General features: G+C 38.5%; 1 protein-coding gene across 2 annotated transcripts; it reads right to left on the bottom strand.

Moving 5' to 3' along the window:
* Positions 1-30,529: 30,529 nt before the first annotated feature.
* Positions 30,530-136,995, bottom strand: BCKDHB (branched chain keto acid dehydrogenase E1 subunit beta). 2 transcript variants are annotated; one of them, XM_072333516.1, is made up of 11 exons: positions 136,729-136,994; positions 134,308-134,385; positions 131,715-131,783; positions 113,711-113,844; positions 112,968-113,123; positions 108,689-108,797; positions 103,854-103,951; positions 100,991-101,101; positions 80,832-80,918; positions 36,080-36,232; positions 30,530-32,844 (listed from the first exon to the last, which is right to left on the bottom strand). In XM_072333516.1, exons 1-10 carry the CDS (start codon positions 136,892-136,894, stop codon positions 36,092-36,094), a joined length of 1,149 nt encoding a protein of 382 aa, XP_072189617.1. In that variant the 5' UTR covers positions 136,895-136,994; the 3' UTR covers positions 30,530-32,844; positions 36,080-36,091. The 2 variants fall into 2 exon arrangements, with proteins under 2 accessions (XP_072189617.1, XP_072189618.1); XM_072333517.1 differs by lacking the exon at positions 30,530-32,844 and adding an exon at positions 33,590-35,983 and having other exon boundaries at positions 136,729-136,995.
* Positions 136,996-144,179: the final 7,184 nt, after the last annotated feature.

Raw genomic sequence — 144,179 nt, 5'->3', positions numbered from 1 at the left:
GTCACAGGAGGAGCTGTCACAGTGGGTGGAATGCCATGTTCCCAAGATCCAGTCAAGCATAACCCAGTGAAAAACAACCCAGCATCTGGGAAGAGGCTCTCTCTCTCTTCCAGTGCTGGCTTTTCATTTCATTTGATTCTTTTTTGGAAACCACGGTCTCTCATGTATTTTTGAGTCCAAATCCAGTTTGTTTCTGAAATAGTTCCAGCTCTATTATGACAAGGGAAGAAGTCAGGGATTTGTTTTTCTTTCTGTCTTGGTTTGGTGTTCAGGGCTTTTTTATGCCACATGCAGGTGGCAAACATCAAATTAAAATACAATCAGTCTCAACACAATATTTACAGTGAGACAATGCTTTCCTTCATACTCATTTGGAAAGTGTTTATGTTCGTAACAGAATATATGTCTGTCACCTCACTGCATGCAAAAACAAGTGCAGTGCTTTCTTAAATGTACAATAAAGGAAACAAAACTCTTGTAATCACATATTCTTTCCTCCAAAACTGAAAAACAACATGGACATGGATATACCAGCAATACCTGAAAGGAGGTTGTGGCAAGGTGGGGGTTGGACTCTTCTCCCATATAACTAGCGATAGAACTAGAGGGAACGACCTCGAGTTGCACCAGGGGAGGTTCAGGTTGGATATAAGGAAATAATTCTTCAGGAGAGAGTGGTCAGGCACTGGAACAGGCCACCCAGGGAGGTAGTGGAGTCACCGTCTCTGGAGGTGCTCAGGAAATATTTAGATGTTATACTGCGGGACAAGGCTTAGTGAGGAAATATTGGTGGTAGGTGAACAGTTGGACTGGATGATCTTGGAGGTATCTTCCAACCTTGGCAATTCTATGATTCTATGATACTGTATCCAGATGCAGACATAGACAAGCACACAATAATTTTTATTTTTTTATGAAAAGGGTGTAATAAATGAATCCCACAAAAAAAGAGTTGGAAAACTCTTGAGGTCACTCAAATGTATTGGAAATTGTATCTATTATGGAATTACTCTGTGAAAATTTACTCCTTTGCTGAAAATCTAGTCTGGCCTCCCATGTTAGTACCAAAGGCATGAAATATGGCAGAAAGTCTGCACTGTATCACTGAGAAAGAATGATATGCCCAAGAAAATCTGCCCCAAACTGACTGCGGTTCTGAAAAAAAAATAAAAATAAAAATAAAAATGCAAATACTTGCCAGTATTTGGCAGCAAAATTATCCCCAAATGTGTTTCACTTTGCATGTTCCACATTGTGTTGATGATGTTTGGTCAGACTTTGCATGCAATTGCTCTGACTCTTACTGGAGTCCACTGTGGGAGCAGACACAAAATATGACAGAAGTTGGTTGCTCCCTCTTGTTCTCTCTCCTAAATTTGCCACAATCATTAGAGAATACACAAAAGCAGTAGTTTCAGGGGCTGGGGAGGGTGACCCAGCTGGATGAGATTGTCACAGCAGCTCTGGGGAGAGGACAGGAGACAGCACCAAGGGTTGTGGAGGAAGGTGGCCAAGGAGAAGTCACAGGGAGAAGAACCAGTCTGAGCTGTGGGAATGGAGACTCGTGCATGAGCTTCATGGTTATTTTAAAAAGTAAACACTGTTTGCTTCCAGAACCTCGCAGGCATTGCACAATTGCCACCTTCCCTTTTCCAAAAACAAAGATGTAGCCAGTCACAACTGTGGTATTTAAACAGAAATAGGTTGAAGCTCTGAATCAAGGTTTTAGAAGAATTTGGCCAGCACAGTTTTGTGTGGGAAAAAAAGACTTTCCAGCACACCAAATCTCTTTTTACCCCCTGGCAGCATCAAGGGCAGGAAAGAGCAACAGCATGTTCTGCAGCTCGGATGGGACAAAGTATTTGTGTGTGTTCTGGTAAGAATGTGGTTGCAGGTTACCAAACCTCAAATACAACAGATATTACCTCTACAACCAGTTCTTCAGACAGAAAATTGAGTCACAGTAATTCTTGATTTAAAAATGCATTGCTGAGGTACATATACCATTTTGCATTCCTTCAAACATAAAACGTGGATTCTAGGGAGGATTTGCTAAGGCAGCAAAGGCTAAAACCTGTACTTTGAATCCTTCAAAATTTGACTTTGGTATAGAATGACTAGGAAGATGACTTGCGTAAATAATTTTGTTTTTATTTAAATAGTCTTTTTAATGGAAAAGTGGTGGTGTCTTTCTTTTTTTTTTTTTTTTTTTTTTTTTTTTTTTTTCCCTTTAGAAAAAGAGACATCTGATGCTGGCTAAATGAAAGCTTTCACTGTGCAAACAATAAAGATACATATTTGCTTTCCATCTCAAAATAGCAAGGGGAATTTTTATTTCAGGAAGACAGCAGCCCAGCTGAGAAATGACATTTCCTCAGACCTGACCTGAGCTGAACATCAGAACTTTGCTCCAGTCAGATTCAAGGAAGGCTGAAACTGGAGAAAGGATAAATGTACCACCAAGAGTTTGTAGTACATGACAAAATTATTCCTTTTTTTTTCCCTATCATTATTTTTAAAGTTCCTTAACTTTTCAAAATTCTAAGCAGTGTCAGCTCACTCATGGAAGATGGAATGTTAATGATTAGGGAGTGAAGGAAAAAGTATGCCAAAGAGAACAGCAGAACATCTCACGGGTAACTGGCTGGGTAACTCGGCTTTACAATGATTTGATCAGTAAAATCACACATCTTCTTACAGTGATCCTGGTTCTACAAGTAAGTTACTCATAAACTGCTTGTCTAAGGTGTATAGCCTGCAGAAACCTAATGGGAAATTCATTTTCTGCAATTAAGAGCTCAGCAACTTCTAAACCCAAGCCTCTTGGAACTAACTTTGCCTAGTCACTGGACCCCAAGTCTGCAGTCTTTTTTTAATGTTTTGAAAGTTCTGTGTCAAGAAAAATCTACCCAGGTTTGAATTATGAAAATGCTGGGTGCATTCCTGTACATCACTGTGGGCAACTGGCTATATTCTAGACATGGAAAGAACTTGGCACTTGCAGGTCTATAACTGGTGTCTGCAACTAGAGATTCAGTCAGGGTTCCAATTATACAAATGGCTAGAATAAACAGGAGTATTTCAATATCCAAAGTCGTCAGTCACTAAAATAAAAAAAAACCTGGGTCCCCTGTTGTCCTATTCTGACATAACATGCCCATGTTCCCAAAACACCTAGAGATGTGTCTCCTCTTGAATTGTGTAGGTTACTGCAGGTCAAAGAAGGCCTTGAAAAGAACAATAATTAACAAGGAACATATCTCTTTCCCTTTGCTGTTACAGCACTCAGGAACCTGCATGCTTTCTAGCCTCAGGCACCTACATTCTCTTACACTGGCTCCCTTTGATGACAGGCAGCGCTCCAAATGGCAATGCTAACGAATAAGCTTTCCTCCTAGTGATTGATGAAAACATTTGCGTAGGAAGTTAATAATTAAACCAGAATAATAAAAGCACATTGTATTAAATCTGAAGTGCCCCAACCTTGAATTTCTTAAGACACTGCCAGACACAGCTGGCCAGTATTTATTAGCAGATGAGAGATCAGACAGAGAGCTTCAGATGGTTTCCCAAGTGAAATTGATTGTTCTAATTATTTATTTAGCCAAATAGTATGCATCGATATTTATGAGTGACAGGAAAGTAATGCAGACTTACTCTCAAATAAATTAGAGAAGCCCTAATCTAGAGTAGTTATATAACAGGAATAACCTTCATAACCTTTACTTACTTTCTCAAAACACTTACCCAGAGTGAGGAAAGTAATCAGACTTGTAGAACAGCTTTGTATTACAGAAGATAGGATATACTTTTCCATTATATGTAAGAAATGTAATATGAAATAGCTGTTAAAGCTTTTCAAAATCATGCAGTCCATAGGAGTTCATTTCATATCATAAATTAACTTCAGTCCAAAATGTAATCTACCTTCCTGTACCTTATATTCCCTTTCAAGAACTGCATTTCAGCAGGAGATGTGTTGAAGCAGAGGGGAAGGAACAAAGCCATACACAAGGTGCCCACCTGCAGGCTGCCAGCACATGGGTGCATTAAGGCCCTGCAGGCAATGACTATCAGTCAGACAAACCAAATGTCTGCACATAGTAGAAGTGAGTTTTGGAAGATTTTTGTGTTTCTTGGGAATGTTGATGAAAATGATATTGTTATCAAAAATTCAACAGAACAAAAGGTTAACAATTCTTTTATGTTTAAACCTCTTGAATAGTTTATGCTTTTTCTTTCCAAACTTGATAATCTTTTTTACCATGTCTTTCAATAAGTCTGTAAGCCTGAGGAGCATTGACTAAGACAAGGAACTTATAAGAAGTTAAAAGCAAGATATGTGGAGAAAAGAGGAAATACCTTAAGACAACTAATACACAAGCCCTCTACTATGGCCAAGAAAAAAAAAAAAAAAAAAAAAATCAAGAAAATCTCAGATGGTACCATACACTAAATTAAGTCTAAAGCTACTGGAAAGATGAAAAATTGTGTTGAGATCCCTGCCATTCTGCTGAAGATAAAACCAAGCAGAGAAGATGGGCTCTCAGCTTCAGGTGATTGGAAGATGGAGATACATCAAGCAGCAAAGCCAACAGGATTTGCCATGGCCTTGCGAGTTCTGTCGAGCATCCGGACCTTGGTGCTCTGGAGACACATAAAATAGGATAAATAAATACATCAATAAATAAAATCAACCAAGAGAGAGCATGTCAACACACAGCTGCGGCTCCTTGGAGAACAGCTCTCTCTTAACCTGCTTAAGAAGACCTGAAACTGCTTCTTTGTTCCTTAGCACTACGAAAGTTTTCCCTGTAAAACAGTTATTGCTTGCCCACCAGAGATAAGTGGTTGCAAACAGGCATGTCAGATTTCTGAAACTGCTCTCACCTCAGATTACACACCCAGTGCTCGTTATTACTCTTCAGCTAAAGCCAGTACAATCAATTTTTTTATTAACATTTGCCTGATTTAAAGTTTGCACAAATTTTAAATTGCTCAACCCTTCAGACAAGAGAGGGGCAGGAAAGGAATGTTCCAAATAGTTCAGTCCCTGCTGCACCGAAAGAAAGTCATCTCTTATTTCTTTCTGGGGACCTGGCTTGAAACCTTGGCTATGTTTAATCAATGAAAACACTGCCCTTGGCTTGAGAGAAGTAAGCGTCTATGAATACGCTATTCAAACCTGAGGTTGGAAAAAAAAAAAAAAAAAAGGCTGTAAAATTCAGCAGCTCTGCAGCATAACTGCACTTAAGCCTTCTAGAGAAAACAAAAAATTGTATGTTTCTCAGCCCCATGGATTCACAATGCTGGGGTTTGCCATTGTGCCCTGATCTTGCTCCACACCACAGCCCAGAACCCAACTGCCTCTGCTGCATGTAGAATTGTGGGTAACAGAACATGTACAGGGAAAGAGGCGGGGATTAAAGCAAAAGCAGAGGTCTATATTACCTGGTGCTACATATAGGAACCAGATTGCACTCATACCTCTGGCACAAACATGTATCTGTGCTGGACCACCTGCCTCTGCCACACAAAGCCATTCTACCTCCACCTTCCTAAAAACACAGACAAAAAGAAAAATAAAAGGCTTTAGGTTTGGAAAATTTCAGAACCAGTTGTTAAAATTAAATTATATTACTGTTACCTAAGCACAAGACCTCATAAAATAGTGTACTAAAGAGCCTTACAGACCACTGAAGGCTGGAAGGAAAAGCCATTTTGAATGGTCAGTACTAAAAACCATTAAAAACAGTGTCTTTTAAAGCAAAGAAGAAAGACAGTCATCTCTGCATTTGGAATAGCACTTCTGGGATAACTTTCACCTGGTGCAGTGCAATAATCCATTTTCAATGCAACCACACATTCACATTCAGCAACTTGCCATAAGTTTGGGATGTGATTGAAGCTGAATGCCAGCCACCATGGGGACCGTGGCCTGCATCAAACTGTTACTGACCGCACAGTGAAATCACCTGCTGAGATTTAGAGAGGCTGCTGCAGGCATCCACTGCTGGCTGCTAGGAGCAGAGTGCCCTCCAGTCCACAACCTCTTTCTGTGCTCCTGGCTCGTGTCCTGGGTGATACTTTGGCATGATACGGGAAACATCAGAAGACTGGGCTGAGATCTGGGCAGTTTTCACACCTGCTTAATGTTATGAATGGTGGTTTTGTTCCATTTCACGTTTTCTTTCACATACAGAGTCCTTTCTATGTAGCATCTGAACATCTTTTACACAGCAATATACAGAATAAAAGACATTCAAGTGATACAAAGAATGCAAGGCCTACACAAGAGGCTGTAGAATACATCTCCTGTGTGAAGGATGTATCCAGACAGTATAAAATGTCTTCTGTCACCAAAACTTTTCAGCATTCTGAGAAATTTAATGAAAGCATCTGTGCACCAGAAGGATAAAAAAAATGCAACCGATTTTACTACATAGAGAGAACAACAATGTTAAAATTCTAGACATATGTAACCCAGTAGCAAAGACTATTTTATTTTAAGGAACGTTTTTCACTTCAAGAATTCAGGATAAAAAGTCCTTCAGAGAATCAACATGATATTGTGATCTCAGATTAAACAAAACCGTTTCTTCTGGCCAGTTATCAATAAGCATCCACTTGGGTTCCAACTTCTGCATTTCTCCAGCTTGTCCACACATCTACCTGCATTGACAATGGAGCTGGCTTCCCTCCATTTGGACATGTCTCCAGCTGACTCCAAACCTGTGCTGTAAGACCAATTTGGGAGCCCACATTCCTGGCAGATCCGAGATTGCTGAGAATGTGATGAACTCTGGGATACATCATGAGACCCTCCTGGTCATGATTTGTTCAGGTCAATCAGGTATGCAACCAAGCTTAGAGAACAAATGCTCTAACATGATCACTCACCACCTGATGTCTCAGATGCCACCAAGCTCTGCTTGCAGCTGTACTTGTCCTCCTCCCATGGCTCTGGGTATTGTACTTTGTCTTCTGGGAAATACATATGGGAAGGGAGAAGTGCAGTGTGGTCCCACAGCCATAGCAGACCTGGGAAGGCAGCAGGGCAAGCCACCCACTGGAAGGGACAAGGTGACCTGGGAGGTACAGGGAGGAACAGCTGGCTTTCACCCATTGTCCCCCCCAAATTTGGAGTAAGCATGGTGTGGGAGGCAGAAAACACTGCCCAGAAGCATTTCAATTTGCTGTCGGAAAGCAGCAGGCAGGCTTGCAGGCTGTGGCTGTGAGTGGAAGAACAGAGTTTGGAAATAATGAGTATGCAGCAAGGGGAGAGGTCTGTGTGAAACCTGTGGTACAGGACTTGGGGCTCAGTGGGGCACAGACATGCCAGAACCAATGAGACTGCAATGGGTGAAATAGTGCTTGGCACTGGTGCATCAACCCTCATGGCCTTGTGTTTTCCTAGCTAATATTTAGCTAAGAAGCCTCCAAAGAAAACCCATGGGGTGCTGGTGATCTAATAAGTGTCATCCTTCCCTCTGAGTCAGCCATTCATTTCCCATAAATGGGGTTAAGAAGTACTTGACAGCCTGAGAGAAACGTCTTCTAGGCCAGAGGAAAAAACAGAAGTCTACAACAGTAGTATGAAAAGCATTTCTAACTGCAGCAAACTAAAGGGATTTTCCTAGTTCAGTATAAACAAATGGGTTTACTTCTGCACAGTTTGTGAGAGCAGTATCAGGCCCATTTTCCACTGAGGGCATGCCAGTTTTAGAGCAAAGTAAGCCCTGGTTTAGGGCGAAAATGACTCTTTTATTATGTACGAACAAGGTGATATTTTCATCTGGGTTTTGTCCTGCTTTGAGGGATCTGAGGTCAGGTAGTGAAGACAGGCATGTCTATTGTAGCACAGAGAAGGCCGTGACCATGAGAAGCACAGCCACACACAGTGCTGCAGTAGGGAGCATTATTCTGTTTCAGATTTATCTGCTCAGGTAAATGCCACTGAGGCAGCACACCACAGTCCCCAGCATCTGGGGATGAGCATGGCTGCCTTCGGGCTGGAGAGGACTGGTCGTGCTGGAGCTGCCAGCTCATGTGCAAATCTAACGTCCTTAGGGACACTGATTCCTCATCCTAGTAAAATTTATAATGGCTTTTGTGGGAAAAAAATAAATAAAAAATAAAACAACATGTGCATGGGCCAATTTCATGCCTGGCTGTGGTAAGCTCCTGGAAGGCTTTGGGCTGTTTGCACTTAGTGGCATTGGAAAAACAAGTCAAAGAGCATCCCCCAACACACCCAGGAGCCCTCAGCAGGTTTTACAGGATAGAGCTTCCTGGGCTTTGTTCATTTGTCTTAAAATAGCCCAAGCAAGAAGTCTCAATCCCTTTGCTGCGGGATCACTCCACTCCTGCTTGAGCAAGTCTTCTCCTCTCTTCCCTCGTTCAACCAGCTGCAGGTTTTTGTTTGTACCATGTCGTCCCAGTTTTCTTCCCCATGTGTCCCCCTACAACATCCTGGCTCACAGTGGTGCTTCAAGTATTTCAGAGTCTCCCAGAGTCTTTCAGTGTCCCCAGGAAGGGGACAAACCACAACAATAGTCACTGCTGTCGGGAGGGGAAAGACTGGCCCAAGCCAAGAACTGCAGGAACTCCTCATGGTCACCCTTCTCTCCCTCCAAGCCTATTTCTCTGCTCTTGTCAATTCCCCTTCAGGACTCCAGCTTAAATTCCTCAGAAACACAGCTCACCTTCTCAATTTTGTTGTGCTCTGTGTGTGGCTGTGCTAGTTACTCCATGTCTGAGGATTCTTAAGCATGCAGTGTTAAGAAGACACGGTGACCGTGCTAATCAGAAGACATAACTTCTCCCCATCCTCTGTGGCAGCTTACAGGATGCAGTATCCTGGCAGATGGCATAGTGGCATTGCTCACATCACACTGAGACAGCCCATGCTGGCACATGGGGTTGTTTTGCTCACTTCTAGCATTAGCTTTGCAAAAACATTAATGCCACTCGTTACCTGCTGGACTTCGTCTGGCCTATCAGGTACCACTTTCTTGTTGCAGCCCAAACACAGTTCCCTTCTTTTGATCTCCCATCAAACAGAAGCTTGGAAACCCAGGCCATTCTATGATTCTATGATTTTTCAAAAAGTTTAAAAGTTCCTACATTTTTGTTCTCATTTCCTGCAAAGGGAGACTTGGGCAGCCATGCTGGAGAGCTTGAAAGGAGCTCCTGGCTCAGAGAGCCTGAGTCGTTTGATTGCAGGCAGTCATTAGGAGTCATTGTTCACGATTAGTTCTTCCTGTTGGGTTTATTTAATTGCTGTTTGGTTTCACCCCTGGGTGTGCTTAAAGGCATTTTTAAAAGAGCAGGAAAAAAAGGCTCACTTGCAAGAAGCTGTTGTTTCTCCCTGTCATGGTTTTATGGGAACACTTCAGCCAGGATGCAATGCAGTACTAAAACGCCTAAGCTTAAGTGCCTGCCAGTGGCGCAGAGGCCTGAATTCCCATCAGAACTGCAGCTCAGAGTCTGACTCAGCTCACTGGAAACATACTCAGGATCAGCCAGAGCACTGCACAGGCTCCACTTGCACTGGGGTTGGAGTCTGGAGCAGTGCTTTGGGGTATCCTCATGCTGCAACCATGAATAGAGCTAAGCACCTGCCCCAGGCTGCGTGTGCCTGGTGGGAGACCCTGTGAGGTGAGCTGGAGCTGCCCCTCACACCCACATGACCTTGCCTTCCCTGCACAGCAGCAGCACACTTGGCACTGGGTTTTGGAGAGCTCAGGGTTCATCCTCTGACAGTGTACAAACATCAGACCCTTTGCAGATAGTGCTGTTTATTTTTATTATTTATACATGGATAGCCATGGTTTATTACTTTCAGAGATGATGCCTTTACTACTAAGTCACATTTCCCCTTTCCCTTTCTGTACTGCAACACAGCCATCCTTGTGCTCTGTGACCCATTAGCACTTCACCACAGCTCCAAAAGGACAGGATATAGGGAACAACCATTTCTTAATTTTCTTGCCACGTGCAAAGGGGAATTCATTCCTTATTTCAGTTGGTGCTGTATGCAGTCCAGCACTGATCATCATGCCATAGGGGGGTTACATTTAATTGAAGAGCTATGGCTTTTTCACTCATTCCTCAGGTAGAAATGCCTCTTCTGCTCTCTCACAGTGAAGACACTGAGGAGGAGCTCCCTCTTCTACATTTCCAACAAAACTCTGTGAGCTGTCAAAGGTGAATATATAAATTGTGAAGCTGAATATCTAATTTCCCTGTGAAAGATTAAACAGCTGCCCCCATCCAGACCTTTACAATAATGAGAATATTCCAGATTTCTTGATTAAAACATTTTTTTTTTTCCCCAATTCTGTGCTCAAAGTACTCCAAGCTACAACTGTATGTATAACATGGACTCAGATGAGAGGGGCAGGGTACCAAGGAGACACTACAAAAACAGCTTTAGATGGAGAGATGCTGAGAGCTAACCCCTGCCTGCCCTCCTGCTTTGTTGAGCTCACACTTTCCCATTACAACATGGGGCAGAAGTTACATTCCTGAGCAGGAACTGCATCCCACAGCAGCCTTGCAGATGGGGATGCAGGCAGCATATCTAAGACATATGATCTGATTTTCAGGTGGTGCTGCATGGAGCCAGGAGTTGGATTCCATGATCCTCGTATGTCCCTTCCAACTTGGGATGCTCTACGATTCTACGACATTGGGTGATCTTCCAGGTTTTACTCATATAACCTAAACCATTTCATTTCATTTCAAGTTCATCAAACTTGGAATTATAAGCTGGCTTTATACGACTTATCAACTTTCTCTTTTTTTTTTTCTTTTTTTTTTTTCTATTTTTTGGTATACATTAAGCAGCAATGATATCTGTGGGAAAAGATACAAGGAAATGCATAAAATACTTGTATAGTTAAAGGCAGCTTTAAATCAAAGTTGAAATCAGAGGTGCTGACAATCATAAGCACAATGAAGTCATCAGGGCAAATAAAGGACAACTCTTCAGTATCACTTTGACAACAGTAAAATGTCCATAAGTAAGTGCAATCAAGTTTGTGGGCTGCTGTTTCCAAGGTCAGTGTCACCAAAGCTCAGTAACTCTGTGCTGAATGTATCCAACTTGGCCATGGCAAGGCAGAGCCCTGGGAACTGCTGCCCATTAAACTTCTGCACGTGCATTGCTCACTGGGGCCATTTTCGACCTTGGGAACAGCAGCCAGAGAAACGTGTTTACGAGCAAAAGGAGCATACAGAAAGTAATACAGCAACTGAGTGTGTGTATATGAAACAGTGACAGCCAGGTAAATAGCCATTACCTTTGACATTTGGCTCCATAAAGACATTTCTAAATAGCCCATAGCTCTACTTTGAATAAAAGCAGCAAACAAGGCTGCTTGTTGATGATATCTGCCCTTTATAAAGGATATTTATTTAGTTCATGCCTCAGGTAAATTGCACAACATCCCTCATTGTATAATAGTAAATAAGCCAGGAGGGTTATGACATTTCCATTTTGCAACACCATAGAAGTGATTGTTTAATAGGAAGTAATGGGATCTTTTATTTCTATTTGCAAGGCAATGTGCAGGACTGATTTTACAATAAGCTGACTTCAGGTATAGTTTTCTAGTTTAGAGGAGGAAAATGGACTGAAATCTGCTCCAAATCTGCTTTAGCTCCTTGATTTGGAAAAATGCTTATGGGATTCTGAATGCATCAGTACAGCTTAGGGGGTTAGCTGCTGGAAAGGAGTTCTGCAAAGAAGGACCTGTGTGTTCTGGTGGACAACAGGTTGGCCATGAGCCAGCAGTGTGTCCCTGAGACTGAGAAGGTCAGTGGTATCCTGGGGTGCATTAAAATAGCATGACAAGCAGGTCGAGGAAGGTGATCCTCCACTCTGTTCTGCTCTGGTGAGGCCTCATCTGGAGTAATGTAGCCAGTTCTGGGCTCCTCAATTCAAGAAAGACAGGGAACTGTTGGAGAGAGTTCAGCAGTCCAGCACAAGGGTCCAAAAATAATTAAGAGCATGGAGAGTCTCCCTTGTGAGGAAGGGCTGAGAGAGCCAGGACTTTTCAGTCTGGGGAAGTCCAAGGGGGGATCTTACCAATGCTTATAAATATCTACAGGGAAGAAGTCAAGTGGATGGGGCCAGGCTCTTCTCGTCAGTGCCCAGCAATAGGTCAAGGAACAGTGGGCACAATAGGGAACACAGGACGTTCCATCTGAACATGAGAAAGAATTCTCTTAATGTGAGGTGATGGAATGCTGGAACAGACTGCTCTGAAAGGTGGTAGAATCTTCTCTGAAGATACTCAAAACCCACCTGGCTGCTTTCCTGTGCAATCTACTGCAGGGAACCTGCTTTAGCAGAAAGGTGGACTAGATTAATCTTTTTGAGGAAATTCTCGAAACTGCTTTAATCATTAAGTTAAGAAATCCTAGTGCTGTAAGGAAGCTTTAAACAGACTGTCCTAAGCCCTCAGGTCCCTTCACCCAGGTGGTAGAGCTGGGCAAGCAGGGAAATGCTGTATGGGCCCTGCAGATAACACAGGTTTAGTGCAGTGTCCAGTGCTAAAATTGACCATTTGAAATGTCTCATGCATCCAGATGTACAAATGGAAATCAGTCCACAATAGATAAACCCAAGATGTGGTACTGCTGAGTTTCCCATCATGAATTTGCCCTTCTGCTGTAACTCTAATTTTCTCTTTCAAATGTGCAGAGAGGAGTCACATATTTCTTGTGAAATCACCAGTGTTACAATGCTTACATTGCCTCTACAGCCTTTGGCACAGTTCCTGTAACATCATCACCAGGTCTGATAAAGATGGATAGACAGTGGATGACTTTGGAAAAGCAAGGGCAATCAGGATACTGATCGTGACATGTTTAAAACATATACTCTACATTTCTTTAACAACTTGAACCTGGGGCTGAAAATCATAAATATGTCATACGAGTCTTCATCTCAATATCGTTTCCTGATGATATCTGTTAGTGAAAGATAAAGTGTGTTTTATTGCCACATGAGTACAATCTTCTAACGTGCACCAGCTCAATACTAAGGTAGGAACTATTTTTGTAGGTAAAATATTGCATGAGCACGTAGAAGTCTCAGGAAAAAAATAAATAAAAAATAAAATGTTTCCAGAATAAACAATGTTGTGTAACTGTAACTCTTTATTTGGTCATAAAATATTTGCCAAATATATATTATTTTTTAATTAAGAATATGTCTAAACTACTTTTTTAGACAATAGTTTTTCACTGATGTTCCTACAGATTCTATTATAAAATGTAGATTTTAAGGATCTGAAAAGGAAGAAAAGGCTTTCTTTAAGTCAAATCTGCAAGAAATGTAAAAAATAGAGCAAAATTCTGATTGCATAGCCTTCCTGAGGGGTTTCAGAAGGTGAAACTGCATCTGTATTTTCTTTATCACAAGGTGACAAAGAGATTGGAAAACAATTAGGGCAAAGCCAACTAGTTCATCATTAATATCTCATGGAGGGAACTTTGTGCTGCATTACAAGCTACTTTGCAAAAGAAAAAACTGAGTAAGACGTGCAGTGTGAGCTGCCTGAGACTCCAGTTCTAAAGTCCTTTCACATATGAATTAATTAAACACGTGTAACACCCCTTAAATCTGGTCATTACAACTGAGGGAGTTTCAACAGAAAGGACTTTTTGGTAGAAGGGATGGATGGGCGCTGGTGTGCATGAGAAGTGTAGGTGGCTGCCCAGGGGTTGTTTTGCTTTTTGCAGAGCTATTTGGGCCTCGTGACTCACCGGAGGACTATTTTATGACTTGATGTTCTTCCACATTTCTTAAATATATTCTTCGCTCAGCATGAACTAAAATAGGCACAGAAGTCAACCTACCATAGAAATGGTAGGTGCTGCTAGCTGTAAGTAGAAGAAAAGTATTATTTGAATCATGCCAAATCCTGCCTACAGCTCCAGAGTTTACCTGAGTTCAATCTAAAATGGGGCTCTCCATGCTGAGTAGTAAAAAAAACACGCAGGAACAAGCCTTCCACAGACACTTTCTGAACATATCCTCAGCGTCCACTTTTAATGCAGGTCCTGGGAAGGAGCAGCAGAAACAACCCCTTGTAGATGACATCGATAGGGTTTAGATAGCTTTAGATACGGACCAGAAATTTACAGGAGGGAGATGAGAAGGTAGGGACAGCTTCAGTGTGAAGCGGAATCCTTGGTGAGAAGGCCTGGACACCTACCTATGTGACCTGGTGTAGGGAACCTGCTTTGGCAGGGGGGTTGGACCCAATGATCTCTGGAGGTCCCTTCCAACCCCTACGATTGCGTGATTCTGTGAACATGCTGGGCAGCCAGCAGCTAGGGGAGGTGGGCTGGTTTCACAAGTAAGGGCCCTGTTGACTGCATGTCAGTTGAAGATTAAGTGACACTAATTACTGGCTGCTGAACAGAGAGCAATTACCCTAGAAACCCGCAGGTTTTTTTTAAGTATGCATCAAGAGGTGAAATGGATGTTTCTTATAGCTAACAGCACAGATGTTTGCCTTGTTTTTTATATAGCTTAGGAAAAGCAAGATAGCACCATATCCAGAAATGGGGACGACGGTTGAAGAAATAGCCCATCAAATGTGTTTTTAATGTATGTATATATTGCTCTATTTTTACACATTCTCACAGCATTTCTTCACCACAATGTGTTGGTTACAAAAATCACCTCCACCAACATTACAGTGATACAAAAAACAGAATACAGAGAATTATCACAGTTTAGCCTTGGATTTTATATCTACTTAAAAATAATCAGGCCCTGCAGACTTGACATATAAACAAACAATAAAATGCTATTTCTACCACGCAGTTCAAAAGGCTGGAGCTACCTGAAAACAGTTTGTACATGCTGCAGAAAACATGTTTCTGTTCCATGTGACTTTTTTGCTGGGTATTCATAAACTGTTTTGGCTTTTTTTGTTTTGTTTTGCTTTGTTTTTAATGGAGTCTTAGTGAAATATGAGCCTGGAGCCCACTGAGAGAACCCATTGTTTTGCTGTTTGCTCTGTCAGGAAGGAAAGCTGACTGCTCATCTTCATCACTCCAGACCAGGCGTCCATGTTACATTCCATGCAGCTGCAACAAAAGCAACACAGTAGAGCTGTGGGGTCCGAGTAAGTCTTTGAGAGAGGTCAGTGACACCAGGGGACACATAACCAGAGTATATGGGACAATGTGGCAATTTGTTCTTGCATTGGAAAACACTCAGTGGGGAGCAATTGCAATATGGTTGATGTGTGTGTGAACAAATACACAGTTCCCTATGGGGAATGACAGGAGTTCTGCAGCTAATGTATTCCGTGCTTGTGTCCAAGTCACAGTGAATGGAATTTAATCTGCAGGTGCAGAAGTGATCACAGAAATAATTGAATTTACCAGACACGCTGCAACGACAGCCCACTAAGCCCGAACGTGCCTTGTTTAAAGAACAACTGCCAGCAATGCATGAGCTGTGATAAAACTGATTAGGCTGCTGCCTGGGAGAAAATTAGTCTTTTTATTGTTGTTGTTATATTGACCAGATCTTCTGAGTCTATTAATTCCTTAGAGTTGTGCTCAGGTAACCCTTGGAGCACTGCAGGATGTATTCATTGAGAAACAACTTCTGTAAAGCTACAGAGGCAACACATGCAGAGATAAATGAAACAGAAATCGGAGCCACACAAATAGGCTCTGTTCCTTCTATCTGAAGCCGGGTGAAAATCATTAACTAGTTCTCAGAGCAAAACGAGTAGACAGCCCAAGGATGTGGGTAGGGGAAGAGGTGATCTTTGCAAACTCTACTGTCATGCAGCCCAGGAGCTGTGGGTAGTAGAGCTGGCAGCTAGGTTGTTCCATTTCTCACTTGGGAACGATTTAGTTTGGGTCCTTTATTTCACTTCCCTGTGACTTCTAACAACAGCTGACAATGAGTGATGAAGAGCGCAACCTCCAAATAGGTGTCCTGTAGACTGTTACCAGATTGAAACAATCACAGTCCTCCTCCTTTCTGGCAGCAATGCTTTAATGGTTCTCAGGAGCCCTGCAAACAGTATCCAAACCACACAAATGCTGTGTCACTTTTTCTTCCTGTTTACATGAAAGTATACATTTGCAGAGATAAACTTAGAGCAGATGATTATTGTGGACTGACCTCCAGCTATAGGGAGGGAACATCTGGACAGTAACAATGTTGGCCTGTGCTGGGAAAGTAGAGAGGCTTTAATGCAACCTTCTGAAAAGCAGAGAACAGAAACTGGCTTTGTTTTGCAGGCTGCAGCTGTCTGACCAGTGTGTGCTGCAAGTGACTGTGAATGGATACCTGAAGAAAACCTCCTACAAGCTCTTATAAGGGCAGTTAGTGACAGGACAAGGGAAAATGACTTTAAACTGGAAGAGGGTATATTCAGACTAGTTATGAGGAAGAAATTCTTTACTGTGAGGGTGGTGAGACAAGGGAACTTGTTGCCCAGTCAGGCTATGGATGCCCTCTCCCTAGAGGCATCCAAGACCAGGCTGGGTCGGGCTTTGAACAACCTGGTCTGGAGGGAAGTGTCCCTGCCTACAGCAGGGGGTTGGAACTACATGACCTTAAAGGTCCTTTCCAATCCAAGCCATTCTGTGATTCTATGATTCTATGGTGCTTTGAAGCATGCAGAAAACTGTAGGCACAGAGGTGTAGGAGAAGCACTCAGAGCACGTGGGCCTCAGGCCAGTCCATGCACCCTCTGCCCTGATCTTCCCACTAACCCTTCTGAGAAGCAGTTGCAAGAAAACAGGTTTTCTTTGCCATCAGAGGCAAGTCCAGTCAGGATTTTCAAAGTGATTTGGTGATACAAAATAAAGGTGCCTCAGGCTTTCAGCAGGGCTTGTTCAAAGTTATCTGGGGCTTCTGAAGTCCCAGCTCTCTTGCCTCAGCTGCTCACAGATCTTGATGGCTGCAGATCGCTGCTGTTTCCACACTCCTGTTTACCAGCTCCTCAGCTGAGCAGCACAGCTGTAACAGCTCTGCTTCATGGCATACAGCAAACAGCAGCAGAGACAAAAGGCTGGAGCCACAAAAGGACTGAGGCATTTGGTTGTTCAGCAGCATGGAAATGCAACGCAGACTTGGCACAATGTACAGCATGAGGGTAGTGCTCACCTCCTATTTTGCAGTATGCAGGGAGGCTTCTGAGTAGCATGAAGGCATGCCCAGTGTTACACACACCTTTCAGTACAGGAAGCGAGCACCTCCTGAAGCCATCTCAGCTCCCACTGCTGTTTGATTAGGATGCTCCTTCCTGACACCATACCTTGGGCAAACAGAGGATTACTTATTTCCAACCATAATTTATTCATCACAAATTTACAGCTATTTTTTTTTCTCTTCTCCCTCTATCGGTATTATCATCTCACCCAAATAACTATTTTCTCTCCCTATTATTTCACACCATATTTTTTTAAGTTCATTTCCTGCTTTTTTTTTTTCTTTTTTCTTTTTTCTTTTTTTCATTTTATTAAGCTTAAGCAAGTCACTTTAATTCCTCATGTGGATGATAGAGTTCCCATTGCCTTGATCACCCTTAGAGCCTTTCACCACATCTGTTCCAGTTTATCCTTTTTTAAAACACAGCTGATCAGAGCTGGAAGCAATTTTCTAAACAAAATCATACATAAAGCCTTGCACAGTGGTGCTAATGCTTCCCATCTCTACTGGAAGAAGTTGCCTGTCTCATCCTAAAGCCTGACTAGATCCTTTCAACCACATTAGTCTGCAGCTGGAAGCTCTCCTGCAGCTGGGATCAGTTGCTTTGACTGTTTGAGAAGCAGAGGCAAGCCTGCCTCAGGCCTTGCTTCTTGTTTTACGTGTAGCAGTCCCACAGCCAGCACCGTCTTCATGTTAAACTTTTGGGGCTTTGCTCACTAAGGGCCTTGTGAAATGTGTCTCTGGGTACTAAGAGAAGGAGCAGAGAGCCACCTCCTCTCCTTTGGCTGTGCTTCTGATCGAAGCTGCAATAGCCTTTGGCAGGAACTTCCCCCTGCCCCTCAGAGTAATTATGACCTACATCATTTTTGCTGTTGAATTGAAGCCAAGGAAATATACAGAATGAAATCATAGAATCATTCAGGTTGGAATAGACCTCTAAGATCACCTCGTCCAACAGTCCACCTACCACCGATATAGCCCACTAAAACATGTCCCTCAGTGCCATATCCAAATAGTTCTTGAACACCTCCACAGATGACAACTCCACCTTCCTGGGCAGCCTGTTCCAGTGCTTGACCACTCTTTCAGAGAAGTTTTTCCTAATATTCAACCTGAATCTTCTTTTGTAAATCATCAGAAGCCCAAAATAGTGAAACTGTTTTCTTCAGGTCTGAAACTTTTGCTTGTGGACATTCTTCCATTCTGGATGCACACAGGAAATTTTGCTGCTTTGTGAGACACCGTCCCCACTTCTCTGTCCTCTGTGTGCTCCAAGGAGTGTGCTTAAGTGTGATAAGAAACAGCTCCCTGAAGCTCCATGCTGTCTGCCTGGGCAATTTGTCTCTCTCTTTCATTAATAGAATTCTCTATGGAAGTCCATAATCCAGCCCTAAATAGGCCTACTTAACTTCCTGGAATACGTACCCAAGTGCTTTATGAAATTTAAAAAGCTAAGACAAAGATTGTATTATAACAGGAATACCAAAGCTGATGTGGTGCCATATGCCAATCTTCCTGTTCTCCTGAGGTTAAAAGAAATCAAACAAAAAAGTAAGCACAGTGGAGAGTGCACAAAATAAAACTAATGGACATAGTGAAGTATTGTTTGATAAGGATATTGGATGAGCATGCTGCAATTGTTTTGCTTAGTTCTTAAGGTAAGAAACTTCTAACACTGTAAAGTGTCTTTGATCTTAACAAGGGAATAAGTGTCTTTGATATGGAGAAAAAAATCTGTGTTTGGAGAGAAACAAATCCTGTGCCTCTTAGATAGTTACAAAAATTTAATCAAAATGAGCTCTTTGGTGAGCTACATACAGGCAGTGTTGATGAGATCTGTGCAAGGTTGTGACTAGACAGGATCTGGGAAGTCTGTGGCCTAGATTGTACTGCATTTGAGACTAAATGTATTGTGGTCTCTAATCTACCATCAGCGGTTTGGGAAAGAAAAAGTCTAAGTAGAGATGATTATGCAGAAAACAAAGTTAAAACTTATTCTGAAGTCAGTCCAAGTTTTATTTCATTGCATTTCTTGACCACATTCTTAGCATTGCTTTGGAACAAGGTGGGAGCAATGTTTTCTAGTGGAAAGTCAAACCTGTGTTCAGCTGAACTGTCTGAACTGATCCAGAGAGGAACCTGTATTATACTTCTGGGACTGAGGCAACCAGGAACCCTCAAAGTTTTTCTCAGGGTAGAAACCGAGACAGTGCCCTGAGACCTAACACCTTCCTTTAAGTAACACAAGTTTTGCTGGGACTTTCTGCTCTTTGTGATGAGTGCAGTTCTGAATTTGTCAACTAAAGCATCAGAAACGAAGCTCAGATAGATGACTACTGCTGTCTCTTCTCCCACTGGTCTTCCTCTGTGTAGCATGGTCTTACTGTTGTTAGAAGAAATGGCAATCATATATGCTGTTATGTACACAAACAGGGGGAAATCATTAGTACATCAGAGACCTCCTCCTCAAGTGAATGAGCATCAGAAGTGATGGAAAATACCAGATCCATCAGTTCTGTTGGCGTCCCCATCTGCCAGGCACCAGAAGGCTGCTAGTGACTGAGAAACCGTCAGTGTCACACGCTTTAATTATTATGGCCTTCAGTAACACCCTATAAAAGGTCCTTAGAATCTTTCCTCAAACTCTCAGGAATGTGATATAACAGCCTCATCCTCATCCAGACTCCAAGCAAGCACCAGCACATCATAAAAAATACAGTTCATAACTCGACGCATCCCATTCTATCACAGATACACATGCAGCTATGCACACGCATCTGGCTATGAATGTGTGACAGCTATCACCTCCCCAGCTGTTGCATGGGGACAGAAAGCTCTGCTCCACAACATGAAGAACTCAGGATGCACAGTGGTTTTAGATGGAAGGAAAATAACTGTAGATGAAGTGCAGTGGGATCCAGCAAAAGCAACCTGGTTTGCAATGTTCCAGTTCATCAGAAGTGCAGTAAATGGATTAAATGAAATCCAGGGAACAGCTAAGGTTCCCATGTATGCTTACAATCACTGGCAACGAGATTAGCAAAAGAAGCAATGCAAGTGGTATGAGTTAAGCTTCTAAGCATTACTCATTTTTCTGGGTGTAAAAAGGCCTATTATTTAATTCAGAAATGGAGAGAATCAGCAACACAGCACATGCACATTAAATTAGCGGTTCATCCTGACCCAGCAGGACATAACTGAGACTGAACAGTTCTGGTTCCTTTCTGGTTTTAGTCTCTATGACACATAAACCTCACAGATGATTTATCCAAAACCACAGCCTCTGGTCCTTTCATCTACCTCTCCACTGCTGATCTTCAGTTCTTTTAGGTCATTGTTAATGCTGTATTGATACAATGCTCTTTGCTGTCCATGACAAAATATATTCCCATTCCCAAGCATTTTCTGGACTTGTGTTGGCTGTAGAACTTTGCCTTCTTTCCACCTCAGTGTGTGTGTGACCTGACCAGCTTTTCTACCTTAGCTTACTGGCTCTTGTCCAGTTCTCTCTTACATTTCCAGAGCCATAACATAGCGTGTTCCCTCAGCTCTTATCCTCTATCAACATTAGGAGACAAACTGTAGTTTTAACTCTTTACCAGCAGCAAGCACTATATTGGTATCTCACTGCTTCACCTTGATAGCTGTTGGAAGGCATTTCACTGCCTTCCCTCCTTGGCTTTTGCTCTGGCCTGTATGTTGTTGCCATACCAGTACAGGATCACCAAGGAAATGAAATTCCTCAGTGTTACTGACCTTTACTGCCTCTTGTTACAGCTGCTGTTCTCCTCCACAAAAAGCAAAGAAAACATACTTAGGTCTCCTTCCCATCTCAGACACTGCTTGGCACGTTTGCCTACATACCAGGCAACACCCTCACCACCCCCAGTGCAAATGCCCACCCAAAATGCAGAGTCCATCATCCTAACCCAATCTGTGTCACTGCCTTTAAAACACCTGTAGGTTTGTGGATGGGGCTTTATCTTCACTGTCTGTGTAGAGTTGTTGTTTTGCTCCTCTGTTTGTTTCACCATTTACCAAGGTGCTGCCATCTTCCTCAGGCTCTCTCCATGTTGCCACTAATGTGAGAAGACCCCTTCCGAGGCAGCATGGCTTGTGGCTGGGCCTTGGCTCTCTGGTACATTTTCTGGAGCCCTTTCAACATGTGTTTGCTCCCTACATGATCTCCCATCTCTGCAATCTTCCTCCCTGACAGCAGCTGCTGTGCCTTCCTATAGACAAGCTCTTCTTGCAGACTGGAGGTCTCGCTGGAACTGTGTGTGTGCATTCCCATTTATTACTTAATGGCCAAGATGCACTGTTCTCCACTGCAGCAGTCATCCCTCTAGGACTAACCATTGTTTTCTTGATAACTTGCACCATGTTTTCATGCAATTTTGCCCAGAGGAGATCTCAAGTGCAAAAGCTGCTATGCTTCATACAGGACAGCTTGCCTCAGCAAACATTCGTGGTGAGGATCACACCTGGAGCTTCAGTTCCACCTTTCATTTAGGTAATGCCTAAATGCCTTTCTCGCTTTGTATCAAACTGTACAGCGGGATTGTGGGAGAACATAATGAAAAATAATGCTTCAAAAAATTTCAGCATGGAAAGTTTGCTACAAGTTCCTGGCACAGGGACCTGAATTAGAGAACTTCAACTATGTAAACAATCCCAAAATGCTACAAAAGATCAGTTTGATCATATCCACCACATGACTGACTTTATTATAACTGGAAGCTGTACAGGTACAGAACGTGGGGTTTTTAATACTTTCAGGTATTTTGTGAGCTTCAGAAGGAAATGCTTGGCATAAATACTGCTTGCAAAAGGAATTTTCAGCAAATCTATTAATCTTAAGGGATATGTCAAAGTGAAAAATCTATCTGTCTTTCCATAGATTTCCTGTATCTTTTGGCATGTTACATACAATAGGAAACCTTCTTACTTTTTCAATTATTTTCATTATTTGGGAACTTCAGTAGAGCTCTCTGGACTTTAATCCCAGTGACTGTGAAACCACTGACCTGTTCACCACTTCACTTGCTGCAAACCAGGAAACCTGAAAAGGTCTTGATAACAGTTATTTCTCTTCAAAACCCTGAAGGCACAACGTAGCTCTGAGCCCTGGCACTGGCCACAGCTTCCCACTGAGGACATGGAAAACAAGGAATCAGCTCTGATTTTCATACTGGGCATGCCATAAATTTTCACAGGGACTACAGCCCTCTCAACTGGCCTTTCTGAATTCGGTTGTAATAACATGTTTGCTGCAGGTTGTAAAAATAGAAACGTATGGATACAACAGTCTCTCCCTGAAAGCCCAGACAGTGTTGCTGAGAAAATGACTGAGCATGCCAGCTAACCCCCACTGCACTTCCTTGCATGTTTTTCATTGCCTTTAGCTGTACCTATGCTGCAAGCTGAGGGCAGCCAAGTCTGAGAGACAGCGGTGAGAAAAAAGTAAATCAAGGGCTTTGTTTAGTCAGATTTTTCTGTTAAAGAAATTGTGTCCATTTGGAAATCTTACATCCACGTGAAAGTATTTTTAGATACCATTGCTATGAGTCCCGCCTTAAGTCTCTGGAACTAAAAATGGATCCCAGCAAACAAACTAAAATGTACCAAAATGAACATTTTTCATGTTCATCTTATGAGTACAGAGCCCTAATCCAAGTCCGTGACTTGGATGATGCTTAATTTAGCCTTTGAAAAAAGACACTTAAGCTATCAATGATTATTTGACAGATGTTGGCTTCCGTTGTGTTGTAAATTTGACTTCAACTACACTTGCATCCCTTATTAACATTGAATATCGCACTGTCTTCCTTTGTGATGTACACATTCATAGTAACAGAACTGGCACAATTATCTTCTGGGAAAAAATCTCTTGCTCTATTACATGTGGCAGCACTCTTCCACGCAGTGGCTTTAAGAATAGCAAAACTAAAACCTCTCTCTTCTACTTCATTTATCTGGTTGAATTTCCAGCATTTGGCAAACCAACAGAAACTTGGCACTTTTCAACTGAGTGTATTTTTTCACTTTTTTTTTTTTTTTTCTCCCCCCCCACATTTTTTCAAAGAGAGCAAAAAGCAAAACACAGAAATGAAAAGACTTGGAAGTGCAGAAGGATTTATCAGGACTTAAAACAACTTTGGTGTTGAGTTGACATCAAAGAATTAGTTTAGAACATTGCTGGCTATATTTTTAGATGTTCTCAACATAAATCACCGGAGAAGCCTCTTGTTCACATTCTTCCTTCTAACAACGACGAGATAAGGAATGAAAGGAGGAGCAAGCAATTAAGCTGAACATTGGTAATATGTGTAGACTACATCCCAACTATAGAATAGTTGATCTGGTAGTATATCCCAGTCTGAGAATATGTAACACAGATCTGTACCAGTATACAATGTACAGATTATACTATTTCAAGCCCAAAGTAGAAACATGAGTGACAAGGTAGTTCTTAAGGTGACTGAGCTGACCCTACTGAGAAAGAAGATCCTCAGCCACTCTCAGGTTTACCTGTACTCCCCTGGTGTTTGGACATCATAGACAAAGATCTCACCAACATCATTGCACATCCTGTAACATTTCCAGCATACCAAGAGCACTGCAAAGGTGACAGCAATTAACCTTGAGCCATGGTCTTCACCAATGACTACCTTTTGTTTGTAGCTCCAAAGCAGAGCAGTGCTGCTGGTTGCTTTTGGCAGCTCAGTGGGGAGCTTAGCAATAGCTGCTGAGGGTCCCCACATGCAAACAATGCTCTTGATGAGTTGATACTGCCACAGATACAGCCCTCAGTGGCCCCGAGCAGCCCACCATCTCACAACCCACAGGTGAGACAGTCTGGGGGCAGCTTGCTCTATTTTGTGTCCAGCAGCTCTTCCCAGGTTAATGTAAGGGCTGTGGCAAGGGATAGGAGGAACAAAACATGAAGGGAAACTGAGCATTCCAGCCAACTCGAGTCCAGAAGGAAGACAAAGACAGTGGGTGGATTTCAGCTTGCTCAGCACATAGATACCTGCATGCCCTTGCATCTGGTGTGCTGTGGGTGCCTCTCTGCCTGTGGCTGGCTCTGACTGTGAGCAAATAGGCAACTGCAGTGATCGTGACTGACGTTTGGGAACGGCATAATTATAATCTGAGCTCTGCAAGGGTGGGTTAGTGTTCACTGAAATAAACAGCTCACATCTACGATGAATATCAGCATTGTAGGCACAAGGGACAAGGCAGTAAATTGTAGTTGGACCTACATTTAATTATGTCAAATTATATAGAATTTGAGAGAGTTTTTATGATGCCTGCTATTTAAAGTTACTCCTAAGTGCACTTCCTTGTCTGAATAAAGCAGTTTTTGTTGCAAGATGTGGGCTTGCTTTGTAGTTTATGATTTATAGCCTTCACCACATTTTGTCACTTTCTTGAATCTTGACTGAGATGTTTCTAACACCTCGTTTCAGATAATGAGACACAGCTAGAGAGCCTGATTATATACAGTCTTCTAAACATGTATGAGCAATATTTTGTTGCGTTTATTTTTGTCCACGATACTCAGTTACCTGGAGCACACTGTACACCAAAGCATATATATATAGTACACACACGTGCCATCAGCAGTGAATGTGCCAAAGGCCTAAAATACACCTCAGGCAGATGGGACTTATACCACAGATCTTCATCTCTGATCCAGCTTATCAGGAGAGCACAGAGTCCCAGCCAGCCCTGCCAAATGCCACTATGGTAGGCTGCTTTGGGAGCAGCCTCATAGCTGCCAGCCGAGCTCAGCTTGCTCCTTCTTGGTGGGGCTGGCAAACAAACAGGTCAGGAGCCTACACCTCAGGGCAGGGGATGGCTCAGTATTCCACCATTATGAAAGAGGACACTTTTCACTGCAGGCAGAGGAGACAACAGGTGGTGAGGCCAAAGAGTGCCCACCCACGTGACTTAACTGCTGTAGAAAAGAAAGATGTGCAAAGAAAAGCCTGAAATTCTCCTTGCCCAACAGGGTGAGCTCACAGGGACTGAGTGCAAACTGAGCCTGCCACAGCTTGTTGCTGAAGATGGTGTCCTTAAGCACTTATTCCCAGGCAGAAGCATGGGAGCATTTGCAAACTGGGCTCCCTCAGCCACCTGACCCAGCTGAAGAGACGCACGGCAGAATAGCGAGGCCCGCACTAGCCCAGCCACCATCTTGGTGAGCACAGTGATAGGGCTGGAAGCACTGATGGTCTCCAAGTGTACCGTGCACAAAACAACACTCGTCACTTTATCTTTTAGATTTGTAGGGTTTTTATGGTGTTTTTTTATGGTTTTCATTCTCCCTGGCAATGTTTCTAGGCCATCCCCACCCCACTGCTCACCTCACCACAAGGGACTGCACAGAGGCTTGGCTAGCAGGTTGCTCAGCACAGCACCAGTTAGTGAAGGGACTGAAGAGTCCCATAAGGAAGCAATAAGATAATAATTTATCAGTTCCCATTGGTTAAAAAATAAGCAGATAAATCCAAAGAACCCACTTAGGAAATGGCTTCATTTTTCATACCTTGATGATTGATCATAAAGATTCATCTATGGATACAGACAGATGCTGGAAACGCAAAGGAAGGAAACAACTAAAACCCAAGGTCTGTTTGGCTTTAAAAATATAAATAATTAAATTCATTTGGGAAAGGACTTTGAACTTCAGTCTCAGGGAGCCAGATTGGTGCAAGAGCAGCCTCACTCTGTTCGATGAGTATGTACAGATACACAGACACATACACACACAAATTCCAGTTTGCTTTTACATCTATGCTTCACTGAGATTGTTTTAACCATACCAACAACTTGAGCATCACCCTCCCCAAAACAGCAGGCTGAGCACAGGCAGTTCTTGCAATGATGAAATGAACTGTTTGGTTCTATGGGGTTGGGGCTGAGACCAGCAGTCCCTCCATGGAGCAGCAGTTTCCCACATGCTACAGGGAGCATTGGTTGGTTGCGTCAAAGAACAAAGCCAGCAAGGAAAGGATTGAGGGACAGTCAAAGGAAGTAAACACTGCAGATCATCTCTGCTCTTCAAGTCTCTGATAGTTGAACATTCACCAGCCATTGCTGCAGCTACCTTAAGAGAAGCAAACACCAAATGAGGAATGGCTCAATAACCAATTCAAAGTGCACTGGAACAAGGTTGTGCTTAGTTCTTCCACTGCCTCACTGCTCACTTGAGAGGCATCTTTGGACATCCCTGATGTCATGCCTGTAGACTTTAGAGCTTTAGCATCACAGTAGGCACAAGCTTGGTGTTTTTCATGGGACAAAAAAACTGAGCCAAACCACACTATGTGACACATACCTCTCAAGTGTCCTGTCTGGACTTGAGGCACTGCTCTGCACCAGGTAAGGAAAGCCTACAGTGCTGGCTTGCATCCATGGATCCTGTTGGAGGTACCCTCCCCACATCTTCTGCATAAACCAGCCAAAAACCAACCAACCAAACAAGCAAAAATCATATTTAAGCTGACCCTCTGTTACAATGCCCTGGGTTAGCAAATAGAGAGTTGGAGTAAGCTGAGCAATCTGAGCACATAGAAAGCTGCAGTACTGCACTGCAAATGTGTGCAGGTGTTGAGTCATTCAGAGCCTGCCAGGTCCCAGGTTGCCACTGAGCAGCAATCTTTCCCTAATGCCTCCTCTGTGCAATCACATCCCACCTGCCATTGAGACTTACCACCTGGATTTGCTGTTCAAGGCCAGCCAGGTCCGTCTCCAGGCTTGCAGAGATGAGCTGGCTCCTCCATCTGTCTCCGTCACGGCTTATTTCCTGCCTGCCATGTATCAGGCTGCTCTGACTCAGCTGCTGGATGAAGGCACTGTTGGGCTGCTGCCTGCATTGTCATTGTACAGAGTCCTTCTGTCACCCAATGAAGGTTGCCATCGCTATATCACCCATGCAGTTTCACTGCCCCAGCTCGGACAGAGGAACTGTTTGCGTGATTGCTCCTTACCTGACCCAAGGTGAACCGAAAGGGACTCTCAGGGTTCTGGTGTCACTTCACAGGCTGACATCATCTTCCATCAGTCACACCTCAGTAAGGTCCTATGCATGAAGGGAAGAGGGCAATGGCTTTACCATTCATTTGGCTTATGCCAGAGCCCTGACAAACCAAACTGCTAATGTTTGGTTAGAAGCATCAGTGTTGTCTCTGCTAGCTCCTCCCAACACTTAAAGGAAGATTCCAGCCCCTCCGGATGTGCTCCTCCACCAGCACCAGGCTCTCCACTGGGACAAGCGCAGCATAGTTAACCAAAAAGTTCTGCCTGGAGAGTAACAGCCACGCTCAGCTGCACCGCCTCATCACCAGGGTGCTGGTAAGGGCTGTGGTGAAAGGACTGGAAAGAAATTGTCCATCTGCAGCCCAGGTCACTTAGCTAAAATCTGCTTGGGATGCACAAAACTGGAGCTAGAAGCAGCTCACACACTGCAGAGCTTGCTAACACTGTAAAAGCAGTGCAACAGCAGGCGTAACAAATTCAGACAATTTCTGTTTTCAGCAAGCACTCAGCTGCAAGCAAATGGAAAGCGAGTAAATGGGAATGATTTAATTATCATATAAAAGTAATTAACTAGACACAGGAATCAACAGGGAATCCTTTTCAAACACTGATGGCACATTACTGTCTGTTGTGGAATACTTATCCACTGACCTACATGAGCAAGAACAGATTCAAGTTTCTGCCCATAATGTCCGATGATTGTTTTGGCTTTTTTTTTTCCCCAGAAGAGACAAAAACTAGGTTAAAAAAAAGGCAACAAAAGAACTTACAAATATTTCAAAGTGAATAACATAAACCCAAAGGTGGAAATGACTCACTGTTGCACTTGTAATATGAATATATGAAATATATTCAAACGTGATGACCAAATTAATCATTGTGGCTAATGAGAACATTTAGTCCCCTGGTACAGGAGTGGGGACAACTAGCATATTACATACCAGTGGAAACAGCACCAGGAGGATGAGGGACAGACCTTCTCCCAGCTTCTTGCACCCAGCACCCACCTGCTCTCTCGCCCTCCTGCCAAGAGCATAGAATGGACAATTTCAGCTGAAGTTAAACTCCACCATTCACTTTTGGGCTGTGATTCTATTGCAGCTGCTGGAGAATTAGATCTCATCAAGCAGAGATGCTGGGAATGACTGAGATGCAAGACCTGCGCTAGAAGGTGTGACTGAGGACCTATGGGAGATCTGAACCCATCCAGACTTCCAAGTGAAGGCCGGGCAGGATACACTACAGCCTCTTATTTGGCACTATGCATGAACAACATGAGGGAGTCAATACAATCAGTTCAGCTTACCACATGAGTCAGATTACCCTAAAAACTCAACTGCTCTGCTCGGGCAAACACATATATAGTTTAGCACTTAAATATAGGTGGCTTAACCCTGAGCTGAATCCCACGCACAAGCTCCTTCAGGAAGCAGTGGGATTGCACCTTCCACATATCCCATTAACTCACTCACCGCTGTTCCTCATGACTTTGCTGAACTTGAACCGGATCCTGCCCACATGCTGGGCAGGTCTTCTGAGATTCAGCAGAAACTTTGAGTGCTGCAGCCAGGGGACATTTATAGGATTGGAATTTTGCACTGAATTATTCTCCTAAAAGAACCAACTTCCACGCACAGTGTCAGCCCATCACCCAGATGACCACCTTTTCTTTCACATGCACAATTTGTCCCGTATCCCATCTTATGTACTTACTGGAGACTTCAGCAATTAATTTTGAAAACTGAGGCATGCACTAATCTCAGCACTAGCACTTTATGTAAGCTCAGAGAAAAATAGTCAGGTATCAGCTATCCAAGCCCCAGAAAACAAAGGGCTCCATTTATATGCCTAAACAGAAGCACCTAGTGCCATTTGAGATGCCCTAAAGAACCCAAGATACACATGGAGTTGGCAGATATCACATCAGACCTATGCAAGCGGTGGTTAGAGACCCTGCAGGATACACTAGGGTGTTTCAAATGGTACTTGAAGCCAAAGCATAAGCAAATGAATTAAGCTCTAAAATTCTTGTTTATGCTGCAGTCAGATGTATGTCTCCTGTATCTAACAAACACGTACCTCGTGGAGCTGCTAGGCAGCAGAAGAGCTACAAAAGAACTGCATCCTTATTTCAGGTCTACTGAAATCTGGCAGGACTCACAGATTGTGTCAGCTTATTTTGTTATGAACATAAAATGCTCACTGAACCCCATGAGTTGCTATGATAACAATCTCTGCCAGCTTGTTGAATGGATGCCTTTCAGTTGCTGCCTCTGAAGTTATGTTGCTAGAACAGAAGTTCAGCAATACATCCGAGCACTGTGAACAATGTTTTTTAGCCATGGAAGCAAGATAGCTGCCTGAAAAGATTCATAAGCACAGAATTGATTATCAGACCATAAGAGTGGAACGTCATTGTGCCAAGATGCCTGGCTACCATGGTGAGAATATGCTACCAAGTAATTCTCTTGTAAAAGCACACAATTACACAAAGGAGAACACTTCGAGTGATTTAAATCTTTTATTTATTTATTTATTTTTAATTAATTAGTGCAATGCTTATTACTGCAAAGATTTTATGGCACTACGGTCTTAGCTGCATGAACGGAGACAAGTGTACACGTCTTTGCAGTTAATAAATCTGTGGTCTCACAAAGGCTCTGTACGTCTTTCTTGAATTTCAGCACTGAACTACGTACAGTAATTATTTATTTCTAGCAATTAATATTAAATGAGCAGGACTTGATAGATTTCTAAGTTTCTGTACTAATAGAAAGGAGCAGTGACAAGATTTTTCTTTAGAAGGAGACAGTAGTAGTGAAACTACCAATAGGTTATTCCGGGGTAAACTGGACATTATTTCATCTCATATCTTTTGCATGATATTATTAATCTAATTAAAAAAACCCTAGCAGCAAAGAAAAAGGAAAGAAAAATAACCCACAACAACCACAAATCATCTTTGGTTTATATTAGTGAGGAATTTAATGAGACAGTTATTTGTATGTATCAGCATACACCTTCCTTTCCAATTAGAGCCTTAAATTATTTTTCCACAACACTCTTTCAGCAGCAGCACCTGTGAGGTTACATGAGTGCACAGTGCCATCTAGGCAGGTTTGTGGGAACAGCACCGTACCTTTGAATATGAACCAGCTTTGCCTGGGAAAAACGATTCTGTTACAAAATTGGAGGAGAGAGGAATGATTTGTATACGATTAAAAAATAACACATCGCAATTCGCTGAAAATACAAAGAAATGCTCTTCAGACAGTGTATCAATCTGCATTAAGATAAAATATTTTCTACATGTTTATTGAGAAATACATTAGCTCTGTATTTCCATGCATGTAAGTTGATTTTAAACTCTGCAATACATTAGAAAATGCTTGTATTTACAAAAAGTACAAGTACATACAGTAGCATACAGTATTAAGGCTATTCAAGACAGCGCATTTTAATTTGGCAGTACTGTAATTCTTTTACCTGCTTTAAAATACAGTGGCAGCACATTTTAGAAGTACAGCTAATAAAATATCTCCCCATTTTCTACAAAGAGAAATTTTAAAACTCCTTTTTCTTCATAAAAATGAAACAGTTCCCCACATGTCGGACTAAATATAAAACACATAATGCTCCCACTATATTTAAAACAACTCACAGATTCCATGCACAGCATTTACAGAAGACTTACAGGCAGAAGACATTGACAGAAAACTTGACCGATAATGTAATTTTGATCAGAAATATTAATTAACTGATAACTTTTTGGTTGTGTTACGATAAAACGTCTTCCTCTTCCTTTCCTTCCTGTAAGAAAATGTGGGCAACAAACTATGAATGCAGAATCTTAGACAACATGGCAGCAGGACCGGGAGCATTATAATCAAGCACCTTCCGTTGGTAAATATCTTTTGAACCTGGATCTTTGAACTGAGTTCTACTGGAAAGCAAGCATCAGCCTATCTTAGAAACAACAAAGCAGACAACAAGGATTGCTCCTGAGGTTTGGGAGAGTGTGACGAAAGTTGCCTGGTAGCCCCATGATGCTGCTTTGAGATGTGGGCACAAGTACTTTGTCGCCTATGATAACACTCCTGAGAGTGCTGGTCCAAAACCCAAGTTTCTCCTGGATTTCAATGGATCTGCTTTAATCCCCCAGGTCATCAGAATGGATGATGGACAGGCACGGGAGAGAATATCCACTGACATTCACAGTGAAGTTACTCTCCTGAGCTTCATCTCTGGGCTGTTTCAACCATCACCCTGGGGATTGCCTTGAACAGATACAAAAGATACTCCTCTTTCTCCCTGGAGGATCTCCCTTAATTAGGGATGTTATTTGGCTACTGGCAGACTTCTTCCCACCTTCTCACCCCTCTACTCCTTCTCTCCAAAATTATGAAGCAACGTGTTATTACACATAGATTCATTTGTACAGAGAGGATAGGAACTGCCAAATTCATAGTTTAGGTGGTGGAAAAGTGAGAAAAGCTGTTACCAAAGGAATTCACTAACAGGCTTTGAAACTACTGTGCTAGATCTGCTGCTTTTTCAGCAGTCCTGGAATGTAGGACAAGAGAGGACAACTTTCATAGCAAGCATCTTTGCTCTGTCCTTAGCTTGTCATACAAAAAAAAAAAGGATACTATCAAAATCCTGGCAAACCTCCACTGATCTCAGAAGCTCTCAGCCTGGAAGGCTGGAATTCCTTTTGTACTTTGTGACATTCAGTGTTGTTTAAATGAGTAGGAAAAAAACCATTTAATTTTATTGTAGAGTCTTTTTGGTAATTCTGCATTTCTCTGCTCTCCCACCAGCAGAAAATGTTACGTGCAGTGTCTCCTCTCCCACCAGCAACATGAATCTTGCAGTGTATCAGCACGTTTTTAAACAAATAGCTCACGTGCAAACACATTCCACTTCTAGAAGAAAAATATCAAAGAGTGATATTGCATTGGGGTGAACCAATGGAGCTTCTCAACTACAACGATGACACAACAAAATCTCACCTCCCTCAAGAAAAAAAAATGAAGTTTTCATTTCCATTGCAAGAAGGAAAATCGGTATTTGGGGCCATTTTGCATGTGAACTCCAGTCAGCTGAATGACAGCTCAACAAACAGGTTAAAGGGGTCTTAGTCACACCAGAGGTCTGGCTGTCCAAGGCTTATTTTGTTGAAAATACAATCAAAATTCCAATAGCTTCTTTGGGATTTCCCCAAACAATAACAGAACCAAGAGACCACATCTGTATAATATCTTTTATTGAATAAAACTTTGCTTCTAATATTTACACGATTAAGTTTAGAGATGTAACCTTGTGAACCACTGCAATGTGTAACATTCATAGAACATCTGGAATACCTTTAAATACATCTGACACTACTTATTATAGCAATCAACTGTCCATCACCAATGGACAATCAGCAGAATTAATGAGGATTTGAGCTTTCTGAATATCAGCCAAGATAAATACTAAGGATAGTTGAGTTCAGATAAAACAGTCTGCTATGTGAATTCCAAAATCACTTTTAGAAAGTGCCAAAAGTTTTGAAGACTTCTGCATTTTCCTGTTTTTTCCTCTTAGCTCTGCAGAAGAAGATAACAAAATAAATTATATATCTTAAGGCAGAAAGTAATATCCACAGTTTTAACACCTACCATCCTTCATGGTCATCTTCCTTTTTAAATGTATAAAGCTCTCTGCGGCATATTAAGAAGAGATCCTATATCAGATATACATTTGGATAAATACATTTCTAACCATTGGTAAAAAAGGAAGTTAAAGATAAGTGAAACGAGATGCTTTCCTTCAAGTTGCCTTATTATGCAGTGTGATATAAACACCATCCAAACCTCAAGGTGTCTAAACTCTAACAGTGTATTTACTTGATGCCTTAAAAGTTTCATCACATTCTTAATGCTGCCCAAACAGAGAGCAGAAATTAGAAATGCTGTAACTAAATGCTGTTATCTAGTGAGAAGGCAATACTAATTCCTGCCATTTATGAAAAGAAGTATCTTCCATCCCACTCCAGTATGTGAATGCTAAGCAGAGTGTTGCTTTTTTGGCAGAGCTCTACTAGATATCCTATTAATCTGTTATTACACTGATGAAAAGTCCTGCAGCCAATACCTTTACTACAGAATATACAGATTCTCAGGAAGGTTTGAAAGCAAGATTAAGACCCTTAGCTACAATCTAGCAAAAAGCCATCTTAACTCATAGCACTAGCAGTCTGTGTTAACTTTAATTTGGACTGAGAAACAAGACATTATTTTCTGGCCATTTTCATGCTTTTCTTTTTTTCTCTTTCTTTTTTTTTTTTTTTTTAATTGTCATCCAGCATTCTTTTGTCATCCAAACATTATAAGTTAGGAATGCTGTGATTTATTTAAGCCTCTGGAGGTTGTTTATCCTATGGGTTACAGACAGCGCAATATGAAAGGCAGGCTGCCTAGCCTACAACATTTGGGATTCTGTGATTAAAAAAAAACTGGCTATTAGTCTCAAGTAGAATATATGCATGTATTGCCCAGTCTCTTAATTTTATTCAATAAATGGTGAGAGAAGTGATAATATTCCTGAGCCTCAAGTTAACATTTATGAGGCACTGCCTAATAACAGAGGCAATAATAGTTATCTGCAGAGAACAGTTACTAAATTATCTATCTCACAGGTCTCTTGCTGTTTCCCAGCACAAGTTAGTGGATGAGAAAGGGCAAGTATTGCTGCCAATTGCAAGCTTCTCCCAGCTGTAGCACTGATTCTGAGCAAAACACATTTGGTGTTGACAACACCTCAAATACATGCTCAAAAAGAAAAATAAACACAAATCAACCTCCTTCATTCATAACATCTTTAAACCTTTAAGAACCATGCTTAAACTTTTTAATACAACAAAAAAACAATGAAAAGAAAAAAGTCCCATAATGAAGTTAACAGTGTGATAACTTGATAATTTTAGAGGCTAAATTTGTAATAGAAACATTGTCATCTTACATAAACACTCAAACTCTTAGGCAGGTAATCTGTTAGCAGCTTTAGTATTCATAATTTAACAATACACCAGAACATGAAAACATGGTAGATAAAGCCGCAAAGGTAAAAGAAAACCACTTGGCAATTTTCTACAGCTCCCTTCAATATATTTGTGTTCAAGAGTGTGTTTTATACACTTTGTTGTCTGCTCTCCTCTGTTTCTTCTTCTATTTCTTCTCTTCCTTTTTACCTCCCCAAGTGAGCAGTCAGACACCACTACCCAGGAACTGCACATCCATCTTAATCTCACTGCCTCTTCTCTCTTTTTTTCCCAGCTACAAAGGGCTGTTTGGAACCTAGATGCCTACCTTGAAGCTATTTGTCTTACACCTAACCTAGCTATAAATTTTAATAACTAAGAAGCTGCTGAAAGACACAGATTTTGCTCTTGCCTCTGTCACTGGCAGCTACACAGTATGCATTGTCAAACTCTAAAACAATCTGTAATGTCAGCCTCAAGATAGGCAACCATGTGCACGTGAGGCACTGTCAACACAGGCTGAAAACATTAAAGACAGACACAAGGCAAGAATAGCTGCTGTGAAAAATACAGCATGCTCTACAAAAGAGGAGTTTGCAATATTCTCCTCAGAAATGCTACAGTAAGTCAATAACAGGTGATTTTGGAGACACACTGTATGGGGAACTACATAGATTTCCCATTGGGCATACAGGAGTTCCATTTTCAGCTACCACAGAAAACAAAGATGGTGAAATGTAAAAAGTCATCCTGGAGGAAAGTATGTGCACGAATGAGATTAACATTAAGGTGCTGACAACTATCTCCCCTGGACCTAAATCCAGTTCACAGCTTAACGTCTGAGAAAAACGGACACAAGAGGGCGCTCCTAATATAGGGCCTACCTGTGACCCACAGTCTTCAGCATCCACAGCTACAAATTCCTTTACCTATTAGAGGATCTCTTTGCTCTAGAAGAAAACTGGCCAGTTACGGTTTCATCTGTATGTTCTTTTCTTATTGAGACTCAATCTCAAAAGCTATCGATTTACTTAATTAAAGGAAGATCAGAACACAATGGACGATTAAACTCTGATTATAAATATCAAGAGTTCTACACTGAGAACACCTGATAATTTCTGAAGTCGTGGTGGGCCAACGGACAGCCAAATACTGCTTGGAATTGTATTAAAATGAAATCAAAGACAAAGACAATAGAGATGTGATAACAATAGACTACTTCATAGGCTAGGGTACCTGAAGGCTCTACAAATAGAAATCTCTCTGCAATCACATTACACGCAAGTTAGACAGAAGAATAGATTTTTTAACAGAAGAATAGATTTTTTAGAACAAGTATTAAATATAAGCCTTATAGCCATATTTGAATAGAACTGTAGAACTCTACAAATGCTTTCTACACTTCCAGTGTTCTGTGCGTATTTGTCATGCATTGCATATATTCAGTGTAAATCAGGACTTACTACTTCACAGGATTACAAGCCCACCCAAAGAATGAAAAATACAATTTAACAGTATGATTTTCCTGTGAAATAATAGTCTTTAAATATAGGTGAAAATATATCCGATCTTACTTGACAGGATACAAGAAATTTAATTTTCTTATTAAGGATGGTAATTAATTTCAAACACTGACTTCAATGGCACTACTAAAAAATATTCAGATTCTTTTCAGACTGAAGGCCCAGAGCCATTACAAGCAATTCCTATGAAAGAAAAATAAATGAATATCACCAAACCTTGCAATCACTTTGTTAAAACAGTTTACAAGCCAACTACCACTGTACAAAAGTATTTCTCACCTGTGTTATTGCTCAGTAGTTAATCATTTTTCGAAGTGCATCATAGCATTTCCATTTGTCTGGGATGTAGAAAGGCTCAAAGATGTGAGGGAAAGGAGTGTCATAGCCACAGACTCTTGAAATAGGAGCCTCTAAATTCAAAAAGCATTCCTCCTATTAACAGAAACAGAATAAATGTTAGTGAGGCCATTATTTGCAGGAGTCTTGCATCACAAATTGAGGTCAAATGAACTTTGCCAGACTGACAGTCCTGGAAACTGAAACCTTCTATTTATATCACAGCATAAGTAGTCCAGACCAGAACATTGCTTCCTTTTGCCCAAAGGTCCATATTAAAATAACAACTTCTATTAATGTTATTTTCATTTGCTACATGTGTGCTGCATTAAGTTGTACTCAGGTTATACTTAGTACATCTGCTATACATCCAGACAAATACTGCCAAAAAACAAATATTTTAGGAACAAAGGAATACGAGTTTCTTTCCTGCACAGCTTTTAAACATATAGAAAATCTATGTAATCAGTCTAACAGTGCATATTATTTCTTGGACACATGAACATCATATTTAAATTTATTTGTACCTTTCTACAATTGAAGTGCTAAGCACTTGTGGAAATTGTGAATTTGAACCTGAATGCATTTCCACATCTCCAACCCCATGAGTAAAACCTGTATTTTACACAAATAAACACAAATTTTGTTCTAATCAGAGATAAGCTTTGGCAATGACTGAGTTTCTTTACTCAACCGACCAGGGCACAAACTATTGCACCAGGTTAATCTGAAAATAAACTGTGGGAATACATATAAACTGTTCCCATTTGTAATAGCTGAATATACAATAGGGTTTGAATATTGCTAGTCTCAACTACAAGAGCAAAGGCATAAATCACTGACAACAAGTGAATGTAGTTTGTCACATCAAACTAATGTTGATGTTAATTATTATTTCATTTTCCACCATATCTTAGCATATCTACTTGCTTTCCAGAGTGCACAAATTAAGAAACTAAAGACATCTCTATTTTCAGTGAATGTTGCTTTGCAATTCATGGCAGCCAAACTCTACCATACTGTGCTTTATATACATCATGATATATGGCAGCATAGAAAGTTCTTGTAGCACACCATAGATATAACAATTTTTCTCTAGCTGTTCATTTGAAGTGTCAGATTTCTTTGAAGGAAATAAAACATTCAGGTGGCTGCGAGAATTACAGATACACTTGTCACAAGCTAATCATTTGGTCCCAAAAAAAGAAGTCACAACTCTTCAAAGCAAGCAAACAAGATGAAGTTCTTAAGCATTACACATATATGATAATTCAAAAAGAAATGTCTAGTCTATAGGCAAATTTCTAACCCATCTCCCCTCTTGAGCTTGAAAAACAAATGACTGGCCCATCAAATAGCCTATCTTAAATGGATTTTTGTTCACAGCTGGTGCTAAAAGCTAGACAGTATGGAAAACAACTGTTCACCTGATCAAGAACAGGATGCTGCGACATCTGCTGCACAGATTTTTGTGCCACATTTTTTGCACCTGTGCAACCATATCATAGAGAAATATAACTAGAATATTAAATATATCTCATCCAGCTCCGTTTAAGGAAAATTAGAAGACATCCACTGTACAAGCCTAAAAGCAGAAGCATAGTGCAATATCTAAAAGAGTAATAGTAGAGCACAGTCATAAATTTAGCATATTTACCCCACACCATTTGCACAAATAAGGGCTAGTGCTGCTCAGAGTGTTCTTGTTCTACAGAGGAATAAATGTGAACTGAAAGCCTTCAGTAAGTCTGTACTTATTTGGGAGAGACTACTTCAAAATCTCATGTCTTCCAGAGAAAGACATTAGGAAAAATCTTTAAAAATTAAATGGTTTTGAAGCAAAATAGTTACAGGTTTCTGATTCAGTGTTACATGCTTTAAAGTCCCATTTTGAAAATAGCTATGAAAAAAACCCCACACTTGTTTAGTATATACTAGATACCAAAATTCAAATAAAGCAAAAAATAACTTTTTGTTAGAGAAAAATGCTCAGAAGAAAACTTAGCTGTTATTAGTGCAATACAACCAAATTGCCTTAATTTTAAAGAGATCAGACAGAAGAAAATCACTGCTCTTCTTCCCGCTTCTGAACTGCAGAAGTAAAATTCTGGCCTCAATTAATCAACATGACCTTTGCCAATTACCTTCATTTCCCTGAATTTCACTCAACACCTCTGGTAACATGCATGGTTATATTCCATAAAGTTGTTTTAGTCAGAAACATTCCTTTCTTTTGACCTTGGACATGAATTTAGGAAGGGTTCAAAACAACTCAGAAGTACAGTTCTGAATTCTGAAATTCAGAACAATATCAGTCAAACGTATCACACATGACACCACAAAAGAATCTCATGCCTTGATTTGAAGAATAAATGTTGAAAACAAGGATTTGCCAGATGTTGCAGGATTCTCATTTAAACACAGCCTCTGCTGCTGGTACAGACCCACTATATTTCCTTAAAGTATAGTATTCTAGCTCATGTGAAAAACTTCACCCAAGTTAATTTTAGCTTCACAGTATCATTCAATAAGGTCCTAAAGTGTGTGCTTTACTCTCACCAGAGAACCTCTCAGGTTTGACTTTAGAGTATTGCTAAATCAGTGCAAAATCACTGTAAACATGTAGAACTGAGAACAGCGGATATTTATAGAGATATGGAATGGTACAAAAGAGATGAAAAAACAAACTCATTTTGGACATTATTGAAAGAAAGTATTACTCATCCTTCTGCATCTTATAGAAAAATGCAGCAATGTGGGACAGTTTAGAGAAAGAGCTTTTAGGCATCAGGCCAGTAACAAAAACACTTAAGAGTTTATTGCTCCAGTTATTCCTTCTGTAAAAGGCAATCTGCATCATCCTACACATATAGCGAACGAACTTCCATATGCAAACACTTCGATAAGTAACAGCAAATGATGCTATTTAATGTGTAACTAAGACAGATGATTTGGAAATGATACCAATAATCACATATCCTACTTTGGTCTTTTTATTTCCATATGTTTTGGATCTAGTTCATTTTTCCCTGTTCATTGACATTGCTCAGGAATCCTTTTTTATTCTTCCCTGTCAACTATTCCTGAAGCTGAGAAAACTTCTGTTAAAAAATCAGTTATTTCTGCAACATCTTATGTTCCTCTCTCATGTTACTCTTATTTAGCAACATTACAGATACCCACAAGAGATGGAGAGCCTAAACAATATCACAGAGCTGCTATACGACAACAGTGAACTCTCTTTTTTTCACAGAATTTAGATGTTGAGACAAATCAAAACTCAGCTTTAAAGACTAACCTGATCGGATAGTTTTAATATTTCTCTTGGAGTTCAGCTGCTGTGACAGAAATAAGATTCAAAATAAAGTTAAGGCCCATTATATAAGACAAACTGTAGGAAAACTTCATGAAGGGCTACTTTTCTGCAGACAATAACTGCAGGATTCACACCCAAGAACTCAGTGACTGCTTGCAAAGGTTTAATCCAATAGTGAAATTTCTCTCAAGAAGAATTCTGAATTTTACATCATATCTGTAGACTGTACTATAAGAAATACATGTATATACAGATGATAAGATGGCAAAATTCAGCATGTATACATTCAAAGAACGCTTCAGAGAAAACTCCTATCACCTTAGAGATTCACTTCCTTTTCTGTTATTTTTAATTCAGGTATGCCATTGTCCAGAACTGAAGTGTGGGTTCAAACAGTTAAGAAAACTTATTCTGTTTCATTTGGTAGAGGAATGTTACATTTATGTTAGCTATATTTTCCCCTTGCAAAATTTCAACTGTATATTATCTACTACTGTAAGAATGAAACGAATCCTATTCTAGATAAATAATATGCATATTTATACACAACAAAATATAGATAGAGATTTTCCAAAGAGGTAGTCAATAAAATCCCTGTTCCATAAAAGGAGGATTTCTGGATACAAACTCTAAGTATGGATGAAACCTTTCTTTGGCTTCTGATTCTTAAAATCCCCTAATATGTACAGTTTACATTCACGAAGGGAAAAGCCAAGCAGTGTCAGTTTTTATGTCTCCATTGTAGCACCAGTAATTGACAGCTGCAAGCACTGAACGCTGCAAATCTTAAACAGAATTTGCTTTGACAAAATATTTGTTACATACTTTTGAACAGTCACTTCTATGAGCTGCATTCAGTGCGATACATCCAAGGGATATTTTGAAGTTATTTTTTTGTTTCCAGTTTTAGAGGAAGGGTGTTTTTTTCCAGTAGTTTAGCCTGACTCGACTTAAAATAACGCTATAAAATGTTTCCTGATAGCTTTAATAGTGATAGTTCTCTTCCTCAAAGACCCTTGAGGTTATAGTTTTTATATTTAATTCCACCACAGAGCTTTCTGCTTTTTATGAGAGCACGCGGCAATAATTCTTTTATAACACAGTACAGCTTGCAATGTTTGCTTTTATTCGTTACCAGCTCTTCGAATTTACATAATTAATATTTTGTCAAACACAGATAAACAGTTCACTGCTAAAGTTATTTATTTCTGGATTTCCAAATAGAAAACACCTTAATTAGAAAACACATTGGCAATTAGAAATAAAGAAGTCCTTGGGGGAGGGGGATTTGTTTTGTATAATTTATTAACCTGTTACATAAAAAAAACAATTAATGGCAAATGTTGTCTTTAGAGGACTGAATCACATAAAACAATATTTATAGATGAAGCCCAATATGACTACACAAAAGCTAAAGCATTGTAATATGAAATGCAGAAGCCTAATTCCAATTAATTCTCATCCTTTACAGCAATCATAATCAGACCAACATAAGAATTTACTCCAGCTATTTTTAATGAACAGTGGACCTATTTACAGTGAATATTTACTGATCTCAGAACATTTAATATCCAGACATACACCATAATGAAGCATTTTAACAATCTTGCTTAATCTAGTCTGTTTCAAAACACCTAAGAGATACTGAATTATCATACTTATCTCAAACTTGGAAAGGAAAGGAAAGGAAAGGAAAGGAAAGGAAAGGAAAGGAAAGGAAAGGAAAGGAAAGGAAAGGAAAGGAAAGGAAAGGAAAGGAAAGGAAAGGAAAGGAAAGGAAAGGAAAGGAAAGGAAAGGAAAGGAAAGGAAAGGAAAGGAAAGGAAAGGAAAGGAAAGGAAAGGAAAGGAAAGGAAAGGAAAGGAAAGGAAAGGAAAGGAAAGGAAAGGAAAGGAAAGGAAAGGAAAGGAAAGGAAAGGAAAGGAAAGGAAAGGAAAGGAAAGGAAAGGAAAGAAAAGAAAAGAAAAGAAAAGAAAAGAAAAGAAAAGAAAAGAAAAGAAAAGAAAAGAAAAGAAAAGAAAAGAAAAGAAAAGAAAAGAAAAGAAAAGAAAAGAAAAGAAAAGAAAAGAAAAGAAAAGAAAAGAAAAGAAAAGAAAAGAAAAGAAAAGAAAAGAAAAGAAAAGAAAAGAAAAGAAAAGAAAAGAAAAGAAAAGAAAAGAAAAGCTTGGTAAGACTTGTTTGTATGAGAATCTTTACCAGAAAAGAAAGGGACAGAGCATGTCAATTTTGAATATTGTCTCCATCAAATTGTATGTATATAATACATACAATCCAAAGCAGGAGAAGGGAACGGGACGCAAGAGACAGGGACATGGTTACTGAGTAACATATATTCCTTTTATATACATAACACACAAACATTTAGAAAACATATTTCTACCATTTACCACTTCCCAATAAATGCTGAAGGAATTTGAACAAAAAGTAAAATGAGGTTAATACACATGGAAGTAACCCTGACATATTAAATGTGAGAATAAAAACATCTGCATGTAGTAAATAAAGTATTTGCAAAACTACTTCCAGGATGCAAACTGCTGATGCTACAGATATGACTGCAATCCCATAAAATGATATCAGGTCTCTTACAGTAACTATTCGGTGGCTACATGCCAACAGGTTTCTTGCAAGCCAATGCTGTTAATATAGGTTCTAGAAGTAAAAGACTGAAATATTAAACAAATATTTTCTGGAAAGTCACTGTCTAGAGAATCCAATAAATTAATTTTCTGTTATTCTTGATACACTGCAGATACATGTTTCCATGTTTTCTTTCTGGAACGTTATTAGCTGATGAAAATAATGACATTGAAAGGATGTTATTCATTCTTTATGTCCCTGAAAAATGTTTATGTTGCATATTTTTCCAGACCATCTGCAATTTCTTTATATTAAAAAACAACCAATTTACTCTGCTAAGCTCATTACTTCCATTTCACAGAAAAGAATGTGCATAATTAGCCAAGTAAAACAAATGAGGACAATGTTTTATTCGTTGTCACTTGTACCTTTGGGAACTGTAAATATCCAGAAAGAGGATTTGATCAGAAATTCGAGACATACTCATTATGGGCTGAATTTCAACTTCTGAAATCCATATGCATTATTTCTGTGGAGTCACACCTTTTGTAGCTCACGTCCTGAAATCACAGAATAACTGAGCTGCTTACAGTAAGAAAACAATGCTGCTCATTAAATATTAACTGTGAGTTTTTTAAACTTCTGCAATTTCATCAAGAGGAAATGTAAACTAATTTCTCTAGCTTCAGTAGTTTATGGATGACAGGAGTCATCAATGGCACATTTCTTTATTCATTTCAATCACATAGCCCCGTTACACACAGAGGACTTTCATATGGACTCAAGAATATTTTATTTCTTGTTTATCACACCACTTTTTTGAGCTTCATTAGTTGCAATGCCAGTTATGGAAGAAATGTCAGATGCAGCTAGGTTCTCTTGCACATGCTGCTTTGAAGAATGCCTTCAAACTGAATTTCAGCTGGCTTCATGAATCAACCGTGAATCTTAACAAACTTCTATCAGTATTGCATTGGGCTGTTAAGGTTCTATTGGTCAAATTTACAACGCAGTCACTCCAGGAAATGTTAAAGACAACAGGACAAACTGGAAGCTGTTGAAACTAGAGACTCAGACAGTGACTTAGTGGTCCTGTTAGTACAAAACCAAAATCAGCATCGCAATTCTATGGCATTTAAAAAGCAAATCGATGAAAAAAAAATCTGTTTGTATCAATTTATCCTTCCCAAAAAATAAAAAGTAATTTTGGCTCCTCTCCATCCTACCACGCTTCATCCAAAAAGATTTTCCATGAAAATTTTACACAATTTATAACTAATATGCAAGACTACAAGACTAGAATTTAAATGCATTCAGTTCAGAATGACAAATTGACTGAACTGAAGTTCTTTCTTGAAAATGTAAAACTTTATAGGTAACCAGTTTTATTATAATTTTGTTTATGAGATGCAGCAACGTGACTCCACAAAATACACAGCACACAACAGGAAAGCTCAAGGGGATGTAACAGAACTTCAAGATTGCTAGAATATGCTCTTGTCTTAAATGAATCCTACAAATGCCTTTTGGCAAGTAGTATTTAACTGTAACTCACTAAATGATCACTTCCTGCCTTTTACGAACTCTACAAGTTCTAGAAATACAATTTTTTTCCTGTTTCTATATTGTTTTGCTCTACCTGAAACAGACACAAGTCAGATTATAGATGCTACTTATTCTGTAAAGTAACCAACAACCTTATAGCATGGTCACAACAAATTACTGATTCTTTATAGTAAATTTCAAGTTTACTGTTCAGCTTCTTAAAATCAGTAGTAATTGTGAATATTCTGCAGTGGGACCACATATTTTCTAAGCTTGTCCTTAGTCCCACGGTCATAATGGTTTTCTAGGCTCAAGGGTATCAAAAGGTAATTGTTTTATTTAATTAGTTGGCATTACTAACTCATCCGTTCAGTCAGTGATCCTGCAAACTGTCATACATGTTAATATTGGAGAGAAATCCAAGTGAAATCAATGGAGCTAAAGTATTTACACTAAATTATTTGCACATAAACATGTTTGCAGATCACAAGTCATTTCTCTTCATCAACCAGCAACACAATTAACATTTAAGATTTTTAAGTAAGGATCATCTGACTTCTAATTACTACCAACACCTTTTAATCACAAAGCTTGAAATACCCTATCAATACAATCCCATTTTGTGCTTCTGGATCACCATCTATCACCTACCACTGTAATCACATATTTAAATATTTTGTAAAATCATCTCTTAATTCAGCACAACGTGCCAGAAGTGACTAAAAGGATTTACTACTTTTAACAACTAGTGAGTGGTATTTCTGTTTTCACAGCTGTTTAGACAGCTCAGACATTCTTGCAAAAACAGCCTTGTCAATCTACACATTCAGCCCAGTAAAACAGTAAAACAGAAGTACTTCACTCAACGCACTAATTACATTCTAAGGAAATGTAATTTCATCTGCTGGTATTAAATAATTTAAGACTTTTTATATCAAAGCATTTACATTTTTGTGAGAGTATAATGTAAGAATTGCTGTCATCCTGATTGACCGTCACTGAGCACTTCTGTATTGCAAACCAGTGAGCCAGAGAGAGGCAAGTAAAGGAAATGATCTCTTCCACCCATGAAGAGGTGGGTTCTAGTGTTTCCCTACAGCATTTTGTAACATACAATCTCTGTAAAACGAACTCGGAGCAGGGGGGGAGTATTAGATTACTTGAAACAGCTGTATAAGGAATTTTATAACATATTCTTTAAAACAAACTGCCATTTTACTGGTGTATTTAATTTAATTTATAGGAACCTGCTTGACGATTCAAGCCCACAGACAGAAGTATTCTCATGCAAAGTTTAAATTCATATATTAAATAGCCTCTCACATAATGGCTGTAACTGACTAGTACATAGAGAGGGAGAGACACCTCTCAATAGTGAGGTGATTTTTACTTTATATGCATATATTTTATACAGATGTACTTTGTTAATAGGTCTAATTATTTTTCACTACACTGACTAAACTGTTCCTCACCAAACACGCTACAGAGCTATTCCACTGAAAGAATAATCAGTATTTCCTTGGCCAAGGTGAAATAATAGTAATTATAAACAAATAAACACCTCTATTAAACAAACAACAAAAAAGTGCATTAATTTTTCCACTAAGAAAAATTAAATGAAACTCCCTTATAACAGAGAAATGCTGTAAGCACAATGCATTGGTTTTCATTGATGCTGGCATTTTATAAAGCTTTCAAAAAAGTTAACAATACATAAGAACTGCTCTAAAAAAATAATGGCCATAAATAACATATTTCAAAAGCTCTGAAAAATTGGATTACTTTTATCCCAGAATCAACTATTCAAAATTAAAGACCATACAGATGTATGGGAACCGTGAAGTATCCAGCAGCAACATTTAAGAACAAAAATATGTTTAAGGGCACAAATGCACTTAAGAACAGAAATGAAGACAATGGAACTAATAGTTTTTAAACTCTAGAGAGACAGAAGGGTAGAAGCCAGTGGCAGTTGTATTCCATAGGAGTCCCACTGAAGTTTGCACTGGAGTAAACACATTTAACTTTGTGTTGTACAAGCGACTGCCAGTATTACAAACTCCTACCAGTATTATCTACCGCATAAAGAATGAAGACAGACCAAAAAGGGAAATATCTATACTGTTGTCTCACTTAACCTCAAGCACCCAGCGGAATTTTCTTCCTCTCAGTTACACAAAGTATCACTTCAACTAGAATTGCCATAAATGAAAAGTTAAAATAAGCTACCGGTGATACTGCAAAAAAGAAATTGCAACCTGGTGAAACCTCAGGTTTTCTTTTCCCCAAAATGACTGCTAAATGGTAAAAATCAAAACATCCCCCTCATCTAAGTAAGTCAGAAAGTTATTTCTCAACTTCTGAGGAACATAAATATTTTGCTGAAATTAATTTAACAAAACAAACTGCATGCTAGAGGAGTGGGACGTCAGAAGTATAAATCAGAACTGTGACATGAATGAGGATGGTTTTAATGTTCAGAAGGTCTGATTCAGTAAAGGTAATCAGCAAACAGCAGTCAATCTCTCTCCTCTGAAATAAAATCCACAGTTGTCACATTAAATCAGGACCACTTAAGAATCAAAGGTCTGTCTCTACATAACTAATTTCTTCAATATTTAAAATACTTTTGGAAAAACACTGGGCTTCTTGTTCTGCTTAAACCCAGTAATCTGTAATTACACAGTAGCAGAACCTCCAGCCATTTGCAGTCATAGAGGCTGGGATATATGACATATGATAGGAAGCATACAGAGAGAAACCAAAAAGCAGAGTTGCGTGAAAGTCAGAGCTTTTCTTTACGCTCATTTCTTTTGCTGGTGGCCAAACCCACTGTTGCCCTGATCAGAATTCCTGACCCATAACGTCACCTCTGATGGCATGAGTTGAGGATGAAGTACGCTGATATTGATGTTTCCTTCCAGCTGTGCAACCACAAAAACCAAAACACATTTTTAAGCAGTGACCAACCAGTCAGGGAAATTCCTGCTTCTACCACCCTAAGTGTCTTAATTCTACTCAATAAATCAGGCCACCGTGGCATGTCTACCTGAACAGCTTTTCTTTTCAGAACTTCTGAGAAAGCACAAGGTTCCAAGACTTGATGAGGCCACGGAATGGAAGCCCAGCCTCTGCTAACACAGACAGACACGGCTTCTATCATAAATAGATGGTGTTTGAACTGCATTGCACTACACCATAGCTACCAGATTTTAAAGCCTGCTCTTTCTTTGTACAGGCAATATTAAAACTCTTTTTCAAATTTCAGGCCTAACTTCACTCATTTATTCTTGCCCAGTGTTAGTAAGGCAAGGTCTTTCTGATGGTTAACTAGCCTTTATTTTGATTGGGCACTGCAAAGGAGCTCACTAAGCAGGCTGTCCACGCTGCCCATCTGCCTTCGCGGCTCCTCACTCAGACAGTATGGTTCCAATGCTTTTTTCTTAAAATTAGACAACAAGGATTCCTACACTGCTCCACAGAAGATCCTACCAGTATCTTCTACAACAAAAGAAATGCTGTTTCTACTGTAAAATTCTCTGGAAAAGCATTTGTCCTTTTATCCAGCTGTCTGGTGTTGGTGCTACATAACTGAGCAGAGTAACTGATGCAAGTTCAATCACCTCTTCCTTTTTTGCCCAACTAATAAGCTACATGATTATGTAAAATAAAAATAATAATAATTAAATCAAAAGAAGTTCGTCATATACCCTGAAGTTCTTTTACCATCAAGATTTTATTATACTAGGATCCATTATGTTGATTTTGGCACAGTACAGATTTTCTATATAAGACCCCACAAACTCAGTAATAAATTTAGTTTAAGGAAACATCGGTCTGACATAAAATTGTATCAGAATATGAAAACAGAACAAAACAAGTACTTTATCCCTTTGCAAAGCCGTGAAGATGGGAAATCAGTGCAGAAAAAATCTGCATAAAAACAGAACAACAACAACAACAACAACAACAAAAAACAGCATGCAGAAAAACTGTTCTCATTGCATTTGGTGACTATATTAATTCTGGGTTTTGTTTCTGCTTGCTTGTTTTTATTTTCGTGTGTCAGCAGGTAGAAATACAGCCCACCAGTTCTGCTAACAACTGTAAGGAAGAATCCTACAGATAATGCAGACAGAAGTTTATACTACTGAAGATCCAGCTTTAAGAGTTTAAGATTGTCCTTTGTGTCTTGATCAAGTCAGGAAATGTGTTTCAAATGTCTTCTTTAGTGGTTAGTTTAAAAAAAATAAATAAAGCCACACAAATAAAACTCACATGTAACACATTATTTTCATGGTTTGTATCCCATATGAATTCAGGGATATTCCAGAAATTATGGGTTTCATTGGCTGCATAGTTTCCTATCCATAGTAAAAAATTAATATTATCTTGAATGCTTTACAAAAATAAGAGGTTTAAGCAGCTTTCTCTGAACAGCAGATAATTTTTCAAGATGTTTCTACTTATTTTACTGGTCACCACAAATTATAGAGAGAAAGAAAAGCTTAACTTTTAGTGGTTAATAAACAACTTCAGTCTAGAAGACCCTCTGACCAAGCAAAGCAATGGCTGAGGGTTACTGCAGTGCGGTGAACAAAGCATCCCGAAACTCAAGCTGCTGCTTTGCAGTTTTCTTATGTTATTTCTTAGTATAATAGTTTCCAATAACCAATTATCTTTTGAAAGATTTCATCCTTATTTGCTGTAACTTTTCTAAATGACTACTGTTTGCTGTCTTAAAACAGATGTTTTCAAGACTTCTTTTTTCCTGTTTTATTTTCCCTCAAAAAAAAAAGTGGGCATATGAAAAACATATCAGAATTTCTCAGCTCTAATCAACTAGTGTTTAGTCTTCTCACTATGGGCTGTTACATGTCATGTTAAGTTTGTCAGCATTTGAAAACAAACGATTAAGGCAGGGTAATTTTCCTTTATTATAACATTTTGCTTTGGAATGGATCACTTCAGATAGTGTGAGTGTTTCTAATTATGTAAATTGCAGAACCTTTCTAAAGCCATGAACAGCTAATAAATCTGAATAACGGTAGAAGAAAACTATAGGCTATTTAAAAAGTAAAAGAAATACTTTGGGGCAAAGACATTTATTTAACTTCAAAACTTTCAGGTTTCTTGACTATCTGCTGGAATTTAAAGTTGGTGTAATATTCAGCTTTAAAAGTGATTGAAGGTTGCAAGTCATCAGATGCATCACAGAGAAAACATTATGGCATCTGTGAGGTGATTTGACCAATTCTGTAGATGTTCCTATAAATTCATGTCAGCAGGTTTAAGAGTAACTCGCTTCTCAAATGAGGAGGCTGATGGAAATTATCATTTCCTAAGAATAAAATCCAATTAGAATTTCTTAACCTTCTCTAAGTAATGAAATTGAATGGATTGGTACAGAAAACGTTTGACAATATACTGTTCCACAACTATGAAACTGTGTACTTCTACTCTCGTAGGTAATAACATACATGGTATTCAGACACAGATGTTTACCTTTGCCAGCTCAAAAAACCATGAAAATGGGAGATATTCAGCTCTCCCTCCTCAATGCTAAATCAGAGAATTCCTATCATATAGAGAATAACAGGAGATTCTTTGTAACTTTTGGAAAGATAATAAAATCCACATTTTAGTCACTTAATCCTGTCATGCTTATTAATACAAGGAAGCCTACTCTCAACATTCTAAATACAGATAGTGATTAAATATGTAGAATTAGAGGATTTTGCCTCAAAGGAAATTAGGTTTCTCAATTTTAGTTTAATCAAGCAGAACTCCTCTAAAGTGAAGTTGTTAAAACAGACTATGAAATGCAGTGTTGATAATCTTATAATAAAATTGGATTGCTTATTTTGTATCAGTTACTAGGTTCTTTGCTCATCTGAAGCATCCCCAAAACATGTTAACGATAAATTGCTTCCCTGAACCATACTGAATAAATAAGAACAATTTGCTTCCTCAACACAGCAATATATAGTGTTACAATTGATATTTTCAGAGACATTTTCTAGTCTATCATTTCTGCCTGTTGGGATGAAATACAGCTTAACTCCATCAATATATTTATTAACTTATAATTGCATTAGTTCTACCAACAGCAATATATATATTGGTTGCTTCAGACATGTGCATACTGCAGGCTTCATCTTGACACCTACAGTGTACACAAGAAAATTCAGTGCTAGCTTTTTTAAGCTAGGTATTTCTAGGTACTTGGTATTTCTTGGCAAACAATTGTAAATGTTAATTTCACCTGGACAATCACTGTAAAACAGTGGATGAAATAAGTTCATAATAAGACGTAGCAGCAGCATGCAACATATCCGGGCACATATTACAGGATTCTTGCTACGATGGAACCAGAATCCTGTGCCACTTTGAAAGATTTTTAACTTCTCATTGGTAGTAACTTCACACATAGATTTGAAGACTGAAATTACTATTTGTCAACCTGTTGCAGGAAAAAAACAAGAATCCATAGAACTGTTAAGAAAACTATGTTTTGCTGCGCAAGGGATACTTCATTGTATCACAATCCATACACATTCATACAAAACAGACATGTCAGTTTTCTTACCATACATAAAGACCTAAATATAGCATTTTCAAATTTTAAACACGGTAAGAAATTAGAAAGCTATGAAAGACACGAAAACTATTTGTTATTACTAAAGCTTTATGTGAGATACATTAGCAGCGTCCATATTCTTGAGGATCATTTTTATTATCAGCTATGAGAAAAACATGCTGAAGCTAAGAACTAGTGAACTCTGCAAGCCTTAACACCTGAAGCAATACTCAGCCTTGGCCAGCATAAGAACTGCCCAATGTTTTGTAAAGTCAAAGAAAAATAAGTCTTGGGGCAGCTTTCATTGAGTTTTTTACACAATCACTCCTGGAGACAATCTTGTCCCTCATACACATGGCTGCAACTAGGCTTCTGGCTTCACACCTGTTTCATCATAGTTATACCATCATTTCAGCCCTGCTTCCAAATCAGAAAGTAATGCAATCTCCTCAGAAATGAGTTTTGGCTTCTTTAAAAAAATACTAATAATAAAGTTATGTTATAAACATTCAAAATCCAGATTGCAAATCTTAATGGCCAGCCTCCCCAAGCCATGCAGGAGAAAACAGACTGCTCCCTTTTGGGGGGATAAATGGCATCGAAATAATTAGCAAGGCCCTAAAAAAAAACTTTATTAATTTCTCCATCTAGAAAAATTAATTGCAAATCTGTTATAACAGAATAAGAGATAAGTTGTAAGTTTGAAGGCTTAAAGTTTGGAGAAATGTCCTAGTCTGTCCTAATGATCTGAATGTCAAAGGGAGATCTCTGAAGCAAAAATTCTCTGCAGTTCAGAGAAATAGGAGTGCCAGGAAAAAAGGCTACATCCTATGCAGTATACAAAACCAGTGCTTACGTTTCTCACTCTAGAAGCAGTGTCACTGAACAGCAAGCAAGCAAGCATGAGTATGGTACTTCCAATCCACGGCCAAGGTGCTCACCTTGGGGTCTGAAGCTCCTGTCTTCCTTTCTGTTCCTCTCTTTACATATTTCATTCAATGGTAGTGAATGCAAAATATGGAAACAGACCAGGGAAATGATTCAGATTTTCAATCAAGCATGTCAGAAGTTCCATCTGGAAAGACAGAACTGCTGCCTGACAAAACTGTCTGCTGAAATGGCAAAAAGATCTAACGATGGCATTTTCTGACAGAAAAACATTTTGTCAAAAAATCCACACTAGTCGAAATACAAGGGAACTTTACCTTTTTCTTGTTTAAGGGATGAAAACCTTGCATGTAATTTGCTTCCTGCCTTACTGCAATAATAGGTTTACAGGAACTAAGTACCAGGGCTACGCCAAAAGTAATGCCTCCTATTTTGTTGGCCCACAGAGTAAGAGGTAGATGGTGGTATGGACGCAGATGCTGAACCATCCCATAAATATTTCATGACATTCTGTTGCCATGCAATAGATAGCAACAGAGAAGCAGCCAGACATGGAATGGCATATGAAGCAAAGGTATGGAATAGAATTACACTGTGCTGAAAAAATGGCAGCCATTAACACTCATCAATGCTTATGGAATGTTTATGGAGACCAAACACTGGCTATGAGCACAGTGAGGCAGCGGGTGGTGTATTCCAGCAGTGGTGACAGTGAGTAACCTCCACTGCTGCAGATTTTTATGAGTTTAGTGTGTATGCTCCAGTTCATCATTGGTGATGAACAGCTACTGGTAGTGACTATGATGAAAACTAATAGCGTTTTGTAGCTAAGACTTTGCTCTATCAAATAGTGTCACTTCGCTCTTTGTATCTGTTGCAGGTTCCATAGAAATAAATAGAATGCATTACTTTTGGAACAACCAATGCACAGGCAGCCTGAGGGCATGGCCATTAATTCTCCAGATTTTTAGTGATTTTCACCTCTCTACCTTCCCTACTACTTCCTTGGGCCATGCCTTACAGATGCAATCAAACACAAGAATCTGCCCATCTTCCTCCCTTCACCTTAGAGAAAAATACTAAAACTACATTAGGTAAAGAGGCAGATGCATTATTTTTCTATTTGAGTACTTCATAAATGAAATGCAATGCTTCTTTCTCTTGAATAACACCAGTCAATGCTAGCCACCCAAGGGGCCTTCCAGGATTTAATTACAGAAACTTGGGCTTGCAGATAACTTATTTTCTGTGACAATGTTGCACAGTATAAGTTTAACTGTACTCAGAGCAGCAGCCAATCTTAAAATACTTTAGGATTCATCCATTTCAGCTGTCCAACAAAAGCATGGAGCTTTCACATTATAATGTGGGATTTAAGCAGTGGGTTTTTGTTGGTTTTGTTTTTTTTCTCCTTAAGTTTTTGCAGGAACACCACGTGAGTTGTCTTTGGACTCGTAAACCCAAAAGCTGTTTCTTGTACACTTTTTGGATTTCACTGTTACTAGCATTTCTGCCTCCCTGATGGAATATCTTCGGTCTGAGGTTTCACGATTCAAGGCATTTCTGTTATGAGAACTGAAAGTTAAAACAATTCATTTACACAAACATTTATATTGCTCCAAAGGTTTTATACGCTGGGATCAGATTATAAAGCACGTGGAGCTGGACCTGTGTTTCAGACAGACGATTCACATTCAGTAAACTGTTTAAAAATACGACGACTGCAGTTTGTGTATTTTAATTATTGTAAGAGTAACCTCCGAGGTATTTTCTTCTTCTTTTTTTTTTTTTTTTATACTTAATTAATTACATTTGGCAAGAGTACAAATGAAGCCCTTGAAATTTCCGTGGTATTATTCAAAACTGTTCTTGACTGTGAAATCTAGGAGCAGCTGTAAAAAGGACATTTTTTACTTTAATTAAAAAAAATAAAAAACAAAAAAAAGCTTTAGTATACCAAGTTTCAGATACAATACCATAATTAATACCATGATTTTTACATGCAGAAAACTGAAGTATCAGATTTACAGTGTGCTGTTCAGATTTTTCTTAATAAAAAAAAAAAAAAACATATTTTTCTCAACAGATAACGATGTTTCTAATAATATATTCCTTTTCATCTTTAGAATTTTAATAATCTTCAGAAAATGGCAAAAGATAAACAGATCATTTTAGTGAACAAAGTCTTTTTAAAGTTACTGTTCTGTATTTCAGTTCTGTATTTACACTCTGCAATGTACTGTAAAAAGAAAATCTCATGCTATGAAACAGGCAGAATAGCTTTCAAATTTTAAAGCTGTTAAAATTTGTTTTAAGCCTACTACAAACTAGAGCACATGCAAGCAATTAAGTCAAATTGCAATCACCTTAGGCTGTGTTTAGAGAAAATATTTAAAAATACTGATTTGAAATGGTGGTACTTTACAAATATGCCTGTTTGCTTACAGAGAATTAGGGATAATTTGTTATCTTTTGGTATTGAGCTGTGTAAAAAAAATAACAAACAAAAAACAGGGTGGGGTGTGGGGGAATATACTACAAGGTAGTATCAAAAATATATTTTTCCTCTGAAATATTGTTTTGTAAATGGAATTTATATTTAAATAGAAAGACATCCTAAATTCTTTCACTCTTTCATTCTAATATTCATTAATCACCATTCCTTTCCATTATGCAAACAAAGAGGGTGGTTTAAATTGTCAGAAGAGCTTAACGTTACATTGAGATTAAAAACACCAGTACCGTAAGCTGAAAAAGGCTTTCAGTTTTACTTAAAACTCTTACACTTGATGACAGACGCAAACTACACAAGGAATGCTATCTCCAAAGGTCAGAGTAACTGAAAACTGCCGCCAGTCAACCAGAGTTTGGTATTTATAATTTCACAAGGAACTGATCTCACTGTGCGCTACGGCATTGATAGTATTACTGGATACAACTGTTATAACAGTCTGAAGCTGTGAACATTGGTAATGTTTGGTTTTGTTGTAGTTTTTTTGGTGTTTTCTATAGTTTTTTTGTGTGAAAAAAATGGTGCTGAACAAGTTGAAAAACACTGGATTTCCTTGGTTGTATTTATTTTACTTAACAAACACTTTGCAATGCACTGAACTGCGGAGTTAAACCAAAAAACATTACATTTGTAAAACAGTTCCCCACTCTGTTTTCTATGGGTTCAGCTCCACCATACTCAGGCAGAACTCACTGGATATTTTGGCCACACAAAACGACTGGCATATGCATTATCAAATATTACCATTTCAATTCAAAAACTGTAAAAGACAACAGGTTTTCCTTTATACTTATAGCAACTCAACTGGATGGAACACAGCAACCACCCTGTTCAGACTGCTTGTATGGAAGTCAGCATCTGAGAAAGCGATGATAACTTGTTCTTTTCATCACAAGTTTGTTTTGATAAAATCAATTTAGTGTGCACTCTTCCATATGTACTTTTCATTTCAAGTGGGAAACACATTCTACAAACTCTTGACACAAGCAGTGCTCCCAACTACACCGTGGTTAGAATAAATTGCAATAACAAAGTGTACCGCGGTGGTGGCAATGCTCCCCAGTTTGGTTTCCAGATTTATGTTTATGCTTCATTTCTACTTGTACTTCTGTACAAACTAGGAACAAAAATTTCCAGCTTGCAAGAAGTGACACACAGTAGTGTCTGCATGCATCACCACACTCCCTTTTATGTAAAGGGTTGGTGTGGCACAGTGGTGAGGCCTTACCTACCAATTGATGACCACTTTACAGGCCCATGGACTCCATTTAAGTTCAGGTTTTGGTGTTCGTGGCCTGTGCAACAGCTGGGGGCTGCACAGTCACCAGCCTCCAACTTTCGGCAGCACAGGTGAGCCCCTGAGGTGATGAGATGATAATGACAGCCCCCAGCCTGGTCGTTTTACAAAGCTAACTGCAGCTTCTGTTACTCAGAAGCCGCTGTAAAAATATGGACTGCGTATTAATTTGCTGCGAACATTACCCAGTGGGAAACAGCAGCAGCTGCAGCCGAGTGCTACCTCAAAGAACTTAAAAATGCACTTTGGACTGTGAAATATGTTGTGTAAAACTCTCCTTCCACCAAAGCATTCAAGACCAGGCCACTTAAGTGGGCTATTTTTACTCTCATCTGGCTGTTGGAGAGTCAGGAGCTGGTTTAAGCTGTTTGTCTGAGATCTGCTTACAACATGATAGAGTGGGAGCCCACCTGCATGCACTCCTCAGGCCCTGGGACATTGGTGCTGCCAAGATTTCTACTTTTCAACAAGAGACAGAGCTTAAAGCAGCAAAACTTATGAGACCCTTCACTTAATCTGACCCAGGTAACCATCAACACAAGAAATAATTACAAAAAATAACTACTATTAAAAATAAACAAACAAATAAACAAATAAATAAATCCGACTGAAAATTTCAGCTATTCAAGCCATAAAATAGTAGGAAACTGGAAAATTAGGAGTGTTGTTTGGTTTGTTTTCTTGTTCCTATGTTCAGACTCAGTTATCCCAATGGCTCTGTACCTAATGAAGTGATATCTTTATTTTTCATGCAGTGCAATAAATCAATACATGCTGGTAGATGTCATTGAAGAGCATGTCTTAAATCAAAAGAGCCACTTTGGAATAGAAAAAAAGGATCCAGCCAAAGGACTGTGAAACATCAATACTAAAAACTACCATGTGCCAAAAAAGCTCAATAGCGTAAACAAAGTAAAAAAATACTTACGTGGTATTGCAACGTTCAAGAGTTTATTTCACTGTCACACAGTAGACTTATCTGCACAGCAGTGTCTTTAACAAATTTGTTTTCTATCAAAGATCACATCTTCCCCTGCTTCACTAGTGCCAGGCTTTGGCTCCAGAACTTCACCATTTCATGACCTTGCCCTGTTCCTAGATAAAGTGAACCTACCTTAGATTAAGAGCATCATTTAGTTTAAAATATAAATACCCATGTTTTACAGCTGCAAATCCTAGTTTTTCAACTCTTTCCATACATATGTAACTGCGCTGAGCTGATGTGAAATTTCCTTTCCTTAAAATTCCAGGGTGAAGACTCACACGAGATATATGAGTAATTGGTAGCTCACCATTTCCCAGCTACAGAATCGAAACTGTCAGTGGTTCCAATGAGCTCGAGCATATTGCTCTGCAAAGTCCACAACGTTTCCAATAAATGGAGCATTTATTTACAGTACAAGAACAAATCAAATCACCAAACCCATATGCAGTGCACATATTTCACATATACTGATTTTCAAAATTTCACATACAAAAGCTCACTCTCAAAAGCCTGCAGAACGCTGCCCACTTGAAAATCAAGCACACACTTCGCAATTTGTATCTTATGAGTAATGATTCTTATGAGTAATGATTCTAGAGGGAAAAAAAATTCTTAACAGCCTTTATACCCAGTCTTATGTTCTGGAATAATGTGTTTTAGTATATGTTTTCCCCAGACATAATTGTTAAAAAAGAAAACAATTTCTAATGAAGAAAAAGGAACTGAAAGTCCAGAAAAGCATCCACTTAATTCAATAATTGTAAGCTTGTAAAAAAACTCTCCATACCAAAATATTTCACAGAAAAAGCCTAGCTGAAGTTAAAGACTATTTAACAACAGCATAGATATTGTCAATATAGTCCTGCACCATTTTTTATTATAATCTATGAATATTTTTGTGTACATAATAAATACACAGTCTCCATCTAGGCCATTATCGAAGCTAGTAAGCAAAGGGCAAAGCCAATTTTATATCAAAGTTGAAACTTTGTTTATTTATTCATTCAGAACCTTATTTTGTTGTTTTTCATGCGCTTCTCATCTAGAATTAATTTTATCTGACCTTTACAAGGCTAACATTTTATAATGCATCCCCTTTTTTTATGAGCTCCAAATTTCACAAGCGCTCCTGGGTTCCTCTTAAGCCAGTTTTGTTTGATTTCCTTCTCAATTCCAGCAGTATTTTTTTCAATAATATCAGCAAATTGTAACTGCTGAACTAATACTAATTTTCTTTGGTTTGTTTTTTTTCTTTTCCCCTGAAGCTGACACTATTTAAAAGTAACTGCATCGCACACACACAAAAAAATAACAGATTTCTGTGTTAGTTTCAGGATTTTCATGATATCTGAAAACCAGGGAATCTGCTGAACATATCAGGCTGATCAAGCTCACGTTCTTTAGTGTAGTCTTAACTGGTGTCTAAAGAATTCAAGCAGAAGCTTCTTAATTTCATTTAGTAACGTGTCATTTCAGTCACAGCATTACATTAAACCGGTCGTGACAGATCCATTTCAGTTCTCAGAAATTCAAGCACAAGAAATTATCATTTAATTCATTTTCAAAAACATTTAATCCCCACATTTCCCAGCTGCATATCGCTAAAAACTACAGCACATTCTTCATGATTGATTTAGAAGTCTGTCATTCATTAAGAGAGTAACGATTGAAAAGGTATTCTACTGCTTCTGTGAGAATAATTTAACGATGGGAAATTTAGTTTGATTCAGTTTATAAACTTTGAGAGCATTTTTACCCAAGATGTATGACTGCAAATGCTTATTTTATACCAATCTAGATGTATATAGATTTGTTCAAAGGCGCATATATGTTGCAAAGGGTAGCTGCTCCCATCTGATTGCATTTTATTAATGTGTTTCTCATGTTGTAGCTCATGTCACTCTAGACATTATGTAGCGCTTTCAGTGTAATATTCTTAAATCCCTTTAGAGTTCAAAGCTGCTCTCCTCCATACCTGGGCTTCAGACATAAATGTGTTAATCTCACTTATGCCTTCCTCACTTTATGCAAAATATTTACAGAATTCAAAGAACAAAACTGCCCTTTAAAATAGCCCATTATTTGGCAACTAATGCCTTCTCCAAATATAGTTTGATGCTAAACTGACAAATCTGGCAAAACAAGGGCTAACTGCAAGGCATTTACTACTTCCATGTTTCCTATCAACAATAAAACTGACAAAAATATTTCTGAACACAATGTGCTGACTTTGAAAAGTGTGTTAATTGTCTGAGCAGATGACATTATCACCCCTCACTCAAAATGAGAAGAGCTTCAGTATTTAATTGTTACCAGCTACAGAATTTAGAAGTAGTCGTTTATGAGTAATGTGACCTGGTTTGTGCTGTTTATTTAGCTGCCTGTTATTTCTTGTCTCTGAGATGGAACTTCTAACCTAAATCAGGCATCTTCACAAACCTAGAGTATTTTCTACGCTAGGAAATATGAGGCAGCAGAGATTATAATCCCTCTTCAGGTGCCAATTTTTTTTATTTTTTTATTTTTAGAAAAAATAAAGCTTTTATGTTAATTGATTAAATCTCTGACAAATCAGTTTGTATTAAGAAACTGACAGCCTGCAGTACAGCTTTAAACTACAATTTGCCTTCAGAGAACATTCACTTACATGTATTGGTATTGTTGCTTTGAATATAAAATCTTCCCAGATGTCATCAATTCAACAGTGTTTTGAATCTTATTAAGCAACTTAATTTTTTAAGTAATGCATAATACACCAATCACACCCACACATCTCTGATCTGAATTATAAAGGTCACGTACTGTTTTAATTTGTACATTAAATTAGCAAGTTTTGTACAAATTTGAAGATTTAAAGATTTCGTTTCCAACTGTTCACACTGTATTGATCACATTGATGCAGTGGAGCAGTTATACGGTAATTCAATACAGTAGCGCAGTAATTGTTGGTGAGCACCAGATAAAGCAGCAGTCTCAGCAAGATCAATTAGCTACTTGCCAATACTACCTCAGTTTGCAGATCTAAATCACCACACTTCTGTAACTTAAAGATATATTTTATGCTTCATTATGCAAAATACCTCACAGAGAGCACTCACTTGCTCTGCCGTTCATCTTAAAATAATAACAGGTTTATTTGCAACTTCCCAACAGTTCTCCAATTGTTTTTATGGTCTGAATTAAAAACAAGTCAGTTTACCACAAAAAGTTTTCATTAGATCAATTTAAATATTTTCTTTTAAGTAGGACCATGTGTTTGCTTTCCTCCAAAATACGTTTTAAAAAGCTCTTAAAGTTTGTACATAAATAGTACAATAATGAAAATAAGGAAGGTACATTCAAAACAGGGAAATAAACAAAAAATGTTTAAGTAATGCGAAGATTTAACTTGATAATGTTAAGATCCGAAGGGCTCTTCAGACCATCTAGTATGTTGTCCCAAGCAATTAGAAATTAGGCTTCACACATTAAGCAATTAGGCTTCACTCAGATATCTTCCAGTAATCCCTAATATGAACTAAAATCCTACAGAAACGATTCAGCTCAGAAAAGTAAGAGTAGAAGTCTGCTAAGACTGATCGAGCAGCAGGAAACAGGTTTGGAGAGATATACACCAGATAACAGATGAACACCCAGGCTGCAACACTGCACTTCTGATGCTAATTGTTCCCACACAAACACATCACGGGCTTCCAAACTTTCCGAACTGAAGTTTAGCTTTCTCTAAATCAGCCAACAATATGCAAAACAGGAACCTAGGAGATAAAGTTTTCCAAATTTTTCTCAGATAACTGTTCCATTTGTCCATTTTCTCAGGCCAATTCCAGATGCTGAGAAGGAAAACATTGCCAAAAACCTGCAGAAAAATCTGATGCTGAGGACCATGCACCCCTTTGGGATATGAAGCTTACCAGATTTCCAAAATAAATATCTTCCTTCCCTCAAAAACAATAAATTATTCACTTTGCTTATGTTTTCCAAATATCTCAAGCTGCCATTGCTTGAATTTTAAAGACAAGTACATCAGGTGAATGTTTAAACAAAAACCTAATCGACCTGTCTGATTAAAACTGGAATTGACAAGCCAGATGAGAGGTAATTCAGACAGTGAGATATGCTAAGGCAATATGGAGCAAAACATTCAAGTCTCACACGGGCACTGCAGCTTTGCAGATTTACATAATAGCTGGCAATCACTTGCTTTTTGCAGAATATTATAATTAGTTTCCCTTTCTACTGTAAAATTCCAAATTAATCAGAAAAGTTAGTTATATAAGAACAGACCTAGGCCTCTACACACATGCCAATCCATTCCATTCAAGCCACTGGGTGCAGCAGTTGAATCAGAAGGCTGATTTGCTTTACTTATTTTTCTTAGAAGGAATCTCTGGCAGCAGAGAATGATTAATAAAAGCCAATTTCTTCCTCATAGCTAGTATGTCTGAAAGAACAAGAAACAGTATGAGCTGCATAGCAACATATTTGTCTTCTCAGGAAGGGCAAGGAAAGAACATCCACCAAACCAGAAGTCAGTCAGCATAATCTAAAGTTCCTAGAAAGATAATGGAACAAGGCACCCAAGATGCTGTGCCCAAGAACATCATGTTCCATAAGCTACTTGGGAATGGCCAACACGAATTTAACAAGCGCAAAGCTTGCCTGACTAACCTGAATACTGGGAAGCACTGGGCTGTATTAGCAAGGTCAAAATCTGTCTGGTTTCAAGGACCTTCCTTTTAACGTTTGTCTTCCATAGTTTCACAAATTATATCCATTACACGGCTTGAATGTAATCCTTGGGGGTTAATGTACAACTGCTGGTAGTTTTCAGCTAATGACATTTTCCTCAGCTCTCGCTGTCATTTCTGACATATATTTAAACTTTATATGGATTTTCCTTATAAAACAAAAAAGATAGGAAAAAAAAAAAAAAAGTATGTAACAAAGTCCTAAAGTTACATTTCTGTGTACTGCAGAGGATTTTTTTTGTTAGTTGCTTTCTTTTTTTTCTTTTTTTGCTTTAAATGAACACTCTTGTGCTAGGAGAATCATAACACATTACCTCCATTCATATTATATTAGTTCAAAAGAATAAAAGCCAAAAATAATTAGCATCAAAGATTTCAGATTTAAAAAGAGTGAGCACAATGCATTCCTTGTGTTATTCCTCTGTAGTGTACTAGGAACTCTGTAATATTCCATCATTACAAAATGTGCTTGTGAAAGAATATAAAAATAGGCAAACAAAATAAAGACCAAAACACTCAAGCTCAGAACACACAGTGCACAAAGTACATTCCCATTGTATTTACCCAGTCATTAGCTATCTGTTTGCATTGTATATGGGGAAGTGCAAAGTAAACTAGAAAGCTTGCTTGCGTAGTCACTGACATCAGTATTGTATGGTTATTAGGCACTGGACAGCCTTTTGCAAAAAGCTTTTATGATTTGAAACCTTTCTAAAATAACAGGCATGGATTAACTGTGAGAACTGAGACAGTTCCAGCCCTCGCTGTCCTGCTTTCCCTAATTAATGCTGCTCGGTATGGCAGGCACGGGCACAGGTGTTGCGTGATAGAGGTAACAAACGCTCACATCTTCCGCTAAAAGAATATTCTTGAATTTCAGTGTGTGATAACCTGAAACAAAAAAACACAGAGCACACATGACGCATTTTTCTGTTAATAAAGAGCTGTTATTTGCCTCCCATGTCCATCCCTAAGTAATGCAGAAATGGAAGAAAAAGCAGCCACGGCTGTAAAGCTATCCCCTAGATAAGTTCATTATCTCCTAGTGAGCTGCAGTCCCTGCTGCATGGAGCAGATGAGAAAGTGGGGAAAAGGATTCAACAAGGCCAGAAGAAACAGTAGCATGAACACAACTCATTTGGCCTTCAAAGAAACCATATAGGAACAATTCAATATTATCTTTAGCACAGAACGCAGACACGACACTGTAGCCGAATGGCTACACCGAACATTTTTTCAAGCACTAGAAAACAGTATGATGGGAGCATGCTTGCACACAACTTCCAAAAATTACTTTTTCCTGTTATTTCTTATCTAAAAAATGTCCAGTCAATAAAAATCACCTACATGTGAAGCTAATGACTGTCATCATCTTCTGTGATCAAAGGATACCAGCGGTTCAGCACCACTCACATAATTAATTCCAGCTTGAAATCTTGGGAAGAACAAGACTCTTCCATCCCCTTTCCTCACCCCACCCCAAAGGAAAAAGTAATCTTTACACGGTCAAAAAAATAAATCTTATTCCATCTTGAAAGCGCATTAAAACCATATTTATTCACTGCTTATTTTCAAACTTCAAAACTGCAGCCGTGTTTCTCCATTGTTTTTCCTTCCGATTTATGTATCCCTAAGGTTCCAGAATGCACACGTGTTGCCACTTCATTCAGAGGAGAAAAAGGCATGCTGCAATAGGATTGCTTTTAGTCACATCGGCTGTAAAGGCAAAATTCTAACAACTTTGAAAACTCTTTACATAACCCGTCTTCCTCAAGCACTTTGCCTTTTTAACATGCTAAGAATTCTGGCAAAATAAAAAGTGAACACGGTTTAGAAAATTTTGCAGCTGTCTGGGGAAAGCAATGATGAATGTGTACAACGCTTCTAAGTGGTGGGGCTGCCCAGAATGTAGCAAGGAATTTGCCTGTATACCTTTGCATAATCTGTCAGTGTTGTAAGTACTAAAGCTATTGTACAATATTGCCTTTTGCAAGCAAGTTTATATGACTTCAGCACTTGAAATGGATCTATATGACAATTCTTAAAACCAAGGGCCTTTCTTTTATCCCACAAAATATATCAAAGCCAGGGGGAAGATGGCCTTTGTTTTTTGTCAAAAATGATGCTTGGTTACACTGTATTCAAGTAAACATTTGTAAGCTTAATGTTCTGTGGGACTGTTTTCATCAATGGATTTAAACCAGAGGTGACTTTTGATACAGAAAGGATTTGGGTTGGGTTTTTGTTTGGGTTTGTTTGCTGTTGTTGTTTCTTTAGGGGGTGATACTTGGAATAAATTTTCTTGTTCTGTCATTGCTGCTGGTAAAGATAAACTTTCCTTCCCAGGAAGTACATGCTTGATATCATTCTCTATGGACAGATTACACTTTCACTAAATAAATTTAGAACCATCTGAAAAGGTTTCCCTCCATTTGCTTGTTCTGAGTGTGAACGTAATGGAAACATATGCCTATTTAACTCAGCTACCGCAGCTCCATAGCTTGTCACCAGCAAGACAATCCGAACAACCAATAAACAATAAAGCAGCAGCCTTTCCTAATGCTATTCCTGAGCTTTTAGGGCTTTTCAGCTTTTCTTCCTGATTATTTCAGAGCAGCATTTTAAGTGCTCACTTTCACTGTGCTGCCGGCTGAAATATGGTTCTCATTACGGCCGTAAGGGACAGAACAAACCTATACATTGGCTCTTCTCTCTGAGAATTTATTTCAGCCTTATTTTGAAATACTTCAGTCACTGGCAATATTTATATATATACGTGTGTGTGTGTATAAATTCACGCTCCACAAAATCTGTGCTATAAATACCCACCTGAGCCACTCAATAACTACTGAAGAACCAAGACCTGATTAAGACTTTCATTATACAAACTGAAAATTAGTACTTGTACCTCATACTTTTTGAAGCGACAAACAGCCGTCAAGGCAGATAGCACAGGACTACAAACCAAGGTCAGCACAAACCTATTAGCACGTAAATATACAGGAATAAACTTTTAACACCACAAATATTTTTCAAGTCTGATAAAACCAAATTACTTCCACGGGTATAAGTGACCCTTGTCATGTGTTCCAGCAGCGCTCCAGTCCGATGAATTATAGTAGCAGTAACAGCATGCAGAACTGCAGCTCACAGCAAAGCACTGGAACATTTGCAAGCAAGCAGACTTTCTTCCAGAACATGTTTTAAAATACCAGTGAAAAGGACTTATTTTCTAATACTAAAAATGTTACTAATCATGTTTGCCTTTTTAAGAGCAAATTAAAGCAAAGCTACCCAATTATGACACTGTGAAGCCTATAAATCTCGATAGGAAACCAAACCACCATTTTATGTAACACTGTAAAAATGTTTTATTTAAGAGACTCTGAAATTTTAACTAGTTGGCAGCAGTCAGATGAGTAAACAGATTTTCTTTGGCAACACATGCTCGTACAGTTAGAAATACACTTTACTGCAATCATAGCATCACTTACAAACACTGATGTGCACATTTCAATAGCAGCTTTTTCCTCCTCCTGTCATTCAAACAACAGTGCATACTACAACACGCACCAGAAATTCACTTTTGCACTGTCAAGTTGGACGTCTCTAAATGTTTCAGTAGTTTTCATTGTACAGTTCTAGCATGCATCACTATAATTCTCTCCTATACTCAAAAACAGGTATGTATTATCTTCACTGAAATTTCTAGCAGTTCATATTATTATGACACCTTGAGTTACCTAACAGTAATAATGAGAAATATGTTCAACATGGAATCACAGTGGAGCTTTAATTATTCCTGCATGCTTTTCGGTGGAATGTTTGAATACACTCAGTACAAAATACTTGATCAGTTTAACAGAAAAAGCATTATTATGTTGTTCAAATTCATGACTTTGTCATGGTGGTTATCCCACTGCCAAACCAATAATTTGTGCCCGGTACAGAATACTACATCTGCATCTTTTAACTAAATCAATCCCTGAACAAGCTATGTTTTTAATCACAGGAGGCCAACATTATGACCTTACATAATCACAGAAGCCAGACAATTTTCTGTATGTTATAGCTGTATATCCCTGACATATGAAAACACTGAATTTCATAGAGAGACAACTGAAGCATGGTTTAAGCTAATTCTAAGCTGCCTTTTCCAGCAAGCCATCCCATCCATTAACAATGCTTGCCCTTGGACAAGTTCAGCTCACAGAAGGGGGAAAAAAGGGAAAATCAAAGGAAAAGAATTTTCATTCATTCATTATCCACGTATTAATAGATTTATATATAACTAGTGTAATATATGTGCAAACCAAATATCAGTTTCTTTCTCTAGAAAGTTGAATTTGACCATTTAATTTTTAAGCCAGGAAACATACCACTGTTAACCATGAAAGCGCTGCTATCATGAAAGAAATAAAATAATCCCAAAGTTACAGATAGTATTAAGAAAATCTTTTAAACAAACTTTTTTGCTTTAACTTCTCATTTCCATAGCAACTCGATTTAAAGGATGTTCTCAAATCAACAAATGGATATATGCACACAAAATATTTTCGGTTACATAGTGATGCAGCACTGCTAAAGAACGTCTGCATAAAAACCTGATTTCTCTTGCCTTCAAAAGTAGCTTGCTGATGCTTTCAGTTAGCCTAGAGCAGCTTCTTTGAGGAATTTTGAAATGCCTGTCCTGCCGAAGTGAACTAAATGGCTTGATTTCAGTGGTTCAATTACTCTTCACCGGGAAATTTCAAAACAGATTAATACCAGTAACTAATGTCACTGGCAATGTGATGATTCTTTCAGCACTTTCCTTTGAAAAAGTATCACTGTGATGATGTACTTTCCCTCATTTCTTAAACAGATGATTTATCACGTATGAATGGATGAAAGAATGGATGAAAAAAGAAAAAAATTGTGTAACTATCTAGTCATACAAATGACATTTAAGATTAAAGGTTAAAAAAAATAAATAAATAAAACGACCTTTTCTGATCCTCTGCAACAGACCCACCACAACTGTGGCTTATTTTTCTGAGGGTTGTGCAATGTCTGTAAATGTGTTGCCTTGTATAACTTCCCATTAGTCAAGACACAAAGTAATTTATTTGCATTTTTGAAGGACTAATGGATAGTGGAAATCGCACTTTCTGCTTATAACCCAAAAATGAGATTCCTTCTTTATTGTAGCTTTTACCTTTTAACGTGGTGTGGGTACAATTTTGAAATGAATCACTTTGCTGAAGAAATCTGAGTGCCCTAAAACATAGGAATATATTAAGACACAATTATCATAAGCTGCATTAGTCAAAGCTACCAATTCAATAGCTCAGTGCTAAATAACTTCAGTTACCTCTCCTCATATACAATAAGCTCTGATTACACTTGTTATATAAAGTACAAATCTCAATAAGACTGAAAACCATGCTGAAAAAGAAACCAATAAAACCAGAGAAAGAGCATAAAATTGGAGAACTCTCCTTTCTAGAAGACCTTGAAGCATTTGTTTCTTACAGTATATTGATTTTATTTAATACTGGAATAGTAGAATACATTCTTAGCATTTCCTTCACCCAAAGCCATTGTACATTTCAGGGATTTATTTATTGTTGGTTAATTCATTGGTATGCAGCACAACTGGTGAACCAAGGAAGGTGCAGAATAGCAAACCACCATAGTTTCTGCTGTAAAGGCCTTTAGCTTTCCAATGACATACATATGCAGTCAATTAAAGAAAAAATAACAGAGGTGACCAGTATGGCCAACCATCCCCAGGCACTAACTTACAAAATATTACAGAGGGGAGGGAAAGGATGCAGTGTCCAGATAATGTCCTTGTAAGCTCAGCAATTTGCATTTTCTACCACCCACCCTGACTAGGAGCGTATTTGAATGTTTTGAATGTCTAGTAGAAAGCTATATTTTATCCAAATTCCTTCCTCTTCAGCAATTCCCTTAATCTAGGATTGTTGTTTCTTTAAAAAGTAAAGGGGAAAACATAGTTTTTCACCAAATGGCGGGAGAGAGGGAAATGCCCCCTGCTTCTGACTCCTGTTTAAGTCAGTACATACACTCAGACATCAAAGGGACTACACAGTTCATGCTTAGTGCTTCCTCAAAAAGCAGTCACTAATCAGAACTCCACTTACTATAAAATGGACAAAAGGCTCTCCACTCAGTGAGTGCCCATTCACAGTGAGCGCAGTATTATTTGCAAGCTGATGTACCACAGAAACAATTCCAGATGCGTACATCTACTTTTCCAGAGTCAGATCTTCTGTATAGAAGGAAAATATGTGTTTGGCTTTTCACAAAGCAACTTTTTAAGTTTCAAACTATTTTACACTGTTTTATAAAATGTGCATTTAAATGTTTGGTGCAATAGAAAACCTACTTTCCTTCCTGATTCAGTCATGTCTAACACCCATCCATTTTTGTTCCTCGTGAGAAACCTGTAAGCAGAACAGTCTGTGCTGTATGTGCCTCCAACCTTATTTTGTGCTTAGATGTCCCCTCTTAAGCACTGTAGCAGTAACAAACATTGCTTTCAATAAAGCTGCCTTTCAAGATCCCACTTCTATAGTAAACATCACAACTACAAAGACCATCACAGAGACCACCTGGGCATAGCGCATGAATCACACTTACCACTAGGATAGTAACTCATGTTCATTCGTTCATTCTGGTATTACATTGAGCATATAATGGACCTTGTGCAGGCAGTCTACAGAATTGTTGCAGATAGGGTGACAAGAACAGAGGGTCTATTTCCCAATGTTGCTATTCCTCTCATGTAACTGAAAATGGTTAATTTGTTAATCAGGAACTAATTCTTGGCTTACAATTGCTATTCAGGAATTTTTAAATTGCTTTATAGCTTTTTAATTGCTACATCCCTACACAACAGTGATGAAAATGTACACTCAGAAAGCCTACTGGACTAAAAATATATTCCATATGTTCTTTCTCTAGACTTATTTAAGCTTCTATATGAAAATTAAGTATTGCCACCACTTATCCTACAATCATACATCCATATTTGAGACTTGAAGCCAGGGCAACATCTGGGCACAGGCAGTTACCTTCTCAAGGATGAAGCTGAAGCTGCCAGTCTAGGTTTTAAAGGTGGTAGTATTGCAGCTTCCATTTTTCACTCTACTTTAGAGACATCAAGCCTAGCCAACAGCAAGAATATAAAAGTCACAACACTTTAGAATGGCAATGAAGTGCCAAAGAGTTCAAGAGGATCCTTTTACATCCTTTCCTACTAACATATTCTGTACAGAAATGAAATAATTTGATCTTGTATGCATACATAAAATGCCAATAATTCCATGCTGTTTTAAAGGCCTTTTCTCTATTAGTTACAGTAGACTTCTATGAACAGGGAAAAAACAAACAATATTGATTAAATATATTGTATTTTTAAACCTTCAGTGAGTCATTAACATGGAAGTACAGATTTTTCTTCATTTTGTTGAACATTTTTCCTCTCAATCCTGTGTGAATTTTTATATGCCACAGTCCACTCTACTCCAGTTGTGCCACTCTGACCTATGACCATTGCTGTAAACTCATCACTATCTAGCCAGGTCATTTCCAATGACCATGTGAATGGTAAGGGAAGTACAAAACAATATGGTCCTATGAATCAACTCTCAAGTAACCCCAAACCTTCCCGTTACAACCCTATACACACTCATTAAAGTACATAATCACAGAATATCCCACACTGGAAGGGAACCATAAGGATCACCAGAGTTCCATAAATGACCATCCAAAAATCAGAACCTATTTCTAAGAGCATTATGCAAATGCTCCTTCTACTCCAGCAGCATGGGGTTCTGTCCACTGCCCTGGGGAGCATATTCCAGGGCCTGACCATCCTGTAGTAAAGAACCTTTTCCTAACCCCCAACATGACCCTCCCTGACACAGCTCTATGCTGTACCTTCAGGTCCTGTTGTCGTCACCAGGAGCAGAAATCAGTGTCTGCCCCTCTGCTCACCTCACGAGGAGCTGTAGGCCAAAGTGAGGTCTCCCCTCAAACATTAAAACAAACTCCACATTATTCACCACCATGGCTTACCAGGGTGCCTTAGTACTGATGTTGCAATAACCTGTGGCTGATAAAGAATTTTAGCATCCACAGAAGTGTTCTGAGAGATGATGATGAAGGGAAGAGACTTGAAGCACCCAAGAAGCTTTTTATAGCTATTAACACACTGGCAAATGGCAGAATATTCATTATTGTGCTGTTATTGTGAACTGCTAGGTATGGTACTGTATACTGCTGTTAAGAGCAATTCATAAGTCATTCTTAAGAAAATGCCAGATGTATATAGTATAGTATATATTACTGTTAGTTTTTTAAGCAGAGAATTTAAATATCCTCTAAGTTATTAATTACTTTGCAGATCTGCCTTTATCAGACTAGAGTCACAGTTTCAAAGCACTGTAACACCCATTAAATGACAGGGATTTTCTTTTTATTAATTTGAATTAAGCAATGAACCAGCAATTTGACATGGTATAATATAAAGGTCTGCTCAGTAATAGCTTTAACATTTACCTAAAAATACTATAGAAGGCCTCATACCTTTGATGTGCTCCTAAAACATCATTAGTTATGCTTACATACTACTCAAAAAGGCTGAAGTAACTGAACACTAATACATTATTAGAGGGGGGAAAAATGGAAGAAGTACCACCACATCACAGAGGAGAAAACACAAGACATGAAGTCATGGAAGGTTTTTTGCCCTCCTCACTATTTGGAGGGAAACCTCCTCATTATAATCACTCCGTGGGTTAGCTGAAACATATGGTTAGCAGCCCAGCATGGTTCTAATCAAAGCATTTTGAATTAAATTTGTATTTTTGCAAGTGCAAACTGTACCTTAGAGTAAGCACAAACACAAAATATTTCCTTTCCCTTGAGAAGCAGTGTCTAACAGCCAGAGAGAGTGACATGCAAACTCGGGTTAGTGCACAGCAAAGAGAATTTTAATTCTGCCCCGGTGGCCAGATTTTGGGCTCTTTTCAGTATTAGCATATGGAAGGCCAAACACATTGTTCAAATATATAAATCACAATGAGTGAACACAGATCCATCAGCAAGACAATCCTGGAGTTCAGCCTCAGGCATATGAACGATTGCATGCCAAATTAAATATCAGATCATGGGAAAAGTGTCCTCAATAAAAACACTAATAGAATACTTAACATTATACACTCTACTGATTAAGGTGAATCCAACACTTGATCGGTGGCCAAAAACAAACCTTCCATTTGCCTTAACAACTACTGCTTCTGATCTATTATAGCACTATGTATTGTCCTGGAACAAACTTCTTGTGCCTGTCCAATAATTTGTGTGAGGACTGAACAAGTATGCAGCTCCACACTTGCACAGCCACACAATGCAGGAAAACCAGCTCATACAGAAGACCATCAAATAGATTTTTGCTGCATTTGGAAGAAATGCTGCCCCCTGCCTAGCAGACAGCATAGCTGAAAGCAGGACAGCAGCAATGATGTGACAGGAGGAGGCTGCTGACATCAGTGACAAAAGCATCAAAAGCATTTATTTGAAAACAAATTTCATGTTATTAAAAAATAAATAACTCTAAAGAATGCATACAAGTTAACACTAAATTGTAAAGTCATTTTTCTCTCAGTTTAATGCTTTTCCTAAAAAGTGACAGATCTAGTTGGGTACTGCACACCAGGAGTGTTCTCCAGGAGAGACAGGTTGCCTAAATTAGCACATGTCTGTCATCCTCAGCCACTGTGTCACTCGGTGATCCTTTGATCACGTATCAACAAAGCCATTTCCCCCCCTGGAGAGTACTTCATTTAAAAGTACAGGTATAGTAATAGTTTCTCCGGATATCCTGCAAAATGCTACAAAGCTCAAACATTTTGAAAGCTTAGAAAATGATGTTACTACTTTTATTTGCAGAAAAGGAAAAGCATCAGTGGAAAAAGATGAGATTTAAATAAGCTATTAAAATGGTCCCAATATGTTCAGCTATTTTAGTGCTAAGAACTGATTTAACTAGATTTTTCTATGATCTCCTCACAATACAAATTCAAACATAACTGCTAAATCCAAACTTAGCCATTTTGTCTCTCTTCCAGAATTAAAAGCTACTAACTGCGTGACTTATTTGATATTTACTGCTGACACACACACTGCAGCACACTTTATTATACCATGGCAATACTGAATCAAAGCAGTCATAAGAGTTCATATGGCACATGTTGCTGGACTAGAGAAAAGTAAATTACAGAATTATTCTGACTTCTAGATTTGTATCTCACCTGGCAGCAATAGAACATCAATGATGTACATCTAATATCACTAGCAGATCAATATTTACCTGAAATTAATTTCACCTGCAAAATACAATGGGCACATTAATATATTTAATTATTTTGTAATTGGTTGCACTCACACATCAGTGTTTGATTTTGGAGCTAAAAGATCAGCAGTAGAGCAGAACACTTATGAGAAAGACGTGAAGCTGTTGTGTGTGCTCCATGAAGGCAGATTTATTCACACGTACAGGAAGAAGCATTCAAAACTCTACTGGTGGCTTTGCTCCCTCACTTACTCAGTACTCGTAATGAGGCAGATCTTATTGCCTTTCAGTGCCTATGGAAACTGCCAATCCCATTCTTGCCTCCATCTCTCTAGTCAAAAAGAAAAAAAAGAAAAAAGAAAAAAAAGGAAATGCTTTAACCTCCATCAGCATTAGGATATTCACAGTGTGTGGGAAAAGCTTGCTCCAAACCACAGCTTTTAAACAGCATGAACCCAAAACCACCCGGTTAGTAGCGCACACTTTCACTGGAGGGGAATCCTTGTCCAAATGTCTGTGAACAAGATTCAGGTTTGGGCTACTCATTTACAATGAGTGCATAGGGAATGGTAGTTGCTTTGTGCTATCTCATGCAGTAAATGAGGCCGTTCCCTAAAAACAAGAGGAGTGCATACAAATAAGAAACACCAGCATCTCTTAATCCGTGTACAGTTTTGCGGGGATATTTTCATGAAACATTCCACAGAAGTTTAAAGACCTTCAAGTCAAAATGCAGATTAATAAGGCATTTGATTTTTACTGTGTTTACAAACTGAACTAACTGGACATACCTACAGAATCACAGGATCACAGAATTGTAGGGGTTGGAAGGGACCTCTAGAGATCATCAAGTCCAACCCCCCTGCCAAAGCAGGCTCCCTACACCACGTCACACAGGTAGGCGTCCAGGCGGGTCTTGAATATCTCCAGAGAAGGAGACTCCACCACCTCCCTGGGCAGCCTGTTCCAGTGCTCCGTCACCCTCACCGTAAAGAAGTTCTTGCGCACATTCGTGCGGAACTTCCTACCCTGCATTTACAATTATAACGACCATGTTTGCAGGTGAATTATATAAAAATTCACCCCACTATTTGAGTACTTTATTTCGTTTGCTATTTGAGGAATTGGGGCTTGTTTGCATTTAGGGACTTGGGAGTTTCACGCAATACAAATAGCTTACTGTGTCTGCAGTTCACTATTTGGCTATATTCAGCTCATTACACCACTACTTTCTGTGCTGAATTTATTCCAGCTTAGAAGAATAGAACACTCCCTCATAGTCTTAGCAGATAACATATGTCATTGTAATTATTACTTTTTCTGCTTCTGTTTTAGATAAATTTATTTTCTATATTATCAAAATCTGCTGAAGACAATCAAAACATTCCAAGAATTCAGTCTTGCACTACAACAATTGCTTCTAGTTTACAATGCAACATAAGCAGGGGGCTCACTGCACTGTCTATATTCACAAACACAATGAGCACCATCATACACCTGTCACATACGCTTTTGACTCAAGACACTAAGAACTTCAACATGGGAAACATCATGAAAGTAAGTTCAATGCCTTCTTAAGAAAAAATGTTACTGGTTTCCAATATTATGGATAATTTCTATATGTTCTGATTTTCTTTTTCATTAAGACACTGTTCCTCTTCCATTGCATTATATTTTCTTTTCACCTTGAATTTACTTTCACGTGTTTATTCCAGCTTTTCTTTATATTTAATGTCAAGGTTTCCTAGATCACACTCCTAGTGACATAAATTGATGTTGTAACCTATAAAACCAGGCTTTTAGAGCTTGTGATTCCTGATACACAGACTAAAAGCACGTAAGCAGCAAACAAAATTTAATAGGACAGAACTGAAATACTGACATAGTGTTCTATTTACTTTCTTACTGCCTACTGCGACTGTGTCAAAGCAAGGTTAAAAACATAAATTCAGATTTAATAATTTATATGAACGCAAGCTGAATGACCACATTCCTATCCCTACATGTTTCAGTGTGCTGTTTTCTTAAGCCAAGGACCTCTTCATTTAGCTAATTCTTTGAAATGGTCCTCACTAGCAAAAAAGTCTGTACATTATGAAAAGCTGTCCAGGCTGGCTTGTCCCAAGTCATCTTTATAGTCAACTAGGAAAGCAGAGTTTGAGTCATCTTCTATTATGTCTCAGAATGGAGAATTCTTCCAAATCCTTCCATTACATAATAAAGTAATGCTAACATTTTTTACCTCAAGTTCTTCCAAATTCATAAGACTTATCCATTCCACTATATCTCAACGATCAGTTCAAAAGGTAATTTGTTTCACTACATATTGTGAAAATGAAATCATTTAAATACAAATGAATTTCAATTACACCAGAAAAAAAAAATTGCTTTCAACACAGACAGACTTTGAGAGGTTTACAACCTGTTCATTAAAACTAGATTTTAAGTGGCACCAGCTCAAGATTCAATGCTATTTATCATAATTACAAAGTAAACCCCCACAGACCACCTCAAGTTATTAATTAGCTCCAACTGCAGTACGTAAATCCCTAATGCAGTCACAGATGAGTGATTTGAAACTCAAATCTGGTCTCCCAAAAATTTTTGGAGTACAGCGTTGTAATCATTTGTTCTAAGAACCACAAAGAGTCATGGAAGGCTGTTACCACTTCACTGAGAAAAAACAGTTTAACTTCAGGTTATGAGAAGAATGAAGTAATGGAACCATTTAGAATATGGGTAGTTTAGATATTCCCAAGATATACCATGCAATGGAATTCAGTTCAAAGAATCTGAAAGTATAATTTGGGAGAGTGAATTTTTTCTTTTGCTCTGATGTTGCTACACCTTTGAAAGGCATTCCTGGACATACAACGCCTCTTTTTTCCTGAAATACTTCTCACAGAAATAGCTCACCTAACAGTTTCTCCTAGTGTTACACAGTAGCAGGAAATTACCCCACTTACTACAGATTAAGCCTTATTTTGCAGTGGCGGAAGGAAATCAAAAGCACCACCAATCCAAACACAGAAGGATTACTCTATCCAATTTTACATACAGAACTGAACAACTGAAAAAATAAGATCATGTAACTCAATCCTCTGATACGTGTTATTTCATTGAATTTGCTGGGACCATTCCCCTGATTAATGTTAATCTTTGTAAGACAAACCCTGGTATAACTTGGAGAAGCACATGATGCCTTCTGGAAGAACTCCAGAGTAGGGAGCTCTGTTCTCCTGTAATCAGATGTCCAAGGTCAGAGTAGCTGCCAGGCAATAAGAAAAGAAGCCACACTAATAAAACAAAAAAACCCACAGTTAAACCAGAATCTCCTCTGTTCTTACAGGACTGAATACTTTCCTTAAACCCACAGTTAAACCAGAATCTCCTCTGTTCTTACAGGACTGAATACTTTCCTTTTTGTATCTGTGCAGGTCTCCTACAAAAAAAAACACATACTGCGCCATCTTGTTATTCTATAGACACCAAGGAGACAACACCCTTCTTGAGCCATCTTTGTTATCCACACACACAAGAAAATGTACTTTTTTGGTGTATTCTGCTGTAATTTTACTGATGTAATGTACACAACCATCAGTTTTCCTAAATGAAATTTCAAAAATCTTAAATCACTCCAAATTTACTATTTTCCTTTTTTTTTTTTTTTTTTTTTAAATTAAATAGTAGCTATAGTGAATGGGGGATAAGCCACAAAGACTCACATGACACAGACTTTCTGTGTTTGCAAGATCAATGACAGATGGTTTCTGCTAATTTCCTACGTTCATTTTTAGTCCTAAAAGAAAACAGTAACTACCATTACTGTAACCATAACACAATCTTCCCACATCTAGTCCCATTGAAAGCAAGAATCAACTACACATTGGATGAACAAGCCCTAAAAACAAGGAAATGAACAAAATCAAGCCATTAGTCAGCACTCATGCCATAAAGTTTACCCAGCACAAACATTTCCTACGCTACCTATAAATTTCCCCAGCAATTTTAACTCTGTTCTCCACAACTTTCCAGTTCCTAAATACATCCTCTGCCAAATTGCTATCACTTCTCAGAACATTAGTACAGTATAGCTCTTCCAAAACAGTTTCAATAAAAGACAAGAAAGGTGACCTGCATAACAAAAAAAGAACATTATACTCTGAATTATGTCAATTTAGTGCTGATTAAATTCTGCGGTCAAGCAGCTCATATTTACCCAAGTGCATCAGAAATTAAGCAGAATAGCCTCTAGGGTCCAAACTAGTGTGCACATTCTATCATTCTATCATACACAGAAGCTACATAAAAACAGCAAACTGCAATTTTTAAGGAACTATTCTTCAGATCGCCATGAAACTTTCAATCACATCCAAATTTCAAACACTCTCTTCCAATACAACCAGAAATAAGTGCCTGAGATTTCATACTAAAAGGGCACCTGTTTTTAGAGGAGGGAATGAAATTAAGCCTTTCTTAAAAAGAGAATCTGAGCATTTTCTGACACGCCTGAAATACTGTATAGAGCATGATAAGATTTAAGGCCTTCAGTGTAAACATTGCTTTCTAATATGTTACATCCCAGAGTGAAAGACAAATTTAGAATAAAACAAAGAGATGATGGCAACATCTTAAAGAAAAGATCACTTTTGAGTTAGTTTTAGATGAGCCTTTCAGTTTAGTACCACCTCACTTTTGAAAACAAAATCTTTCAAGTGATGGCGATAAGTTACAGCACGTTTACTACTTTGGGTTTGGATTTCTTCCCATTACACTGCATGCTAAGTAAAACCATTCCATTCATAAGGACCTCAACCTTCTACAAAAGAGATCAATAAAACAGCTTTCAAAAGCAATCTTGAATAATAAACCATTTGCAAGAAAAAGCAAAACATAGCAACTTAAATTGGAACTCAGATGGCATCTACAATTGTAGAGATTTGACAAAAGGGTTATCAACTATTGAAAGAATGAAAGACTTCTAACATCAAAGATTAGTTTTTCCTGCACATGAATTCAGTTCCTCTTGTACAATTGTTTGTTTAATAGTCCTGTATTAAGCCTTTCTATCTAACAGTATATCACACCATCATCTTTATTTTGTCAGTAAGGCAGCAATGACAAGGAAAAAGTGGGAATGCAACCTGCCTCTGTATGGCAGTTTTTACCACAGACACACTATAGAAAGAGAGCCATCAATTTAGAGCATGGGCATCCAAACTCTTAGCTTGTGTGGGCCACACTGAGTAAAGAGAAACCGTCCTGGACTACATGCACAAAGGTAATTCCTCCTATTTATTTCCATGGAAACAACAACTGCTATAAAGAGCACAATACCACTATCTGATAGAGCAAAGTCTCAGCTCCAAAACAAGATAGTCTTCAACACAATGCAGTCACCACCATTAGCTCTGCACTTTTGCCTGCGATGAACAAGAGCTGCATGCTATGGTCATAAAAATCTGCACCACCCACTGTCTCACTGTGCTCCCATCCACTCTTTGGTCTCCATCAATGTTCAGCAAGCAACACTGAATATCAGTGGGTACTATTTTTCTGAATGGAGGAATTCAGAGACACACATCTGCCCCATACACACTTGTTACTGGTGGGAAGGTTCTACTTCTATTGCTGTACCACCAACATCCACCTCTGATTCTGTGGGCCAATATAATAAACCACAGAACCAGTGGGATACGTGACCCTGTTTTTGTGACACCAATGCATCAGTATCTGGTCTGATGTCAGTGGCTGCAATTTTTAGTGAGTTATCAGTGTTCATCAGAGATTTTTTGATGAAATTTTATTCTTCTTCCAGTGCTTCATCCTTGAAAACAGTTGTCCACAAACGTGTGTACTGCCAAAAAACAATGACATGAATAAGGCGTGACTGAGAAGTATGGAATGTTTTACACTGCAAAGATAGGGCTTATAAAAGTAAAAAGACATGGTCAAATTTTTGAGTTGAATACCTGATTGCAACTCCATATAATCCATTTGAAAATTCCCAAGTAACGTATTTATGTCAACTGAAAATGGAATTGCAAGTACACCAAAAAAATGATGAATTTTTGTTGCAACCTTGAAACCTGCACTCAAATTCCTTTACCTGAATGGAAAGCTGGGCTGCAAAGTTTTTGCTGTTCACATGACTGTGTTTCGACAATGAATCAAAACGCATCCAACTATTTGCTATAACTTGAGATGGCACTGCACACTGCATACTCCCCATGCCCTGGTTTCAGCTCAGACAGCATTAATAGAGTACCAGTTGGCTGTTGGTGAGAAGCGTGTGTGCTGCTGGGGCTGGGCTCAGCCACTTGGCCAGGCAGAGTCACAGCGGCAGCAGAGCAGACGATGCAGCGCAGGGGCCAAATGTGCCAGGCTGCATGTGGGCCATAGGTTGGACATGCCCAAATTAGAGCTTAACCCAATTTCAGAAACAGTCAGAAGGCTCCCTGATTGTTTTAATAGGAGAAACACCACTCACTGAGGTTGGTCAGCCTCACCTATAGCTCTAGAATGGTAGACACTTAGAAGGTGATGCAATATAATTTAATACAAGTTAATTAAAATAAAATAATTACAAGATTGGCAAAAATGAAAAGGCAAACTAACACAGCAGGTACTCACATTACTCTTACATTAATCTTCTTCTTGTCATTTTAACACACCCAAAGGCTGCAAAGCCAGTAGCTGGCTTAGACCTCTCAGTTCCTCCAGTTGACTTTCATCCAGAAATGCACAGACATATTCCTGGCTCCCATGTCTCTTAACCTAATCCCAGCTTGTCCAGCCCAATGTTGGCTAGTGACAGACAGTGACATGCTCCCACTACTGGTGCCCTGGGCATGCGGGTTCCTTTTTATTCAGCCCTCCCTGATTCCTGATGCTGGCTATGCCCCCACAACCCACAGAGATGACCTGATCAGGGCTCCAATTCCATGGACTGACTACTGTGGCTCCTTTGCCTGGGCTGTGACTGGGCTTCTTGGCATGTGTAAGCAGAAACCAACGTTTTCTTATACAACCTAACATAACCCACTTCTGCATCTACTCACAAGGGAGCCTTTCTCTCTTTGAAAACAACTCATTTCTCTCATTTTGTTTTTTAACAGAGAAGCAAACGCTGGATTTACAAAACTTTATAGTACAAGTTAATAATGTAATGATGATTTCTACACAGTGTTGGAGCTGACATCTCACTGCTCCTTTAGCCACGGCTCCTCCAACCACTCTCCCATTGAGTCCTTAAGGAAGTTTAGTGCCCTTACTGCTGAACACTTCTGAAAGCTTTTACATTGAATATAATCAACTAGTATTAACTGTACCTGTATTGAGTTTATCCTATTATCTTTTATTCATTTCAAAATATCCATAGAGCACACATAAAAACTTCAGTACTGAGGGCAAAGTTATAGTACGTGAATAACTATTTAATGCAATAATACGCCCCTTTTAAATATTCTGTATTTGACAGAGAACTTAGTTAACACGCTCTCCAAACACTGATTTTAATCCCTCAAACACCAAAAAGGAAACCATTCAATGTAGTTCTGTCCCATAACTCATGAGTGAAAACTATCGTTACTATTCATACTCATTTCCTTGAAGTCTACATCACCATGAAATGCTTATGACAGTTAACTATTTTGAAATAATCTATGTACTTTTATTCACCCTATTTGTATGATGAGAGACCTCACAGCAAGGATGGAATAACAATATGGAAAAGTAACCATCCAATCCAACTGAACACAATTGACTGAAGTCTTATTACTTCCATATGCAAGAAGAAAGTAAAGCCAACTGCAATCCCCTATTTTTGGCAGTCTTAGTATGCATCACATCCAGAAAAAATGAATTTCACTTTTCATTTTTATTTTTCCTGCAAACTGGTATCAGACATATAAACTTTGCTTCACTATTTAGGAAATTCGTTTGACTAAATTTAAAAAAGCAAGGTCTTCATTTTGCCTAATGTGATACTGCTCTTGAAAAAGCTGTTGTGTTTTGTATTTTTTATTCTAATCTCTTTTTCAATATAGATATTCTTAACAGGTATCAAGAATTGTGGACAGGATATTAAAATCTTCAAGAAAGGACTTAAAGAGTAATGATAACATAGTTGTATGACAGAGTCAAGTCAGCCAATTTATATAAAAGAAACTTGCTATAGACAAATTAAATGCTGGCCTTATATTTCACCTTCTTCTGAAGTAGTATGTGCGATAAATTAACTAATATTTCTCAAGAAGAAAATCCCACTTTCTAGAAAATATGAATATAAGATATACTATTTTCACTATAGTAACTAATAATGCTTTCACAGTAGGGACCAAAAGAAACAGTAATTTATTAAGGAAATAAAACTTCATTTTCTAAATAAGTCATATGTGTCAAAATACACCCCTTATATGAAGAACAACTCTAGATGGATCAATTAGGTGGGTACCTTTCCTAGTGGAGTACTGAGCAGATTAAATACTCATTTTGTAGTTCCAGCAGTACACTGACTATCTGAAGCAATTAACCTCCCAATAATGTTTACTGATAACCTTTTTTCCTCTAATTCTTTTTCCTCTCCCACACACATGCTTTCCCCTTTTATGCTACTAAGTTACGAGATTGCTTCCTGAATTCAAATAATTTTCTCCTGACCTGTTGATAACAACACAAGACACTAAAAGACACGCTCCATTGATTCTGTTTCACATTTTCATACGAATTTAAGAGAAATCACCACGTTCAAGACTCATGGTTGGCAGTGCGTTATGACACTAGTAGTCTATTTTAGCCAGCAAGGTCACCTATAAAAGGGAGATGGAACAGCGGTCAAATACTAACTTTGACAGATTATAAATATTTGGTTGCTCATGGAAAGAAGGTTTTCATAGAAAAAGTAAATGATCTTCACAGTAATGTTAAAATCAATCAAATTACTCTTTATTTTTTTCACATATACTAAGAAATTCAAGTTTTCTGATGCCTTATGCAGATTTAAATCAATTCACATTTCAAGACCAATTAACTTCACCCTTTTCTGTGAAAAGGGAAAGAAAAAAAGGCTTATTCCTAAGCTTCAACTACTGTCCATATGGATTATTATTTGTGTGAACTTTAGAATCACCTTTCTCTCTAATCTCTGTGATTTTACTCCTCTGAGAACAGAGTAATCAGAAAAGAGTAATCTGATAGGCATGGACACAATTAGTTTAGGTTTTTCTAGAAACCAGAGTGACTGATGCACACAGAAAAGGAAATTAAGTTAATGGGAAAACCTACATGCAAGTACAGATACAAAACATGGTAGAAAACTCAAAAGAACTTCTGTTAAGCCTGGTGCTCTAGACAGTTGATACTGATGTATGCCTCAAATTTTCAAAGCCACTCTGTGCAGACAGGCTCAACAAACGTATGGAAATCACCAAAACTCTACCAGAACCACTTTTGTAGACTGCATTCCCAATAAGGTCTCTGAACACTACATTTAACACCACACTGCACTTTATTATATTCGGATGCTTTTTCTAATTTCCACATTTCTAGAATGAATTTTAAGAAGTTATGAAGACAAGACATGAGAAAGGCCAGAAAAACACATTAAAGTATATCATACAATAGATTCTTCCTTTGCATCCAGCAGTACATATTCCCTGCTATTCACTGAAAGTTTTCCAGTTTCGCAGCTGCAAAGCACACTGCATGGTAACTATATGGCTTAGCATCTGTTCAAAGTAATGCAAGCAACCACAAAACCAAAATTGAAATATTAAAGAAACATATTCCAAAAATACGAAAACCTCCATTTTTAATGTAGTAACAAATATATGGGTGAATATATTCAGACACTTTAAAAAAAAAAATTTATCTGCTTACCTGAACTGTGGAACTGATTTCAGATGCAAATCCTCCTGTCAAGGGAGCCTCATGGCTAATCAGCAACCGCCCGGTCTTTGCTACTGACTGAAAAGGAAAAACAAACTCAATCAAATTACAGCTCTAGTGATTTCTTACATGTGTTGCGTATGAAATATATGAACTGTGTGATATAATTAGCAGTAATTTGGATGTAGCTACTTTTTCCCTCTTGCATTCTTACTGAAATAGTGAATCACCCCAGAGATCTAAACTTAATAACTAATACAATACATTTTTCTGTTTACTAGAGTAACAGTATCGTCACTCACTATAGAAGTGGTAATATCATCTACTCTATTTAAAACAAAAATGAAGAATAGTTTCCACTGTATTTATCCTAACAGTTGCAAACTGTAACAGGAAAATAAGATTTCAGTTAGAGTCAGCTTGGATTCTGAAAATACTGAGAATCTTATATGCAAAGTAATCCTTCACTGACATATAAATTTGCCCCATCAGAGCCCATCTAAACCCATAAATCACAACTATTCAGTAAGTCCAGCTATTAAATATATGGAAGCATATATATTTAGCAAGAAAACAATTGTGTGATGCTTCTTAAGTTTTATTCAGCAATTACAAGCAACATTTTTTTTACTTTCAAATCTCATTGTTTGTGCAGGTTTTGTTTGATCCATTTCAGAAATACTACATAGTACAATATATAAAGAATGTGACACAAACTACTTTTAATCAAAAAGAAATTGTATTTGTATTAAAACATGACAATTTAAGCAAAACATTTTAGTCTGATTAGAGTACAAAGCTTCAGTACACTCAAGTATCTCAAACTTTATTGCAACTACATGGTAAACTGTCTAGGATTCAAATATATATATATATTGAAAATAAAGCAATAAAGCAACAGGCTTCATTTTTCATAATAGACACCTTACCAGTTCATAAGGTGTATTAAAATAAATAAATAAATAAATAAATAAATAAAAATCTAAGAGCTTCTGGAGAGGCAGATTAGGGAAAAAAGTCATCAAAAGAATGTGTATGTCATTATGTCAGTGTCAGTTACAGCAAGATTGTAAAGATAATTATCTAGTGTACTGTTGGTTTATCACTGTCATTAAGTGGAAAAGCCCAGGACAGCACTAGCTATCAGGTCACTCTTAATGCTGCTATCTTCAGTCTACACCAGTACATTGTCCAGTGGGGCACCTCCATGCTACCTACATAAAAGAATACATAAATGCTATATCTTAATAACACAGATTTCATTCTAATGCCAGTACATACCTAATCCTTTCACGTTTCTAAAATGTTTGGCCCTAGGTAGCTCTTCCACAGAGTTGCCAGCAGGTGACAGGCCTATAAGCAATCCTAAATGTATCATGTACTGTCAGAAACCTTCACTACACTCAGATCTAAACAAGACAGAAAATGGCATTTAAATAGCTGGAAAGTAATCTATAGCTAAGTAGGCTGTTTTCTTGTATTTCACAGGCCCACACAGAAAACTCATATCTAAAGACTAAAGACATTAACTGCACGACAAGTCTGTCAAATATACCAAAACAACATCTCAACAAACAAAATTTACACTCCAGATTAAATCTGATAAAACTGATAGGATTAGTCAATTTAAGGCAGTTTCTCTTTCGAGAACCCTCTTATTCTAAACAGTGGCATTTATTCTTTTGCATATATTTCTTCTGAGAAATACACAGTTTGAAACATCACAAGCTATTATTAAAATTACAGGTTTCGTCTTTCAGAACATATTAATGTGAAACATAGACACTGTTGGAAAACATGTAAGAAAATCTGCATGGGATCAAAACAGTATTCCAGCAGTTCATTATTGCAAGTCCAAAACTGAGATCATTGGATTTTTAGAAAAGGATAAGAATAGGGAATTTCTCAGCCTTCAACTATTTTTACATGTTGGGTCCAATATGGACTCTCTTATTAACAACTTTTCTCTCATGAACAAGCCTGCTCTCAAATAGAACACATGAAAACAAACACCACCACCACATTTTTTAAAATCCCCTTCTCCTTTGAAAAGAGCTATATTTTTACATATTTTCCCAAGGGCTTCAAAGATTTGTTGCCTTTGTTCATTTGCTAACATAGACACATAGCACATAGACATGATAACCAAGCATCTCAGCCCAACTGAATCTACCCATTTGGCAACCAGGCTAACAAAGCATAGATGCTCTTGGTTAACCAACTCAGCTTGCTCATGGCAGGCGTGGATATCTGCACCATACTGTGCCATACAGAAATGCCTTAAATATTCTTCTAAATATTAAAAGAGAAACAAAATGAGCACAATACTGCAGCACAAATATAGTCCTGAATTTTATGAAAGGATGCAAGTAGGCTCTACTGTATTAATTTTTGCAGGAGGATTAGCACTTGTTCCTAAACTACACTGTGTCTTTCAGAAAGACATGCTATGTTAATTATGGCATTCTCAGTGTTTGCAAATGCATCACAGCTATTGCTAAGTTGTTCCAGTCTTCAACTGCTCTCATCACTAAAATTTTGTGCTATATTTCTAAACTAATTTGGCTGACTTAACTTCAAGCTGTAGGTTCTTATTTTTCTTCTGTTTGCTAGACTGAGAAGTTATCTACTATCAGATCTCCACTCCCCACATGAATATGTTCAGACTGTGATCAAATCATCTCCTGACCACCCTTTTGCTAAACTAAGCAAACAGAGGTTTAAATCCTTCATCATGCAGCACACTTCCAATTCATCACTTCATCATTCTTACAGTCCTGGATCATCCCCAGTTTACAGTGTCCTACACCATCTAGAACAAGCATTCCATCCTTTTTCAGAACACTGCCAAACACAAAGATAAATGTAACCTCAGTCCTGTAGTTCTTGGATGCACATGCTCTTTTGGTCAAAGCACAACTGCACCAGTCCAGATTCAACTGACTGTAATTCCCTGTTCCTGAGAAAGAGATGGGGTTTTTTGGGGGGTTGCGCTATTTTTTGTTGGTTTTTCTTTGTTATGTTTTGGTTTATTTTTCTGTTTTGTTCTTGGTTGTTGTTGTTTGTTTCTCTTTAACAAATGATTGCTAACTGGAATAAAGATGTAATATAGTCTACACTTATTATTTCAAGATGTAAAATTCTATTGGATTATGTTAAAAAAATATAGCGTATGTCTGAATTCAGCTCAGTCAGTAAACACAGATCTTCATTCTTGACTGAGTATCCATTCCTCCAACTGTTTCCTAGCTCTATTTTTTTTTTTTTTAATTATTAGTAGTTTTAAAGGGTTTAAAATGTTTTCCATATCTTTAATATAAATTTTGAACAGGTTACAAAGACCACTCTGCAAGTACTCAGTGACTTAGCTCTTCTCATTGATTAAACTGTATGACAGGGAAGGGCAGTGTTAAGTTAGAGCACTCCTAATGTCTTACTTCTCAACTATGTATGTTTAACTTTTTAGCACCTATCAAAGATCTAATGCAACTTTTAACTGTCTATCATACATTCTAAAGCTTTGCTTTCCCTTTATTATTTTATTAGCTTTATTAGTTGCTAATTTATTCGTAGTTTTATAAATCATTCCTTTTAATTGATATAGTACACCATTTGGGAGGGGCTGTTTTTTCTGTTTGGTTTTATTTTTTGGTTTTGTTTTGTCTTCTTCTTTTGTTTTAAATGAAGAAGTTCCATAAGACATCAGTGATTAATAAATTACTGCCTGAAAGGTACAACAAACTTAAGGTTCTCTGTATGCCTTCTTCATTTTTATTATGACATAGTTTTCTCTATCAAAGATAATGCTATGGCTACATAGCCATAACTGCAACAAGTGCATTTTTTTTTCTTATTTTATTTAATCCCATTTCCTAGAAACAACGTAGCTAAGGAGTTGCAAGCCATTGCAAGCCATAAAACACGGGCATGAATTGTTAAGACTGTTTGCAGATATCAATGTTCTTCTATAAAATATTAATTTCATTTTTAAATTAAACTACAAAATGTTACTCTCTGTCACATCACGAGTCAAACATTCAATCTCTAAGGTAACCAAAATCCAACATTTGCAGTCCAAATATTTTACCAGACTGCCACTAGCAGCTCTGTCTATAGCACAGTAGACATGACTAATAGGGTCCTCACTCTTCAAACTGAATCTGAAATAACACTGGCATTAAAAAGGACAAAAATCACTGAAGAAAACAGTGGTTAAACTGGCACAATGTAAAAAAATGACTACCATAGAATTTTCTCACCTTTTAAAGAGGCATGCAAAATGTCTCTTCTTTAAATCTATAAACAGAAGCTGTTGCTGGCTGGTCTCTAAAATCCATACTTCTGAGGGTGCTAAGTGTACCTGTAGGCATTTCCTATCTCAAATTAAATGAAACTGGGATTTTTTGCTTATTAGCTTTAGTATCAGTTCACTGAAGAAAGTCAGAAGTAGCATCTGGTTACTCAGAGAGCTGGGGCCCCAGCCATTCTGCATTTTCACAGCCAAGTTCAGCTGATGTAAGCCTGGCTGCTCCCAGAAGGGAAGGCTTCTGCTCAAACCAGAGCCTGCACTGTACCCTGGCATTTCCACATGCACCTATAGGACCATGAGGCAAGCCAGTTTCAGGAGATAATCCGATTTACCCTGTAGCACTGTACAGTCAGCAGAAACCAGCAGGCACTGGCACAGAGATAGAGCAGATCCAGGTCACCTACTTGCAGAAGCTTCCAGCACATTTCAGCAGCGCTCCCTCTACCGAGGCCCAGTCAGTGGCAGCAATGCATGAGTTGCCACACCACTGTTACCTTCTTGGACAATGGAGGGTAGGGCTTTCAATGGAGAACAGAGCTTTCAAGAGTCCTTGCTTTTAACAACTGAAGTAACTCAAAAACAATTAATATCAAATATAGCTTTTTACCCCAATTTGTTTGTCAGATCTCTCTCACATTGGTGTAGGACACAGCAATGACAAGTTAAGTTTTGTCAGAGATGGCAGTACGATTCCCAGCCACCCTCTGTGCCTCTGCCAATCTCAGACATTCAGGTTGTAGCCCAAGCTTTGCTGAACAGTTGCCCAATGTTTTTGCAGTGAAGCAGCTTTGTGAATTATTTTCAACCTCCCTCACTGCACTCTTTATCCAAGAGTTTCCATAATCATCTTTCTGTTCAATTCCTAATTTGTCATTTTGACTGCTTTCTCCTCTTTCACAGGTTCTGATGACAGAATAAAATAATACACATCTGGCGCTTCCAAACGCTTTGAAATCTAAGTGCTGACATTACCAGCAATGTTCTGGGCCCTTACTTATGGGAAAGCAGACTTAAATCAAAATGAGTTTGATAGCCAACACTATCACCCCCACACATGGTAACAGCACTATTTTCACTGTAACTAGCTCCTTTCTTTACATGGCAACTGCTCTTAGAGAAATTATCGAAGCTCAAATTATGTTATAAATGTATATTATTGCAGCACACTGGCAAGTTGCCTATTTCTGTGAAAAGAAAAGCTTCCATCTCTTAAAGAAATTATTTTGGTGTTCACCTTCCCCTTTAAAGCATACTTTCGATCTTACTCCTTACAAACTATATATATAGATTTCCTGCATAATTTAGAAAATTAGCTTTAAAAATTATTTTCAGTGAAGCTGGCAAAAGTACCCAAATGTCTCATTGTTGATGAACACTATGAAAACTACTATAAAATCACATAAAAATTCCATTAATTGATACACCTTTACTGAAAACTAGTCAGAATACAGAAGCTTAAAATAAATTAATAAATCTATGATAAAGTTTCCATAAATGCCTTGAAAAATATTTTTCCATTTTATATTGGCTTTAATGAACTTGGTAGCATGACACTAAGTCCAACGCATTCCCAAAAGAAGGAACTGTTACTGTATGTGATATATCAACAGGCATAACAAATGAAGTAATTATGTTCCCAATTCCCAAGGCAATGCTGAAAGAAGGAATGAAAGGGAACAGGAAGTGCCCTAGGAAATGTGGACATACAAGAGCACTTTAGCTTACTGATGGCCATGATCCAGTTTGCAAATCATAGCTATCAGCTGCACAAAAGAACTACCTTCTCCCAGAAATAGTTAAAGCTAAAAATTGTATACGTTTTTAACAGATTCAAAAATAATTCTTATCATTAAAGTATATGAAATTCATAGAATGACAGAATGCCTCATGCTGGAAGGGACCTTAAAGATCATTTAGTAGCAATCCCCATCAGATCAGGCTTTGCAGGGCCCCATCCAACCTGGCCTTGAATGTCTCCAGGGATGGGATATCCACAGCTTCTCTGGGAAGCTGAGCCAGTACTTCATTGCACTATGAGTAAAGACTTTTCTTCCTAACATCTGACCTGAATTTCCCCTATTAAATCAATCTACAAGAAAATAACAAATGGTCCAGCTGTCAATGGCGCTAAATTTCTAGAGATCAAAAACAAGATCTAATATACTATGCTATCTATACTAAATTCCGAAGTTAATTGAAACTCATTTATCAGTAATGCTGAGGATGCAAAGACAAATTATGTGAAAAAATACTATTTCATCAAATACAGCTCAACAGCCCAAAGTATGAAAAGGTTTCTCAACTGTTGGTAATGAGACAGTAGATTCTTTTCAAACAATAAAATGAAAACAAAAACAAAACTAACACCAACACAAAGCCGTGCAATAGGTGAGGATGCAGATCAACAGCAGTGAACACAAAAGAAAATCCAAATTTATTTTCTTTTAAATTTTACATGGATTGTGAAAACATTATCAGTCATTTTAAGTGACCGACAACAGCAGAGCACAAATCCTTCTCTTCCTGCTAGTATTTAAACAACACAGAGGCTTTTAATCTATTACTTACTACTTACTGCTTGTGTGGTTCATGCAGCAGATTTCCAGCCCCGGGGGCTGGCAGCCACACGTTGCAGGTACCACAGCAACTGCAGCTGTCATCAGCTAGGGCTGGGTAGAGCTCAGAGCCACTGCCAGCCACCCCAAAATGGAAGGAAACACAGAAAGAAATTTATACGGCAACAACAGCTCCAACAGGCAATTTATATAAGGACAAGAAGTCCATTAGAGTCTCAGACTGCAAAGAATGTAGATGAATGGATATGAATCTGGATTTGCAACAGGAAAAAAACCCCAAAAAAACAAAAAAACAACAGAATAGGGTCCTTAAACGCATAGGATATTAGCAATAAACAGGGGTGCAGGAGAGAAAGGTACTGAGAACAGCCCTGTGCTACTATTAATCACTGAATGCAGCCTTACCACACTGGGGCAGAGTCTGCCCAGCTGCAGCACAGCACTCCTTTGACATAATGACCATACCCTCACCTGCCTGCTGTTGAATGAAAGATGAAAAATGAACAAAAAACCCTGAAAATTAAAAAGCTTTTAGTGTAACCTCTTGCCCACTTCATTGCAAATAAGACTAAATAATTAGCTCCTACAGAGCATAAAGACCAAATCTCTTTCACAGATATCACTGTGCATTCACATATTGATTTCTAATAAGGAGTAATGCTCACAGTATGAATTTAAGTTTCAACATAAATACAATAAACTAAGAAGAAACATAACAATTCTCTAAGGCTCACCATTTGACAAAATTCTAGACATAGACATATACATAACTGCATTAGGCCAAGTATAGCCAGCAGGTCAAGGGAGATAATCCCTCCATTCTACTCAACACTGCTGAGACCATACCTCAAGAGCTGCACCCACTTCTGGGCTCTCCAGTACAAAAGATGTGGACAGACTGCAAAGAGCCACGCAAAGGGCCTCAGAGATTAAGGGACTGGAGCATTTCTGCTATGAGGAAAGGCTGAGAGAGCTGTGACTGTTCAGTCTGTAGATGGTTCGGGGGGATTTTATCACTGAATAGAAAAATCTGAGCAGGCTCTGTTCAATGGTGCCCAGGCCAGGATTGCACTACGAATGCCAAAAATTATTCTGAAAGTCTTACATGGTTTTTTCCTGCATAGCACTGAAAACAATGTTGTACTATTAAGATAGTGGTGCAGAGACAAAGAGCAAAAGTGAGCACAGGAGCAGAGCAAAGTAAAAAATGACAACTAAAGCCAGAAGACTTGACTATAGAGCTAGGCTGAACATCCATAGACACAACGAAAAGGATAGATAATAAAATAATTGAGTTTAGATTATGATCTTCCTATTACACAGAGGGGCAGCTGATACATTTAACATAAATATCTACCAAGTTTCCTGCAAAGCTGACAGCCAACACTCCCAGTACGTTAGCACAAAAATCTAGAGCAGCAGAGAATGCATATCCAAACAGCTTTCTATTTGAGTTGGTAAAGCCCTGAACACAGGAAAAAAACAGATAAGACACAGCAGAGTGTACCTCAACAGTTTAGGCTGCTAGATTTATTTAGAACTGTGCTAGGCTAAATTCAAAGGATTATTTCAAGCAGTCATTAGACTTTCTGCTTTCTAATGTCTTTCAGAAAGTTTAGATACTTGTAAAATAACCCTAGTAGAAGCACTCTTGTAATACTTTCATAACACCCTTTCATACATCCTGAAGAAGTTAATTGCGAAAAAAACAAAACAGTAGCTAGTAGTACTGACCATATGATGGAGACAATGGAGAAAAGTTACATTTGCACAGATGAAGCCTTCTGCTTAGCCTAAAAAGATAACAACCAAATTCAGAAGAAGTTAGGCAAACAAAACACTAGAATTCTATAGAGTGACCTCTTGACGTCCACAAGATCAAATTCCTATTTACACACTGGAACCAATTAATTAGGAAAAAAATTGATTCTTACTTTCCAATTTGCGTTTGACTTCCAACCCACCTAGCTCATCTCTGTCACTTTATATTTACTCAAATAACATTCCTAACCACATAAGCAGAAACAAAAGAACAATAGTAAAGGTTTCAAAGCACAAAAGCTTCAGCAGCAGCCTCCAGACTTGATCAGTTGTTAATAACACACTGTGGACAAACTCGTCCTTCCTTTTGTCCACTAGTCCACTTTCTACATCCTTTTGGAGATGCAAAACAAGGAAGTCTCAGAAAAATACGTTAATAGGAAACACTGAAATAGACTTCCTTTTCACTAAGGAGCTTGTTTTCAACTATGTAAAGGATGGAAAGTATCCTAGTTCTTCCAGGGACTTAAACTCTCACTTAGAGTCATAGAGAACACGTAGGGAGCTAAATTGCTAATTATAGAAAGACAGTGGCTCAGCCAGTTCTCTGTGCAATTTATGATTTTATCCTTGGAAAACAGTAGGAATCTTGGGCAGTTCTGAAAGATCTCTCATGGTCAATCCAGTTCTTCACACGATACACAGATTTCCTGATAGTACAGGAAACAAACACCACTGATATTCCTCAGCTAGATCAGCAACAGTATCTTACAAGTAATACAGAAAGGATCACATGAAGGCCAGAGCATGTGTACTATGTCTGAAATGTAGTGTATTTTACAGTGTGAACAAACATTCTGGAAAGGCACACTACAGTTCCAAAAATGTAAAATTCCATGAAAAGCAGGAGCTTTTTTCAGCAGGAGTACCAGCTTCACCTCAATTCCTGAACTTAACCCAGTTCTGATTCACATAAATTCACACAGCTCATCACAAGACAGACCAACCTGTTTCAAGGCAGCTGCTGAAGCCAGACACAGCTAGGAATCATTGGATTTAGTATCTGAATTGCTAATATGGACTACATGGGAAGCGTGAGGTAACAAAAGGGAAAAAAAAAAAACTGAGCTAAGTAATTACTAAATAACATACAAAAATTGTTAAGTAGATAAAGATGGTAAGTAGATGTCTGAAAATGCCACTCACACCATCTTTGACCCCTTTCAAAAGTAAGTAATAGCACAAGTCTAATGGACGTGATTACTATTTGAAAGATACACCGTCTAAGAACATTGTGCCTAATATCTTGCAAAACTGTTTTTAAAAATCAGTATTACTACTGATAATATTCTTCTGAATACTTTTTTTTTTTCCTGTATTACCTTCTCTTTAAATTTAAATTGTTTCTAAAGCAACAACTCACTCCTTTTCCCTTTTCATTCTTGCAGTGGTTTTTTTTCCTCCTGTTATCTTTTCTGTTCATTGTTCCCTCTTAATCAAAGCCGTCTAGGCAGCCCTCATTTCTTCAGTCTCCATTCTTTATCAGTCACAAACTCTCATCTAGTTCAACTAATGGAAAAATGGATAGTCATTTTCAAGGTACAGTTATATTCATTTTCAGCCTGTTAGCCAAGGAAATGATGGTTCTGTGAGCTGGTTTGATTTTCTTCTATTTGTCAGTCTCCTGATATCCACATTGCAGCCAAGTTTGGTAATATTCAGTCTCTCTGGGTAAAGGAGATAAGCAGCCCTTCTAATTTAGTATACTAAAATAAAAGATGCTCTTAGCATTATCTTTCCCACAGCTTTTCCAACAACCAATAAGCACCAAATTGTTTTCAATGCTACTTTCTGTCTAGACAACCATTTAGAAAGACAATCTACTAAGGTAAACGAGGAATATGGAATGGTGTAGGGTAGGAAATATGGAAAATAACTGTAAGAAAACAGTTTTCATTACTTATACAATAACTGGTTTTCATTCTTTATGATAATGCTGTCATCCAAAGGAAAAAAGTAAATTCATTTTTATACCTTCACAGCATTGCATGGAAAGAGATGGTAAGACCAAATCCAAAGCCGATGAAATATCTCAGAATTCTGATTATTATTTTTTTCCAAGTTATCATTTTATTGAACAATTCTACGTTTGTTTTTAATTAACATGTGATTATTGTTCAGTAATATGCTTGTGATTTTTCATTAAAATTTCCATTAAAACAACATGAAATGCAAAACAGTAGTTTTCTATTAATATATAATAATATATTATATATTATAATATAATAATATATTATATATAACAGCAAAGATAGAAGATTTCTCCAATGTCAACAAAGCACTGAAGTTGGTAACTAGAAATTAATTGTTTCCACAGGCTTTTTAAAGACCAACAATCGTTGCCTTCATATTGCAGACAATTAAACACTAACAAAAAGAAAGTTAAAAGTCAAGACCGCCCAACTCATTTCTTTACTTACTAAACTTCTCAACTCTACCTCTATTTTCCATGCAGGGAGGCACAGACAAGAATCACATCTTCTAAATTTATTATTATTTATTAAAGAATCAAAATCTCTAAGAGGAATCTCTTTTTAAAAAGAATTGAAAAAAATAATATCCCAAACTTTGGCTTTCAGTGCTGAAATAATGAACCAGTTTATTGGCAAATGGGAAATTGGAAACTCACTCTTTAAATTCAAAGTAACTTCAAACATGCAATAAATACATTTATAAGCTCTTTTTCTTTAAATCTTCCAAACACAGCACTACGGGGAACTTTATAGTATAGGTAACACATCAGTAAACGCACCACAAATGTCAGAGATAATAACGCAGGAATGACTGATATTCTGTGGTAATCTTTGATCACATATAAAAAGAGTGGTTTTACAGTTTTGTCATTTGCAGATCATATAATTTTTACTAAAAATAGTTGTGGGGTTCTTTTTGTTGTTTTTGTTGCTGTTGGATGTACAAATCATAATGCAAACAGCGAGGGCACCACTTACACTGTAATCAGTTTATAACTATAACTTACACTCTATTTGTACTGGTTATAAATTGCCACTTACTGTTTTTCTCATCTGGAAAGTTTGATTAGTATCCTCTGTAAACAATAACTTTTAAGCTAGAAGACCTCAAATAAAGTATTGTTCCAACTCATGTCATGCTGCACTGCTGGTCTAAGTAATGTGACTATTATTTAGACAGGATATTGCTCTGACAATTGAGTACCTTGCATATGGTTCAATTGGAAAATATAGACTGAATCACAAAATCTGAAAATGACCTCACTGCAGGGATTTTGTAATGCTGGCACTCTTTTCTCTTAATGAATTTAGGCCAAATCAATGAAATCCCTGCATATCACCTGTTTTTAAAAAGTAGTAAGGATTACTGTATAACAGGAGAGTTACAGATCAAACTGCTGTATAGCAATGACACTCATCACTGCTACACTGTCACACAGGCAAAATATTTCAAGTAAAAAGAGAGCAAGTTGATTAGTGCCTTGTTAGAAGTGCTACTATATCTGAAAATTCCAGTTAAATATTCACCTTATCACAGATACTGAAATGTCCACTAAACCATGTAAATAGCGCAATCCTACATTTCTGAAACATATGCATCAGTTTAAGGTAATTTAAATATACTCTAGTAGCAACAGGTTTAAGTATCAAGAGTCTATGTTCCAAGCACAATGAGCTAGAAGAAAATTCAGTCACAACGTTTTAAGAGAAGAAAAAAAAAAGATTTCTAGGCCCACCTTTTCCATCCATTAAACCGCTGCATAAACACTTCAAGATTATAATCCACAAACTTCATTTTACAACATTTTTCATAATGAGCCAGTAACTTCTTTTGTTTGTTTTCATCAGTTCACAGGCAAAGTGAACTATACACCATAACACAGGTAATTTCTGTTCCATACCATCATATAAAGTGTAATAATACTTAATCCCATAGTTGAGGACAATGTAAGTCACACACAATGAAAAGCAAATCACATCTACATAAAAGACGCAAAAAATAACTTACTAACATATTAAATTCTTACAGCCTGTCAGAACCTTTCAGCCTTCCAAAGATCCATCACAAGACAAGCTGATACAGGCAAGTACATAGGACAACAATTGTTTTCTATCATAATGAGAAAGTTTGTTAGCCAAGCGTTTAGGATTTGATGCATAAATTCAGCTTAGAGGTTCTGCAGGGAAACAGTTAAACCCAAAAAGGTTACAAAAGACACCAAGGATTTTAGTAATATCAAGGATTTTTAGTTCTTCTTGAAGGCTTATGACAACAAGTGCATTAAATGAGCATTTTATGAACTGTTGTTTTTTTTCCTACTACAGACAAGGTAACTTCTAATAGCTTTAAACATTCATGAAAATACACCTTAATTTATGAGTGGTGGAATATTTTAATAGTATCGGTAGTGGTGACTTAGTAGAAGAAGTTACCATAAAATACACTGAATTTATTTAGAAGAAATCCTTTCATTTTGGTGGGTGATGTTGAGTAGCACAACAAAATTAAAAGCAGTAAAAAAAATGCAGGCTCTTCAGCTCAAAACAAAGGCACTAGAGAAGGAAAAGCATTTCTCCAGCCCAACATTAGCAGCAGTGGAAACAAACAATATAATGACAACTAAGTCTAATCAATACATCTATCCAACCAGAGTTCAGCCTGTCATCCTACCACCTAGAGCTCTAAGAGCTTCAGTAAACCTTAACAGTTAACAAAAATCTTACTATGAAATCAAAGGTATTTACATTTGGAAATTTCTGCAGTCTATCCGGTACAATCATGAGCCATGTTGATTGCCTCCACAGAAAGCTAATCAATATTGACCATCAAAAGAAAAAATACTTACAGTAAGCCAAATATAATGCATTATGCTATTACACAGTAATTCTGTAAAAAGCAGACTGAATCATCAAATTACCTTAAAAGCTTCAGAAGTATTGCAGAAATACTTTACCCCAGATAGTTTAGCTTAATAATGCACAAATAGTAAGAATCTGTAATATCTGAATCCTCAAAAAGTAGTTTAGAAAAAGTAGCTGGCACAACTAAGTGATAATAACAGGATAAATAGCTGCAGACATTTAAAGGAAGGCAATACTGTAGAGAAGTAATAATTATCTCCATGGAAGAATGATTCATATATGATTACCATTGTGGAACTTAATCCCAACAACCATTAGAATTTAATCAGCGTATGTGGAAAAGAAAAAAAAACACACACACACACAGGAGCTATATAATACCCTTCTAACTATAGACTAAGCATCATTACTCATTTACTTGCTAAATCCCTTTAAATTTGAAGCTTGTAATATGGAATGTGGGCAATGTGAAAAGTTTTCACGAGCAATTCATGGGCCATATTATCAACACAATGTTCAACGTTAACAGAAACAACATGCCTCCATCCTTTTCTCTATTTACTCGAGGGGGGTGTGTTTTACTTAATCTGACTCCTACTCTAGCACCGTTTGTCAATATGTATATGAAAATTTGACATGTGAATTCTATATTGGAAGGAAGAAAGGAGAAGATAAGAGCTATATAAATATCTCAGCTTTGAGGCACATGCTTGAAACAATAACTACAAGGTTTCCATTTTAAGCTTTCCTAAAATACAGAAGAGCAAAAGATGTAATTCATTTATAGATGGTTTCTATATATTCTCTGAACTCATAAATGACTACCTCAAGGCATGGTTCCAGAGTTCTTCTTCTCTCAGCCAAATGATAGCCTAAGACGTGCTCTCAAAGTACAAGTCGACCAAAAGAAACAAGTTTCTCATGGAAACAGTGACAAAGTCAACTGTCATCATGTAAGAAGTATAATCTTAATCACACTTCTTTATAGGTATGAGCATCCATTTAGTAAGAAACCTAAGGAGCAACAAGTAAAATGGCAAAACATCAAGAATAGATGGCCAAGAAATACAAACTTGATCCCATGATACCTGCATTGCAATTGTATAGTTCAGTGCCTGGAGCACGCAGCTAAAAAGAAAAAAATCAGGCTTGCTGATCCTGATTTTCCTTTATTCACAATCCAATTGGATGAAGTAAACATAAAGGAATGGGAAGAACAAGCTAGAGGACCAGCGGATCATTAAATCTGCTGGGCCTATAAAATGAAAAGAACCAGGAATCTGTTAAAAATTACTCAATCACTTTGATGACAGTGAGTGACAAAAAAAGCTACCTGAACACCAAGGAGAAAGCTTTAATGCTTACTGTAGCAAATCACTTCCGTCAAGTACCCCTGATGGAAAGCACGCTCATGGTTTCCTCTAATCCACTCCATGGTGCTGGATTATCCACAAACTCCCACTGCTGCTGCTTTCACTTTTGCTCAAATTTCTCTTTCCAGTGAGTACAGACGTATTTATCAGACTGCTAAGCATTTACGTTGACCTCACAAGAGGTCTGCAAAAACTCTTCAATGAAATACCAAAGCAACCCCAAGTGCCCAGAGTAGCATTAAGCCCTTCACTTTTCTGTAGAATACCATCCTATGAAAATCAACTTCACAGTTGCTACCCATTGATGGTGTCAATCCATAAACTAATTTTTGCAAAGAAAACATTGTTTTTCTGCAAAATGCACAAAGTTGCATCGCTATTACACAAGCTCTATATAACAACAGGTCTTTTACAGTTCAGCCTACAGTGCCTTGATTACTAAGTCTTACACATAACTCAGCATTTGCACACATTACTGTAGGAACAGTTCAGAGACCATAAGGATATGACTAATATGGAAATAAATGCAAATCTTCATTGCTATGCATAAGAAATACTTGCCTTCTAAATAATACATAGGTACAAAAAAAGTGCAGTTAAAAATTTGCACTTCCAAAAGTGAAATTTACTGAACAATTCGGTTCTAATCTATTTAAAGTTTAAATAACATTCTTGGTTCAACACAGTGTGAATAAAATATAGAAACCCCTCCAGCCCCTTAGGAGTATTTAAATCTGAGCTAGATTTCCTACTTTGCCAGTAACACAGGCATTCCAGTACTAAAAACACTACAACCACAGCATTTTACCCCAAGTGTGACCAGTGAAGCACTGGGAGGTGTGCCTTTGCCTCTTTAATCAATACCACACCATCCAGCAGTTCAGAGACACAAATCCACACAGTCTAATCTCTCAAAGCAAATCTGTTAAGCATAATGAAGAAAAAAAAAAATGCCTTAAAGTACAGTTTCTGCAAGGAAGCAAAGTATCTTTAAAAGTTTTGTAGGTTGTAAAGAAACAAATTTCATAGACATTTTATAGATATTTCATATACGTTTCATGTTTTGGTTTCTGGAACAGCACCCTTCTTGGCAGATTGCTCTTCCAATAATAATAAGGCAGCTGCTCAGTCAAGCAGCCGGAAAGCATTACCGATCTGTAGAGCAATCAGCCTCTTCATTATGGCTGCACCGACCCTGAAAGCCTACATGCCATGCAACAGCTGGGGAGTCAGCAGAACAGAGTCAAGGCAGAGCTGTGGTTATCAGCAGCCTGTGCTGAAAAGCACACTGACTTCATGAGTTTGAATTTCCAGTTGAACATATAAAGGGGAGAGATCACTGCTGACCCCAGCTCCTTCATACACAAATTAAAGACACAAAAGTAGGACTGATGTTAGAATAAGCACAGGGAACACACAGTACAGTAAGAAAGAAAGCAAAAAGAATGAGATCATTCCTGTAAAGAGAACATTAAGAAGAATGGATCCTTCTCATCTTCATTTTCTAAACACTATTCTTTATTAAAAGGGTGCAAAGGCATACAAATTTATCTGGGAGATACAACTAGTGACATTCCCACTGTGATTTGAATTTTCTGAGAAGCTATGTCTCTGTTTAGGTGATTATGTCAGCCAAGCATGCTAGCTCAAACCTAATTGCAAACCAGAAAATAAAATGACACATTAAGAAATATCATTGTCATCAAAAGGAGGGAAGGGAAGGGAAGGGAAGGGAAGGGAAGGGAAGGGAAGGGAAGGGAAGGGAAGGGAAGGGAAGGGAAGGGAAGGGAAGGGAAGGGAAGGGAAGGGAAGGGAAGGGAAGGGAAGGGAAGGGAAGGGAAGGGAAGGGAAGGGAAGGGAAGGGAAGGGAAGGGAAGGGAAGGGAAGGGAAGGGAAGGGAAGGGAAGGGAAGGGAAGGGAAGAGAAATTTATCTTGAACTAAATTCATGAAATTCAGAAAAACAATCACTTCAGAAATTAGTTTTTTAAGCACTTAGATATGAAGTTTAGAAAAGATGTCACATCAGCCTTTCATAGCACTGAACATCTCAAACAACAGAGCCACAGAAGTCATAACTTCAGCTGTTTGAAATTTGTTCAAATTGACAAATTGTGATTATATACAGACAACTGTGGGACATGCTGCATTTTATGCAGTTTGACTTTGTTTTACCTGTTTTCATTTCTGTGAAAAGCAATAGAGAAAGTATTTCCTGCCTCTCTTTTAAGTTGCCAACATGTAAAAATCAATTATTTCTCTTGATCCAGGGCAAGAATGTTATTCTTCAAGAATGCTATGGAATATTGGAACAAGCTACATCAGTTTTCAGGGGCTAGGAACTCTATCCATTGCTTTTATGTAAAGAAACACCTAATATTTCTCAAGAATCTTTCCCAAGTTAAACAGCAATGAAGCCTTATATAAAGAAATTGTACCTATACACATGCACACAGATTATCTTAGCAAGGAGATCATTTTAAACCAGCCAAATACCCGATTTCCATTCTATCAGCAGTCGGTATCATCTCTCAGATGAATAATGAAAGTAGGATTTCTCCTTCCCGACTTTACACTTAATCAAGACTCCCTTGATTTTTTTTTATTTTTTGATTTATTTTTTTTAAACCCAAGACATTTCTAGAGGACACTATTTCATCCCATAATAGGCTGCTGAAATAGCTGAGATGAAAGACTCTCATGACATATCTTTCTCGATGAACTCTATGAGCTATTGTCACTAGCTCAGATTTCAATACCCTCATCTCCTCCTCATGCAGATGACAAATGTTAATCTATTTCAAAAGGATATATGATAACAGAACCTCAAAAATGAAAAGAAAATATCAGTAAAATTTGGCTCAAATTCTTACTTATGTTTCCTTATACTTAGCCATGTTGTATTTATGTTTCACTCAGAGACATATGTTTATAAACATGCTCAGAGGAGCAGTGTAAAGTATAAGCAGCTGCTTAACTTGGCTATAAAGAGGCCTCTGGTGGCAGCTGCAAAGTATAGCTACTCAGAGTTTCAAGAAATAGGTATTTTGGTAACGTAACTTTCAGATTTTTATACAGATAGCATACAAAGCAGTTATATTTCCAGTGAAAATTTTGATATGTTACCACTCATCTCCAAAACAGTAACCACTTCAGTCCATCCATCCTCATTCCAACGCTACAGTTGTCAAATCAGTCTTAAAGCTGTATGTATTTTCAGTTAAGTAAATCATTTCATTCTTGCTTATTCCCTAAGGCCCACCATAAAGGCTCCTTAATTTCTTTGAGAAAATTATATAGATCAGGAAAATCCAGTAAAATACTTCAATAAAAATACAACACATCTTGGATAAATATAAGAATAAAATAAAGTTGCATATTAAAACATCTTAGACGAGCAAATGCATAACACTCATACAAAATTCAGTTCCTTTATTATAGCCTAATGACTTTGAACCACAGAAAACACTGGTCCCTTAGAAGTCTGTGCCAAAATTTTGGTGCATGATTAGTAACAAGAATATATCCTACAAGAAGTTACATAAGCTTCCCACCTTCTAGAAAGAAGAAGCAGACAGAAGAATATGGAAATGCTAAGGGCTGTATGAACAAAATGCGAGTGGAAGTATGTGCATAGGAGCTGGAAGCAGCAGGCCAAGGACTGGAATAACAACCTGTACTGAGAACAAAGTACACCACTCCCAGCAGAAAAACTGAGAGATGTGGTTTTACACCAAAACACAAAGTCTGATAAGCCCCCAGTACAGACTGCTCATCAGAAGAAGACTCTGCATGCCAGCACAGCAGAATGGCACCCAGGTTGCAGCTTATCACATACACCACCCTTTTCCTCAGCATCCAACAGGAAAAAGATCATAGACATATTTCAAACACATACATAATGCGAGGGAAAACAAAAACTTTGTCTAAGATTTATAGAGGCTGACGTAAGTGAAACTCAAACAAAAGACAGCCTTGTAGCAACTGATTATTTGATTATTGGTTGGACTGGAGCAAGAACAATTTTGTTACATACTATGAGCCCACAAATAGGACTCAAGCAGTCCCATGGGCAGCTGAGAACTTTCTCTGGCATCACCAAATTTTCTGCTGCTCTCTCAGTCCTTGACAATGGCACCTCAGGAAGGGAATAAGTGCAGTACAGCAAGTCCTGATCCTGGAACTGACCCTGAAAGCCACAGCCATTTACGAATGCACTAAGGAGTTTCCCTTGGAATGAGGTGACAGCAAGCAGCTACAGCTAGCATTTCCACCCTTCTGCTTATGTTAGATATTACCTACCTTAAAAACTGCACAGGGTACAAATGAAGTTTAAAACTTGCAGGGTTGCATAGTACTAAATACAATCTACTGATTATTTCCAGCTGAACAAGCAGACAAGATAGATATAAAGAGATAATTTAATATTTCTCTCACTAGTCAGGCCAGTCTCCACGCATACTAACATAAAAGCAATGATAAAAACATTTACTATTAGACATTTGTTATAACATAGGAACTGCTCAGCCAACATGCACTATACTTCAAGAAAAAACTCACTTTAAATTCTTAACAATAAACTTGTTAGAAAATCTAAAGCAATGTTTATCTGTTCCATCTTTTTTATTTACGCTACGATTACTTTAAAAGATTATTAGGATGGAAAACAAGCTGAAGATCTTCACAGAGTATCTATTTCTGAAGCACAGATTCGTAAACTGTTGTAGAACTACAGCCCTGTGTTTCCTGTGCACAACCACATTTCTTTCCTGATTGCATTTCAGTGCAGATCCAGTCCAATGAAACAGACTTAACTGCTCTTTCAGAGAAACGTATTCATTTCACAGCATGACAGCTCAAGTTCTTTAAAAAAAGGAGAAGACACTTAACATGTTGGTTAATTTTGATTTATCCACAGAGGCTTGTAAAGGATTTATTAGAATTAACTGAAATCTATTTCTACAGAAGTTTCTATAGAAGTTCATGACAACTCACTTCATTTTTTACTCATATAAAGCATACCCAGGTAACATGAAGTACACTGGAAACAAACACTGGAAATACTTCAACTGAATATCAAGCTTTTAAACATACAGCACCATGTTTATATACACAAAAAATAACCTAAAAAAAAATAATACAAAGTCATCAGTATTTAAATTGCTTTTTCCAATAGTTTTGGGGTTGGTGGTATTTTTTGTTTGTTTGTTTTTTAATTATCATACATCGTTTCCTTACCTTGCAAACAGTCTCTGTATCCCAGGGTAAGATGGTCCTCAGATCAATAACTTCACAGGACACCCCTAGCTTTTCCTGAGCCATCACCGCAACCTCTTTGATCACATGTACCTGAAAAGGCAATGCATTATTACAAGTAAACATCTCATTTCTGTTTAAGATGTCCTAAGTTACACATACTGAGTACGTATAGTGATCTAACATTAACTGCTTTTTTTTAGCAGAAAACGTTTTATTTAGTAACTTAATCAGCATTTCTTACTCACTTCATTTTTCTAATTTACTCCTTACATTATTCTTTGCATTTCAGTGCTACTTCAAGAAAGGAAAAAGAAATTTCAGTGAAGGATCACTGAAGACAAAACTGTTACTTGCTAGAAAAGCATCCTCCACTGAGTGGTATCAGGTCTTAATATTTTATTATTCCAGTTAGTCTGGGTTTTAGGATAAGATTTTTCTCAAGACTGTATCTAAACCAAAATCCAAATATCAGTGATGTATTTTAATACAGAATTTCCTGATATGATGTTGTCAGTAAATTTGGTGTAGTCCTCATTGTCAAAGGGTTGGAATGTTTCATAACACAGGTTTGGACTGAGGTACCTGACTTCCCTTAAGCAGCTGCTAGGCACAGTTCAGGGGATAGAAGCCAAGGACCACCCCCACCAGGAAGTTTTGATGAGGTCACCTCCATCAGGGAGACAACAGCACTTAATAATATGGACACAGTGAGATGGCATTAACTGCCAGGGATCAAAGGGCTGTAGTCAGTGTCACACAGAGCAAACATCTATGCTGAAACAAGACGATTAAGAATTTAACATGAATCTGTATCACACAAATAGGAATAGCTAAACATCAGATGACTGCTTAAAAGATAAATCACAGGTATTTTAACAGTAAAAAGAAATAGCTTGCAGTGTTTTTGTTTAAATATCTAACGCATTGGCAGTTGTTGTAATGGTTTGAGAGTAGTGTGACACATGGGAAAGATGTTTTTGCCATTTCTATGATGCGTAAGTAAAAATATTTGCCTAGTTCACAAGGGATAAGGATTAGTTAATGACCATAAAACACTGAGTGCAATACGGAGAGGAACTAAAAGCCATTACTGCCCTTCATTAGTATAACTCAGGAAAACACACATCAGGTAACCTCACTAGGACAGCAGCTGCCAAGCAACTATCTAGCATACAAAAACCACAAGAAGTAACCATTCAGTATGTGTGATCACTCTCCACCTGTTGAAAATAAACTCTGGATTTGTTGGTTCCACTGCACACACAGCCATCAAGTTCCAAGCTTATGCACACAGCCTGCAAATACAACACAAACTCACTTGCAGAAGTCTGACACAAAATACGCTGTATTTTCTGCTTACATGCTAAGTATGTATCTCTGCCTCTACACAGAGATACGCTCAGCAGTTCTTGTATAAGGCAACAACAATGCACATTCTCCACGTGATGTACATGCATATACTTCTGCCAAGAAATCTTGACAGAGGGAAAAGTTCCATGAAACAGTCCCCCATTCTGTATTACACAGCCACACCCATGGTTAAGTCAGATCCTAAATCCACATTAGGGCTGTACATCAAAACAATTGCTCATCTCAACACATTTCGCAAGCTCTAAAGCACAGATCTTTGAAAAGATGTCATTCCAAATCCACTCCATACGACTGTAGGATGTTATTTTAATTACTTTTGACAGCTTTACAGACAATACTTAAATGATCTTTAAAAATGATCATAAAAAAACATCTTTATGGCTATTTATCATTTCAGTGTTGGGGAGCCTGATGAATATTAAGATTTCATTCAAGTGGAGCAGGCATTACCTAGGAAAAAAGAGTACGCACTTTCAAAAGAGAACAAAGAGAAAAGTATAAATTGTTTTCTGGTGGAGAAATAAGCACAAGATATCAAAGTAGTCTATAACTTAGCTAGTAGGAATAATCGTATATATAAATAAGTTTTCTTGTCCTCTGGCTGCTTGACCTATCACAGGAGAGCAAGAAAGATAGTAGATTTCAAACAAAAAGGAAAGATAAACAATTCCACAGATCAACACTATTGTGATGAAAGTTACAACGTTCCCTCGCCTCTAACAGCTTCCCAGGCACATAATTAAGCCAGGAAAATAGCAATTTACTAAATTACACGTTAAATGCAATTTAAAGATTTTTCTGGTAATCTAGACTAAAATTTGTTTCCCATCGTTCTTCAACATGAATATGTTTGGGCTTTTTGTATGGTTTTGTTCTATTTCTATAAGGTTTTTTTTAATATTTGGACATCTTGGGGCAGGGGGAGTCAAATCATATTCTTGAACAGCTTTGAAAATAAACCATCGGAAACAACGCTATCTTTATTTGTATTAATGGTTTTAAATTACCTGAATTCTCTGTATGTTTCAACTCTCTGCATAAAGGCAACCCCAGACCGACTGCACTATTTTTAAACTGCGCAGTAAGGATCTATACTTGTCTTTCACCACACAACTTTCAACTGTCCTCCCCACTGCCTTCCTCAGAGTCACATCCCACTGCCACGTTCTTAAAAGTGTCGCTTTCATAACCATACATAAATTGTCAACTTCCATCAGAGGTTCCACACTTCTTCCACATTTCCAGCATCAGCTTCAACAAAGAATGAGTGAAATCTTACACATTAAAAAGCAGGTTTCATATAAACAGAAATAAAGTGAATCATTCAATCAACCGAATCATTCATTCAACAATGTACCAATGGAACACATGCAAAGTTTACTGTCTGGCACTTGAGACTGAGTACACGGTTCAGCTCCTGGCCCTTAACCTGGGCTCTGATGAACAACGAGCTTCAGAGAACCTTACTGACCTGTGTGCCCCAAGCAACCAGTGTCACATCACTGCCTTGCCGCAGCACCTCAGCTTGAGACAGAGGAATGTTGTAGGGCTCCACAGGAACTTGTTCCACTAAAAACATAAAAAACTAAGTGAAAAATAAGCATTGGATTCTTAGTCAGTACAAAGCATTGGATACTTAGTACTATCCCATAAAAATATACACTACACTTTTTTTCTTAACAGTAATGCTATTTAAAACAATAGACCAAATCATGTTAAGAATTATCCTTTATTTCAGTGGTTCAGCTACAATTAAAAATATTTATAATGTATTGAATGCATTCAGTGTAATGTTTCATTTACCCAGTGTAGCACACAAAAACATTTACACATGCAACCACTGTAGCAATAGGTTTATCAAGTCAGGGATATTGGTACCAGATTTGGAAATGGACTCTGCCTTTATGGTTTAAATGGTTTAAAATCTCAAGCAAAAACTGCAGTTGATTTGAAGAAACATCAACATAGCCTTGAAATCACACTATAATATTCAAAGCATTCTCCCACTGTCTACCAAGAATGACGCTCCACAGGTTTCCAGTGAAGTGACAGGAAAAACAGCTTTCAGAATCTGCACAGAAACTGTCACAGGAACTTCTGAGGACAGCAGTTTTAAGTGACTCAGATATTTAATTCACCAAAAATACTTTACTATTAAAGTAACTAGAAGAAAAAAACGAAACAAACAAACAAAAAAATAGAATTATAGAATTGCCCGGGTTGGAAAAGACCTTCAATATCATCAAGTCCAACCACAGCACAACCAAACCACCCTAACTCTAACAACACTCTGCTAAATCACGTCCCTGAGTACCACATCCAGATGGTTTTTAAACACATTCAGGGATGGTGACTCAACCACCTCCCTGGGGAAAGAAGCATCTTGCCTTCACTGTAACTCTGAAGATGGTTCCATTCAATTTAGCATCCATTTAACAATTTTTAGATGGAAACATCTTAGGAAAAATTAAGCATTTTATGTTTTCTCTCATTAGTACAGCAGACCCGATGCAAGTAGCTCTGTCCTGGCTTGTACATTAAGAACATATACTTAAAAAATCAAGTAGTGAATACTTGAAGAGTTTTCTAAATTATACCTTTTTTTTATTCCCAGACCAGAGATGGAATACAAACACCAAGTGCTACAGAATCACATAATGGCTGAGGTAGGAAGCAAACTCCAGCAATCAGCTAGTCCAAGCCCTGTGCTCACGGCCCTCTCTCACCACGAGCATGTTGTTCAGGGTCAGTAGTGCTTCCAGCATCACCACAACTTCTCTGGACAATCTGTTCCCGTGTTTGGCCACACTTGGAGTAAAAATGTTTTCTCCTATCTTTATGTCACATATATCTCAACGCAAACAGGGACAGAATGTATCATGTATCAATTTAATTTCTTTTTTGCTTAAGACACAATAGGAACCTTATTCAGCACAATTTGTCCATTCAGCAAAGGAAAGAAAAAAAAAAATCAGTTTTAAACAAAGCACTTTTTAACACAGCACAAAAATCAGATCTGTTTAGTGACAATTATTCTTAATGCATTAAATTATCAGTGTCTTCCTGTAACAATTTCTTTAAATAACAAAGGTCTAGAGGTGAAAGGCACAGCCAGCCCTGCTAACTGACAGTAAAAGCAAACCAGACCGCTCTGGATTTTGCATATTATAAAAACCTCAGGGAAGACAGGCAAGGAAATGAAAGCATGTTACAATACATTATTGCATTTTTCATGGAAAAACCTGGAGAAGAATGCTATAAGTATACCACAGGACACTCAAACGTAAGCTCAGGCAACTGACATGAATACAGTTTGGAAGACAGGTGGATGCACCAGCAGAAGACCTGGATAGCACACATGATACAAAGAGCTTCTCTGTGTAATGGTTTCAGCCATTTAGAGAAAGTAAATGCAGTACAAATTACAAATTACAATTATCCAATTTCTTACTATCTAATATTCTTAACATATTCTCTTAATATTATTAATTCTTATAGTTAAACCATTCTTGATACTTAAATGCTTGTCGAGAAAAAGCTGTAAGGGAAGTCTAGATTTGACCAGATTTTATTGAAGTGCTTTTACAAATCTCCTCCCTCTACTAACAGTGATATAAAACAGCAACAGTGATATAAAACAGCACATGAAATTATCCTGTGCATTTTCTTGCATAACAGTTAACCAAACCAGGACAACAATGTTTATATGCAGAGCACTCCATTCATCTAATTCCGAATTTATAAATATTTTAAATCAAGCATTTCAAAAGCAGATTTCAAGTAAAGCAATTAACAAAAAGTAGTAATCAGACAGAAAGGACCATCACAGCCTTATGAGGCTGCACCATCTGCTGCTTTTTTTCTTTTTTTAAGAGTAGTCTGAAGCACAGAAAGAAAACATATGTTTTCTAATCTTACTGTCTTGTCTCTATAACAACCACTGATGCAAGTCGTATTTATTTCTACACCACCAATGTCATATACGGTACAACAAAATGAAACTGCAAAGGTCAAAAAACATCAGAGTAGGTTCTCCACAAGATGTCTAAACCTGATAATGTCAAGGTGACTCATCTCCTTTAATTCATAATCATTACGTTCTCTTGACACTACACACACAGTCCGATAACCACTTATTTATAAATCAGAGCCTCCTTTTTCTTCTTTTATTTATTTATTTATTTATTTATTCAGATATTTTCTCAGCATCTCTGACATTTAAGAGGATGTCACCATGGCACTTGTAATAATGTTAAAACTTCATAAGTTAGTCAGCAACAGAATTCTCTCTGTAGATGTGTACTTCTGTATTTAACTTTGGACTTTTTCTCAGAAACGTTTGCATCTGTTTGCTTCTAATTTCAAGGCCAGGTTGGATGGGGCCCTGGGCAACCTGATCTAGTAAACATGAAAGTTTGGTGGCCCTGCCAGGCAGGGGGTTGGAGCTTCATGATCCTTGAGGTCCCTTCCAACCCAGGTCATTCTGTGTGATTCTGTGATCTGTGATTTTACAGTCTCTGCACTCTCAGTTTTAAGTGGTTTTCACACTCCTCTGAGGCACCAAATGTGAGTGCTTTACAGTCTTCTGAGAGCACAGTATGGATAGGTGTGGATTCCCTCACCCACACTCCAAGTTAGGCAAAAGCAAGGTCATTCTGTGATTCTATAATTTTATATAAAGACACACAAATATATGTAAAAACTTCTGTTCCCACTGAGAATAGATGAATACTATTTTCCAATGCAAAAGGGAGTAAGTCAAGACGAGGAAAGCCATATGAAGAAACATCCAAGGGTACAAATGTGATCAACAACAAAATAAAGAAGCTAGTCACAGCTGGCTCTGTCACATGGTGGCACTACAAATTTCAGCCCAGATCTCTAAACTGATGTTCTTAAAAATCTAAGGTAATTTCTCTGGAAATCAGACCATGAGATTACAGGGCAACATCATCAGTAAGTTCTTTCAGAAATGACTGAAGTCTTGTAACAACGCTGTGGTTGGTTATAATCCAACATATAAACCCCGCTAGCCACTATTTCAGCACATCTTCACTCAAGATTTCAATCAGATAGCTCATCTTCATCTTCTTCACTAGAAGATCCAGCAATTGTTTCATAGGTCAATTTCTCATACATGAAAAACCTACTATACTCTCAATACTTGTGTGATATTTGTAATGTGCAGTCACTCATTCCATTATGAAAGGAAATATTTTATTAACGCTGCAGTCTGCAGCTGAGTATTTTAAATACTAAAAACAGTGAAGGAAAGTGCTATTTTGAAGACATTTGTTTCAATATTCGAGAATAGCTGGCAGACAAAATTTTACAACACAGGAATGACGAATGGCTTAACTTATAGCTACTTATCAGAAGTTGCTTACTCAGACAGTCCACCTATCTCTCCATATGCAATTTTGTTTTTCTACACTCTCCTGTCCAATGAAGCTTTACCAGTCCTCAGTAAGTAACTGTATTGTTACAATTAACGCTGATGATACAACATGCACTACCATCTTCAATTTACGGTGTTATTATGTCATGCATAACAATGGCTGCTAAAACTTAACTGAACAAAAAGGTCGCTACGACTGAAGCAAAGAAAAATATTAAAGGCAATCGCATTTCCTGCCAAATAAAATCAGAACTTAAAGGAGCAGATTTTCTACACTTTTAGAAATGAAGCATTCAGAAGAAATTTAAAATTTGTAACAACAGTGGTTGTGTAAAATCACCTCCTCTGGAAAATAAAGACAATTCTAGCAATTTATTTTAATATTTAGAATTACCAAAGGAACAGGACTTTCACTTGTTAGACTTACACTGCCTATCCCAACAATGTCTGTAAGGAACTCCATAAGTCAACATGCTAACTACAGCCAGTTTATCCTTAGATGATTTAAGGTTTTGTTATTCTAACTACCAAATTTCACTGTTAACTGTTCAGTCTACACACCACTTATAGTTAAACAGACTCAGTCTTGGTAGTATTTCTACTATGAAATTCAATGAGACGATGTCTTTCAGCTCTATTTCTTCTTTTTCTTAACTCAAGACTACACAGAGCATTCCACTTCCAACATTCACTGAACATGAATCTGACTGTAAATATTCATGTTCGTATCCAAATTTTGAAATCTTACCCGATTTTCAGATTTTCTCTACAAACGTAGGCCCAAACACAACTAAAGACAAACTGAGTGCAAATTGAGGTTTTTGTTACACTATCAATTTAGCTGTAACTAAGGAAATGCATGGCCAAAAATAAGTGTTGCTTCATTAGAAAATACAGCACATCCTTACCTGCAGCTCTATAAAGTATTTTAGGTTCAAAGAATATGCATGGATTTTTATCCTCTATGCATGACAGAAGCAATCCTTTGGCCTGAAGAGGACTTCTTGGAATAACAATCTGTAAAAATATTTTAAAATAGTTTATTTCAAGTACAAGTCTCCTAAAAGCTTCCTCAACAATACACTGACTATAAAAAGAAAGCAATTATTTGCTTTAAGTAAAACTCCATAGCTACTGAGTTATTACAAAGTTCATTAATATCAGTGCTGCGTCACTAACACACACTCCAAGTTTTACACTTTATTTAATATTTTATTTAATTCATTCTTGAGACTTGAATAGTTTCCATTTACACCATGATATAAATACTAATTTATTCCCCTCAGGTACTACTAACTATAACTAGCATTTTAAGAAGAGCATTTTGAAGTTGAAAGAATAGGAAAAAAGAAAAAAAAAAAAAAAAGACAGATTCAACAAACTATTAAACTGCTACTTCTGTAAAATTAATGTAGATGGATGACAAAAAAAAGCAGCTGGGAGATATCAAGTTGTGTAGGCGAACGCCTCATAGGAGGATGGAAGATCTTCAGACTTGGAGCAATAAATTGTGAAGACACGAAAAGGAACTTTACTTATGGCAGAAGTTTGAAATCTGGTAAAATAATTATTACCCAAAAAAAAAAGAAAACTAAATAAGTTCCCTTCATGTAATCTGAGCATTCAGAAGAAATACATACATATACATATATATATATATATATATATTATATTATATTATATTATATATCTATATATATAACTGCTTTGTGTCAATTATGGATGGTCTAAGAGAATATTAATAACAGAGAGTCACCAAATTGTCGCAGTTTAAATGAAAACAGAAGCCAAGAGAGCTCAGTTTCCAAGAGAGAAACTGAAGAATCAGAATCAGACAAATTGCATCCCATGGAACCCAAATCTGAGATACATGGAGGGGATAATGAATACTACTAAACATTTTATAGCTGTGAAGTTATTCGGAACTTCATTTTACAGCTGTGAAGATTCAAAACTCGACCTAAATCATCTGTCTCATCCAATTAACTCTGTAAGTGAATTTTTTAAGCAAGGGAGAAGCAGTCTGATTGAATTGCAACAAAACATTTGATAACAAACATGAGAAATTATCAGTCTGATGAATGCTAGCAGTGCAGCTCCTTCAGGACTACTTTTAGAACAGACTTTTACCTTACTCTATGATTCAAACTCAGAACACAGAAATGAAAACTATTCAAAAGCTCAATCAATACCAGTAGAGAGGGTGATATAAAAAAAGATGAGTTCACATATCAAAGGAAAACTGAATGATATACCATAATAAGTCTGCATTTAGCAAGTATATTTTTGTTACAAATTTAGAACTCAGCAGTAGACATTCAGAGAAAGATGTGAGTGCATTATTTGCTCAACTGATAATTATGACACTAAGCAGTACAGCTTCAAAAGACATCATCGCGCAGTGAAGGAAGTGTTAGTGTTATTGAAAAAAAACACTGCTAGAAATTCAGTTGGAATACTTCGTGAGTACATTGTTTTGAAAGAAAATGAATCAAAACAGATGCCAAAAAATATCTCCTTGATAGTTTGATTTGTTTAGTCTAAGAAGAAACAATGACTAAAGGGAAAACAATTGCTCTCTGCACATGAAAGGAAAAAGGGAGTAGAAGATTCAAGTTAGAAAGAAATTTCGTCTGGAAATGGAAAGAAAATTTCTATCTGCAATGGCAAAGATCCTGGCACACTCTTGCAACTGAATAAAGAGAGTCAATACTATAATTTAAGACAGATGGATGCACTAAGACATCTCCTCACAATGGTAGACAAAAGAAACAATGATCTAACAGCACCCTCCTCACTTCAACGAACGTTACTCTTAAACGCTTACAATGACAGTTTCTCATTTCAACATCCAAAGTTACAAAAACCTTCTTCTGCTAAGGAAATCTGAACCTCACCTTTCACTTACCAAGAACAGTGCAAAACCTTCAGTCACTAACCAACTACAGAGCTTAGTAAGAGGGCAGTTCTGCAAACCATTCTCCCGTGGGACATTTCCTGTCCTCTCCAACCTGTAAATCATGGGTTTACCTCCCATACAAAATATGCACACATGACAAAGCCTTCACTGAGTTACATTAATATTCCACTACAAGCATATTCATATGAAATAGAGTTTCGATTTCAGTAAAGCAGTAATAACTGTTTTAAACATACTGCAATAACGAACAGCTTTGCAGAAAATATCAAAGGTGCAGCACTGTTTTTACTAAGACACAAAATTCAAGAGTCTAAAGTATTCCTCCATGCATCCAAAAAGAATACATGGTACCATCATTTTCATAGAATTCAGCCATTCTTTAACTGAGATGGCAGCGATTAACTGTAACAATGTATTTTAGCACATTACCCAAAGAATTTCCGCTTTGGGTTCCTTTAAGCTCTTCAGCAACTCATAATGCCCTACAGTCCCTAAGGCTTCTTCCAAACCCCAGTGACCATCACTTTTTTCCAGTAGTACCTGCAAGCCATAAACCAGCATATTTGCCCCCACTAATGTATCCCCACATCTCATCCTTGGTATAACTAAGATATACAGCTTAAGATACTGAACTAGAAAGGTATTTTCCATACACACATTTATACTAAAAAGAAAAAGAAAATGAAAAAAAAAAAAAAATGAAAAAAAAAATACATTAAGAAGAAGAATTGATGACAAAAGAAAACAATATCATTGGGCATAATACAATTTTTACTGACTTACTCAGAAGAATGAGCTCAGTAGTATTAGACTGCACAGAATTAGGAAGGGTTTTAACCAACAGAAAATCTCAGCACCTAGATAGTTCAATATGAAGATCTGAGACTGACAAACAAGGCCAGCAGATAGATCTGGTGTCAGTATCTTAATCATAAAAACAACCTTATTATTCTTCTACAACATAATAAACTACTCACGTTCTCTGAAGAAAGCTCAAGAAACCTTCAGAATCAATTACCTGGCAAGAGCAGTAATTAGTACTTGTACTAAGAAGTTTACTTGTCTATTTCACTGAATATTTTTGAGTTTAGTATAAGAACAACTCAGAGACCATAAAGAACACCCAAAGATAAAGATGTATTCCCCTTTTTCAAGAGTCACGAAATATAAAGCAAATAACATACAACAAAATGGGACAATATAAGCTCCTATTTACAAGTAGGATAAATGCTTATGTCCTCCCTGTACTAGAGTAATATCTGACACTTCAGTACACCAATACCATATTAAGGAGTAATTTAAACAAAAGATAAACAACGAACATGTGTCTTCCACATACAAATACTGTTTTTGTTCAAGTCCGTCCCATTAATCAAGCTGTGATTCATCCCTTAATGGGTTGGATGTCAGTTAATCCAAATGTACAAGTCCATGGACATTAATTTACTTAGAAAGAATGGACTTTACTCAGAATTTACTCAGGAAGCTGGCAAAGAGTGTTTTCTTAATCTGAGATGACCAGATCCCCCCACTCCATCTTCGCTAAGAACCACATCCACCTAAATGCTAAGAATCTTTACTTTCAAGAAATGCCACTTTCCCACACAGAAAGCTTGCCCCAAGGTTTCATTCACATAATCACAGAACAGTTGACGTTGGAAGGGCCCTCTGGATTCACCTGGCACAGTCGCTGCTCAAACTCAAAGCAGGTTGTCCAGGATCACTTTAATATGGCTTCTGAATATCCCCAAGGAAGGAAACTCTACAACCTCTTTAGGCAACCAGGGCTCAGTCACCCACACAGTTAAATAGGTGCTTCCTGGTGTTTCAGATTGACCTCCTGTGTTTCAGTGTGCAACTAATGGCTTTTGCTTTTTCACTGTAATTTATATATGTGAATTTTATAAATCACCTAAGGACACCTGTATGAAAAAAAAAAAAAAGGAGGGGAAAGCACTATTCATTAGTTTTTAATTTCTGTAGTATGTTGGGGACACTGAGCAAATGGAAAACATATTCTTCTAGTGCAAAAAGCAAACACGACACTATACCTGCTAAAGGTTGTTTCAATTATGACTATAAATTCTCCAACTCTTAACACAGTTCAAGCTTTATTAATTGAAAGCCTCTAACAGTTCTTAACTAGAATATTCAGATGTTCAGCTGGGTACATTGACTTCCATCCTCCCTTCCCGGCCTGCACTCAGACTCATTAGTCTGATTAGTCAGGTTCACAATCAACCTTTGTAACATAAGAATTACTGTACCTTTATTCCTGGACAATGAGCAAAAAAAGCTTCTGGACTTTGAGAGTGATACAGCGCACCATGTCCTACACAACCCCAGGGGGCTCTGATGGTGAGGTTTCCACAATTAAACAGATCTCCGGAGCGGTAACGATACTTTGCTGCTTCATTAACGATCTGAGGAAAAAAAGAAAAAGTAATATCCAGTCCAACACCTCTTGTTAGATATCATTAAACCTGTACGACGCACAAGATGCATCCATATCATCTACTCCATGCATAGAATTCAGAGGACCAAACTAGATGCAAAAGGCTCTTGCAAGTCTTTCGAAAGGTAAATATTTTCCAAGGCAAGTGAGTTGCTAGTTTAGCGGGTTCAAGTTAAACACTCAGTTGCCAAGAGTAGTCATATAGCCCAGTTGCTTCCCCATTCCCCGAAGACAGTCAGTCAGCTCAGTTCAAATTCACAGTTTATCCTGTTGACAAATGGTTGGCCTACAATCACACAAAGAATTAAGAGATGGTGCTGGGACGACACAGCTGGAGAATTTAAGGCAGTTTAAGCTAATTTACATTATATAATCACCAGTCAACCTGGAAATGGTACCTCCCTGTTTACACAGTGCATGCATAAATACTATTACAGCTGTGGCTGTTTTTGCATAAAGCATATATTCAGACAACGTATTAATGCTAACAAAAGAATATTTAAAACAAATTCATAAAACAACTTTTTTATTTCATTCAAAATTATTGGTACTAACCTGATCGAATGCTGGAAAAATGTAATCTGCAAACTGAATTTCTGCAATGGCTGTAGCACCTGCAACAGCAACTCCAATACCAAATCCAACAATTCCTTGCTCACACAAGGGGGTATTGAAAACTCTATCTTTGCCTGTAAAACAAAAACAATTCCTTTAACACACCAATTGTAAGTGGAAAACTGAGCCCCAGAAATACTCAAGTTAAATTGTCTGCAGTTAAGCAGTCACTCAAAGGAAGACAAGGCTTAGGGTTAGATCTAAGTTAAAAACAGTTTAATTAATTTACAATATTCTCATTAGCATTTCAAGGAAAATAAGTTGTTCCAATGACATGCAGATGAACATGTGTAGTCATGTTTATATGGGAGGAATAAAGAGTACTTGCAAACATTAAGAAAGTTACAACGGAGAAAAAAAAATGTTGTGACTTCAAGTGTTTTTTTTCTTTTCCAGACAATCAAAATCATCTGTCCATCCTCAAACATACATGACCGTAAACATGCCATCTGTCTCCAGTATGCTTTCCCACCACTTCCTATAAGCAGATCCCAGTCTAACCAGTTTTTTTAAAGACTGCATTTCCCAAAGAGTTTGGTTCATCAGTAGGAATCATAGAATCACAGAATTATGGAATCATAGAATTGCTCAGGTTGGAAAAGACCTTCAAGATCATCAATTCCAACCTCAATCTAACCATACTACCGTAACTCTAACAACCCTCCGCTAAATCATGTCCCTGATCACCACATCCAAACAATTTCAAACACATCCAGGAATGGTGACTCAACCACCTCCCTGGGAAGCCTATTCCAGTGTTTAACTACCTTTCTCTAAAGAAATTTTTCCTGACATCCAACCTAAACTTACCTTGGTGCAACTTGAGACCATTTCCCCTCGTCCTGTCACCTGTCACCAGTGAGAAGAGACCAGCCCTGCTCTCACTGTAAGCATCTTTCAGATACTGGAAGAGAGAGCAATAAGGTCTCCCCTCAGCCTCCTCTTACCCAGACTACATAGCCCCAGTTCCCTCAGTCCCTCCTCATAGGGCATATTCTCCAAGCTCTTCACAAGCTTCACTGCCACTACCTGGACCTGCTCCAGTTCCTCCATGTCCTTTCTGTACTAAGGTGCCCAAAACTGAACACAGTACTCAAGGTGAAGCCTCACCAATGCAGAGTCCAGCAGCGGGATGACTTCCCTAGTCCTGCTCACCACACCATTCCTGATACAACCCAGGATGCCATTGGCCTTCTTGGCCACACTGCTGGCCCATATTCAGCTGAATGTCCATCAGAACACCAAGGTCCCTTTCCATCAAGCAGCTTTTTAGCCACTTCTCCCCATGTCTGTGGGGTTGCCTGGGGTTGTTGTGACCAAAATGCAGGACCCAATACTTGGCCCTATTGAAACTCATACAGTTTACCCTGGTCCATCAGTCCAGTCTATCCAGGTCCCTCTGTAGTGTCTTTCTCACCTCTGGCAGACCAACACTCCCTCCCAGCTTGGTGTCAGAAAAAAAAATCTCTTCTTGGTGTTTCGGGCAAAAGACTGGAAACCAAATATTTTGTTGTTTTATAACATTCCCATGCAAGTGCAAAATGCTCATTTTAACTGACATTTCTGTGCCATGGTAATTTCATATTCCAAATAGACTTTGATAAATAATTACAAAATCGTTCAGTTCGTGACAATAAAAACGAGGGGAGGGAGATGAAACAGCATTACAATTTCTTCTGTAATATAAACGTGCAATATTTTCCGGTAGTGTTTTGAGTTTCACACTTTAAGAATTGTTTTGGTTTGGTTTTCGACAGATCAGGCAGCAGGTTTTGGCTTTCCCTCCCTCTGCTCTCCTCCTTTCACACCTCCTCATGAAAATTTCTATGACACAACTCATTTAAAGCAAGTAAAAAAGAATGCCATCCAAGGATACTAAAATGTTAGTGGTGTCAGTGAGGCTACATAAGTCATCACAATTCTGAATGCCTAGCACAATTGCAAGACATTACAGATTCACAGGCAAGACAGGAGAAATATTTTCAAGCACCTTTAAACAAAAAAAAACATTTTTTTGGAGGGAAGCATTGTTTTCTGAATTTCCATGACTTCTACTCATTCCTTAGAAATGAGTGTTTGTACCAAATCCCTGTGACCTACAGTACATTTAAGATATGAATGCACTGAGCCACTTTTTGTTTAGAAATTGATTTCCAAGAAACTTCAAGCTTTTATTTCTTAGGACTTAGAAGTATTGCCATTCCTGGGAGACACAAGAATGTTACCATAACTAAATCAGCAATTAAGACTGAATTCCAGATTAACAAAATCATTGCATAGCTTTTGAAATAAGTTCCTTGTTGTCAATATGCCAAATATTCATTGAATATTATCCTGATCAACTCTTGAATCATATCACCCTGCAGATCTCAGAACATTTTACAAGTAGGAAGATCAACTAGCTACATATGAGCAAACTGACTCAAGTAATTTCCAGATGTGGGTCAACTGTACTTTGTTTCACATGTCCTGCAAAATAAATAAAATAATCCTTACAGATACCATGTTTAAAAGTTCTTCAGACCAGAACTGATGCAGAAAGTCAGAATGGCAGTAACTTTGTAGCACTGTTATTCACTGTTGCTGGGCATTTACCACCAGTGTGCCTCAGTGTAACACCAAGCCTGCATATTCCTGTTCTTCCTTTACATGTACTACCACCATCACTATGTAAAAAATAGCTCTAACCACAACAGGTTCCCAAAAAAAAAAGACGAGTAAATCCAGACAAGGAAAAGATCTTTATAAAAACATTGTTTGGTTTTTTTGTCCTTGCAATTAATAATTTCAGATAGATATCAATCATTCACTGGTTTTGTTGCCAAGAAATTTACCAAAAAGAACAATCAGTTTGAAAAGCTTCAAAAGGGGGTTATGTCTTCCCTTAGAAACAGACAAATGGAGACTGTTTAAGTCACATCAGCACTCTCCTTCCCACATGCAGAAAAAGGAAATTCGGCTCTAAGGGCTATTTAGGAGAATGCAGAGTCAGTAGATCAGTAAACTAATCCATAAGACAGAGAAAGAAAGAAATGCCATGGAAAGACAAAAGAAACCCTATAATAAGGCCACAGAATGATTTTTAAACTAGAGCAACCACATGCTGCTGCCCTTGACCCCAGAGGACAGCTATATGCATCTCCCAGGACTCCCTCTGCTTAGGGGCACCACAGCCTTCCTCTTACTCCTAATGTGCAACAGGCCTCCTCCGCAGGTGTCAGTACCACCGGTAGCAGCCTGAGCAATCCAAATCTCCATTTAGCACCTGTATTTTTATTTTTCAGGGCCTATAGCCAGTATAATCTAATCAACAGACAGCTTTCTTCAGCCAAAATAATTTTTAGCTAGGAAAAAGGAGCATAAGGCACCCATGAAAATGTGTGCATCTGTCCCAGGCTTCACCACTGCCTGGGCCTGTGAGGAAGATCTTCTCTTCAATGATGCACGTAATGTTAGCTTTTCTTTATTTCTTTCTACATCATTTTGTCTCAAAGCACATTAACATCATATTACATGTGTTTGTTTCATAGATGTCTACAGGCAGTGCAAAGTGTTTGACCTCATTCACTTACATGGTATTCTGATCGTACACAAGCAAATGTATTTTTAAATGCACCACACTTCATAGAGGCCTGAAAACCAGTAGCTGCATAATGGAAGGTTAGGGCATGGTTTGTATTTTAATTTGTTTCTCTTAGATGTGCTGTCCCATTTGGTCATAATTCTTCCCTCTCAGGCAGAGCACTGGAAATCATCTCATGGGTGTACTATAGGTAGAAAGGTAAAGCAAGCCAGCAGTGCATACTGTCACATAAGAAAACAAACAAATTGCTGAGAATTGCCCAGAAACAGTCAAGTAATACTAAGCTTACCTGATCTTATTCTGTTAAGAACAGGTTTTTTCAGAATAACTGAAATATTTTTGTGCACTGGTTCTGTAAATAATTGTAATATCATCATTCAAAAAAGTAAAATTAAATTAAATGGACTTGAAAAACCCTATGAAATTAGTTTTTGAGTAGTAGTTTATAAAAACTTCAAAAATAGCTGTTTAATATCATTTTTAGATATTTTCTGTATTCAGAATATAAAAGACACCCACTAACAAGACTGCTAAAAGTTTCGGGATTAAATTAGAGGCAGCATGATGCTATCAATGGGTACGATAAAATAAATGATGTGAGAATCAGTGAAAGAAAACATAAAATATACCATGACAGTTCTAACATAATCCGTTTGAAGCACCTAATTGGAACTTTCAGAAGTAAAGGTGTAATCCTGAGGTACTTCAGCTCAAAATGATAAAGACAGTCAGGTAATTCTCACTATATGAGATTCATAACTTAGGAATTAATTTTAGATGTATAACAATTATAGTCAACCAAAGCCTAAAGTATGCATTTTCCATTCATTAGATGGGAAAACACATCTTGGATATGGTTTCATTACAATTTTGTTTTACATAAAAGCTAGCCTTCCAGGACAAAAGATACACACGTCATCAGATAAAGCAAATTTCCTGAACACTAGAAACGTTATGGTATGTTTTTAGCCTCTTATTTGTATTTACACAATCTGAAAACCATTAATAAAAGGAATACCAAACATTAAACACTTAAAACTAAAAGCTCATGTATGTTTACATATTTTTCAAAAAGTGGAAAGGAAGTCTGTTTCGATGGAGTTATTCATATCAGCCTTTGGAAACCATTCACTCAGCTGAACTTTAACTCAAGACTAATAATCCAGAGATACTTTATCTTTCCATACCTCATTTCCCTATCAGTGAAGAAACATTTCCCAAAACATGCCTTTCACGTCAGCCAAGCAGCTCAAAACAATCAAGTACAAATTCAGATTTTCACTACAGGTAGAAGGAAGTGACACCTCTGCCTTATCTGAACCTTCGTGCATCGGTCTCTGGGGAGACAGTCCACTTATGCCCACTTTCATTCAGCCTGCCTAGCTTTCTCAGCATCCCCTGCTTTCAGCCATCTGAACAAGCAGATGCCCTTCTCCAAGCAATAAGTTAAACAAGTGACACATGGGGCTATATGGAAAACAGATTATTCTCCTTATGTCTCCACTCAGAAATTCAGAAAGAGTGTTAGATGCATGTTAAGAAAGCAAACAAACGCATCGCCTATTCAAGTAAATCTGAAAAGATTAAAAACTGAAGAAAAAAGTAGCAGCTGATTGAAAGTTGTTTTTTTTTATTCAGTTCTTTCATCCCCCTGTGAACTGCTTTTATTTGAATAAAACAAGATTGGTCTCTGACATTTTCTGAACAAAAAGAACCTCACCAGTGCTCAAACTGTCACTGACACTGACCCCTCTGCCTAAGGGGCAACGCTTTTAACTCAGTCTTACAACCATTTCCTGCTCCAAAAGGAAAAGCTTCATAGCAACCGAACAGAACACATGTTTACAGGCATATGTAGTCGATTATTATGCATTAATGTTTTGGCCTGCTGCTTCTTTATTTATTCCAAGCTGTCAGGAAAAAAGTATTTCAGCTTTCAATATCTGCAGTGAGTGAAACATGTTTCTCTTTTAATTTATCTCCAAAAATGAGTTGTTCAAACAATATGAGATCTCCTATATACTAACACATGACCCAAGGCTCCAACTCTGGAGCCTTTTACTCTGTAAGAGCGTATGTTCAAATATCTGAGTGGTTTGTGTTGTAGTGGTCAGTTTCTTAAGGACACTTTTCTTTTGGGTATTTCTACATCACTCTTGTTAAAAGGTATCTTAAAGAGTGAAAAAAAAAACAAACATTAATACTGGGTTGTTTTAATAATAAAATTATTAGCAATCACTCAGCAATTATTAGCAATTATTAGCAATCACTATTAGGCAACTTTTTATTTGCCCTGTGATCTCAGTAGCTTCCATTAAAAATCTCCATTAGAAGTCAAACAGAAGAGTCCAACAACTAAATATATTCTAAAGCTAAATATATATCCTACAATTCAGGATGGATGTAAAATTCATTTGAATTTTGATTAATTAGCAGGTAATCCCATGACAGTATTCCAGGTCTTCTCTTAAACCAACAAGTCATGACATGGTATCTAGACATAACTATGTCCAAAAAAAAAGACATTTAAGAAAATTGCAAGAGACAGAAACCCAGTTCAGAAAGGAGATCTGCATGCACTGAACTACATTTTCTGCTCCCTCTTCTGTTGCCACAGAAATCTGCTGTAACACTACTTTGCAACAAAGGATTCTGACATCTTCCATATGAAAGCTTTACGACAGTCAAATAACTGATAAGCCTTCCTGCTTGGTTTCACTCGTTTCACAGGATTCCCAGAAAAGATTCAATAAGGAAAAATATATATAAATAAATCTGTACTTGTGAAGCACTGATCACCAAAGCGTTGCCCAAAGGAAAGGATACCTATCCTGACAGGTAGATGTGAAGAACAGGAATTCCTCACAGGTTTATCCAGATTTATTTTGTTCCATTGACACAACCAACACTTCAGAAGAGTAGTTCAGATAAACAGGAAATTGTAAGAAGGAAAAATACCCCTTCAGCTGCTAAATCTTCCCTGATTACTATTTCTGAGGCATTCATACATATGAACAGACCTGAATATGTGAAGTAGCAACAGCTGAAAGCCTTCTCAACATGATGCTCCCTTGCTCAAGGCGGTATGTTTTATTCCTAAGTGCTCCATATACTTAAATTGTACTTCCACCTCTCCCCTAAGACTCCCTTAGGAGAAAACAGTATTTATTCGATTTCCATTTAATCATCATTCTCAAAGAATTTTACAGCTCTACCTACCAAAAGAACGTAAATTAAACTTACGTTTCTTGCTCTCTCCTCCATGCTGGATTTCCTATAATCTACAAAAAACTGGCATCCCCACGAAAGCTAAAGAGTAAAGTATAAATGATAAAATATGTTACCTAACCTTCCCCCTTTCTCAGCAGGCAAGTGGGAACAGGAGAGGTCAGGAGAAGCTAATGCAAAGCTTTTGCATTAACTTGAAACAGCCAGTAAATTTCTATGTCATTTAATCCTTCCATAATAGAAAAGCAGACAAGCAATTGCATAGATATTCTCTTCAGGAGCATGGTGATATGTGAAACAGATGAATAATGGAAAAATAATTATTTAAGGAAAACAACTCACTCTAATGTTAGACAAATGCTCAAACAAGCTGCCCAGAGCAGTTGTACAACCGCCTTCCTTGGACATATTCAAAACTCTCCTGGACAAGACCATAAGCAACGTAAACTGGCTCTTACTGTGAAAATTGGTTTGGAGCAGGTGACCTTCAAGGTATCTTCCTTTCAACCCTTATTATTCTATGGTTCATTAACAGCCCCAAGCAGAGCTATGTGCTGCTGATGGGGATATTTCATGACGCTGATAAAACAGTACTTATTCAGCTCCAAATTGTTTGAAAAATATTTTATCAGCAGTTCACATCAAAGCTGCAGATTTACTCACCAGAATTTGTTTCTGCTGATGACTATGCAGGTAGCCCACTCAGTGATGAATTCATTCTGATCATCTGGCTCATAGACCACATTATACCAGACTCAAGAAAAAAGCACTCTGCCTAATCACACCACAGCATTCATGTGTTCCTACAGCAATGACTCATCGCATCCCTTGTCCACCCACCAAAAACTTTTGCTGCACAAGAAGCACACCTGCAGAAAAGCATAACTGACTATGGAGATTTGAAAAGCCATATCGGGTGATAGAACATCCGTTTGCAAAAACAAGCTCTAAAATCAGCATTCACCAAACACTTACATGTGGGATAATATATCAACTTTGATCAATTCCACATATTTTCTGACTCTGTGCGATGTTACACAGCACTACAAGACATCCAGCAGGAAAATGCACAACAGTTACCAAAGCTACGTACTAAATCATAGCCTCTCTGTTAGGAGAGGCTGGGTAGACTATCTGAGTGACAAACTGGGGAAGAAGCAGAGGCAGCCTCTCCCACTCATTAGAATCAGTAGTGTAGAAATACTTTATGACAGTCTGAAAGCAAGCTGGCTCTAGCCTACATTGTGAAGCAACTACGCTCAACACAACAGCAAGGATTTAACACCGCTAGAAAAAAAAAGAGTACTGAATAACCAAGAATCTGCAGTAATGAAAAACATGTATCACAGATAATGCAAAATACATGCATAAGTAAAATAAACTTTGATCTATATGCAGTGCTTCCATAGAATAGCAAAAAATCCCTGCTGGATTACAAAGATACAATGTTTCTACAAATTAACATAAAGGAGACTTTCTGTAATTGCTAATATGTCACTCTAGTCACCAGAAGACAATACTGAATTAAGATTAACCTTCTCCTCAAAATGCTTCTGTTGGAAAACAGCTCAGATGTTTGACCTGTTCTGTTCAATATCTTTATTGACGATCTGGATGAGGGCATTGAATCCACTCTCAGTAAGTATGCAGATGACAGCAAGTGGGGAGAAAGCATCAGTCTGTCTGGGGATAGGAAGGCCCTCGATCCAGACAGGCTGGATTTCTAGGCTGAGGCCAATAGGATGAAGTTCAACAAAACTGGGTGCCTAGTCCTGCATACAACAACCCAAGGTAAAACTACAGGCACAGTGGTTGGAAGACTGTGTGGAGGAAACGGACCTGGGAGTCCCGGTTGATGCTCTGCTAAATATGAAACAGCAGGTAACCCAGGTAGTCAAGAAGGATGGTGGCATCCTGGCTTGTATCAGGAACAGTGTTGCCAGCAGGAGAAAGAAAGCAACTGTCCTCCTATTCACCTCAAGTACTGTGTTCAGTTTTTGGCCCCTCACTACTATAAAGATACCAAGGCCCTGAAGTAGGTCTACAGAAGGATAACAAAGCTGGTGAGAGGTCTGGAACACAAGTCTTACAAAGAGCAGCTGGGGGAACTGGAATAGCTGAGTCTGGAGAAGAGGAGGCTCAGGGGAGACTTTACTGCCCTCTACAACCACCTGAAAGAAGGATCTAGGAGGTGGGGGTCAGCCTCTTCTCCCATGTAACTAGCAATAGGACTAGAGGGAATGGCCTCAAGTTGCACAAGAAGAGATTCAACTTGGATGTTAGGAAAAAATTCCTTTCTGAAAGGGTGGTCATGTATTGGAATGGGCTTCTCAGGGAGCTGCTGGAGTCTATCTCTGAAGGCGTTCAAGAAACATTCAGATGTTGTACTAAGGGACCAGGTTTAATGGGGAAGTATTGGTGGTAGGTACTTGGACTGTATGATCTTGAAGGTCTTTTCCAGTCTTGGTGATTCTATGACTTCAGCAGTTTGACCCTCCTAACAAATGATTCCCATGAAAACTCAATGTTGTACTCCTGTAATAAAGTCTGCAACATCATCTTAAATTGCAGTGGTGATAATTATCACATTCTCATCACCAACTTCAGAGGCAGAAAAAGTAGCAGACATGCTAAATTAGTCCCATGCAATGAATACAAATGAAACAGAGAGCAGGCTGATCACATGGCTAATCAAGGCAATTGAGAGTGTTTTATTTCCACTTAAGGAATAGTAAAGGTTTGAGGAGTGACATCTAAAACAAAGCACACAAATTATACAGGCAGACTCTGTATTGATACAGACTGTAGATATTAGCTATGTTCATAAATTCCATCTTCTTAATATGTGACATTTCATCCTTGCTGACACTTTATTACTACAATATTATTTCTTAAATGTTTCAGTGTAAGTATTTTCTCAAATGGAAAATTCCAATTTGATGGAGTTCAGCAGCAAATACTTTATGCCCAGAAACGTCTCTTTAAATACCTTTAAAATGTGCTGCAGCAGCTTTCAAAAGCTTTGGACAGAATCTCTAAGGTTTCTGGACTCTTCTTTGCACTGGCAAAGCCTCACCCAGAGTAGAGTCCAGATGTAAAACCCAATACAGGAGAGACATGGACCTGTTAGAGTGTCTCCAGAGGAGGGCCACAGAAATGACCCAAGGGATTGCACAGCCCTAGGACAAGGAGAAATGGTTTCAAACTAAAAGAGGAGAAATTTAGACTGGATATTAGGTAAGTTTTTTTGTTTGTTTGTTTGTTTTATGATAAGGGTGGTGAGGCACTGGAACAGGCTGCCCAGAGACATGGTGGATGCCCCATTCCTGAAGATACTCAAGGTCAGGCTAGATCAGGCCCTGGGAAGCCCTATGGATGTCCCTGTTCATTGCAGGGGAGTTGGACTACATGATCTTTAAAGGTCCCTTCCAACTCTAAGGATTCTGTCATCCTACAATCCTAAGTTCCTTATTACAAAGTAAATCCTTTATTTCTCCTCAAACAGATTAACAGTCTATAAGAAGAAACAATTAAAACCAGTACGTCCCAAACAAAACATTCATTGCTTTCAAAACAGGCACACTAAAAACAAAGGAAAAACACAGACATTGACTTTTTTTTTTAATGTCAATATCCAATTGATACAGAATGTAGAAGTACATACTATGCCATTATCAAATTCTCAAATAACTTTTCTTTTTTCTAGCTGTAAATCTTAAGAAAAGAATTGGCTATTTAAGATGAAAATGAACAAAATGTACGATTGTGTAATGAACAAGGAACACGTTCTCCAGATGTTCCTATTCAAAGGCATTTATATAAATCAGAACAAAAAAAATCATAATCCTGCCAGACTGCTCTGGAAGAACCATGCAAAAAAAATAAAAAAAATTAAAATTAAAATAAAAAAGAACCTGCAGAATGATCTGCAAAGTCTGTCCACAAAGATACAAGAATAACCAAACTCCAGGCTTCTTAGATTTTATCCCATCACAATACATAAACCACTTTCAACGCAACGCAATTTCCACTCCATCTTAAGTCTGACAAATCAATATTGAACTACTTCATTCAACCCCATGCACTATGTGCATAAGGACAAGCGTATCCATAAAAGGGGTAACAGGGTGCTTCTCCAATAAGCTTTCACGCTGCTTCTGAAGCAGTGCTTATAAAACAAACCCCTAACTACTCATTTCTCATGCTACTTTAGGATGAATTTTTCTCCTCAGCTTATTGCTATGTTTCATACAGCAGACAAAAGACCCCATGATTATCAATTAAAAAGACTCAGAAGAAAGAGGAACACCTCACACCTGCTAATTCCCAAATAGTGGGCTTCTGGAAGGCACTAAAAGGCCCAGACAGCCTATCCAAACTATATTCCGCTACTTGGTGACCTTGTAGTGAAATGCTTGGCACCACAAGTGCAGACACAGAACTTCCACTGACGGATCTCTACTCCCTTGGCAGTAAAATACTGTGAAGTCTCCTCAATAACTAATTTGCCTGAAAAAAGAAAATAACAAAAACATTTCCACAATATAAACATTTTAAAGTATTTTATAAATTCTAGAGGAAAATGTATAGATTTTTAAAATGAACCAAAAGGTCTTTATCTATCTCTATTTGCCCAACTTTGAAAAGTTCTTCTACTATTTCACAATACTAAAAGCTGTCAGGATGCTCAGCATGTATTTATTTATTTATTTTAAGCGTATCCAAACCTTAGCCAAGAACTTCAGCAAATACAGTAACAACTTGGGGACATCTATATCTCATTATGTACATTTTCCCCCATAAGCATTTCACTTACACAGCCTGGCTTCACAAACACACAAAATACATTGTGTTTAAGTAATCGCTTTTCTCCAAAGTTGACTACCTCAGTTTTAGAAATGCAGGCACCTCCTGCCTAGATAAACAAAACCTCCTGAATTATTTTGCTGGACTATATACAAACTAGTCATTTACTGAGAATGAAGCGTTCTCACTGTGAAAAACTCAAACACGAGCTTACACCTTAGACACAGAATCTGCAAAATAACATTCAGGGATTACAGCGGATCAGACATTGGAAATAAACATCAGTGCTGCATGACAAGCTAGCATTATGATGAGATATATCAGCAGAAAGCTGTAAGCAATCATGTTTTACTCAGTAAGATCCAAGTAGAGTAATGTACTCAGCTTTGGATGGCCCATAATCTTCAGCTGCAGCAAGCAGAGTCCAGAAAAGATTGATCAATAAGAAAAAGCTTTGAAAGCATAATCCTGTGCTGGGACAGTGTGCGTAGGGAAGCCACAGAATTTCCATATCTGAAGGTTAAGAACAGCCTTGGCAGTTATCTGTCCCAAAACATACCCTGTCCTTCAGAGATCCAAATCTGTAAGGCAGGCAGAAAGTAGAGCAAAACAAATATGGAAGTGATAAATAAAATCATTTTTAAAGCATCCAGCTGATTGCGAATGATGTGGCTAGGTCATCCTCACATAAGGATGTTATTTTCTTGCTCTGTGGTTTCATATGCAGTTAAATCACTTGCTTTTTGATGTGATTAAAATTTTCCACAGGGAAAAAATCTTTAATTCAATTCCCCCTGCGCCCATGGGGTTCTATACAAGTGCTATTTCTTCAGTGATTTTCCAGCTTGCAAGAAAATATTCTGTATCCTGGATAGATTGAACAGATTCTGTTTTTTATTCACAATCTTTTTTCCCCACCCACCTCTCACCCTGGTGTGGTACCCTGGGCCTGGTGCATCCCAGGGTACAGTTGGCTCCTCTGGCTGCTAGGACACACTGCTGGCTCAGATGCAGCTTCCCATCAGCCAGAGCTCCCAGACTCCTTTTCAGAGGGCTGGAATCGTAGCATGTCACCATATCTCCCCATAAAGAATTTTAACCTTCCAATAGTTGCATAAATCATAACTTCACCAAAATACTGTATCCAGATACATGCTTACAGATGAGTGCATCCTTGTGAAAGGCATCTGCATGCAAGTGATCAGACTTAGGAACTGGTGTGGTCTTGGAAACATATGTATACATATTTACTAGTGGTGTAAATTAATTTCTGTGATAATGAACTTTAAAAAAAAAAAAAAGTTGGTATTTTGGATACTGCATTCCAATTCTTTCATTTCAAGAAGTGTATGTGTATTTGGTCTCTACTATCCACAGAAAACTCAGTCCAGGATATGCAAAACTCACTGCATGTAAACCAAAGAATTTCTGTCTCCCCAGAGCACTGTTTTAAAGAAAGAGATGACAAGTCAACCTTACTTTCGCTGATTTCTCAGAGCTCTGAGAAGGCCTGATCCTACATTAATAGATTCCTGACACAGCAGTAAGCATAGATCAGACACTCCTTTCAGCACAGACCAGAATGGCCCATCACTACACAGAGGCACTTCCAGACCAGGAAGTCCTCAAGACATAAGCGTTTGGAAGATGGTAAAACATTCACAAAATCATATATACATACTTCACTTCCTTATATGAGCTTCTCAACATATTCGTTTTTGGCCACAGTGCCTAGGTGGACCTTCCTTAGGAGTGACCCATTTAGACTGTTTTAATATTCTTATGAGCAGCCTGTCCCTATTCTCTATTTCTCTCTGTTTATTCTACCTCCCTCTACTCTACATACCTAGTCTCTGACTAATTTCTGACATTCTTGTTTCTCAGTCTTTACATCTGACCACTTTCTCCGGTTTTACCTAAGTCTGTTTCCCACCTCCTCCTTTCTTTAACTGCTGCCATCTGATTCCTGCCTCTGATCTGTTTTGTATCTTTGTAACGTCAAATGAATGAGGGAAAAGATGTCAAGAAGTTCTTTCCTATGAGACCGGTGAGGTGCTTGCACAGGCTGCCCAGAGGGACTGTGGGTGCCCTGTCCCTGGAGGTGTGCAAGGCCAGGTTGGATGGGGCCCTGGGCAGCCTGGTCTAGTATTACATGTGGAGGTTGGCAGCCCTGCCAATAGTGGAGGAGTTGGAGTTTCATGATCCTTGAGGTCTGTTCCAACCGGGGCCATTCAATGATTCTGTGATTCTGTAAAAGAGTTAATACTAATCATTCCATGCTACAGTTTTATTTCGCACACCAAGTGGAGAAACCAGCCACAACTATCTACACTCCAAGATCCTTTTAAATACATCCATAGGCCTGAAGACAAATGTGGACAGATATTTCAGCCAGGTATCACTTTCTCTAAAGTGTAAAATAATACATATCTCTTTAAAAAAAAAAAGTTTACACAGATTACCTAGGCTACAAAAATAAAGTAATGATAATCAAGAATCTACATGTTTTCAGGAAGGAGGATTATACAGCAAGTGACTTCTAAACATTCAGTTAATGCAGAACTTACTAATATCCATGGAAGAATGATGATTTGCTAAGGCTGAATCCAGCTTTGACATCACTACTTCAGATGTCAACAGAAGATGCATAGGAAGAAACATGATATCCTAGGTACAGCTGTCATTGAAAAGAAACTTCTACATATTGACACGCTTACATACAATTCCTCAATTAAACAATTTCAAAAGATACTCACCTAATCAACAACTATGATTTATTTTCTTTTAGCTGGGCTTCTGCTTACTGGTATACATCTCTAGCTGTGTTTAAATAAAAACACGGAGCTTAAGCAGCTTTTCCATCAAAAATAAAGTCTTAGATTTGATGATGATTTTGTCTAGAAGTATTTTTTTCTACTCACTACCTGTCCAGAGAGACCTGAGTAACAATACAGATAGCAACCACCATCAGCATAGAGTTACTGCTGAATATTAACACACTGAGCTCTCACTGCTGTAGTATTAGATCATCAGATCTCAACCTCTTTAATACACTTTAAAAGGAGGAAAATATGTAGCAAAATAATTACTCGTAGGCATAGACTGCCACCTAGTGATTTTTATTAGCGACAAAATTGGGGAAACCTCCAGTTCCAGAAAGGGGAAAAAAGAAGCAATTTCATCAAATTTTATATCAGCATAATGTGCTACTTGCATTCCCTATTACTATGCTAATGGCAATTGCAGGAGAGAAGCTTGGAAAGAAAGTCCAATAAGTTTGTAGCATTATTGTACAAGCAAGATCAATGAGGCTGGTTGCATCATCAGCTCTGTCTAGAATCCCTCCTTATTTAAAATTGACTATATTTAGCCTCTGCATAAAACAAGTGCTGCATCTGGAACTTCTTTCTAAGACAACACTGACAGACAGGTACACCCTTGTTGAAATTTTGGATTCCTTCAATTTTAGTGTTTTTGGGTTTTCCTAGTTCTCCTAAGCACTGTAACACCTTCAGTTTGTCATGAAGTCATTACATGTTTTCTATAGGATTTCATTGCTAGCAAAGAAACCAAAAGTTACTTGTGTCATCTTACCTGCCTTACAAAGCTGAATTATCATTTTGTGGACAACTCCTAAGTTCATATTTCTTCCTCACCAAATCTGTAGATCAGACATTGTTACCACGTACTTACAGGTACCTCACCAGTGGCATAATTATAAAAACACATTTGCTTTTCCTACCATGTCTTTTCTAATACCACTTTTTATCTCAATCGCTACCGACACCTTCAGTTCACTTTTCAGCGACATCTTAGAATTTGTAAGACAGGAAAGGAACTTAAGATCCTTCTATAATATAAGCATAAGAGAATAAGAGATTACATTTCTTTTAAGGCACAAACACATCAGAAAAGCTTTTCGAATTTCCCTCTTCCAACTAACATACTTTTCAGTCAAAACAATTCTGAAAATAAATTCAATTCCAGCTAAGTTGCCAGTATATTAAGACTATTGCTCATCACAGCAACCAAATTACTTATAGATATTCCTTGCAGCCCCTCAGCAGCATCCACCTCTACAGCAGCCCTGCACCCAGGGGCAGGAGCTGTCACAGTCTTTGAACAGCACCAGGATATCTGAATGTGTAGTGTTAAAATGCTACCACAAGAATGAAAAAATATCTACCCATCACTCCAGTACTGCAAGGCTTTCTTACCTCAGAAGAGACCAACAAATTATCCTCAAAGCAACATCCTAATGGTAAAAAGTTTACTTTTTTTCATTTTAAAGTGGAGATGCTCACTACAAAACAAGGTCGATAATGAAACTACCTGCTCCTCTTGCTTACTTCTCAAATGAATTCTTGTGCTGCTCGTTTCTACAGCAGCTAACTGCTGTCTCAGAGACTTCATTTTCACATGAATTCTGATGAACAGAGGACATGTTCCACCAGACTTACAGAACAAACTCAATCCCAACGTGCAACTGCAATGACTATCACTAAAAGTTTCAATCAGAATTTATGTAGATACATATTAATATATAAGCAGCAGAGTGAGAAAACAGCTGCATAACCAAGGAGGGAAGATTCAGGCTGGATATCAGGGGAAGTTCTTTACTATGGGAGTGGTGAGGTGTTGGAACAGGCTGCCCAGAGAGGCTGTGGATGCCCTATCACTGGAGGTGTTCAAGGCCAGGTTGGATGGGGCCCTGGGCAGCCTGGTCTAGTACTAAATATGGAGGTTGGTGACCCTGCCTGTGGCGGGAGGAGTTGGAGCATCACGATCCTTGAGTTCCCTTCCAACCCAAGCCATTCTACAATTCTATGATAATCACTAAAGAAGAGAATTAAGACAAAACAAACTTATCTTTCTAAATTGTCTTAAAAGCACAGCCTTCCTTCTCTCCCTTTTCCAGCACACTGTTTTCTTGTAATGTCCAAGTCAGCAGTAACTCATCTTCACCACATAAATCAGTTAAACAGATGTAATCCACTGCAAGTAGTTACAGTCATTTTTGTGCCCTGAAAAGCCTGTAACATTCTGCTTCAACTGCTGGATAGCCCAGTGGGGAACACAACTCCCATATTAAAAGCCACCACATTACTGTAGCCGTAACCAGTTCCCAAGAGGGGAAACCACTATGTACCGTCTTGAATGCCATAGATTAAAAGATTATTCTTTTTTTCTAGCATCCCACAGCACTTCTTGGGGCAAAAAGCTACCTAAGGAAATCACATCAAAGTTAAAAACAGTGATGTCGAGAATTCCTCCAAACTTGCCTACAAGATATCACTGAGTATATCCAAAAACATTCAAGTACTATCCAAAAACAACACAAATATGGCACTTATTTTCTTTCAGACTATTTGTTGTAACGAAATCTACGCCTTTATCTCCACTGATGTGAAGATATAGAACACCACAGCACAGAAAGCAGAATTAAGTGTCTTCTTAAACGAACATAATGTAAAGACTAACTTAAACCACGGATAATGCAAGAAATTAAAAGCTTGTGGGAGCTTTCAATAAAATTCAGATGGCCTACATCACCTTTGAAGGTTTCTCCCAATTTAATTATTCTCTTCTATAAAGCTCCTTATTTTAAATTCATTTAAAAAATAAAAACAATTTAAAAAAATTAAGATAGTCTTTTAAATTAAAAGATCCTAAATAACTACATTTTTCTTCCACTGAACACACCTCAACTGCCTGACATAATTAAGTATGTCACATTTCTCTTATATTTTTGCATATACATTTTTCCCCATCTAGACAGTAACACCATCTGAATGCCTTCACACAAGTCTCCTAAACAAGAAAACCAATTGCATTCTAGGTGAAGAACAAGCATAGCTATAAAATTGCTATGCTGTGTTTTTTTTCCATATTTCCAGAGCAAGTTAGAAAATATTATGTTTAACAAAATATTCAAACCTACTTCAAGGTAAGTCCTTTCCAGTTCGTGGCAAATAAGACCGAAAAGCATCACGAGTAATTGATAAGTGGCTCTAATTTGATGACAAATAAAATGGGGCTCAAATGATGAACACTTGGTCGAAGTACAGTTAAAAATTTGAAGTTATATTGATAAAGTTATTTGAAGAAGCAGAAGACAATTGAAACATCAACAAATTCAGTAACTTTGAAAGCTTACGTAACAGATAGCACATCAAAACTCCTATTTATAAAGAAAAATAGAATAATAAAGTAATCCAGCTATAAGATTTCTCTCCCACATATTCTTCTCTTCTCCCACAAAACCACACGGGGTAGGAAAAACAAATGTTAATACAAAGGTAACACCAGATGTAAACAGTAGCTTACCATACTTATCTCGCAAGCCAACTGTACACCTGAATACTCCACCAAAGGCCACATCTTCACCAAATATCACTAAAAAAAGAAAAAGAATAGCGAAGGAAGGTTAATGCAATCCCAGTGCATCTAATTTTCCCATGAACGTTTCAACAGTTTTTCTGTTAAGCACTTAGCACTTCATTCTAGTTCAAGATTTCTCTAGATCTCCAAGTGCTTCTTTTACACAGTCTAACTATAAAAGAAGCAAGGCTAACAAATAATCAGTGAAGTAACAAATCTATGCCTTGAAACACTATTAATCTAACTGATTCAGCTACGGCTTCATTAGGCCACTTATTTTTCTGAAGTATTCTATAACATCAAGAGATCTAAACAAATAAAAACAATTCCAATAAACAATTATGAAAGAGTTACTGAAGTTGTATATTATGCTTCAACTCAAACATTCATATTTTTCGTCCACAGATTCCAGTAAATTCAGTGATTTTGAAAAGCATCAAATTGAAGTGTTCTACAAAATAATAATCTAATGCGAAATTTAAAGCCTCCTGTAAACATGCCCACCAGATCCCTCAAGAGCTTCTTCAAAGGAAATCCTACACTGAAAAGATGGCAATCTAATAGCCAGGACAACTATTAGTATTCAACACTACTATACTCATACAGCACCTGGACAATAAAAGTTTTTCCCCCCAGAATAATTCCTTCTAGACCTACCACCAGTTACACGAGAGAAGAGGCCAACCCCTGCTCACGACAACCTCCCTTCAGGTAGTGATGGAGAGCAATAAGGTCTCCCCTAAGCCTGCTCTTCTCCAGGCTGAACAATCTCAGCTCCTTCAGCCACTCCTCCTAAGACCTGTGCTCCAAACTCCTCACCAGCTTTCCTGTCATTCTTCGAACACATTCCAGAGCCTCAATGTCTTTCTTGCAGTGAGAGGCCCAAAACTGGACACAGTACTTGAGGTGCAGCCTCACCAGTACTGAGTACAGGGGGACAATCACTTCCCTATTCCTGCTGGCAACACTGTTTCTGGTGTGAGCCAGGATGCACTTGGCCTTCTTGGCCACCTGGGCACACTGGTGGCTCATGTTCAGTGGGGCATCAATCAATAGGCCCAGGTCCATTGTGCTTTATGACAGAAATAGATGTTCAAAACATTGCTCCAAATCATTTTTATCAAAAGCTTTGTAGTGTTTTCCTACTACCATATGACTACACACTTTGGAATCATCTGGTATTAAGAACAGCCCTATTTGTCAATGCTGTCAGCAAGCTTCCACGAACCTACTCACTCTCCTCATCCACTGAAATGCATTCCTGTCTGGATTCTAGTTCTTATCTACCCAAGTATGAGTTCCCCCACTACTTACACAACAGTTGCTCAATTCCTATACAACTGAAAACACATGAAGGATACACTTTCTACTGCAAGAATCATTAATTAAATCACTAAGTAGAGAGATACTGACAACACACAAATCTGGATTGCAGAATCCTGGTACTGTCTGGTGAAGGGTTTTACACAGATACAGCCCTACAAGCTGAGGAGCAAAACTAGAACATTAGAGCGAATAAAAGGCTGAAGGTCGTATACCTGTTTAAGTTCCTCATAGAATTACATCCTACTTACTTTTATATTATTGATACTGCAGAAATATTGATAAAACCTGTTTTTGGAACCTATTTACCTTACAATTGCCCGAGTCAAGCTTAATAAAGTTGATTATAACACAGCTTTAGATTGAGAGGGAATGTATACAAGTGCACTACTGGATACAGAACATAAAATTTATCCTGACAGAATACACAATTAGACTTCAAACTAAGCAGTGGTTTAAACAGTGCCAAAAAAGAGCTACTAATGACAACAGGATCATACAGCTTTTCCATCTGTGTTCCTGCCATTGAAAAATAACATTTTAAATATCTGCCCTTTATCACACCTTTGTTGATGACAGAAGCAATAGATCTACTGTTATATCCATGAATCAAGTAAATCATCTTGTTCGATATGAAGTTTAGGATAATTCATTTTTAACTGAACTGTATTGAACTGTTTCTTCAAAGCTATCAGTTACCCAGACTGCTAAAGACTGGAGAATTCTTATATGGCCTACCAAAATCAGTAAAGCTGAAAAGAAGTAATAGAGAAGCAATAGAGAGAAAGGAAAATGGACAGAGCAGGGAATACGCAGTCTTTCAGAAGTACCACTTCCAGTTCACTCAACTCTCCATACTCAAAAAGCAAAGACAAAAAAAAAACCCTCCTTTATTTTCTGCTGAGACTTAGACTGCCCTAAAATAGCAGAAATGCATTAGCAAACATATTCCTGCCCCAACTTCCAATCAAAATACAACAAGCTGATAAGAGAAGACAACTACAGCTTAGAATGCATAATCCATTAACAATCTGTTAATATTCCACTTATATGCTTTAAATCCTAGCACATCTTTAAGCTTTGCTTATTATCAAAACATAGAAATAACATATCACAATATTTAAAGGCAATGAGAAAAGCATTCACTATTGTGCACAAATTCGCAATACAAAATGCAATTGATGAAAAGCAAAACTTGCTAACAAGTAGAGCATACCTGCAGTTGGATCTTTGGCTAAAGCATTATCCAAGGCACTCGTTATGGACTGGAAGAGATTCATCTTCTGAGTTTGTCCTGTGGAAAAGGGATTATTATTATTTAATTCAGTTCAAAATACACAATATAATAGAAAACGCTGGTGCAAAACATAACTAAAAGCTGAGTCAATAGCCATAAATACAATCCCCATTAGGAATGCCTCAAAGACTCATTTATTGAGCAAACTTAAATTTACAGGATACATGGAACCAAGTACAGTGTACTTGGCAATCCCAAGGACTATAACCCTACTCAGCCACTTTGAAAAAAGTACAGCCATAGTTGCAAATGTAGACATGTAAAGCTTATTCAAATGCTAGGAAGAAAGATGAATTCAATTTCTCAAAGGAAAAGGAACCCGCAGTACAGCCTTATTGCCCTGATACCTTCTGCTGAGGTTTACCAGATCTCAGCAAATTTCCTTTACTGTGTTTCAATTATTACTTTTTAACCTCTAGCCTTTACTATTCACAGAGACCTGCTGCCATCAGAAGTTTCCTACACCTCTTGGCCTGCAATTAGAATCATAGAATCACCAAGGTTGGAAAAGACCTAAAAGATCATCCAGTCCAACCGTTCACCTATTACTAATAGTTCCCACTAAACCATGTCCCTCAACACAACATCCAGTCTTTCCTTGAACACCCCCAGGGTCGGTGACTCCACCACCTTCCTGGGCAGTCCATTCCAGTGCCTGACCACCCTTTCTGAGAAGTAATACTTCCTAATGTCCAGCCCGAATCTCCCCTGCCGTAGTTTGAAACCATTGCCTTTGGTCCCACTCCCAGCTCCTTCAGCCTCTCCTCATACAGCCTGTGCTCCAGATCCCTCACCAGCTTTGTTACCCTCCTCTGAACACGTTCCAGGGCCTCAATGTCTTTCTTGCAGTGAGAGGCCCAAAACTGGACACAGTAAGATTAGAAAGTGTAAGAAGCATTAAACAACAAAAAAAGTGGGAAGTTAGATATGGAACAGCTGTACTTTAAAAGAGATTTAAGTATTAAGGCCTAATACAGGTCCTTTACCCCACTGCAAGGAAATAAGTGGCAGAAAATAAAACAAAAATGGCAGCCACATGTGAAAACAGGACTAAAAATACCAGAAAGAACTAACTTCTATTTACAGTACCTGTCAACAATCACTCAGCTAATTATCCCTTGGTAATTAGCTTTTTTGTGTTTGTGTGAAGATTATGGTTCAAGTCATAGCAGAGCTAGGGAGCTGTGTTCCTATACTTTTTCATGCTCAGTGGCTTTTCCTGTCACAGCTTACACAAGCCTTTAAGAAAAAGCTGTGAGAAACCATTGTGGGAACCATTCAAATTGTATTAAAGCTATAAGCGATCAACATTTGCAAAGTGAAAGCTGGGGAACAGCAGCTATTTCTTCTTTTCCCAGTCAGCCACACAAGGTTATCCTTTCAGCAGGGCAGTATTTGCTATAAGGAAATACCTATTCCTCCAGCAAATGTCAAATAGCCAGCACTGACTGTTCCAACCCGCTGGTCCTGCTTCTAACAGCTTCTGCATCAGCCTTTGCAGGAGAGAAGAAAGGAGAAAGTAATTGTGCCCTTCAGGTGTGAGCTATAAAGTTAGGATTAACGTCAAGACCAGACTAGTACTGTCATTTATTTTCCTTCCTTATTTCTCACAGAATCCCAAGGGTTGCTTTTGCTTGTTTTAAGTCAGGGAACTAGCTTGCATCTTAGCATTAGCGCTGACTGCCCCCCTCCACACACACACACACAAGGGTTTCTTCACTGGGACCTCCAGCAGAGGCCGGCAGCACGCAAACATTGCGCTCCGGGACATCTTGCACGCCTGTGCCTCCTCAAAGCACATGGGAACGGCTGAGAGCTGTCTCAGACTTCACTACAAAGTCGGAACACCTCATAGAACATCCTGTGTTGGAAGATCCCCTCAGGAACCATCGAGTCCAACTCCCAGCTCCACACAGCACCACCCAGAATTCAAACCCGATGCCTGATAGCGGTGCACAGCTACTCCTTGAACTGCGGCAGGTCGGGGCTGTGCCCACTGCTCTGGGCAGCCCGTTCCATGCCCACCAACCTCTGGTGCAGACCCCATCCCCAACTCCCAGCTGCCCAACCTCATGCCGTTCCCTCGGGCCCCGTCGCTGTCACACGAAGCAGAGCTCAGCGCTGCCCTCCGCTCCATGTGAGGAGCTGCAGCCGCCATGAGGCCTCCGCTCAGCTCCTCTGCTCTGGGCTGAACAAACCCAGTGACCTCAGCCACGCGGCCGGGCCAAGGCTGAGCCACGCGGGGTTCCGGCGGCCCCACCCGGGAACTGCAGAGAAACGGCGGTGGCGGGCCCGACAGCAGAGCCCTGCCCGCAGGGAGGACCCCGGCCCCGCTCTCACCGTAGGTGCTGGGTGCCGGGTCCGGCTCGAAAGCGAAGTGTGCAGCGGCCCGACGGGGCGCGGCCGGCAGGGGAGCCGAGCGGCTCCGGAGCGCTCCGCAGCATCGCGTCCTGCCCCCAGACCGGCGCAGCACCCACGCCAGCCCCGCCGCCGCCGCCATCACCATCCCTCTCGGGGGGCGCCACGGCCGCCGCGCGTTCTAAAGAGGCGGGGTCCCGACCGGGAGCTCTCATTGGCCAGCGAGGGCGGTGGGCGGGCCAATCAGTGGGAGCTCCGCGGTGGGTGGGGAAGGTGAGAGGGGAGCGAGGAGAGGGTGAAGTGTTTATAGGCGGAGGCACGCGGGAAGGAGGGGCCTGGGGGGCGGGGCCATGGTGGGAGGGGCGGGGCCAATTTGGGGGAGGGGCCAATGGGAGGGGCGGGGGCAATTTGGGGGGCGGGGCCAGGGGTGGCACGTCACGCGGGGTTGAGTCTGTGGTGGCGTTGTGAGGTGGGCGGTGTGTCCGTGCTACTTAATGTCCGTGAGGTTACTTAAGACCGACATGAATCTGAGAACTAATCGCAAGTACTGGACTCTGCCAAGAGCGTATGGCCCCAGGTCTGTTATACTGCTACCAAATATCCCAGTTTTGGACATAGCTTGTAGCTTCCTACATTTCCCAGTATGTATTGCTTTGTTTACACTGTAACTCTGCAGATGGTGCAAGAGGAATTCTGTCACCCTAATGCTATGTCCTGGCAACGCCGCTCTCCTCTTGTTTTCTTTGCTGTTTTCTCTCTTCCTCCTACCCTAATTATAATCGGCAATTCCATTTTTAAATGACACGAGTGTTTCCTAATGTGAGGTGAAGCAATACTAGAAACAACAGGGGCTACCTGCAGAGACATTATTCATCTTTTTATTTTTTCCTTATAAAAGGTTGTAGTGTTTCATAATTGTGAGAGGAGAATCCCACTCGTTTAGTTCAATCAGTTCAAATGGTCTTGAAAACACAGAGCATATTTAGCTCTACGTGCTACTGTGGCTTAATCTAGAGGTACCTGCATAGGGAAAGCTTCCCTCTTCTCCCTTGTCATTCCCAAGCACAATTCCCTTGTCTGTTTAAATATGCTGCCTTTATGAAGCATTTTGTCCTCTATGGATGTCTTAAGCTTAGTTCTGTGTTTTCTTGCTGTCGTTAGGACTAATTTCTTGTTTCATTCAGATTGATAGCGTTCATTTTGATTGAAATAAAAATAGTAAACCACGTGTCATCCACGTCTAAAAGTAAGAGAGTGTTACAACATGTGATAGAAAGGAAAATCCACAGCCCATGAATTGCCTTTTGTCAGCAGACAAAAGTTGGCATTAAAAAACAGTCATGTGGTCTGAAGCAGTCTCCTTTGGTTCACATGATTTCCCTGTAGTTTTCCTCTGTATTCCTGTCTGCCACCAGCAAGTACTGTACTGGAGATAGCTGCGTACAATGCAACGTGGCCCACGGGCTTAAATAAATGTTTGAGATTCAGTTCACCTTGTCACAAACTGACCTTGCATTGCTGATTAGAGCAGGAGCTGCTATCAGTCACCAAAATAATCAATGTTACCTCACAATGTTAATAGGAATTTCTGTAAACTGAACGTATAGATTTTGTACTCTGCTGGTATAGTTTCTGTACACCAGCTACCCACTCCTTCAACCAGTATCAATAGATGTATAGTGTGGAAGCAGGTGTGGTGAGCAGGACTAGGGAAGTCATCCTGCCCCTGTACTTTGCATTGGTGAGGCCTCAACTCGAGTACTGTGTTCAGTTTTGGACATCTCAGTACAGAAAGGACATGGAGGTACTGGAGCAGGTCCAGAGAAGGGAAATGAGTAGCCACAAAGTTAATTATGGTATTTATCATTAATTCTTCCCCTTTGCACTCAATCCACTTCCTCCATTCCATCAGATATAAAATAAAATAAAAATAAAAAACTATGGATGAATTTATTTTTAACATAAAAAGAATGTCTTCCTAAGTGCTCATTTGAATTACACAGTCCATATGGTACTGAGTAAATCAAAGTTTGGTTCAACATTTTTGAGTCAACTGTTGCTGCACAGTAATGTTTCCTAACCTTTTCATAAAGATTTTTTTATGACATCTGACAAAATTCTGCATAAGTCTGTTCCTTATGAATGGAATCTCATAGAGGGCACCGTGGCCTCTGTCTTAGGCAGCACAGGCATTCAGGCTTACCTCTTCACCAACACACAGAGTTCAGAGTATATTAGGCAGGCTGGACCTCACTGATAGATTGAAGTAATTCAGACTTTTATCCCTACCCTTGTTCTTTCTTCATATTTCAATAAATTCAATGAAGTCTATTAGAAAGAGCAGAACTTGAGAATTGGCCTACCTGGTTTGTAATTTGTCACTAAGGCCATTAGGTGGCAGAGAACAATAATGTTTTTACTTGGTGAAAATTAAAATGTCTTGAAATAAAGATGTGTCAGTCCATCCTCTCCACCCTTTTTTTGTATTAGAATTATTTCCCACTGTGAACTGTCAAGAGCTTTGTGTAGTTACTTATTAAATCACTTACAAACAGAGAGCACTGCTTTCATCAAGGCTGTTTCAGATTTAATTTCTGTGCAATCCTTTTGTCGCAAAAAACAAAACAATAAAAAAGGGGAAAAAAAGAAAAAAAAAAAGAAAAAAAAAAGAGGAAAAAAAGAGGAAAAAAAGGATATATTCACCCTAATGGGAGTTCTTCAAAAGCGATGTCTCACTATAACTGTATCTGTACCTCTATCCTTACTTCTAAACCTAGTCAAGCTAGATCTGACTGTTGGAGGTAGACCCTAGGCCAGGATAATTTCACTAGGCATTACTGGGAGGCAAGGATTGTAATTACTCTTTTGGGAGCCTTGATTCTAAACTGTCTGAAAGGAATATGCTTTCTTTCTAGATACAACTAGGGGATTTTTCCACAGCATAGATAGGGTGGGGTTGGTGTGGTGCTGCATAGGCCACCAGGCTGACAGATAGATGGGCGGATGTAAAAAGATAGGGAATTTGTATTGCCAGCAGTCTTTGTTTCTCCCAGTCTAATGTTGATTCAAGAGTTCCAGTGGATAGATGGCAGAGTGAGAGGGTAGGTAGCAGGAATCACAGAACAAGGCATGGCTGCTTGATATCTTACTCAATGATTGTTGCGTAGGAGACTGATTCCACTGCTAGTGACTCAGTAGGAATTAAGGATGCCTACAGTCAGCATTTCCCTGAGATGCAGATTTAAGTCCATAAGAGATTTATCCTTATGTGCTAAAATTCGTCCAGCGCTGCTGATAGTAACAGTACCACAGACTGTTGCACGTGCTTAACTGGAAAATCTCAGTACAGATTTTTCCATGTGTTTATATTTGCCTGTGAGTTTATAGAATCATAGAATCATAGAATGGCCTGGGCTGAAAAGGACCACAATAATCATCCTGTTTCAACCCCTCTGCTATGTGTAGGGATACCAGCCACCAGACCAGGCTGTCCAGAGCCACATCCAGCCTGTTTATGTTTTAGACTCATTACCAGAGTAAGTAATACTTCCAGAAAACATAATACAGCTGCAGTTTGCCATAACAGCTTGCTTGCACTGGAAAGAAGCAAAAACATTGGAGAGGTATATTGTTGGCTTATTACTGACTCATCTGATCTGCAGAAAAATATAGCTCAGTGCAGTTTTAACATGAGTTAGAGCCAATGAAGAGACTGAAACCCATTATTCACAGAACAATATGTGGTGGCTCAGAAGGACTGCAGGGTGATTCCTGATACAGGCAATCATGGCCAATCTAGGAGCTCTTTGTTCCCCCACTTCAGCCAGAGAAATAGGACAGTAAGCACATAAACTGTTATCTCAGTATCTGTGAGGTCTACAGCATGTCTGGCTTGGTTGGCACTTAGGGTTTTCCATCTTAGTGGCTGAACATCTCTGCAAAGATGAGTTTCAGTCACTGTGTGTCTTCTCAGGCCCAATGTAGGCAATCCTGTGGGCAAATGATGATACTATGAGATGACCTGGGCAACAGTTTCTATTAATGTGGCCTGTGTAAAATCAGCTTCCTTCCAAACAGAAATACTTGCAGTCTGCACACATCATAGTCACACAGCCACCACGGCTGCCAGGGAGGAAAGCAGGCCATCTTCTACAACCATTTGCTTTTCTTTGCAAGCAACTCTCACAGATAGAGATTTTGGGAAGCTGCTAAGCAGTATTTGACTCGATTCATCATTCTACCAGCATGCTACCAGTGTCCGATGCAGTCTTGCTACTCCAAACAGATTAGCTTTACAATCAATCCATAAGTCACCTTTAGATCATGGAGCTCTCAGAAAAGGTGTATCCCTGGTGTATCTCCAGGTATCTCCAGGGTGTAGCCCTGGAGATCACAGGAGAGGAACTGCAATGTGTTGAGTGACTGAACTCCGAGCCTGTGAAAAACCAAACAAGGTGCACTGTAGGCAGTTCCCTAGGCAAAACAATAAAATAAAATAAAATAAAATAAAATAAAATAAAATAAAATAAAATAAAATAAAATAAAATAAAATAAAATAAAATAAAATAAAATAACAGCTTTTTAAAGACTTCATGGGGGGGGTAGGGGGTGAAGGGAAGGAAAAAGAAAAAAAAAAAAAAAAAAGAAAGATAGAAAAAAAGAGAAAGAAAAAAGAAAGAAAGAAAATGAGTCATTAATCAAATACGTTTCTCTGAGATTTTGGTTCAGTGCTGTTTTCTCTGAAGAACTGGCTGCTGGAGGACAGGTAGGTCATGCAATTCAATATGCAATGCAAGCTGCATGCACATCCTGATTTGCCCCTACATTCTGCAGCATGTTGTGACCTCTGGCTTGCATTTCACACTAAATGATCTGTGCTTGGAAATACTGATGATGTTGCTCTGCTCACCCAAGGTTGGTGTCTAACAGTACGTTGGTTACAGTTATTGATTTGGTCAGGGACAGAATGGAGCTGTGTGGAAAGAGGAAAGGAGGAGCAGCCACAAAAAAAAACAAAAACAAGTTGATCACTTTCCATGCCTTATGTTTTAAAACCATGCAGTACAAAATGCTTGGATCTCCAGAAAGCAATGGTCTTCTCAGTGTGAATGATCTACAGATAGAACAGGGTGCCCCCTCCCTGAAAGCATTCATGGCCAGGCTGGGTGGGGCTTTAAGCAACCTAGTCTAGAGGGAGGTGTCCCTGCGTATAGCAGGGGGTTGGAACTACATGACCCTAAAGGTCCTTTCCAGCCCAAACCATTCCATTATTCTGTGATTAGGTGTTAATAACTCAGAATTTGAACTGAAAACTTCATACTCATCAGAACAGAGTGTTCTGAGTGCCATCCCTCTAGAAATAGAGCACATAAACAAATACCAAGATAATTGTCAGATAGAATTTGATAAAGTTGAGGAAGTCATCATATAAAAGATCAATAACCGCAATAACAGAGCTCATATTGAGTACAGCATGAGGACCTTCCTGATTCCTAATCTTAAACCCTAATCCTATTTTCCTAATAATGATGCTGTTGACTCATATGTATTGACCAGAACAGGTGCAGACAGACACGTCTTTGCCTCACTTGCTTTCCAAGCCAACTAGATGCCACCCACCTCTGGAAACTGTGTAGCTAGAGTGGCCCAGGGCAGTGCCCCAGTTAGCGAAATCTGTACAAATACAAGACTTTCAGATCTGAACTGGCTTGCTTTTGCCTAACTTGGAGTGTGGGTGAGGGAATCCACACCTATCCATACTGTGCTCTCAGAAGGCTGTAAAGCACTCACATTTGGTGCCTCAGAGGAGTGTGAAAACCACTTAAAACTGAGAGTGCAGAGACTGTAAAATCACAGATCACAGAATCACAGAATCACAGAATCACAGAATCACAGAATGACCCGGGTTGGAAGGGACCTCAAGGATCATGTAGTTCCAACCCCCCTGCCTGGCAGGGCCACCAAACTTCCACATTTACTAGATCAGGCTGCCCAGGGCCCCATCCAACCTGGCCTTGAACACCTCCAAGGACGGAGCATCCACAACCTCCCTGGGCAGCTTGTTCCAGGACCTCACCACTCTCCTAGTAAAGAACTTCCTCCTAACATCCAACCTAAATCTATCCTCTTTCAACTTAAATCCATTTTCCCTTGTCCTGCTATTATCAGCCTTTTCAAAGAGTTTACTCCCCTCCTGGATATAGGTTCCCTTCAGATACTGAAAGGATGCAATGAGGTCACCCTGCAGCCTTCTTTTCTCCAGGCTGAACAAGCCCAGCTCCCTCAGCCTGTCTTCATAGGGGAGGTGCTCCAGTCCCCTGATCATCTTCGTTACTCTCCTCTGGACCCTTTCCAACAGCTCCACGTCTTGTACTGAGGGCTCCACACCTGGACACAGTGCTCCAGATGGGGCCTCACAAAAGCAGAGTAAAGAGTGAGAATCACTTCCCCCAAGCTGGATGTATCAGGGCTGGAGGGACTGAGATTCATAGTATCATCATCATAGTATCATAGTATTGTGCAAGTTGGAAGGGAGCTTAGAGATCATCGAGTCCAACTCCCAGGTTTCGAGCCCCCTGTGTAGCGAAGCGACACTTCTACCCCTGCACCACACAGGGGGGATTCGAACCCGGGCCCTCCGGTGCCGCAAGCAGCAGCTTATACCACTGCACCACTTTTCAAGAAGAAAGGTAGTAGCAATGTTTACCAATCCAGGGTATCATGGCCATATGCTGGGGAGCCATGTGTAACAGCCCTCTGGTCACTTCTGCATGCAGATATGAAGTTCAGTGGCTTTCTCCAGTGGTCCCTTCCAAAATCTACAATTCCACGATTCTATCATTGTGATCCACCATTATGTATGACATGTCACCAGGAAAAAAGAGAGTTCTCCCAGTTGTGCTGAGTTCCCAGACAGTGTTGAACAACAAAAATGATGTCTTTTACTTTTTCCATAGAAGTACAGTCTCTGTGTTGCAGTGAACCACCATCCATCTACTACATCGTGTTCCAGTGACTGATATTTGTACAACTGGAAGCAAGTATTTGTACGGTATTGGCAAGTAACAGATTATTCCTAATTGCCAGATCCTGGTGGAAAAAGGCTGCTAGATCTTTCACTGCTTCTGCATAAACAATAACTTTCTTTTGCAAACACCCCTCCTCCTGTTCTCACTGCTGTTTCAGCCTCACAAGATTTCTAACTTACCCTCCTAGTAAGTATCTGTCTTTCTGTGAGTGGGCATGGCTCACACCATTTCCTCCGCGACTGAAATGGGCTCTTTCCCACGCTACTTGAAACCTGGTGTTTTCTCAGCTCCCTGATATTACCTGCTAGCAGAAAGCTGTGACCGTACCCTTCTTTAGTGAAGAAGTTCTTATCTTATCTGACATGCACAGTGCTTCATCTTGCAACATTTCTGCTACCCCCAGGC

This window comes from Excalfactoria chinensis, chromosome 3 (genome assembly GCF_039878825.1).
Source record: "Excalfactoria chinensis isolate bCotChi1 chromosome 3, bCotChi1.hap2, whole genome shotgun sequence".
Taxonomy (NCBI): Eukaryota; Metazoa; Chordata; class Aves; order Galliformes; family Phasianidae; genus Excalfactoria; species Excalfactoria chinensis.
Note: the sequence above shows the minus strand (reverse complement) of the source record. Positions and strands in the feature narration are given on the sequence as shown.

Coding starts and splice junctions, on each gene's coding strand:
- BCKDHB (XM_072333517.1), bottom strand. CDS start 136,894: ATGGTGATGGCGGCGGCGGCGGGGCTGGCGTGGGTGCTGCGCCGGTCT. Junction 103,952..108,688: donor AATACTTTATAGAGCTGCAG/GTAAGGATGTGC, acceptor TTATGTTTTTAG/TGGAACAAGTTCCTGTGGAG. Junction 101,102..103,853: donor TGGTTGCTTGGGGCACACAG/GTCAGTAAGGTT, acceptor TTGCCTTTTCAG/GTACATGTGATCAAAGAGGT.